The sequence below is a fragment of the Cryptomeria japonica genome, chromosome 3 (genome assembly GCF_030272615.1).
Source record: "Cryptomeria japonica chromosome 3, Sugi_1.0, whole genome shotgun sequence".
Taxonomy (NCBI): Eukaryota; Viridiplantae; Streptophyta; class Pinopsida; order Cupressales; family Cupressaceae; genus Cryptomeria; species Cryptomeria japonica.
Window position 1 is genome coordinate 341,503,772 of NC_081407.1, and position 144,179 is coordinate 341,647,950.

The 144,179-nt window shown below is 35.8% G+C and overlaps 1 protein-coding gene and 1 long non-coding RNA gene across 3 annotated transcripts; one reads left to right on the plus strand and one right to left on the minus strand.

The window, feature by feature from the left end:
- The first annotated feature begins 15,515 nt into the window (after positions 1 to 15,515).
- Positions 15,516 to 68,945, plus strand: LOC131029383 (rac-like GTP-binding protein RAC1). Its single transcript, XM_057959849.2, has 8 exons — positions 15,516 to 16,902; positions 17,364 to 17,451; positions 18,011 to 18,120; positions 18,282 to 18,345; positions 18,592 to 18,656; positions 18,855 to 18,920; positions 65,721 to 65,827; positions 68,574 to 68,945. The coding sequence occupies exons 1-8, from the start codon at positions 16,597 to 16,599 to the stop codon at positions 68,611 to 68,613; spliced, it is 846 nt and encodes a 281-aa protein (XP_057815832.1). The 5' UTR covers positions 15,516 to 16,596; the 3' UTR covers positions 68,614 to 68,945.
- LOC131029384 (uncharacterized) lies at positions 43,963 to 70,061 on the minus strand. 2 transcript variants are annotated; one of them, XR_009102769.1, is made up of 3 exons: positions 69,966 to 70,061; positions 69,739 to 69,843; positions 43,963 to 44,282 (listed from the first exon to the last, which is right to left on the minus strand). It is a non-coding gene; the product is annotated as an uncharacterized LOC131029384 (long non-coding RNA). The 2 variants fall into 2 exon arrangements; XR_009102768.1 differs by lacking the exon at positions 69,966 to 70,061 and having other exon boundaries at positions 69,739 to 69,955.
- Positions 70,062 to 144,179: the final 74,118 nt, after the last annotated feature.

Below are 144,179 nucleotides of genomic sequence, written 5' to 3' on the forward strand. Positions count from 1 at the left end.
ATTTAATTTTTCTATTTCTACATCATTTGCAGGTATATTGACAAAAGATAACTTTGTTTCTACCTCAAAAAAGTCTCTCTTTTGTTCAACAAAATAGCTCTTTTGATATATAATAGGACCTCTTGGACAAAGGCAGATGATGCTAGGGAATGAAAGTTGATTTGCAAAATGACTTTGATAAGATTTGGGGATTCCTTGAGGTGGAGACATCTCTTTAAAGGGTTTCTCTTAGGGAATGATGACCTAGTTTTCTACATACATATAACATCTTGCATGCGTTGAAAGCTTCTAAAACTTGGGATTTCAACTTTAGAAGACTCACTTGAAGGTTGAATAGGCTTACCTTGCCCAAAACTTTTAAATTTGTACTTACGAACCTCTTCTTCCATAAGATGATATATTGTAGTTGAGGGATCTTGTTTGAGGATAGGAATTGAAAGAGTCGATTAAGTCTCCAACCTCTAAAATTGAGCAAGAAAAACCTTCATCTACTTCTCCTTGGTTTTTATCTCACTGCAAGATATTCTTCATACTGCTTCGTTTGATCCTCTAAATATTTCTCATGATGATAGGCTTGATAAGCCCACTCATCCTGTTGCAAATCAAATTCCCTTGATAAGTACACTTATATTCAAGTTCCCAAGGGGTTTGAGCAGGGATGGGTGGGTGGTAAGCATATTGAATATGATAATAGCTTGTTGTAGAAAGTTTGTCTGGGATAAAACTAGCAATGTTTTGGGTCTAATATAGATAATATGGTGTAGGAATATCACTCTCATGAAATAGGGGTTGATAAGACAAACTCTTATGAAGTATAGACATATTTATTCATTCAAAGAGCCGAAGAATCAAAATAAAATAGGTTTTCTTTGAAACATACCAACACTTGGACTATTGAACCAATATATTTGAACTTAGAATCACTAGGCATGTGAAGATATTGCCTCAAAAGGAAGATATCATTGATATAAATACCAATATCAACAATGTATGGAAAATCCTTAGACTGAAACAATCCAAACTATCCCACTTGGTGTGCCAAAAGTTGTTGTTACTAAGGATTGTGCCCAAATGCTAAGATGTAAAACTCAGTAATCTTGCACAACATGGGGAGTTTCTCAATCTACAAGTGACCTAAAACAAGGATGAACCTCCATATTATGGGATACTTCCCTTGGAAAACCTCCTAAAATTATTGCACTTGAGAAGAGAAAACAATAGAAAGATTGCTTTTGAATTGAATTCTACTAGCCCTAGGAGGTGATGCACTAAAATTTTGAGATTCTACTTGCTATCCTAAAATCACAATCGACTTCAATGGAGATCAAATTTCATTCGCAACTCAAATTAGAAATATGTCGTATATAATTGATTCATGGGAAAGTTTTAAATTCAATAATTACTTGAAGGAAAATGATTGTATTCACAACTTTAACCTGTCAAAACACTCAACAAAACTTACAACATCTACTAACATGACACTTCTTGCCTTGAAAATGCATAAATGAGACAAAATTGAAGGATCTTTAAACAAACCATAGGAACATCATCATATCATCCATTTAGGAGTCAAATAAAAAGTTTAGATTCTATTTATTGGTTACATGTTATCTCTATTAGCTACGTCTATGGAAAACTATAAAATTTTGTAGGCTAGAGCAAGTGTAGATTATGTCATTGAAAGACTCATTCAAAAGAAATAACACTGAAGCTTTAAATAAAAACACCATGTAACAAAATAAATCAAGCTCATGATTATAGTTTTTACATTCATGACATGAGTGTAAATGAGACAATGAATTCACTTATCAACAACATGTGATGTCAACTAGAGAGGAGATTTGTCACCAAGATATTGAATATTGGGGCACATATTAGTGTGTCCAATTGTGATCAAAGATAAGAAATGATTTTGTGTGTGTGTGTGTGTGTGTGATAGATTCCATCAGTTTTGATGTTAAACCATTTGTGCATATTTAGGATTAAGATTATATATGCTATATACACAAAAATGTGACTATACATAGACAATTAAAGCATGAAGTTAACCAATATAGCTCACATGGACACACAATTTAGTCACAACAAAAGGAAATTAATATAATGAAAGCATACAAAATATTTTTGTCCATAGTACCTTATCAATGCACCAAGCTATGATATTCATATCCAAGGATATAAATTGGGTAGACTATAATATTAAATTCTCATAATGGCAATACAACAATGTGTAACATCTAAGAATTTCATTCAAATGAATTGGTGTTCTACAAATTTATAGATTTTTGTGTGAGAAAATAGAGGGCCTAGATTAGTTGGAGAGACCAAAGGTTCTCACAGCTTGAGAGGATTGGGAGTATAAGAAGAAAACAAGTTTCATGTTTGTAATTGAGGAACTCAACGTCTCTTCATGATTCAAGGGGAATCAAGGGTGAGTGGCATGTGTCTTGGATAGAGTGGATGGTAAGGATCTAAAAAGTATTTTTTTTAGGGATGTGAAAATAACTCCTATGCCTTAAGTATTGCAAGTGTACAAGTGATATGACATATGCACCTACTTGAGAAATTGAGAACATAAATATTTGAATATTTATCATTAGGCATGCACAAATGATTAGGGATATTAATTCATTTTTCTTAGGTGTTTAATTAATTAAATATTCTAGTGTTTATTGAATTTTTAGGCATTTAATTAGGCATGCACAAATGATTAGGGATATTCTAGTGTCTGTCGGTGAATGCCTCCTAATGTCGGTATATGACTCCCATCCAATCTTGTTGCCATCAATCCAATTAGTGTCAATTTCCAACACCAATATGGTGTCATAAGGGGTCATATGTTGTCCTTAGGGGTCATATGTTGTCCTTAGGGGTCATATGGTGTCCCATGACCCCTTAGGACACAATATGACCCATAACAACACAATTTCATATCTTAAGGGGGCATATGGTGTCCTAAGGGGTCGTAGGACACAATATGACCCCTTAGGACACCATAGGACCCATAATGACCCAATATGGTGTCATAAGGGGTCATATGTTGTCCTTGGGGGTCATATGGTGTCCCATGACCCCTTAGGACACCATATGACCCCTAACGATACCATATGGTGTCATAAGGCGTCATATGACCCATAACGACACCGTATAGAGTTGTAAAGGGTCATATTATGTCCTAAAGGGTCATATGGTGTCTTAAAGAGGTCATATGACACAATATGACCCCTTAGGATACAATATGACCCATAATGATACATTTTGGTGTCTTAAGGGGTTATATGGTGTCCTAAGGGGTCGTAGGACACAATATGACCCCTTAGGACACCATAGGACCCATAATATATCTTTCCCCCTCCCCTTATATATATATATATCTCTCTCTCTCCCCTCTCTCTTCCCCCTCCCTCCCTCCCTCCCTCTCTCTCTCTCTCTCTCTCTCTCTCTCTCTCTCTCTCTCTCTCTCTCTCTCTCAATGTGTTATTATTTTATGCATGAATGACCATAGAACAATTCTCTATATAAAATGACAATTGTACAACTATATTGAGGCTTGAAAGATGATCAAAGCTTTAGTTTGCAGAGTCTCCCTTGTCACCGAATCACATGCATATTATATCAAACTCGTCCACAAGGAGCCCAACTTAGACATGAAACTCATGAATTCATAAACTTAGAATGACATGTTCACACAACCACCATATTGAGAACTCCAATGTAGATATAGACTGTCATAATTTAACATCATCACAAGTCTCACACATAAAACCCATCTACAAAATATTATTTCACTATTTTTTTATGTTGAACTATAGCTACAATTACTTGCACTATGAAAATTACTCTAGAACTTAAATATGTTATTACATTTTGCATACATGTCTACCAGAATAGTTGCAACTACCTATGAGAAAATTCCTCTATCCTTTATGCTTTGATGGATATCCATACACTATGCCAAAGCTACCATTAGGTACAGGCTAGGAGGATGCTAGAAAAGGTTGTAGAGTCTGACTTTTATACCTGACAATTACATATGGTTGGAAGATTCTAAAGCCTTTTGAGCAAATCCATTCTATTAATATCCTTTAACCAAGAGGATGATGCTCTTTTAGGCATTCTATCAAACATTTCAAATGCACTGTCTATGCTTCCAGATTTTGCGTATTCTACATCAGGGCACTCTGTCGAACAGTTTTACTCATTTTGCATACATGTTCACCTAGGCAATCACAACTACAACATCTAATAAATTCCTGCGATGGATGTCGAGACCCTATTCTAAAGCTTTGATTTAGGCACAAGTTTGGAGGACGCTAGAAAAGGTTGCGGATTCCCTTTGGCTAAACGTTACTAAATTCTTTTCAACAAATGTATTTTGCGTATATCTTGCGACGGTAGCATTGCATGTCATCACATTTCTTTGATTTATCGAGTGAAACAGTTCAGATGCCTTGTCTATGCTATGCGTCCCCTTCCAGTATGCTTCAATGGATTTCCATATCTACCATTTTGGGACAGGCCTAAAGTGCATTAATAAATGGGAAGTGATCGGTTCAAGCGGGAACATTAACGACATCACTGTTTGGACGGGAACGATGACATCTACGAACGGGAATGGTGAAGCAAAAGGTTGACGGATTTTAGTGGGACCCACACCAACCACCAGTACTGTCCTTTCCTGCCTTTCAGGTCCTAACCAATCCCCTAACCGGTGAGGTCTGCGAAAAACAATGCAGTCTGCGGTCTGCGGAAATAGTGCGGTCAACACTTTCCGACGTCCGTCACCTCCACACTATCCTAGCAAAGGGGCATGGAAGGGATGTATGCACATAGGGCTCCAAATGCATGTTGTTCATACGACAGTGCCGTTTTGGAGCAAGAATAGCTGCGTCCCATTTCATCTGTTATATTTAAGTTAATATTTCTCCAGCTAAACCCATAGGCGCCTTTGGGTAATTTTCCATTGTACCTTTCCTTGATTTCTAGTAGCAATTTTGCTAGGACTTACTATGCATAGGATTTTAGGATTGTCATTGAGAAGAGCCCTTTTTCTTTTGGGACTGGTGTCGAGGAAAACCCTTTTTCTTTTGAGCTAGATAAGTGTCACATTGTAGGGAGCCTTTTTTTATTATGCCTTGGATTAGGGTTGCTTTGGAGTTTATTTTAAAGTGCAGGTTTGGAAACATTTTAAGCAAAATGGGATCAAGGGTTTTGTAAAGGCATGTCCTCCAAAGGTATTGAGTTGGGAAAATGGTTACCATGTCATCTTGTTGTCAACCCACTTTCGATGGGAGATTTTGTTTCTTCTGGGGTCAGGTTTTGTAGAGCTTGCTCCATGGTTGAAATCTTGTGCAAATTTCATGCTCAAATTTATTATTTAAATTGAACATTTTTATTTATTTATTTATTTATCATATACGATATTTTAATTCAACAAAATTTAAACTACTGAATTTATTTTAAAAATATTTTATATAATAAAATTATATATTTATATTAGATATGTTATAGGTATATATTTGTTATTTAGGTTATAAATAAAATTTATATTATATTTATATTTAATGATATATATAATATATAATATATAAAAGGGGAGATAAATATAAACAAAAAAAAGGATGAAAAGAGAGAGGAGAAAGATTAAAAAAAGATGGAGAACATGAGAGTGAGTGGATGAATAGGGTGAAAAAAAGAGAGAAAGAGAGAGGTAGAGAGAGAATGGAAGATAGAAAGAGAAGAGAAAGATAGAAGAGAGGATATATCTAAACTAATATCATCTCTATCTCCCTCCCTCCTCTATCTATTTCTCTCCCTTTCTTTCTCTCCCTCTCTCTATGTTCCCCCTCTCTCTATCTCTCCCCATCTCTCCCTCCCTCGTTCCCCCCTATGCCATCTTTGTAATCTATCTATCCATCTTTTCATCTCCTTATATATATCTTATCTTCTGATATATCTCTATCTCTCCCTCTCTCTATCTCCCCCTATTTCTATCTTCCTCTCTCTATGTCTCCCTCTCTCCGTCTTTTTTTAGTGTGGAGAATGATCAATTTCCAAGTGGGAGATTGTTGGTTTGTGGCTCGAATGATCATGTTGTTGGACTTGGACTTAAATTTTGGTGAATTCGCTAGTCGTATTTTCCCAAATAAATTAACAACAAAATACAAGGGGGGTAGAGCTCTAAGAATTGGCTATGAAGGTAGCCACCCAAGATCTAGAGACAAAATGGTAAACACATAAACAAGAGAGAAAGAATGTGACAAGAATAAACGGTATACCTATCAATGATATAATATAATCCAATGAAATGTGCGTAGGAGACCCCTTGGTTATATAGCCAAGGTGAAAACATAGGAGTGTATAAGATTGTGGCAAATGTCATAATATTTGACATGAGACAAAAAATGACAACCTATCATCCCACCTAAAGTGGAAAAGTGATCACATGATAACACCACCAAAGGTGGATAAGTGCAAACACGAAAGGTGAATATGATAATGGGATAAAAGCCCTAAAGGTGGAGACACCACATAAAGTGGAAATGATAACATGATAATGCCACCTAAAGTGGAGATGGTCTAAGAAACTCTAATGTAATTCCTTAAGTAATCTTAAGTGACGTTAATTAGGGCCTAAGTGAGAAATAACCAAGGTAAGTTACACCTTAATTACACCAAAAAGAGCCCCTTTTGTGGGGTCTAGGGGGTAGATCCCCCTAGCGATGTTTAGGTGGTAGAGCCCATAGTAGGAGTTTAGGGGTAGCACTCTCGAAGCAAATATTGATCATTATTTAATAAAGGAGGGCTATCGTTTTGGTCTATAAACTGAATTTTGTAAACTACAAAAAGGGGCTTGATAAATATGTGGTTGTAGAATGTGAAATATCAATCAGATTGTAATTTTCTCTTCATTGGATAATAAAATGAGAGTGGATGGTTGTTTCTTATTGATGTAGCCCACATTTGGTGAACACATTAAATCTGTGTTATTGTGGATTTTTTTTTTCATTTACTCTACATATTTAATATTGTTTATTTCTTTAGTCTACCTAAATCCTAATAATTGGTGTCAAAGCCATTTATTTTAGTCATTTAGTAGGATATTTTAGATTTGAGTGAGAGCAATGGTGGAAGAAGGCAAACTTAAGGTTGAAATTTTCAATGGCTAGAACTACCAGTTCTGGAAAATGTAAATAGAAGATTATCTATATTAGAAAGATATTTTCTTAGCATTGGGAGGAAAAGCAAAGAAATTGACAGATATGATAGATCCAAAATGAGAGGTTCTTCATTGAAAGACACTAGGAACAATACAACTATGCCTGACAATATCAATGATTTTCAATATATCAAAAGCAACAATACTAATGTGTTGGCATTGGATAGACTATATGTAAAACCCTCCTCTTCCAACAAGGTACATTTCTCATGAAACATTAATTTAGTATGAAGATGTTAGAATGTGAGTATGTTGTTGATCATTTAAATGAGTTTAACACAGTTACTAATCTAGTAACTTCTATAAAAGTAAGTTTTGATGATGAGGGTAGGGGTCTCTTGATTTTGTGCTCATTGCCGGAAAGCTAGAATAGCTTGGTCATGGTTGTAAGTAATTCTATCTCTAGTTCAAACACTTTACAATTTGATGATATTGTTGGTGTTATTCTTAGCAAGTAAATGCAACAAAAAAGCACAAGTGAGACATTAGGCAATGCTTTGATTATTGATAATAGGGGAAGACAAAGGTAAAGTGAAAAGAGTTGAACAAACTATGGGAAATATAAGAAGGCCAAATCCAAATTTAGAGTAAGGTTGGAGTGTTGGTATTATGATAAAAAAGGATACCTGAAGAAAGATTGTTGGTCTTGAAAGGGAAAACAATGAGATGGACAACAAGAAAATAACAAGAAAGAAAATCTAATAGGTGATGTGTTGCAAGATGTTTTAATTCTTCCTTTCAATAATATTTCTTATTCTTGGGTGTTAGATTTTGGGACCTTATTTCATGCCATTCTTCATATGAATATTTGCTAGACTATGTTCAAGGTGATTTTGGACAATTTTATTTTGGTGATGACGAACCATAATTTTTTCTTGGTAAGGGCAAATATAGAGATAAAATTACCAAATGGAAATAAATGGTTGTTGGAAAAGTTGAGTCATGTTCCTGATTTGAGAAGAAATCTAATTTTAGTAGGAGAAATGGGAAGTGAAGGTCAAGCACAGTTACATTTACAAAAAAACTCATGGAAGGTCATTGAAGGCTCATTGATAATTGCAAAAGGAGAAAAAGGTAGGTGCAAATTGCATCCATGATTGCTAATTCATATTTTTTCATTTCCTTAGCTTCCAAAAAAACATATACAACATTATGGCACAATGGCCTTGTGCACATGAGTGAGAAGGGGATGAAGATTCTCCATTCAAGGAATTTATTATCAAGGTTGAAGCAAGTTAATTTGAAATTTTGTGTAAATTGTGTTTATGGAAAACAAGAGTTAGATTTCTTACAGTTGAGAAAGAAAATAAGAGTGAAAAGTATAGGGTTGGTTCATATATCTTCTCTTGGTGGCTATTATTAGTATGTTACTTTTATAGATATTGTAACTAGAAAAACTTGGGGTTTATTTTATTCCTAGGAAATATGATGTATTTGATACTTTTAAGAAATGGAAAGCTTTGGTTGGAATGAGATAGGAAATAAGTTGAAGTGTCTTAGATCATATAATGGAGGTGAATATTGTAGCAAAGAGCTTGATAGTTACTATTCATACCATAGGATTTGTAGACAAATGACACTTCCAAGAACACCACAAGAAAATGATGTGTTTGAAAGGATGAAAAGAACAATCATGGAGTGTACAAGAAGTATGAGATTACATGCAAGATTGTAATTAATTTTGGGTAGATGCTCTAGATACTTTTGTTCACTTAATAAACATAAAGCCTTCAAGTTCTTTAAATGGTGGTATTCCATAGGTATGGACACGTAAAAAGATAAACTATTCATTTCTAAAAACTTTTAGTTGTAAAGCATTTGTCCATATCGATATAAAAATTAGAACAAAGCTTAAGGAAAAATCCAATAAATGTACTTTTATTGGATATGGAGTTAATGATTTTTGTCATCATTTGTGATTATGAGAATCCCAAAACCATTACCAGTAGAGATGTCATATTCAATGAAAAGGTCATGTACAAAGATCAATTGTAGAGAAAGAAACATGAAAAGGAAAACACAAAGTACACGATGCTTGATGAAATCTTAGAAAATGTGATTACAAAGGTGCCTAAAAATCAAAATACTCAACCACCATAACAACATGTACTCTCCTTCATTATGCTATCTATTATTGACTAATTCTAGTGGACTAGAAAGTTATGAATGCAATGAAAGTAGAAACCAAAAAGGAAAACACAAAATGGGAGAGGAGATGGACTCTTTGATACAAAACCAAACTTGGGACTTAGTTTAATTGCTTGAAGGTAAAAGAGCATTGCTAAACAAATGAATTTACAATCTAAAGGAAGACCATAGAGGCAAGAAAACATATAAAGCCAAACTTGTGGTAAAATGTTTTGCATGGAAAAAATGTATAGATTTTGATGAGATATTTTCTCTTGTTGTTAAAATGACTTCAATCAAAATTATTCTAAATCTTATGGCTATAGAATACTTGCATCTTGAACAACTAACAACTAGATATAAAAAAAAACTTTTCTCCATGGAGATTTGGAGGAAGAGATTTATATGCAACAACCACATGGATATCAGGTCAAAGGTAAGGACTACTTAGTATGCAAGTTAAAGAAGAGCTTGTATGACTTCAACATGCACTTTGAAAGTTGTATTTAAAAGTTAATACTTTTATGGTTAAACATGGTTACAACAAAGGTCATTATGCTCATTGTTCTTATTTTATTAAATTGGATAATGGCAGCGATATTATCTTGTTATTATATGTTGATGACATGCTTTTTGTTTGATCTAATATGCAACATATAAATGAGATTGAGCTAAAATTAGCATAGTATTTTTCTATGAAGGATTTGGATGTAGCAAAACAAATCTTTAGTATGTATAGACACCCAAAATTGTCATGTCTAATTAAATAAATATTATTTATTTAATTATCTAAGCTTAATTCTTCTATTAATTAAATAAATCTGTATTTATTTAATTAATTCATTTATCTTCTTCTAGCCTTATTTCTCATTTAAATAAATATATATATTTATTTAAATTATCCTTTTCCTAAATTAAATAAATATCTTATTTATTTAATTATCCTACTTCTTCTATTAATTAAATAAATCTTTATTTATTTAATTAATTCATTAGCCTTTTCTACCTATGACACATGTCATTCATCTCTTAATTTATACACCACCTACCCCTTTCATTATTTTATTATTTCTTTTACCTACCCTCTAATCATAGCCGACCTTCTTTTACACCTCTCAATCTTATCCCTCCATTTCATATAGTGTCTTCTATATAAGGAGATGCTTCCTTCATTATCAAACCCTAATCAATCATCCTAATCATTCATGTTAATCATCTTTTATGCAATTGACTACACTACGATCCTACTTGCAACCACATTCCGTTCTTTGTTGAGCTCTTGTGCACATAAAATCCGAGAGCAAATATATCAAGCAAGATCAATGGAGATAAGAAGAATGGAGATCAAAACCTTATTGGACATGTGATGGTATAATCTTTGTGATTTCATTTGATTTGCATTGTCTTAGGTAATCTTCATATGTTATGGTGGATCTTTGTTGTTGTTAGGCTAGGGTTTTGTGGTTGGATTCATTTAGCCTTTCAATATTGTCATTATTGGTATCCATTTTCACCATATACAGTATGAAATAACAAGAAACAAGACAAATCATGCATTAACATTGTCTCAAAGTGATTACATAGGGAAGGTGTTGAAAATATTTCAAATACAAGATGCAAAATTAGTTAGTACACCTTTGCCCAACCATTTTAAGTTGACTAACAAGATGTGCCCAAGACATAAGAGAAGATGGACTACATGTCTAAGGTTCCATACTCTTTAGTAGTTGGTAGCTTAATGTATGACATGGTGTATACAAGGCCAAATATTGCATATGTAGTAAGAGCTTTAAGAAGGTATATGAATAATCCTAGAAAAGAGTATTAGAATGCATTAAAGTGGATTCTCAATTATTTGAGAGGTTCTACTACTTAGACATGATATTTTGGAGGTTCCTACTTTACTCTACAATGATATGTTGATTTAGATTTAGTAGGTGATCTTGATAGTAGGAGGAGAAAGATAAGGTATGCATTTACTGTAAGTAGAACAATAGTTAGTTGAATTTCATAATTGTATAAGGTTGTTGCGCTTTCAAAAACAAAAGTAGAGTATGTTGCTACTATATAGGCTAGTAAAGAGATGATTTGGTTACAAAGATTTATGGAGGAATTATAAAAGCAACATAAGAATAATAGGTTGTAGAGTGATAGTCAAAGTTCCATTTATATTGCAAAGAACTCAAGTCTTCACTCTAAGACTAAACATATACAACTCAAGTGCCATTTAATACAATCCACTTTAGAGGATGTATTATTGAAGCTGAAAAAGATGCACACTAGCCGAAATCCTGCAGATATGTTAACGAAGGCAACTTAACTTGAGAGAAATTGATTTCCTACTCAATTTATGTTGGCCTTCAAGCATGACAATAGTGGAAACGAGAAACAAGCCAGGTCAGTGTTAATCTAATCAGAGATACATGTGCACCACTGTTGCTACAAGATTGGTCTCCAAGTGGGAGATTGTTTGGTGTGGAGCCTGATTAGTCTTGAAGTGAGAGATTGTTGATATGCAACGACTGATCATATTATTGGGCTTAAATTTTGGTGACTTTGTTAGTAGTATCCCCCCCCCCCAAATCAATTAATGAGAGAATGCAAGGGGGAAGAGCCCTTCTTGTTGGGCTTGGGGGGTAGGATCCACCTAGTAGGGGTCTGCAGGTAGAGTCCACAATAGGGGTTTGGGGGTGGCAAATTTGAAGAAAAAAATCATCATTATTTTATAAAAGAATTGGCTATGATTTTGGTATGTAAACCAACCTATTGGAGTTTAGGAAAAATCAACTCTACAGCTCCCAAAGATCACCTGCATGCAAACCCGTCACAGAAGAAGAGAAGCAAAAAAGTTATGGAGGCCAGAATTCAAAGATCCAGAAAGAGGAGTCATATTGATTGTGCAAGAAGAATGCAATTCAATAATTACAGTTGTTATGAAAATAGAAAGAGAGAATCCTTATAAGAGGATACTCGAAGCCCTAAAGGAGAAACCCCTAAAGAATTATAAGATTCATAAGTTTAGCTTAAGCATAAAGTATAATAGACTAATAATTAAATAAATAATTATTAGCTAATAAAAGATAACTCTAACACCCCCCCTTAAGATGAACTTAGGGAGTAGCTAAAAAATAATTAAGGACTAAAAAAACAAGTAAAAAATGCAGGAAAACAATAATGGATCACGACAACTAGGCCTGATGAGGTACCCAAGTACAATAAAATCTCTGTAAATTGCAAAAAAAAGAGAAAAACCTGTGGGAACAAAACTCCTCTCCAAGAAGAGATGAAAACTCAAGTGAAGGACAAAGAAGCCTCCAAACAAGAGTGTTCCAGAAGATAGGAACAAAAAGAAGAGAATGAAGAACACCACTGAAGCATGAAATAGCTGCAAACACTGTCGAAGAGTAACTGTTGATCTGAAGAACCTCCATTGAAATAGAACATGACCAGGTAGAGAAGACTGTAATCTGCATGCATGCCCTCAAATGACACTACTCGAATCAGATGACAAAGAAAGGCAACCAACTGAACTCGAAGATACAGATGGCATGAAACACCAAAGCCTGAAGAGCTGATCAATTGAACCAAGGAAGCTTTAGAACCAATAGGACAAACCTCCCCATAATATTGAAAAGGGAGAGGGACAAGTACATTGAAAAGAACGACCAACAAAAATTGCATGACGAAGAACCAGGAACATCGAAGGTGCAAATAAAGTACATAGTGTTGTGGAAGGAACACTCACTTGACACACATCATGAGGCTAATGTCATGGAAGGAACACTCACTTGACAAAAGTAGATGACAAACAAAAGGCAAACATCAACCCCCCCATGGCACTTTATAAGTAGTGCATGTACAATAAGGCACAAGATGTGCAAGATCCCAAGTATACAATGCATGATGGCACTTTATCTCAGTGTGTTTGCATAAATAAAATGCTACAATGATCAGAAGAGACAAAAGATTGGAAATAGAAAGAACAACCAAAGACGAGACATCCTACTCAAAGAGAGAGATCCCAGGACTTGAAACATTAAAGATATTCACCAGAGTGCTGAAAAACAAAAAACTAAATGGAACAGAATCTGGAAAGAAAACTCATATGAATGGAAAGAACACAGAACAAGTTTTACAATGATATAAATTTTTCAAAAAACAGAGTTCAGATGCTCAAGTTATGTCTCCTAGAGGGCAAAACGGAACCTCTGGTTTTGATAGCAAAAAATGTCATAAAAAATACAAAATCAAATGTTCAAACCTCCAGATTTGGATAGAGATCAGAAAGAGATTTTCGACAATATAAGGTTTTTGAAAAAGTGCCTCTGTATGACCAAGTTACGACCAAAAGAAAAAAAACCCCTCTTGTAGGACATAAAGATGGTTTTTTTTTTTTCGAAAATTTTCTGACGCATTTGCAGGTACAACCGTACGAATTTGTGTGCCTCGAAAAACATGTCAATAAAAAATCATGTCTCAGATGCCCCTGTCACCGAAATTAGGCAAATTATATATCAAAATACATGGAATCAACCTTCTGAATCCAATCTGTGAGGTCCTTTTGGCACCAAAATGTACCAAAAAAGAAGCTACCCCAAGAAATGGAAAAAAAAACAACTGCACAAACCCCCGAATACACAGATCTGAAGAACAAGGCCCAAAATCTCTTATGAAGAGAACAGGGGCATGCAGATCTCGAGCTTTGATACCATATTGGAGTTGAGGAAAAATCAACTCTACAGCTCCCAAAAAACCTATCACAGAAAGAGAGAAGCAAAATAGCTATGGAGGCTAGAATTCAAAGATCCAGAAAAGAGGAGTCATATTGATTGTGCAACAAGAATGCAATTCAATAATTACAGTTGTTATGAAAATACAAAGGGAGAATCCTTATAAGAGGATACTCAAAACCCTAAAGGAGAAAACCCTAAAGAATTATAAGATTCATAAGTTTAGCTTAAGCATAGAGTATAATAGACTAATAATTAAATAAATAATAATTAGCTAATAAAAGATAACTCTAACACAATCTTTGTAAACTACCAAAAAGGACTTGATCAATAAGTGGTTGTAAAATGAGAAATATCAATTAGGTTAATTTGCTCTTTGTTGGATAATAAAAAGAAAGTGGACGGTTTCTTTGTGGATGTAGCCTACATTGGGTGAACCACATTAAATTTGTATGTTATTGCAAATTGTTATTTTTGTCATTTATTCTGCACTATATTTAATATTGTTTATTGCTCTTTTTTGCCTAAATCCTAGCAATCTCAATTTGTCTATATCTACTTCTCTTTGTTTGTTTGTTTCTCTCTCTATATGTCTCTTTGTCTCTATCTCCCTCTTCCCCTATCTATATCTCCTTACATCTATGTCTCTCTATCACTCTATCTCACCATCTATAACTATGTATCTCTCCCTCTCCCTTTTCTCTACATCTCTCCATCTCTTCCTCTCTGTAAATTTATCTCTCTCTCTCTCTCTTTCTCTCTCTCTCTCTCTCTCTCTCTCTCTCTCTCTCTCCATCTTCATTTCTATCTCTTATCTTCTTAGTTATAGGCATGAATGCTAGTATACTATTATTAATATATTTCTCACTAAATTAGTAATGTGTACAATAACCCATGATTTATAACTTTTTTCTAATGATAGCTACCTCTATTTTCATACTCTTATATATATATATATATATATATATATATAGATATATATATATGATTTATGTTAATTAAAAAAAAAACATTTGATAATAACTATATCTATATCTATATCTCTTATCCTTTAATAACGCATTTGTGTACTCTTAGTAAGATAACCCTCAAATAAATTATGAATGCATACAATTACTCATGAGTTACCTCTATATTAATAAGATTATAATAATAGTTTTTTTAATTAACTTTTAAAATTTTAAAAAAATATATATAAAAAATTAATCTTTGACCAATCAATCTATAAATCTCTATGCCTACTAATCATAACTATAAATATCTTCTCCTATTAAATCATTTAATAACATACTCATGCATTATTACCCATATAATACTCATTAAATATCGTTCTCACTAAATTATGAATGTGTACAATTGTCATCACTATTTTGGTACCGTTATACAGTTTTCTCTAATTTGAAAAAAGGACAATCCCCACCGCGCTGCATTAACATAATCGCCCAAGCCACCCAATCCATTCACATGATTTTCCTCAAATCTTCGCAGTGTCTCTGAATACTCACATGACAGGACAGGTACCGACCCTTCACAACTTCAACTCAATTTCAAAATTAGCCTTTCTGAACTGGTCCTACACAGTTACTGGTGTTCGGTCACGTCAATCTTGTATGCCATATAACTCCTTAAAAAGACACGCTTTTCCTGTCAATTTGGTACAAAAAGTCACTTCTGGGCCCTCCTATGCCAATCAAAAACACATTTTTGCAATGATTTCTCCAAGATTGTAGTTTGAACTACGGTACAATATTTGTTGTGGGTGTCTTCAATGTGGAGTTCAAACGTAGCTTTCTCTCCTTCGTTTTAAACGACATATTTTTTTTCCTGTTTGGTGTTTTCTACTGCAGAGCCCAGACCCGCACTGCCATTTTCCCTTCCGTTTAAACAAGGAGGCTTATTGTGGTTGTTTTCAATTGTAAAGCTGATACCCACATTAATGTAGTTGTTTTTCCTTTGTTGGGTACGGATAAGGAGATATACTGTAAAACTTACAGTCTGTACATTTTCTCACCTTCAAATCTTCTGCGTTTTAGTTCAATATACACTGTAAAAGAGATTGTACATTTTGTTCACTTTAATTCCTTTTTCCCTATAATGCAAAAGCTTCTTAACATGTTATCAATATTTCCGTCAACCAAAGTGAGCTAAAGCAAAGAGCAGCAGTCGTCCGTAAATATTTTAACCCACTGTTACATTACTTTTAAGTTACTTTGTTCTTTTCGTTGAGTGTGTATGTCAGCCTGAAATTTAACAGTCTTCAAATGTTGACTCACCTTAACTTGAGTTGAATTTACATTCCTGAAATTCAGCTAAACAGTTTATGGATTACGCGTTTTGGAGTTATGAAATTGAGAAGCCTATGCACAAGTACTTATACATGTACTTAAAATTTGGCTGAATATATATCGTCTAACAATCTTGACTAATTATAGACAGCTGATTAATTGAGATTCTGGTAAAAGTGTTATACGTTAAGCTGGAAACCTATCCGGATCTGCTTTGCTCTACGGCTGACTTTTAATGCGGGTCTTCTTGCTACACACAATTGTTGCAGCTCTTTTTCTTCACAGTGCTGTAGAAATTCTTATACAGTTTGCTGGTGTAAAAGGGCACAAGGATTCTTGGGAATGGCCTAAGACCCTAAAATTCAATTCTGTCCTCCAGCAATTAGGGCACAGAACAATAAGGTTTTGGACCTGGTTAAATCCCGTTTGGAAGGAGATGGCTGTGAATACCTCGCGGTTCATAAAATGTGTTACAGTTGGTGATGGAGCCGTTGGAAAGACTTGCATGCTAATTTGTTATACGAGCAATAAGTTTCCCACTGTGAGTGTTTGAAATCTTGTCCTTCCAATGCGTTCATTTGGCGATTGAAATTAATTAACTGATTAAAGTCTTATATTAGAAGGAACTCTCTTGATTTCTCTCAGTTACAAATATGTTTATAGATTTGATCCATCATGTACAATTTCTGGTTGCATTGGTTGTCAGCTATCTGTGGGTTTTTTGGGTTATCAAACTTTAAGCTAGGAAGCTTTGTTTAAAACATTTGTAGAGAGTTACGCATTGGAAATTTGGAATGCTTGGCATTTCAATAATTGCTAATTATGTTTATAATTTTGATCCATTATGTCTGATTCTGATTGCATTGCTTGAAAGCTCTCTCTGAATGGTCTGTGAGTTATTTCTTTCGTTCAGGTGTTTTCATTCACATTCATAGTGGCAAGTTATTCATTTAAATGCTTGGCATTTTGCCAATTTGCTCACTTCTTATGCCTTTTTTGCAGGACTATGTTCCAACTGTTTTTGATAATTTCAGCGCCAATGTAATTGTTGATGGCACTTCTGTGAATCTGGGTCTTTGGGACACTGCAGGTGACACTATTTAAGTGCTTTATATTACTGAATTCAACATGTTAGATGTATACCATCAATCTGCTTCTCCCTTATTTGAGGTATTTCCCCACATAATCATTTGGGATATCTACTTCTTTGGTCGATTTGGTATTGAGATGAAGGATGCTGGATTCCACTATTTAAAAATCCCCAGAATTAGGCTCACTTAAGACCGTAAGCTGTGTGATCACAAGTGCATCAATTGCACCTTTTTGGGATTGAATGGGTTCCTGTACCCCCAAAACTCTTGTTTTGTAGGGTTTTTTTCAAATTCGCTTCGGCTGTTATTAATAATTATGGATGGTGCTTTACTTGATTAAAAGTAATTTCTTGCTTGTAACACTGTATGAATGATCTAAATCCTGTTCTTGATCATCTGTTCAGATCTATTGGTCATATTATTAAATAAAATTACCAGCTTCACTATATTTCCAACGTGCTGTTTTTTAAGCATAGATATTCCACAGTTGAGTCCGAGTAGAATACTCATTAACATAGAAGATAATTTTGTCAAGAACAATGAACTTTTCTGTTGCAGGTCAAGAAGATTATAACAGACTGAGGCCGCTTAGTTACCGAGGAGCTGATGTATTTGTCTTAGCATTTTCCTTAGTCAGTCAGGCTAGCTATGAAAATATCTCAAAGAGGGTATTGTTTATGAAATTAAGTTCCTTTTTCTGTTCATGGAGAACTCATGATTTTTATTATTTTACAAATATGAGAATTTTTTTTGTGAAAATTTGGTTGTTCTGAGGTCTCTTGCTAGTTTTGCCGATAATGCTTACATGACTTTTTGCTTTCATTTGCAGTGGATCCATGAACTTAGACATTATGCTCCTGGCACTCCAATTATTCTGGTTGGAACAAAATTAGGTATATTACTAATTGCAAGCATATGATTAGCTAGTTATTTCTAACTGTAATAGTTTATTATCAAATGAACTGTTGGGGTAAAATTGAAATAACTGAATTTTCTTTCACATCTCACAGTTCAGCTAACCTATAAAAGCAAATGAACTTTGTAGTTTGGGAAAATGTGTGAATGCTTTTACATTGTCAAGGGTATTGTTGACTTGTCAGAGGGTATGGTTGTCCATCTGAATTTCATTCATATTGCAGATCTTCGTGAAGATAAGAATCATCTGGCTGAAAATGCGAGTTTTATACCAATAACTACCATGCAAGTATGTTTTCCTTTCATTTGCACTTTAGATTAGTTTGTTAACTTCAGGGTAACTTGTTTAGGCCATTTACTCCAGTTTGCTTAGGTATTTGTAAAGTTTAATTCTGATATCATGCAGTTTATAGATATAAGTGACACCAATGTTTAGTAAATTCTATGTTTACATAGCCAATGGGAAAGTATCTTTTGTTCTATTCAGGGCGAGGAGTTGAGGAAGCAGATTGGTGCTTCTGCATATATAGAGTGTAGTGCAAAGACACAACAGGTATTGCATTTGACACAAACAATCTGTTCATAGACATTGTTACTACCTTTTCTTTTACTTTTTGACTTTAGTAATGCCATGGTTGCGTTGCAGCTTATTTACTGGAGTTTGCATTTAGAATCTTCTGTATAATGTTTGTGCTTCAACAATTAAAATGTCATAATCCCTGTCTCATAAAGCCTTTATCACTCAATCAGCTTGGTTGGAAATGACAAAAAACTGATTATGTACTACCAATCTACTTTCAAATGAAGTCTATATGTATTGATAGAATATTTGCAAATTTCAATTGCTCCACTGTCTATAATCTGTCAAGCAACATGACGAAACAGACAAATATAGTTTAATCTTGTCAGTTATGCTACTAGGCGTTAACTTCTTCACTTGTTGGGAGGGCTATTCAAAAGCAAGAAATTATTATTTTTTGTCAAGTATAGACCAATAAGAAATTATGATTTCCTCATGCTAAGATTATACGACTAGGTTAAGTTTCTATGTGGGCTTCAGTTCCCACAGAAGTATATATATTATGATGCATGCAAATGTATAGGTATGATTTTTTTCCTGGGATAATATGTTGCTCTTTTTTTTTTTCTGTTCTTTTCCAAACTTTTTTTTTTTGATTGGTAAAATGCAGTTTTAGCCCAGCCCATACCAATGGAGGCCACACTTGGGACCTGGTCACCTGACAAAACATCCACTTTATTCAACAATAATCAACTTGGAAGCCATAATGGGAGTCCAATAGTCACAACTTGGAATTCTAGCTTAAAATGTCACTATGGGGATTCAAACTTAGATCTCCATCTTGAGATCCCAATGGCCTTGCCATTTGAGCAACCCCTTAGGCATAGTTTTTTAATAAACAATCTTATATCTATATGTTTGTCTTCTTTTTATTTGGCAATTTTGAGACAATACAATTAATTTTAGAGAAAATAGTAGTTCTCCCAAAGCCTTTAACAATACCACTCATATTAAGAGTGAGACCACTGAACAGAAGACAAATTTTTTTATGTATCCCCTTCAATAATTTAACCTAAATCTCCTGTCTCATTAATGATAACCTCTGATACTGAAAATTGATTTGTCCTTCAAATTTAGCCTTCCTGCTACCCGTAGTAACTTTGCTATGTTTTTGTCTGTCGCTAAGTTTATATCCTCAGCTGAATTTGAGAAGTTTACACATTTGACCCCTCAACATGCATAAAGGAGACTTCAGCAGAACTTTCCTTAAAGTTCCATGGGTTATTGTAATGTCCCCACTTTGAAATAGAATTTAATAATAAATAACAATAATAAAATAAAAATATTAAAAATTAAATTAAAATATAAAAATGTAATTAAAATTTAATTAAGTTAATGAATGGTCAAAAGACATAAAATGAAAAGTTGTGACTCCCTCAAAGATGAGATATAAAAGGAAGAAGAGAACCTCATTTGAGGGGGGATAATTTGGGGAATAAGAAGTGCAGATCCGATTCAAATAACTAATAAGAAGGGCAGATCTGATTGTGAAAGGTTGTGTTCCTTTCAAAGGGCAGAAATAATGAAGAGTTGCACTCTTTAAAAGATGCTAATGGTGAAAGGGGGTGTCTCTTGTCAAAGGGCATACATGATGAAGAGGTGTGACCTCTCCCTCACATTGAGAGATATAAAGGAAAGGAAAGGAAGAAGCATACATAGCAGAGATTATCAAATCACGAGAAAAATAAATAACAACCTTTAGATAAAGGAGCAGCGTCTTTAGTAATCAGCGTACTGAAGGGATCAAGAAACATGTATATTGCTACATCAGGCGAACTGTGAGAAATTAGAAATACAAAGGACCAGCCAGCATTTACAGCCATATTATCAGTTAATGCAGATCTGGTATGATCTTCCCTGTTAATGACTTTATAGTATAATACACTATAATTGCAAATTAAATGTCTATTAAGATTATACAATACCTTGAGGCCAATTATATTGGGCGTATCATTCTTTGTAATAAACAATACAATAAGAATTTATTTATAATTACATAACTATAAATGGTATATGTAATTCATATTATATCTATCATAAGGAACAATCAATGATGGACAATTATATATATAGAGCGAACTGCCATGATAGTAATATAAGGGAGTACAAGGAGGAAGAACGGTAATAAGGTCCTCCTCTAGGTACGCCACCTCATGGCAGTTGATCAATGGTTCCATATTATATCTAGCATAAGGAACAATCAATGATGGACAATTATATATATTGAGCGAACTGCCATGATAGTAATATAAGGGAGTACAAGGAGGAAGAATGGTAATGAGGTCCTCCTCTAGGTACACCACCTCATGGCAGTTGATCGATGGTTCCTGCTCTTGGACTTAGAGGGGAAGGACGTTCAGGACACCCTATTGTATCTTTCCAGACTCTATCATAGTCGATTATTGAATTAAGGGAATTCTAACCACAAGAAGGATAAGGATGGAAGTGATGAAGGAGAACGGTGATAGAATACCTCACTACGTAGATCACCTCATGGTAGTTGACCGATAGTCCCATGAGGCCAAGGGGGTTTTGGCTTTCATTCTGCTCTTGGGCCTAGGTTAGAGGATCTCTTGGACACCTAATCGTTCCTCCTTACTCCTGCTCTCTTATGGTTGAGTTCCGATAAGGAATTAGACATAACTATGGTTAAGTAAATGATCCTGACCCTAGGTATAGAGAATTTATGTTTAATTATCCTTTTTAGAAGATTTCTATTATGGTATAAATACATTTCAATAGTTTCCTAACCTATTTCAGGATCTCAATTAGGTACACATCTTGTTCCATTTGTAGTTTTACATAGAAATGGTGATTTAGGGCAAGAACTAGGGTTTCTACTAAAAAGGGACATTACAGTTACTCATGTTCTTAAGAGCAAGCATTGTCCCTCCCTAGGGCTTTGTTACAAGTAAAAAATTGGCTTTAACAAGAATTGATTAGCAAGGACTACGCTATTTTGACGCCTTGGAAAATGGCCTCCATTTCTGCAAAATTATTGATTGAAATTCTAAAATTCCTTGCTTAACCAGTGAGGACTTTATTTTACAGTACAAAAAAATCTACAAAGGAGACTTCAGCAGAACTTTCCATGAAGTTCCATGGCTACTCATGGTCCTAGGAGCAAATATTGGCTGTTCACTGAACTCTGTTATAAGGAAAAAAATTGGCTTCAATAGGAGTTGACTTGCAAGGACTTTTCTATTTTGATGCCTTGGTGAATGGCCTTCATTTTTGGAAAATTGTTGATTGAAATTCTGAAATTCCTTGCTTGGCCAACGAGGAGCTTACTTTATGGTACATACATGTACAAAGGAGACTTTAGCAGAACTTTCTTTACAATTCTATAGCTTACTCAAGATCCTAAGAGCAAGTGTTGGCCATCCCCAGAATCTGTTATAAGTAAAAATTTGTCCACAGTAAGAGTTGACTTGCAAGGACTTCGCTATTTCAATGTAATGGAGAATGGCCTTCATTTCTGCAAAAAAATTAATTGAAACTCTAAAATTCCTTTCTTATCCAATGGGGACCTTATTTTAATGGACACAGAGATGTACAAAGGAGACTTGGCAGAACTTTCCTTAAAGTTCCATAGCTTACCCAAGGTCTTAAGAGAAAATGTTGTCCATCCTTAGAGTTCTATATAAGTAAAAATTGGCTTCAATAAGAGCCGACTTGCGAGGACTTTGCTAATTTGATGCCTTGGAGGATGCCCTTAATTTCTGTGAAATTGTTGACTGAAATTCTAAAATTCCTTGCTTAGCCAATGAGGACCTTCTTTTCATCATCTTTTGAAATACCACCAGTTCCTAATCTTCCTATATTACCTGGTTAGTGTAATATGCTGAGCTATTTTTTCTCTTGAGCTTTGGTAATTGTTTGATGAAATGCCAATTACAGATATACTAGTTTTATGTGCTTGCAAATGGATATTACGTTTGAATCAATTTTTGCCACAACTAATAGTATTTTTACAAAATTATTATACAAAATTACAAATTATCAAAATTATATTCAGACATGCAATATAGAATCTTTACTCAATTTCTATCAAATCAATCAGCTGAAACTAATTTATCTTTATACATAATCTCATCCAAAACTATGGAATGTAATTGTCTGACCTTGTAATTGGGCTGATAGCAAATTACATTCTCAGGAAGTCACAAATTGTAATATTTGCCAACATACTAATGTTGGAATTAGATAAATTATTTGTTTTCAAAGAGATTCTCAGAGGGCTAGTGAGAATGCAAACATGGGCAAGTGCGCGAGGGCAGCTAACTTACTTTTTCACCGCTTCTTTACTTTGGCAATGGTGGTTGTGGATTTAGACTTGGATGATGAGAATGATGAAGATACGGAAGATGGGTGTGAGCCCATTTCCCTTGTTCTTGCATTTTCTTTTGTTGTTTTGATGTTGCTGAGGGTGTTGGCGGTCTCTATGATGTTGATGCTATTGATGGGGTCAATGATGAGGCTTATGTTCGGTGGGGGATGGAAGGTGATTTTCCTCCTCCTCCTTCTGATGTGGTTTCCTCTTCTTTAGATGGGGCTGGTCCTACAAATTTCTCAAACAAAGAGGATGAGCTCCTTCTTGATATCTTCTTGGAAACTTGTTTGATGCAAAAAAAGGCTGTCAATGATTTTGAGGTGGTGATCAACGTTGATGATCCTTTTTGGGGTTTGAGAAAAAGGGTTCTCTTCCTTTCCAAGGGTGTTTTGCTTTCCAAGTCAGAACACATTTGTGTGGGTCTGCCAAAACCTACTTCTTCTACTCAAGTGAAGCAAGGGTTTTGATGTAAGGCTATTAAGGATGATGTTGCTTTACCTCCTTCTAGTGTTGGCCCTAGGTTCTTGAGGTCTATGAGGTTGTGGTTGATGCTTCTTCTCCGAAGTTTGAGTAGGTGTGTTAGGTTGATGTTTCTCCTCCTAATGTTGCCCTTAGGGATTTAAAGGTTCTCAATGAGTCAGAGGATTGTGGTGTGCATGTTGTTTCTTCTTTGGAGAATGGTGAGACAAATGGGATGTTGTTTCTTCTTTTGTTGGGAGTTCTAGCAAGGGTGCTTCTCCTAAGGTTACGGAGGATGTGCAGATCCAAATAGATGTTCTAGCTTCTCTTTTGGATGAGTCGTGCTTGATTGAGGAGTTCGTTAGTTGGGAGATTTTGTGGTAATTGTCCTAATATTGATGTTGTCAGAAAATGGATCCTTTAGGTTTGGAAGCTTAGAGGCAAGGTTCAAGTCTCTGCAATGTTGAATGGATTTTTTATATTTTATTTTTCTTTTGAGGAAGATTGCGCTAGGATCTTTCTTGATGGCCCCTGGTTTATGGGTTTGAACTGTCTTAGTCTTCAAAACTAGTGTCCTGGTTTCAACCCATGGAAAGAAATATTCTTGTTACTTCTTCAGGTTATTTTGCATAGGTTGCCCTTGGAGTTCTGGAATGAAAAGATTTTCATGATTATTGCTAATTCTTTTGAGAAATATAGTGCTACCGATAAGATTACAAAATTCATGAAGCACTTGTTGTTTGCTAGATTTACTTCTTGCGGAGAAAAATTAGGTTATCCCCACTCAGAATACCCTATCCTCTAAATTTGGGAATTGGGTGTATTAGATTGAGTATGAATATTCTCCAGATATTTGTCATGTTTGCAATATTGTGGGATCAATGCCTTCTTGATAAATAAGAAAATAACACTTTCTTGCCTTTTAAGACGTTCAAAAAACAAACAATTCATAAAGGGAATTCTTCTTTGGATGGTTTAAGGATGGATAATGCTTTGGAGCTGATAGAAGGATGTGCTAGTGATTTTATGTCTCCTTGTTTAAGAAGCTAAGATTAGGGGAGAAGGATCCTACAACAACGATCAAGCAATGAGATTTGGATCAGTTTTTTAAACCACCTTGATTTTAGGATGGTTTTTGTTTGCTTTAGTGTTGTTGTGTCTTTTGCTGTTTTGTAGTTGTTGTTTGGTGTTTACCTGGGCTTAATGCTTAATCTTTCTCTTTGTAAAAGGGGGCCCTTTCAAAATCCCTCCTTATCTAATAAAAAACATACTAACGCTGGACCTTAAATAGCTGCGTTGCTTCCCAAAATAGTTGCAACTCTTGGATAATATTTATTTACTCCTCATAAGTAGTGAATCCTTCCTTTGTGTCACCAAATTCCCTATGACTATGGGGCAACTCCTATTCCCTAGTGGCTGCAATCCTTCCTTTATTTATTTCCCATGTCACAATTCAATGCTCAAGAATTCATATTGTTGCAACCCGCCTTAATTTATGTTGTCCTTAATATAATATGGGCAGTTGAGGAAAATAAGACTCCCATGACCACAAAAATCTCTCATGTTACCTTTCCAAACACCTCACATCTCCTATAAAGGTGTCGTATATCTTTCAAACTCCAAACAATGCTTCCAAAAAGGTTACAATGGCTTTTTGAGGCTTAAATACCAACAAAATGTTGGGCGATTGGGTTTGTAGAGTCCTATCCACATTAGGAGTCATACAAAATTTGCCTTTTCGCTTGCACGTCTCCCTTCATAATGGTATGGTAGAATCATCATATCAAAGAGATATGTATGATTGGTAGAAATAAGATACTACACCTATTTTAGGGCTCCTTAACCTCTCTCTCTCTCTCTCTCTCTCTCTCTCTCTCTCCCTCTCTCTCTCTCTCTCTCTCTCTCTCTCTCTCTCTCTCTCTCTCTATATATATATATATATATATATTGCAGTTGGGATTGTTAAAACAAAAATATTTGGACAAACTCTCCAATATTGATTTGTTTGCTATGCAAATCTTTTTGATAAATCCCTAGCATCACTAATTTAAGCACATTTGTGAATATTGTATGAATCTACCTCTAGATTGGTTAGGAGGGTTTCTATTTTCGAAACCAATATCATCGTAGCGATTCGTCCTAGGGCAGAAGATGAACAATTGCTTGCTCTTTAAACTGAAATTTTGAAACGAAAATGCCAAGAATGCCTTTTTTTTCCTTTCCATTTCTCTCTTTATACATTTTTTTCAAAAATAATAAAATGCTATTCATTTTCTTGCTTTAGTGACTTCAAATTTAACTTTATAAAATAAAATACTTGGACAAACTCTCCAATATTGATTATTTGTTTGCTATGCAAATCTTTTTAATAATCCCTAGCATCACTAATTTAAGCACATTTGTGAATATTGTATGAATCTACCTCTAGATTGGGTAGGAGGGTTTCTATTTTCAAAACCAATTTCATCATAGCGAGTTCGTCCTAGGGTAGAAGATGAACAATTGCTTGCTCTCCAAACTGAAATTTTGAAACGAAAATGCCAAGTGCCAACTAACTCCTGTACGTTGTCCCCAAGGGCCCCAACTAGCACGCATTCCTCACCAAGCTTGAGTCACTCCTTGTCACATCTCTACCCATTAGCATCGACCTGCACCTCTAGCCATCCACCTGACCCTTGTAGTTCGTTTGAGCCTCTTAGTATTCGTGACTGGGAGTGCAAATTAGTGATCAATCTTTCCAATGCCACCTTAAGCCGACCAGCCTTTAACTTCTTAAAAAGAGGTTTAGGGTTTGTCGTGTGCCCTCATGTCATTCCCCATGTGGATTTCCTTATTGAGATCGAAAATCTTATTCGGTCTCTTCTTGCAGACGATGTCAAAGAAGTTAGGCAAGATTGTGCGGTGGCCTTGAGACATGCCAAACCGCTGAGGAGCAACATACCAAAAGTGGAGTGTCTTTCTTTCAATGAATTTTTGAGTAATAATGATCTGATCATTACCAGAGCCGACAAAGGTAATCCCATTGTGATCATGAATTGGCAAGACTACACCTCAAAAATGCTTGAACTTCTCTCGGATAAGAAGAGTTACAAAATCTTGCCTCGCAACCCAAGCTCCAAAATTCTAAAGAGAGTAAAGTCGGCCATTTCTTCTTCTTTTGATGATGCCACCAAGAAACGTCTTATTCCCACCAAGGAGGTCACCCCCTGTATCTATGGTGTCCCTAAAATTCACAAAGTTGGTATTCCTCTTAGGCCCATAGTTGACACCACAGGCTCCCTGAGTTACAACCTGGCCTCCTGCCTTGCCAAATTAATTGCCCCTTTGGCAGGAAAGTCCAAATCCTACGTTAAGGATTCCTCCCATTTTGTTCAATTCGTCAAGGACAAAAATTTGGAGAGCGGCGACCTCCTAGTGAGTTTTGATGTTGTCTCCCTCTTCACCAAGGTTCCCATTCCCAATTTTATAGAGATAGATAGACGCAAATCCAGTGATGAGGTGTGCGCCTTGGTTGAGTTATGCTTGAGATCTACATTTTTCTCATTCCAAGGTGTCATCTACGAACAAGTTGATGGCATAGCTATGGGTTCCCCCCTTTCTCCTATCATTGCCAACTTATACATGGAGAACTTTGAAGAGATTGCCCTTCACTCTTTCCCACTCCAACCAAAATGGTGGAAGTGATATGTAGATGATACCAACATCTGTTGGTCACATGGACTTGACAAGTTAGAGAAATTTCATGCTCACCTCAATAGTATAGCTCCTTGTATATCCTTCATTAAGGAGCTTGAATCGGGTAACCAAATTCCTTTCCTTGATATTCTTCTCATCAAAAAACCGGATGGATCCCTTGGGTGGCGTGTGTTTCGAAAGTCTACACACACGGATCTTTACCTCCATTCTGACTCCCATCACACCCGAGCCAAAAGATTGGGATTCTTAAAACTCTAACCATGACAGCCTTTCGGATATGTGATGAAGAAAACTTAGACCATGAGCTCACCCACCTTCGTAAAGTCTTTAGAATGAATGGGTACTCTAGTAAGCAGATCTCGAGGGCCTTCAATCAAACCAAATCCCATTTCTACTCAAAATCCAAACCCACCCATCATCCAAACCCTTCCTATGCCACCTTACCCTATATTGATGGTATCTCCCAAAAGATCTCTAACATCCTTCTCAAAAAAGGCATATGTTGTGCCTTCAAACCCATCTTCACTTTGAGGCATCAAACACCCTCCCTAAAAGACTCGAGAGACATCTTTCTTGACTCGGATGCCTATAAGATTGTTTGCTCTTGTGGGGCATCCTATATAGGCAAAACTGGCCGATCTTTCAATGCCAGAATCAAAGAACATAGCGCTAACATAAAGCATGATCGTATCCTCAAATCTACCCTTGCTGACCACTCCTTTTCTACCAAACACCACATTTGTTTAGCAAATACACAAGTCTTGTTTAAAGAAGACAACTTCTTCAAGCGAAAACTCAAGGAAGCCATTGAAATTAGCAATCACCCATCTAACCTTAAACGTGATGAAAGGTGTGTTGGTGTTTGTTTTATCATCTACCAAACATTAGAATAAGATACCTAAAGGTATTCTATCCTCTCTTGAAAAATCACTACTGATTCCAAGGTCTATATGTGCGAACAAGCGACTTTAGTGAAATAGCTTCTTGGGTAGTGTATGTTGAAAATCTCAAGGGGGACTCACGATAACAAATGTCTTTGAAGTTGTTGGACTTAGATGGATTTAGCAATTTTAGGCTCTCTTTTTTTTTAGATTTTCTGGGATTTAGACTTTCAAAAAGGAGAAAAGAGATAGGGTTTGAGAAGGCTGGTCTAATCCTACGAACTCCGGAGACGGTATCAACTGGGTGTTCTCGGGAAACCAAACTTTGCTTCGCCACACTAAGGACAACTACACAAAGCCGGTGCAATCTTCAATGGGTTGTGCTTATGATCGAGATGTTGGGATGCATAGAGGATGGGCTCAGACTAACTTTGCACAGTGAGATGGAAATCATCCATTCACCAAAAGTATGAGCGGAGATACACTATCAATTAACATCATCCATTCACCAAAAGTATGAGCGGAGATACACCGTCAATTAACACTTATCAAATCCTTCATTCAACTCTAATAACATGAAAGCAAAACTAGATTAATTTTAACTAAGTGTTGAGGAAATTGAAACCATGCTAATCATTCAAACAATAGAGATTACAAAGCCTTAAGAGAAAGTGCACATGCAATATATTATTCGAAAATGACCTTCACGCAACAATATGTCAAAAACCTCACACTCTCCAAATGAGAGAAGGCCTTATATAGTTTTCAGAAATAAATGAACGACCAAGATCAAATAGTGATCAAGGGCCCAGATTGAAAGCTACAAACCCTAATTAGGGTTTCCCAAAACTCTATTAGTTTGAAAGAATGAGAAAATGACATGTGGCACAATTGCTATTCTTACTAAAGTGAGCGTCCAATTTCCCCTTTCGCAGATTTGATGTACCTGGACACGATAAGTCTGACCTCCTCCACAGTGACACTTGGCAAGCTGCTAATCTGGAAGTCGATGATGTCCACATCATCGGTACATGTGGTGAGGATGCTTTCCCACTCAACTGCTTGGGCAAGAAAGTTCTCATCGATGAAGAGAAAATTTGCAATCCTTGAAAGATCGCCCTTGTCAATCATCCCCGACTCGACTGAATCCTGACTCTCAGGTTCTCTGCCTGCAAGTGCTTCTCCCTTATACTCTCTTTCTTCCAAATCTCTGACGCTACATGAAACACCTTGCTCAAAATTTCCCTGACACTCTCCTCTGTCTCAAAGCACTTAGTCTCGGATTTCTTCAAAACTTCAATCCGGGTGACCAAAGCATAATACCAGGTGTTAAAGTCATATCTATCCCCAGCCTTTATGACACCTGCATCCACCAAACTTCTCTTCGACAAGCCTCGGATAAGCTTCAAATGCGGAAGTATTTCATCTTGAATTTCTTCCACATCTTCTCAATTTATAGCTAGGTCTTGGATACGGCTAGCCAATGAAGAAGCCGACTCATGTGCTGATACTAAACTTTCCACAAGTATATCAGCACGTGCTAAAGCATCTAAAATCCACTCCTTGGCCTGTGTGAATGTGCCCTTCATGTCCTCGTAATCCTTCATTGATTCTTGCTGAAGAGGCTGTGGAGGGGTGACCAGTATCTCATGGTTGAGTGGCCTGGTAAGATGTAGAACATACTTCCTCCATTGTTGGTTTTCTTCCTCAACCTTCTTTCTCTTCTCTCTCTCCTGAGCTAAACTCACCTTGAGGGCGTTACAAGAGTCATCAAAGTACTGGACTTCTTGGTCCTGGGTAGGCTTACCCAATTCTATAGTGGTGATCTTATAATCCTCCGAGGCAATATTGTTTCGAGTTTTTCCTTCCTTTGGCACAACTATCTGAACTATCCTGAATCCTGCACTATCCCTCTAAATCAAAGAGAACTTTATGGCTAGCTTGGGTGGCCTGGCTATGACTGGCTCATTCACCTTCTCCAGAAATGTTGTTGTGTTCTCTTCAGAATGGGCTTCCTTAGGAACCTTAGCCCTTATCCTTTCCCTCAGCCAATCAAGAATGGTCGACTGCTCTACGGTATTCTGATCAAACCCATTATTTGTCCCTCCTGGTCTAGTAGCTATACCATCCAAGAAGAGTACTGGAGATGCAAGTGTTTCAACTTTTGTAGTTGCATTTAAAATTTGCTCTTTGTCTGGACTTTGGACAACTGCTTTCATTATTTCCTCAATTGAAGGAGAAGGCACTCTCACTTCATTATTTACCATATATATGTCCATCTCCTGCTCCTCTACTGCATTCTGAACAGGCACGACAGATGTGACACTCAAGATGGAATGATCTTCGCTGGACTCTCGTCTCTCCCCTACAACCTTCTTTCCTATGGCCTTTCCAGAGCTTCCAACTAACTCCTTCCTCTTCCGGGACCCAATAGAGAGTCATTTACTCCCATCAAGTCATAGGTCAGGGCCATACCTTTAGACTTCAATGGTTTCGTCCTTTCAGAGATCCACCATTTAGAATATTCGACCACCGACCTCATGAGGTCTGCCAAATCTGATTTTTTCTCCCTCTGACCAATCTATCAAGTCTAGTGGTTCATTCTTCATCTTTTCAAAACCTGGTTGTTGAAGCTCAAGGTTGTCTTCTACTTGGTCAGCAATTCTAAACACCTTCGTTTCTCTTACCATGCTCAAGGGAATCCTCGACCAAAATCTCTTTCTGGTCTCGAAACTATCGGTTGCGTTAGCCCAATAATCTTCTAAATCAGCTCTGTGCTCAAATGTCATCCCTTTGATCCTTTTTATTTTGTGGAACAGATCAAAATTCTTCCTCGCCTTGTACTAATAAAAGGGGTACCAAGCCAACTCCTTCTCAGCAGTGGCAACGGCTTGTAATGACGGACACATTTCCAGTCCATTCCCAATCGTGAGAGAGGAGGTTCCTGCCTTCTTCTGCTTATCTCTTTGAATTGCCATATATCTCTCCAATTGCCTCACAACCTCGAGTAGTACAACTCGGTTGGTAGGGTAAGCTGGAAGCTTATAGGGAGATCCGGTAAACCCTTGAATTCTAATGTAAGTGAACTTCGGGTATTGGATATACCAATATCCGAATCTACTGATAAAGTCCATAGACTCTTGAGAGAGTCTCTAATGTAGTCCACCTTGCAACGTTCGTGTGATGTGCATGAGGAATGTGTCATTCACCCTTTTGAAATGGAACTTTTCTTCAATGTGAAGCTGGGGATAACAGTCATAGACTGGAAACTGATTTTCTTTGTTTTCCACTTCCCCTCTGCGAGGCCTCTGTATCTGTAGGTTCTAGCCAGGGAATAGAACAAGTACGATCTCATGAAGAAGGTCCTATTTGCTTCCAGATTCTTCAACTGGCTATCCAAGTTGTCACTTATCATTCGAGCCCAGTCTATCATCTTCACTCCATTCATTATTTCATTTATAAAATAATACATCCAGGGCTCAAATGGAGCACCTTGAGGATTCCCCATTATCCTGTTCAGTAGGACAATCATATCTCTAATATCTTCCTTGAAGTATGTTCTCACCAAGCTCTTCCTCTGTAGTTTGGAGGCACCTTTCCTTGGCTTGTCTAGCTAGGAATGATTGACGATGGTGTCATACTCCTCCAAGTGGTCTTGATACATGCAATCAGCTTCATCCTTGGTCACGTACACAACGTTATGATACTCTGGAATTCTGAAGGCTTCCCTGATGGCCTCATTGCTGATGTTTGCCAATACTCTCCCATCTGGCACGACAATATCCCTACTGGCAGGGTTGTAATGCCTAGCACATTCAACTACTAACTCGGTGCATTGCATGGTAGGGAGAAAACCAGTAGCATGCACAATGCCACTCTTCATCATCTTTCGCGTTGTCATGGTAGGCACGAGGTTGTCCAAACCAAACATCTGTTTCTTGAACTCCCTCAGATTGATGTGCCCGAGGTTAGTGTCGCTAACGTTCTTCCATTTCGAAGTCATCCTTGACTCGGGAGGAGCGTCTTTGTCCACTTGAAATTTCATCGTGCTTAAAATCTGCAAGTAAACATGAAGCTCTAGTTAGAAATTGGTTCATGAATTGAAGAAAATAGAGGTTGCGAATGGCTATGTGTTTGGAGACTTTATTTTATTTTCATACTTAGCCACAAAAAATGGATTTTCACATGTAAACTCTTCAATCCTAAGGATAATTATGATTGCAATCCGACACCAAGTGTTATAACTTCAAAACTCTCCTTTTACTTGGCCAATAAAATGATTTTCCTTCACTAAAAATTCGAATAGATCCACTAAAATCACTTTCAATGACTCTGGAAAACTCAGAAAATGCAACAAATCTGCATTTTAAATTCAACTTCACCTTCGAATGAATTGGAATAAGGCTAGAAGTTTCTCAAAAAACTCAGAAAAATTAATAACTCTGCCTTATACCAGCTGATTCCACTCCAAAATCTGTGAATTCTTTGACAAGAAGCTTGCCCAACTGCAAGCAATATCAAGATTTTCTCCAAATAAACTTCAATCTGCAAATATACTTCTTAATGTTTTCCTCAGCTTGCTAAGGAAATTCGAACTTCTTGGTGTAAGAATGAAGAAACAAAGGATGCATTTGTAATGAAGTTGATTTCATTATTAGAAACACATAAAAACCATCCAATTCGTGTTTCTAAATTCAACTTAAATCTTGGGAAAGTTTCTAATCCAATTTTGAGTTGTGTTGTCATCTCTTTTAGTTCGAAAATCTTCTACTTGTGCAAGTTTCTAAATTGTATTTAGTCCATAAATTTGAACTAGGCTTATAAATTAGCATTTTCCAAAAAGTTTCTAATTTGGGACTCAGTCTGAAAATCATCTTGATCTGCAAATATCTTCTTTCTAATTTCAATTTCGAGTTTTGTTGTCCTCAATTTTTGATTTCAAAAATTGGACTATCACATAGAAATTTTTGTTAAAAAATGAAAATTTTTACTCTATGGCATGCTTCCCGAGGCATAAATTCACCCATCCTTGGACTGGATCGATCGTTGATCCATCCTCAAGCTACGTTTTGAATTTCGTCGCGTTTCGAGTCCGTTTGCTATGTTTTTGCTTCAATGTAGGGGAATTTTTCGATGATTACCAGTAACTAGTAATTTGTTTTTCAAAACCCCCTTGAAGCTTTTAGGCTTGTAGGGGAATTTTTCTCTAATTGCAAGTTTTTATAAAAACTTGTAATGGGGGTTTTAAAACCCCCATTACAAGTAGTTTGACTTTAAGTTAAATAAAACTTGTAAATGGGATTTTAAAACCCCTTTACATGTTTTAAGTGAAATCACTTGTAAAGGGAATTCTATTTCCCTATTACAAGTAATTTAACTTGTAATTTCTTTTCTAAAACCCGAAATTTGCCTTAGAGGCAAAAACATGAACATTTTGAAAAACTTGTTGTTTTGTTTCCAAAACCCAAAATTATTCCATGCCATTGCAAGCTGATTTGGATTAGAATTTTTTGGAGAAAATGTAGGGATTCCTTCCAAGTGTGGATTTGTTGCAACTTTGAAGGATTCAAACCCTTTTTCCACGCATTCATCTAACCTTTTTTTTTTGCCATTTGTCTTCTTCAAACGTTTTTTTCTGAATCTTGCATTCATGCGATTTGCCATGGTTTGGGGGTTCGAATCTATCTATTCCTAAGGCGTTTTTGGCTCAACCATAAATGCGTTGGATTCTAAGCATTTATCAAACCATTTTATGCGCATTTTTGGTTTCGGATTTGCAAAAAAAGCCCTAAAAACCAGTCACGTGTTTTGTTGTTTTGCGCATTCTTCGCTTAAGAGGTATGCTTTCAATCCTAAATCATTTTTTCTTAGTATTGTATTTAATGATGAAAGAAATCAGTTTTGAACCATCTCCTTGGCATTTTTACGTGGCATTTTTATAGCAAATTGGTTTTGCTTTTGTCACAATGCATGGCTAAGTTTTTCCCATTGTGTAAATTCTATTTAAAGGGCTTCATCTTCCATGTTGGGTTGATTCTCCAAGTTTAGATTTCTTCTCAACCTTGCAAGGTAATTTTTATTTTTGTATTTCTTTCTTATTTCTTTCCTTGCATTTTCTTGTTTAGTTTCAGTTTTGTTCATGTTCATAACGGGTTTATGAGAGGAAATTCCCCATTTTACAAAGAAATTTGTAAAGTAAAGTTGTTCTTCCCCTTTGTAACTCTCCTTCTTTACTTGCATTCGGGTTTTAGAAACCCGATTGCAAGTAAGAGGAAAATTTGTGTTCTTCCTTTTTTGGACAAAGACTTAACCTTCTTTGGTCCAAAAAATTAAGTTTCAAAATAAGAAAGATGTGTTCTTCCCAATTTGCAAAGAAATTTGCAAGTGTGAAAAGTTCTACCTCTTGATGTGCTCTTCCCTTTTTGGACAAAGACTTAACCTTCTTTGGTCCAAAAAATCAAGTTTCAATGACGAAACAATCAAGTTCTTCCCAATTTCGGATTTTGGAATCCGGATTGCAAGTTGAAAGTTCTTCCCATTTTGGCATGACAAAGTTCCAAGTGATCTTCCCGAAATTCATTTTTACCTATTCGCTTCCAATTCCCTCATCCGTACTTATCATCTTCGTCATTTCTCGCATTTTTACCTATTTGCTTCCAATTCCTTCGATTTTCAATTTGTAAATAAGTTTGCATTTCGATTTAGAAAACCAATTGCAAATGTGTTCTTCCCAACTTCCAAACTGAAAATTCATTCTCCTTTCATTTGCTCAGGCTTCATGTCTTGCAAATATAGTTGCATTCGGAATTTGGAAACCCAATTGCACGTTTGTACTTCCCTCTTGTGTACTTGCAAAACATGTTTCAAAACCCGAAATAAGTCAAAAGCTTATTTTTCCACCTCTTATATTTCCTCTCACAAAGCCAAAGTACGAAAGTTGAATTTTCCCATTTGGCGGAGTGAAAATGTCTAAAGGTACTGACTTTGATGTTGCCTTGATACTCTTAGATTTACATTGCAGCATTCCCAGTTGTTTCGAGATGACAGATGTACCATCATCTCCCACTCCAAAAAAGATGAAATACAGGTATGATAAATACCAAAATGAAGTTCCGCAGTCACAAGTTTCCTCCTCCCTTGATCATATCAAGGATACTGAGATAGGGCATGTTGACATGTCCGAATTCATACAAAGGATTGAAGATCCGAAGGAGGGGGACATGCAACGGTTGTTGGACAGCCATACCCATCATGTTGCATCCTTTCCAGTTGCTGCCCTAGAACCAGAATTTGTTCTAGCATGTGCTTGTCATTTTGATAAAGAGACACGAGTTATTAAAAATGATGATGGAGAAGTGATCATTCGCCTGGATGCAGAAGCTATAAAGAGGGTTTTCAAAATACCTTTTGAAACCATCTATATAGAGATCTCTGAGCAAAGTGCAGCTCAATACTTTGCCAAAAAGGAGAAAGACTGTAAGCGTCATATCAACAAATGGATTCATGAGCCTCGCACTGTGCTTACCAGGTGGGCTAAGTTATATTGATCTGATTTTAAGAATGAGATCGGCGATACTATTACCCTTCTGAGTCGTATGATGGGATTGGAACATTCCAATGTTTTTGAACCTTGGATGTACCAATTTATTGTGTTAATAAGGCAGTCTCAGCACATCTGTTGGGGTGAGATCATCAGTGATGCTTTGTGAGAACAACTTGCAGTCGTCCCTAGTACTTTCACCTTCTACATGAATTCATATCTCGTGTATATTGCTGTGTCACTTAGACATTTCCCAAGTCTTTCTACCAAGGGTGACCGCATGCTTGTACCGGTTTGGGAATACTATGATCAGTTGCCTCTAAGGTCAAGTAGGTCTCATTTCAGAAGGGTTCAGGATGCTTTCTTTGGTCATTACCTGTGTCAATTTGACAAGACCCTGAAGAACAAAAGAGTCTCAGATGAAGCATGGGAAAGGGTGAAAGAATATGGTTGTTTGTTTCTCCAATTTCCAACTTTTACCTACATGAGAGTTGGATGCTATGGCGGGCAGCCTTATATGCTCCCACGATACTCAACTGATAAGATTATTCTTATGGAATTGGGAAGACAGATCATGGTTGTGCATACACATCAATCAGTCAAGCACAAGGTTGGCATGGGTATTTCTTCCAACAACCCATTGAAGATTGGTCAATATTCTCTAATGACTTCAATCAAGGCTAGGGCTATGGAGACTGAGTTGCAGGAAATTAGACTCAAAAGATTCAAACCTAGAGCTGATTTCGATTACCGAGGCATGAAGGAAAAGATCAAGAAGACCTTCATCCATGTGCATCGGATAGAAGATATTTGGGTTGATCTTTGCACGGAAAAGGAGATTCGCGAGATGGATTACTGTCGACTCACTACAGAACAAATTGTGGATCTAAACCTTGTAAACATGCCACAAGGGATGATTGATGATGGTAACATTCTTGATCCTGAGTTTGTCAATCAAAATGTTGATGAGGCTCCACTTCCTTCTATCCATTGGTCCCATAAGGAAGGCACTTCTATCCTGGATAGATTTCAGTCAGTTCTTGCCAATACCAATATCTGGCTTAAGAACAATGGTGTCAAGCTCATTAAGATTAAGGTTGGGAAAGAAGATGATTCAACAGGTCCTCTTGGGCGGAAGTCAGAAATTCAACTGGACAATAAAGAAGGTGCATCCTCTTCTAGTACGAGGATCAAATTGCGAGTCAGCTGTGCAATGGTGCTTCCTCCTCAGGAAATAACAGTTCAAGGCAAGGAGAAGCCACAGTTGGAAATTCATGTGATTGATCCTGAAGCTTCAGAGGAAGAAACTCAATCTGATAATGCTCCTCAGTCGCTTTCTACAAAGTCCCCAACTAATTCTCTTTCTTCACTTCCTATTGAGGTACCTATGTTTCCTCCTATGATAGATGTGAACTCTCAATCTGCCCCTTCAGTTTTAGAATCTCCGCAGAACGTTCTTCCACTTTCAACAGCAGAACCATCTCAAGAAAATTTGTTGAATATCTTTTCAGATGATCCTTCATATGTACCCTTTGTTTGATGTTGATACTTCTATGACCTGTTTTGATGAATTCATGACATCTTCATCACATCCTGTCGTCACTCAGTAGACTATGGTGGCTATTCAGACGGACACTTCTCCCAAGGTCACCACAGTTGTTCAAACAGAAACTACTTCTCCCTCTTTCCCGGAGTCAAAGTTAATGGCTTTACCTCCATGGCTCAGTTCCTTCACTGCAAAGAGGAAGAAGCAGGTGATTTCACCTGATGCCTTTGATTATCAACAGTTGAAACAATCAAAACCTAAAGCTATGAAGAGGGCAAAGATAGTTTCGAGGGTGATTGTTGATGAAAATCGGATGAGAGTGGCAAAAATTGCTGAACCAATATCAGATAAACCAGTTGAAGAAATGCAAGCAGCTGATTATCAGATCACCAAAGTGCAACTAGGTAAGCAGACTCATGAGGTTGTCAAACATGATGCTCAACAAACAGTGGCTACATTGGTACAACGGTATGATGAGGTTTTGACCAAGAAAGATCAATTGGAAGTAGAAAATCAAAGACTCATGGCAGCCATCCAAAGTATTACTCAACCTTCAAATGGAGAAGGCCAAGTACATGTTTCTTCCAGGGCCAGTGAACCAATCCAAGGTATTGAGAGAGCCACCCAAAAGGTTCAAGCCTTAGACACCTGGGTTGATCAATTGCATGACTTATGTTCACAAGTCATAAGATAGGAATTTGAAACAATGGTTAAATTGGAGATCATTGAAGATAAGTTGAATCAAATCTTGGGTACTTTCAAACTAAATTTGGAGAAGGTTGAGGGAAATTTAGTTTCTTGGCGAAAGATGCCTCAACATCAGTTGGGCGTTCTTCAGGTGCATGACGTAATTCCTTCCAGAGTCATGTACATTGAATATGAGGAACTTCTGGAGAACAAATCTCTTGTTCTCAAGTCACTCATTGAAGAAATTGATGAGACCTTAAAGTTGCATGAAGCGGTCTTTCAAGATGTTACCTCCTGTTGTAAAAAGGCATCCTGCGACGTTCTAAATCAGAATGATGAGTTGCTGCCCGAGGAAGAAGTTCTTGCAGATCTGCAACTCAAGATTCATGATGAATGGAGAAGTGAGCAATTTTCAGTCGCCTCCATTCAAATATTGATTAAGTATCAAACTGAGTTGCAGGAAATCCGGTCAGCATTGGAAAAGGGCGACTCCACACTATGCCAATGCCATGATGTCATCGTAAAGACTAGGGTGGTGGCTATGAACACTCATGAACCAGATCCTGATGAATTGCAGAAAGTTATTCGGAAGTTCGAATTGTTTGTGTCTTCAAGAGGTGCAACTTAAGTGTTTTTAACACTTGGTTGTAAAATCAAAATTGTAAATTCGAAATTGTAAATTGTAGTTTCCCTTTCGACAAGTTTACTTGTAAAAACATTTTTGTAATTGCAAGTTAACTCTGTACTTGCACTTTTGTAATTACAAGTAGGCGGGTTACAAGTCAATTTGGAATAGGACTTGTAACCTTGAATAAGTCTTAGTTAGTTAATGAGGTCTTAATTAGTTGTTGAATAGATCTTGGTGGTTGAGGGAATTTCTCAAGTTGGTTAGGATCCTCCCACCTTTTTCTCAAGACTCCTCTCCTATAAATAGAAGAGAGGGTCCATTATAATCTATATCTTTTGGGAAAGCAAGCAAAAACTCTGCCAAATTTATAGCAAGATGTCTTTGAGCTTATGTGTGTGAATTGAAGGTTTTGAAGAATAATAAAGAAGGATTACTCAAGTTTTGAATCTTTGAGCTACATGTTTGAGTTTGAATCTTTTTATTTCTTCTATGCAAAGTGTTTCTAAAGGAGCTTAGTCCAATCTGATTTGAAGTCTTTGAGCTGCAAGTAGAGAAGATTAATTAAAATAGGAAAATCTCTTGAAGAAACAGCAAGTCTTTGAGCTTGCGTCTATTCTTGAGGAAAAATTACTGTTTGATAAGAAATAGCAGCAAGTCTTTGAGCTTGCATTAGTTCTTGTCTTTGTGTTGAAAAAATAGATTATTCCAGTCTTTGGGCTGTTGTTTTTTATTCATTGTAAAATTTAGTATAGCAAAGGGTAGATAGGACTGCCGATAGTCAAGTCTTTGAGCTTGATATTGCTGTCCCGTCCCGTCCCGTCCCGAAGGAAGTGACGGAAGTTTTTGCACTTTCAGGAAACTTCATTTCCTTTCTCTCATTTTACTTGAAAGTGATTACTGTTGTTCATATTCAATCGCTATCCTTTTCTGTGAAGAGAAAAGGATATTGTCTTTCTTGAAGAAAGAAGGAAGATTGCTGTCCTATCCTGTTTTTATTTCAGTTTTAGTTAGATAGGGGGAGCCTTCCCTTAATTAGGAGAGTTTTTACTCGTGTGCTGTGGTTGAAACCACAATTTTGTATATTTCCCCAAGTGTACAAAATTTTCAACCAACAAGTTTCCATTTTGATTTCCCAGCTCGTTGATATTTGAAAATCTCTTTTTTTCAACTTTCTAAATTGATTAGAAGTTCGAATTTTAGGAAGATTTGATGACATCACTTAGCTTCTTGTTGACTTTGTTTGATTTCCAAGAGTAGGGCGGAGTTTTAAGTATTCAACTTCATGCTTGGGCGGACTTTTGGAGGCTCTCTTCATGTTTTCTTGCCTTCAACTTCATGCTTGGGTGGACTTTTGGAGGCTCTCTTCATGTTTGCCTTTCTCCTTCTCACCATGCATGGCGGACTGTTATGACTTCACCATCTTCACTATCAAGTTTGGGCGGACTTTGGAGCTCTCTCAAGACATGGCGAAGTTTTGAAGGTGTCTTCCTTGGGCGGACTTTGATACCCCTTCCTTAAGCATGGTGGAGTTTTGGAAGGTTGGCCATCAACATAGGGCAGAGTTCGATGCATTCCCTAGGACGGACTTTGGATCTCTCTCCTTGATCATGGTTGGGCGGACTTTTGACTACCTCTACGTGGCAGACTTTAGGCACTCTCCATGATAGGGTAGAGTTTTGAAAGGCCTTAAGAGGCTTACACACCATCATGAGCAGACTTTTGACATCCCTCTACATGGCGAACTTTAGGCACTCTCCATCATAGGGTGGAGTTTGAAGTCTTCACCAAGGGGGCAAAGTTTTCACTACCTTCTCAATGCATAGGGCGGAGTTTTGGAAGGTTTCCTTGAGGGCGGAGTTTGAAGCTATCACCAAGGATATGGTGGACCTTTGGAAGCTTTCAAGGCATGGCGGAGTTTTATGACATCTCCACACATGGCGGAGTTTGAAGGCGTCACCTTGAGGGTGGACTTCTAGGTGACCTTAACCAAGGCGGACTTTGGACACCTTTCAACACATGGCGAAGTTTGAAGAGGCTTCTTCAAGGCGGACTTTTGAATGACCTCCAACATGGTGGACTTTTGAATGACCTCCAACATGGCGGACTTTTGATCATCCCCATCATAAGGCGCAGTTTGAATCCTTTAACTTCAAGCATGGTGGACTTTGAAGGCACCTCCATTGCCAACATCTTGGGCGGAGTTTCTATCACCTGCCATAACACTCAACATCATCCATTAGCCAGACTTAGGAAAAAATTTGGAAACTTTCAAAATTTCACAGTTTAACCAATTTTAACTAGATTGACTTGAAATTTGAAATCCACACTTAGGCAAACCATTTGAAGCATCATGACCCCTAAAATGTAGGAAACTAGCTTTTTAGGTCAAAACTTGGAAATTTTGGGTCGCAATCGAAGCAAATCAGTGGTATCAGTGCAAACCCTAGGTCCCCACTCTGAAAAAGCAAAAAGCAGACATCCCTAAAAAATAGGAAAAACTTTCTAAAAATCAATTGCCATCTTTGTCCTTTGGCCTTTCTAGGCACTTTGATGGTATCCGGACTCTGGTATCTTTTGGCTTGCAAAAACTAGCTTTCAATCTCCAGGACTTGAACTGTTCAAAACTAAGCAATTCTTGGCAAAACTGAAGTGGAAGGCCACGGGACACTAACAAAAACCCTAGAAAGCAGGAAAAGAGAGGGTCCCCATTTGCAATGGGGCGGTGTGTGAAAAAGGTCACAATAGGGTGTAGTCTAAGTATTTGTGGCAACCCTTGCAATCTTTCCTTCAAAATCAACCTCCTTGTTCGTGACCTTTCTTTCTCTTTTAATCCTTTCCTTTGTATTCTTCTTGCTCCGCTGCCTTCCCCTCTTCTCTTAATTTTCATGTGCACCCCTCCTCTTTGGTCCTTGTCTTTGCTTCTTCCTCGTGGCCTTGCTTCTTTCATGTTGTCTTTGTTTTCTTTATTTCCTTAGTTAGCTCTCTCACCTCTCTTGTCCCTTGGGTTAGCTCTTCCTTCCCCACATTTTATCGGTTTTGTTTATTGCTTTTGCTTTATATATATGCATATATATGCTTGAATAGATACATAAGTACACACACATATATATATATATACATATACATATGTATATATGTCATATGCACTTGCATTCATAAGTTCATATTCATATTTTGATGCTTGATTTGTTATATATATATATATATATATATATCTCGTGTTTTTTCTTTATTTCCATCTTTTTCTCTTGTTTAGTGTTTGCTTTATTTTTAGATTCTTTAGTTTTATAGGTTTAATTATCTTTCTTTTTAAGGTTTCAATTTTCAATTTTCTTGTTTTTGTGGCAATTGTTTATTATTTCTCTTTGCCACTTTTCTTGCTTTCTTTAATTATATTATTTGTTTTTACCCTTTAACATTTTGGGTATTCCATGGTGCTTTTGTCTAATTGTTTCCTCTTATAGATTTTTCAGTCTTGTTGTATTGTTTTGTTTTGATTATTTTCCCTTGTTCTCTCTTTTTTAGCATTCTTAGTTTGTAATAATAATATTAATAATAATAAGAGTAAATTGTTTTCTATCTATTATGTATATTTATGTCCTTGTCCTTTTATTTATTATTTTTTAATGCTTATGTGGTAGTGTATATCTTGCTTGTCACTTTGTTTGTTTTAACATATTTTTTATTTATTTATTCTTAAATGTTTAACCTCATTGGGCCATGTGTACCATTTCCTACATCTTTTTATTCACCATGGGTCTGCAACAGTCTATCATTTTAATCCTTGAGCTCTCTATCATCCTGATGATGGTTCACAGAGTGTGATCCAAAACGTTGATGCAAAAAATACAAACACAATCGAATCCAGAAAGAACCACGAGAAGAAAAATAAAATAATTAGTTAAACGTAAGTCATCCGAATTTTAGACAACTTATTTTAAGTACAACTTGGGTTCCCACAAACGTGTGTGTAAACTAGATTCACAAGAAACATTTGTTGGATCAATAACTATTTGCATTGCATAGGTGAGCCCACTTTATATGGCTTCCAAAGAAGCTTAAACTTTGCAAGTAGCATTCTTAATCTTTCCATAATAGACAACTTTTGTAAAGGAAGAAGAGTTTTATGAGTGAAGTTCTAATCATGTTTATCAATGGACAATATTTTGTAATTGTCAACTCATCTATGGCAAGACATCAACCTGTTTTCATCGAAGTTTGTTTGATTTCTGTCCCTCGCATATCATTTTTTGTTGAAACTTAGTAGCTTCGGTAAGATAAATGATTGGATGAGAGACTTCATAATCACAATCTAAATGTAGACCTCATGATTAAATAAATGAATATATGCATAATCGATCATACTATAATCATATTACTCATGCTGTGATTGTAATAAGATCAGACCAGACTTATAACTATCATAGCTATCATATTATAGCATCGATTGATGCTGTCATATGATAACTATAATAGTTAGTTATCATCTTAATCGCATATTATACCGATCGGCCATCTAATGATTATATTTGACATAACCCGATCACTTATTGAATGTTTATATTACTTGACGTGCCCCGATTGTTAATCAGTTAACTATACTATTTGACGTGGTTGGCAATCGGTTTAACATGTTAAATGACGTGACCGATAGTTATCGGTATAACACATGGTAATCTTAAGTGAAGTGGTGTCTATGCACCGATCAATACATGTCTTGATCGGGCATGTCAAAAGACATGACCGGTCAAGGCACGCCTTGATCGGTGGGCTTGGCCTATAAGTATGTGTCAATGAAGTGCTGTAGATGCATCAAAATAATTAATGTTATCTTCAGCAACCTGTGACATAAGAAGGAACAGAAAACATCAGCAAAAGAATATAATATATATAACTTCAGACTTGAACATAAATTTGAATATCATTTACATTTTTTAAAACCATTATTCATTATTCATGTCCTAATCATGTGTTCTTTTGTTAATACGAGGGACGAATAACTAAAATTCCCCAAAACCTTTCATTGTAAAAAGGGAACAAGCATGAAAATGTAAACACTCCCTAAAAATCTAAATCACCTTTTTAAACAAGTGGATAAGTTTAAGGAGGTGATGCATTGTTTACCCTATGTCTCTCTAAGCTTAGTTTCATCTGCTACGCTCACCATTAGTAGATTACTTTCACATTAATTCCACTAATGGTAATTTATTTCAATTCTAATTAGGACAGCAGAACAATATCAAAGTACATCAAATCATATTCTAAATAATTCATAACAGAATACTTTTACATTGTTAGTTCCCAATTTACATGTACAACAGTTACAACATCTATACTGCACTTCCCTCACTTTCAAACAATTAACAACATTTGTGCCTTAGTTTTGATGCCAAGGATCCTTCACTTGAGATCCCCTTGGCATTTCTGACCTTGTTAATAGACATGGTGCATGTATGTTGATAAAGCAATAAAAGTTCATATAGCTGTTAACTGAGGATCAGCAATGTCAATCTGATCATGCAATCCCTTTGAGGAAGAAGTATTTCCCTTTAACATCTTTAGTATCTATACATCATGAGGAGTGGATCAGTTTAACATTCACTTAAAAGTATTCTCTCAGTTCAACTAATAAAATGTCCTTTCAATTCAATTATAACTCCATGTTTGCAATTTAATACCAATTACTGTACTTATAATCAGTTTTCTTTTTATTTGATTTCCTTCCTTTAACTTGTTCAAAAGCATTAGGGATGATAACCAATTCAGTTAAATTTATTGAATTCCATGACTTAGCTCTATGGCTTGTCCATTGTCGTTCACTTGATTTCTATCATGTTTTCAAGTCAAACATAACTGACATCATTTGATACAGAAGCATTAACATTTTAAGTTGCTCTTTTCCAACTTGACAATCATCTATTGAAAATTAATCTCAACATCACTGTTTCATATTCCTTTACCAATACAAAATGTAATCATTTAATTGCAGAATAGTATATACTGTCAAACCTCAGAATTTACAGTAAAGAAATCCTCAAACAACCAGATTTGATCTGCATTAAATTATATCCTTATGGGTTGGTTTAGCTCTCTTACATTTCACAAACATGACGAAGATCAACAATATCTTTGTAGCTTTCATTATTATTCCACCTGTAGTACTAAACGATCATATTTAACAGTCTATACACTGATTAAAAACATAATTCAAGTACAATGCTAAATATGGTATCAAGTATAAATCTGAATTCGGTACAGACCTTCCATGGAGTATTACTGCATAGCCTGACCTCATCTCTCTCATTCAAGCCATCAGCAACATGTATCCAAAGGTCCTTAGAGCTATATAGGGAAGGTAGTAAATAATTGAGTCCCAAGTCAGCCTAGGACTTTATCACTTAGACACCACCCAAGGTCAATAGACTGTGACATCACCATTGGGATCCATGTAGTGTCCCCTTCCCTTGAGTAGCCTGAAGTGTCTCTTTTAGTTTATTTAATTCCCATAGGCTAATTCGTGCTTTATTAGGGTATAATTAATTAATTTAATTTTAAATAGCCCTAAGCTTCTCAGGATTGTTTATATTTAATTAATTAAATGTTGAACCTAATTTATATTAAAAAAGTGACTTTATTTTATGTCAATGAAAATTTTCTAAAGTGGGTCACTTCATGAGTGGGAATATGAAATAAAAGAAAAAGAAAATCGATTAAATTCTCTCAAGGATGGGATACAAAAGGGTTGAGAGCCAAAAAGCATTTCATTCTTGACTTGTCATTTTCTTGGAGAGTTTTGAGAGCTTGTGCTTTCGCTTCAACAAACCCTAGGACGAAAACCCTTGTATTCTTTCTTGGTTGATTGGACAAAAATCCATTTCAGCTAATTTGCACAGGATTTACAAGCACATCTATTGGATCGGGGTTCAAAGTTTTGGTTGGGCTAAATGATATATCATTTTCACAGGTTTTGGAAACTTGTTCTACAGGAAAGATTTCATTGACAAATTTGTGGGATTTGTATATAAACACAAATTTAAGAGATTTATAGGGAAGATAGTGGGACACCATTTTTTTTTGAATGTTTATTTCCTTGGTTCATTCCAGGTGCCAAAGTACTAGGAGTAACAGGTGACAAATATTGGGACGCCATACTTAGAGAGATTGCTGAAGAAAATATTTATTATACATAAAGCCAGGCATGAGAATCATATGTTGCTGGGTGCAACCCTTTGTCACAAACAGGCAACGATTTGGTATGATTTTGGATATAGATTCATGGCAGAGATTGGCAGCAATTCCCAAGGCTGGCATGAAAGTTGTTTGGGGGTCGCAGTAGGTTTTGGAGTGTGACATGGGATTTTCAGAGTTGCCTGAAGATAAGTGCTGCCCTTGTAGAGTGCACAATGGTATTGGAAGGAAATCCCAATCTTCATAAGCTGGAGGTGACTTCTCTGGTAGCTGTTATGAACTATAATCCGTCACATTGAGAGGTTAGAGACTTTTATATATTTTGGTGTTCAGAAATTCAAAACAGTGAGTCATAATTTTAGTAATCTGAATTTTGTAGCTATGATGTTTGCATGAGAAATTGTTTGTTATATTGTATCATTTAATCTGTGATTGGCAAGTGGATTTGTAATGGAAATTATGTTTTAGAAGGATTAAATGACCTACCACAAATGCTTACAATCTAAAATACTTCCAAACGGATTACATGAAACATGTTCAATGAACTGCCTGTGTCGAAACTTGTGAAAATTGCAAATTATTGGTCAAGGAATTTCGTGGGGTTTCTTGCAGTGGTATTAGAGCTGTGCATTCTTCTAGCCTGAGGGGTTAATAGGGAAAAGATCATTTTCAAATTGCTTCCAATAAGTGACCAGCACTTATACATATTAGTTTCAGTAGATTGTTGGTCTGTTTTCAAAGATGAGGACAAATCAGCAACTCATGACAAAATTTTGCAAGTTTTTCAAGAATATCAGAAGAATCTAACAACACTGTTAGAGCATCAAGAGCTGTTGAAACCTTATTATCAGTTGAAAGAAACTTGATGAGTCATCATTGAAGGAAAAGGAGAAGTTAGAACAGATCATTGAGCAGAAACCAATATAAGTTGACTCTCATGTTGTATTTGTGGCAGTAAATGATCCACCTTCAAATACACAAGCAACAAATAGGGACTCTGAGGTAGGAAACAAATTAATCACTTTATAGACAAGCACAAAAGATGTTGTGATGAACCAAAAAATGTGTGATAAATGGTTAAGGAGGGCCAAGGAAGCTACATAGCAAAATAACACCTGCAGAAAACTAAGGAAAAGGTTGCTCACATGGACCATGAAAAGCAAGTTTTTAGGCAACAAGGTTTAGAACTTCAAGGGAAAGCAATTGTGATGATAGAGTATGAAGAAAAGTCAGAATTGCATGAAGTTGAAGAAAGCCTTTGGGTTAATTCCAAATCTCCTGATCTTTAATATGATAGAATTGATGAAAACATTTATAAGACATCCACAAAAGGAGGTAAACTTTTGGATCATTCTTATGACAACTCGGGATATGAAAAGAATGCTTCAAATCAAGACATCTACGTGATGGATTTTCAGGATGATCATGCTGAGAAGTGTGCTTTTGAGAAGAGTGCCTTTAGTAGATATTGATGTTGGTTGTCAGCTTGTTGAAAATTTTAGACCAGCAACTTATGATAAGCAGTTTGGCAATATTCTTGGTACCTACTGGCAAAATGGCAGTTATAGTATTGATGGAGAATTGATATTCTATCAAAAAACTCGTACCCATAAAAAGTATGAGGAAATGGTTGTAGATCAAACGTATACAAATACTTTCACTCAAGCGTGTCTATGCGAAAGAATATGGTATTTAGGTGAAGTACACCCATGGGAGGTTCTGTTACATGGAGATTTCACCATCTCAAAGATACCACCTTTGGTTGACTTATGGCATGAAATCAAGGTATACAATGTTTTGAATTAGGCCAAGGCATATTTTCCTAATGGAGTTTGTTCTACAATGTGTCATCCTTGCATGATGTTTAAACTTTCAGTTTGAGGTTACCAAGTAGGAGACATGATCACTATGGGGAGATGAGGAATTGTGTTGAAATTTTCAGCACCTTTAGAAAGTCTCTTGATGAGGATCACATGAAAACTATAGTACAACATAAGCATGATTGGATCACTTCATTGCTTGGTATTCATGTAGGTGATCTCCAACAAAGCATGTTGGAGGAATACGATGACCTGTGGTATGTTACATTGAAGTTTATAAATCAAATTTTTGGATTTGATACTGCCATTTTAAATGTAGATCAGCCACCACATATTTATGATTGCATGCATTCAAGTAAGTTGGCAAGTGTTTTCTGGTATGGGATGGAAAAATATTCGGTTAATGATTGAAGGGGAAGAAATTTCAGATTTCTTCTATGTCATTTCAGCATATCACCTCCCTATTCTTGCTAGTAGATTTCAATATTGCAGCTGCTATCCTACTTACAGATCACTGATTTTGGAAGTTTTCGGTCTTGGACAACTGTAATTATGCTTAGATTGACATCAAAGAATCAAGAGAAAGCTTTGGTAAGTTGTTATTGAAAAGGATGATTATGGCTGCTGACATTGATCACATTTGGGAGGTAGTGCAAGAGAAACAATTTAGATGTTTGTTAACAATATTGATTTTGAGATGGAAAACGTGATGGTGATTTGATGAGCTATGCTTATCCTTTCACCTTCAGGTTATATGAGGATAAAAAGGTTTGGGATTTGGAAATTTGTATGATTGTTGGATTGCTTCACAGGATAATGCAGAATGATAGATTTGCAAGTTTCCATCGTAGAGTGGAGCAGCTGGTTAGCGGTGGAGCATTCACAAGATTCATTTGGGATCTTGGTATCGGCATATAGGTTCAGATTGCTTGGGGACAAGCACCTTTGGAAGGGAGAATTGTAACGCCCTCTTTCGCTGAGTAGCCCTTTTATCCTATTTTATTCCTGTAGGCTAATTTCAAGTACTAGGGAATAATTAATTAATTTACTTTCAAATAACCCCAAGCTTCTCGGGATTATCTATATATAATTAGTTAAAAGCTGAACCTGGGTTATTTTAATAAAGTGACTTTATTTTATGTGAATGGAAATTTTTTTAAGTGGCCCACTTTATGAGTGGGAATATGAAATAAAAGAAAAAAAATTAATTAAATTCTCTCAAGATGGGATATAAAAGGGTTGAGAACCAAAACAACATTTCATTCTTGACTTGTTATTTTATTGGAGAGCTTTGAGAGCTTGTGCTTTTGATTCAACAAACCCTAGGACGAAAACTCTTTAGTTCTTTCTTGGTTGATTGGATGAAAACCCATTTCAGTGAACCTTGGTTGGTTCACACAAAATTCACGAGTGCATCTATTAAATTGGGGTTCGAAGTTTTGGTTGTGCTAAATGATATATCATTTTCACAGGTTTTGGGAACTTGTTCTATAGGGAAGATTTCATTGATAAATTTGTGGGATTTGTATACAAATACAAATTTAAGAGATTTACAGGAAAGATAGTGGGACTACATTTTCTGAAGATTATTGCGTCTCCAATTATTGGTTGAGAGTTTACTTGGTTTATTCTAGGTGCCAAGTACTAGGAGTAACAAGTGATAAATATTGGGATGCCATACTTAGAGAGACTGCTAAAGAAAATATTTACTATACATATAGCCCGGCTTGAGAATCGTATGTTGCCGGGTGCAGCCCATTCGTGCCAATTTGGCAATGATTTGGTGTGAGTTTGGATATAGAATGCTGATTTTGTCAAGGTCACACCCCTTCCTTATGTTGGTGTGAATCATGGTGGAGATTGGCAGCAATTTCCAAGGCTGGTGTGAGAGTTGTTTGGTGGTTGTAGCAGGTTTTGGAGTGTGATGTGGGATTGTAGAGCTACCTGAAGATAAGGGCTGCCCTTGTAAAGTACATAGATTGAAGGCTGAGGTAACTTGGGGCTTTGGAGGGAAACCCCAATCTTCATATGCTCGAGACAACTTCTGCGGTAGTTGCTATGAAGTCTAATATGTCACATTGAGAGCTTAGAGACTTTTATATATATATTGGTGTCCAGAAATTCAGAACAGAGTCATAAATTTAATATTCTGAATTTTCCAGCTATGATGTTTGCATGACAAACTATTTTTTATATTGTATCATTTAATCTATGAGTGGCAAGTGGATTCGTAATGGAAATTATGTTTTAAAAGGATTAAATAACCTGCTACAGATGCTTACAATCTGAAATACTTCCAAAGGGATTATTTGCAACATGTTTGACAAAATTCTTGAAAGTCCAAACTTGTGAAAATTGTGAATTATATGTCAAGGAATTTGGTGGGGTTTCTTACAATCCAAAATCAGATGAATACAAGTACATAACCTATCACAAAACTTTATCTTGATGTTTGAGTTGTGCCCCACAGCACCTGTAATTGAGCAAATTAAACTTGCCACTAGACACTTCTATAGCAGCCATTGCTATGATAGAGACATGGCCAATTTCAATTGCAAGCCTAACTATCTCAGCCACAAACAATGGATGGCACAACCTAGAGTCTAGACATCCACAAAATAAGCCACAAAGGAAGTATCTCAATCATAACTAACCAGTACATAGATTACACTGCTTACAACAATGTCAGAAGCATCCCAACCTCAACACAATTATCAATACAATAATACAATTATCCAACAAGCAACAAGCTACCCTAGGGATTATACCCATTCTCAATATCAAGCAAACCTTTTGCCAACTATACTTCCATTTATAATACAAAGACATACATTCAAGGGAAACACAAACTACCAAACTCAAAGAGTATCCAAGACATGGGGACGGGTTTTAGGGATCGGGGGACCAAGAGCCTAAATTTGGGGACGATGACGGAGCGGTGGTGGGGGGTGGTGCTGATATAAAAATAGAGGTGAAATTGAAATCTTCAAGGAAAACTCTACAATATAACATCTTTGTGAGTGCCCCATGATAGGCCAACTAGTTTTCACGAAGTTAATGGTTTCCATATAGCAAGCAACCCAGCGGCTTCCCCGACAAAGTTGGCAAAGGTGGTGGAGTTGTGGGGGGATGTTTCCCCCAACTCCCCAAGTCTTGGAAACATCCCCTTTCAAGGGATGCAGGTTTTGTTGGGGGGGATGCATCCTTGTGGAACACTTATCACAATTAACCCATTTGTCGTATTGATTTTAGTTAGTCATAACCCCATGTCCTAAAGTTACTCGAAAATTTGGCAAGGTGCACAAAAATTTGAAAAAAATTAGTTATATTTTTCAGAAATGGAAATTTTCATTGGAGTTTCTCTAAATGACCAGCACAATGATGATGGAGCAGACTCAAAAGGTTGGACAATCATGCACTTTGTCTATGGGTATCTTGAAGTAAAATGTGTTGAGGTACTTTTTGAAGCTAATGCCAACATGTTTTGTCACCATGTTGAAGATCCTCTAGATGCATTTCTAGGAGAACTTGGAAAGATTACAATGTCAAATGAATTGCACTTATGTTAAGAATCCCGCACTTGGAAGACAAGAAGGAATCCAATATAGATAAAACTCAAAATGGATGGTTGCCTAGATAGCTTGGGAGTCAGTGATCTTGAAGCTCGCTGAGTATAGCTCAAGATGGATTATTGTCCAATAGTTCAAGAGATTTGTAATTCGAGAATTTGGGGAGGTGGTAATCCAAGAACTTAGGAATTCAACTCGGGAGCTACACCTTTACAAATGTTTGAGGCAAGTTGATGGAGTTCTACTTGGTGTATGGTCTATATTTGAAGAAAAACTTTTGAAGAATGGTATATACTATATTCTTGTTTCATTGTATTTTTAATTTGTCATGTTTTGTTTTCAGTGAAGTAAAGCTGTTAGGGGGTATTTTAGAATAATATTAAATTATAAAAGATAAGGTTTACAGTTGTAATTAAGCCACCCACCTTAGTGGCAAGTGTTTTCTTTCTAATTTCTTGTTCACTTTTTAGCTTTAAGTTAGTCATGTAATGTTTATCCATTTGGGTGGTGTTGTGACATTTTCACACATCGCCCTTTGCAAATGGGGACCCCCTCTTTTTGCTAAATAAACCAAGTCTTTTGCAGTCTGTGTCATCTCTCGACCCTAAGGAATGAGTTATAAGGTCTTGTTGGTCTGGATTTTGATCTTTGAAAGTAATGAAGTGACAAGTAGGGAATGGATTCTTAAGGAATATATAGCCTAGACAAGATACTCTCTTAATATTGTCATCAAGTCGAGAATAAGGGTTTTAATGTATTGAGAAATGCATTGTGCTTATTGCTTTATCCTTCAAACTTTGCATTTTGCTAACTATAAACTTGATTGATGCTTGTACTTCACAACATTTCCTTGTCTTTCTTCAGGTATATTACGAGTAGCAAGACATTGGATGTTGAGAGGAGGACATCGTTGAGTGGGTGATATCATCATCCAAGGAAGAGATTGCAATAATAGAACAAATAATGCACAGTCAGAGGAAGGGAATGATGGACATTTGGCTAAGTGTCAAGATAACCCGAGAACTAATATGAGGAAATGAAAAAAAACCCTTCAAGGAAGCCACCAATAAAATTTGAGCGTTTTTTTAGAACTTTCTATTTTTAGAAAGTTTTACTGTGGCCTCGATTGGCCTAATTTTGTGTTTGGGCAAACTTTCTATTTTTAGAAAGTCTATGTTTAGAAACAACTGAACATTAACTGCAAGTGGAACAGATATCCAGATTCAAGTCCAGAAGAACGAAGATGAAATGCAGAGCATAAAAAGTCAATGCAGAAGGAGGAATTTGGCGAAAAGGAAAAATCCTCCTCCAAGCCAAAACTCCACCCAAGAGTGGAAAATCTCAGTGGAGGAATTTGGCGAAAAGGAAAAATCCTCCTCCAAACCAAAACTCCACCCAAGAGAGGAAATTCTCAGCAAAGAAGGAATTTGGCGAAAAGGAAAAAATCCTCCTCCAAGCCAAAACTCCATCCTAGAGTGGGAATTCTTAGTGAAGGAGGAATTTTGGCGAAAATTGAAAATCCTCCTCCAGCCCAAAACTCCACCCAAGAGTGGAAAATCCACTTTGAGGAAGAATTTTCCGCGAAGACAAAAATCCTTCTCTACCACTCCAAAGTCACCCAAGTCTTGGAAGTTAAAAAAAGAAATTTGAAGAAGTGTTGGAAATTCCTTCCTTCAAGACAAAATTCTTGGAAACAATGAAAAATTGAAGGACAAAATTCTTGGAAACAATGAAAAATTGGCTAGGTGTTGGAAATTCCTTCCTTCAAGACATAATTCTTGGAAACAACGGAAAATTGGCCTCCTTCAAGATAGAATTCTTGGAAAGTGAAAAAATGGTTTAGTATTAGAGAATTCCTCCTTCAAGTTCAGAACGCGCCCAAGCATTCCTCAGGTCATGGAAATTTGAAATTTTTACTAAGGTGTGAAAAATCCTTTAGGACCTCCCAAATGCGCCCAACTTCATGATGGCAAGGAAGGATGAAATTTCACCAAGGAAAATTCCTTCCCCAGGCTCCAAATGCACCTATCTCTAGGAAGGGAAGAAATGATAAATTTTGCTAAGTGTTGACAAATTCCTCGTTTAGGATTGATATGCGCTCAAGGACTCCTCAGAAATGGAAACTCAAAAAATTTGACCAAGTATGGAGAAATTCCTTCTCCAAGCTCCAAATGCGCCCATCTCCAAAATGTCAGAAAATGATTAAACATCAAGGATTCATCTATCCAATCCAAAGGCAACATCAGGACATCGAGAGGCATGAAAGTCCAAGATGAGCAGGTCCAATTTATGACATATGAGTTCAAGAAGAAATCTAATCTCAAGAAGTTCATGGAGGAAGAATTCTAGTTCTAAATGTCGAGGAGGACATTCACACTCCAAACATTTAGGCTTCAAGGCCAAGGTTCACTTCAAAGATCAAAGTTCAAGTGCAAATGTAGAGGCAAAAATTTCCTCCAGAAATCCAAAATCAAAGGTCAAAAAGTTCAAGTGTGAAAGATTTCAAGAATGACAGAATCTTTAATAGGAAAGTCCAATCCATTCCAAGAAGGTGAATATGTCCCCACTTTGAAATATAATTTAATAATAAATAATGATAATAAAATTAAAATACAAAAGAATAAACATAAAAATTAAATTAAATTAAATTATCAATACACTTATTTCTATCAGCAATATATTATTAAATAATGAATAACCATTTATCTTTATAATAATAAATTATTAAATAAAATATTAATTTACAATCAATATTTATTATTATTAAATAATATTGAATAAACACATATTGGCAGACCAAATCTGACGCATGTCAGATTTGTCTACCTTTTCATACATGTATAAAAGAATCAAGGGAAGCTACGTAGCAAAGAGGGAAGAGACAAAGGAAGCTGCGTAGCAAAGAAAGGAGATTAAAATAGGATGCCAACTAATCATCGATTAGTTATCTAAAGGGACGCAATGAAGGGTTGCCATTCTTCTACCCATACAATATTAAAGAGGCATGGAATAGGGTGATGATTTTTACTTCGGAATCGAATTGGACCATACAGTGGAACAACGGCCTTGGCACATAACAGTTGACAAGGAGCGATGTGACAAGAGGAGAAAGCAATTCCTATAATATAGACGAACTTCAACAAAGGTTGGCAACCTGAAATTATTAAGGCAGTAATAGAAGACGGGGTTAATTAGCCTGTAGCAGCGATCATCATTTATGATTGTCTGAAAAGAGATTAGTTAACAAGGGATAGACAGAAGGTCGATAAGGACAGGAGGATTAGAAAACTTATTTTAATCATAACCATTTCTAAAAAGTATTGGCCACTTGGCATTTATAGGCTGCAAGGATAAACTTCAGATTAAAGACAATACCAGTGATTGCAGGCAATTGAGGGAGCAAATCAGAAACAGCATTGATTATCAGGTTGCAAGTGTACAAATCAGAATCTGAGACAGCAACACATAATTCTTAGCAATATTACCTTATTGCATAATTAAACTATCACATCAGATATAACAAATACATTACGGCCAGCCATACAATATAATTGTACACTTATATTGTTTATGTCAGACCTGTATTATTGACTATCACTATCAATAATAGGAGTATTACATTCATAACAGATTTCATATCTCCGTAGCAGACGTCGTTCATTCTTTAATCATATTAGCACCTATATCATATCACATACATACTTTGCTGAATAAAATCTGAAACAATAGTAGAGATTTGGGCATATCTTCTCTAGTTGGATTTAAGCATAAGTACAGATTAAAGTAAAGGGGAGGATATCAAGGGACATGGACACCCGAGTTGCAGATTACTATAATAATTATAATTCCTTGGATTCATATAGGACTACAATATATCAGAACAGATCAAATACTTCTTACAAATCAAAAGGGATGAAATATAATTCAGATTTATACCAGAATATATGAAAGGTGTTAATGTTGTGAAGAGAAGAATATAGGATACAATGCTATAGAGCCAAAGGGTTGGAAAAGACATAGCCACACTTATGATTAGATTTTGGAGAGAGATATTACCATATTTATAATCGGCACAAGCTAGGGGAATCTATAAAGATAAGTCCTATCCTCTAAACTATCATTAAAATATAGGTCAATATTATAATGAAATTTATTCCTTTATGATAAAATTATGTTTATTAATATATTACAATTCTTATTTCAGTTTAAAATTGATTTCCCAAGGCTGAATTATGGTAAATCCTGAATGGGGACATTACATCCAAGTACAGGGAAAGGAAGCCTTTGAGAAGTCAAAATGAAGAAATAAGACGGCTAAGGAGGATACTCAAAGAAATTCGGATGGAAATCCTCTCCTAAATGGAGGAATTTTTTGCACAAGAAATGGGAGATAAGGAAATGACCATAGATAATTTGAAGAGCAAGGTCAAGGAATACGTTTTCAAGGACATGACTTCTTTCTTGAGGAGTCACTTGGATGACATTTCCATATTCATCAATTTCATGAACAAGATTCAGGAGCTCAAGCCAGCATGGGAGAAGACTCTCAGTTAGTGTGAAAAAGGATACCACAGTCATGGAATACAAGCATGAGAATACTCCAAGTGTCTCTGAAGATGAACTTGAGATAGTGATGTCTAGGTTCATTAAATTTGCCAAAAAAGAGAGAGATAAGGGACACTTACTTTTAGATAATGAGTTGTTTGATGCTCAGTTCACACTCAGTTATTGGTTCTTCACTCTAGTTCTTTTTTGCATAAAAAGTGGTCATTTACTTTGAAACCCATTAGGGTTCTATCTTGTAATCTCGACCGTTGATTGCAAATCAATCTTGCCCTGTTTGTTTGTGGAAGGATCTCTATAAAAGGCCCATGCCTTCTCATTTGTAAATCAGAATTAGATAGCTCATTAAAAATAGAGAGCTCTTGCTCTTTGGAGTAGAAAGAGCAGGAGAAGGAGAAGACATTATTGTAAAACTCAAAGAAATAAAATTTGATTTCATTGAAGATAAGGTGGATTCATGTTTATTTCAGCTTGTTGCATGGTGTTCCTTCGATTTCTCAAGTTGTTAGAAGTGCATTGATGTTAATGGAGAATGTGATAATGTTTGATGAATTTCAATGGTTCATACTTTTTGCACTTAGATAATTTCTATTTGTAGTGTAAAGTTAGCTTGAACCTTTTTTATATGGATGCTTAACTTCTATCATGGAATGTGCATTGTTCGTTATGATGGTGTTCATTGTGATATGAAAATTATTTGCATAATCCCTAGAATATTGCACCAATTCTCGTGAAGTTGTTGTTGAGCATGGCAAAGCAGGACTTGGTTATTGGGAATTCATCCATTGGAGCATGATCTATTACCCTCATTGTCCCTAGGAGTAGATTAGAACTTCTTAACCTTTTCCCTTTTGTCCCTTTTTTTAATTCTAGTTAAGTTCGTCTAAGGAAGAAGCATCACAATCCTGCAATATCCGATGATGAAGTTCCAGCCATAACATCAAGAGAAGTGAAGAACAACAAAAGCATAAGTCCCCTGTTGATTTTACCACAGGTATTGATTCTTTCTTTTATTGCTGCATATGGGTGCCCATCTACATAGTGTCCATTAATTGATTGTATGTGTTTATCACTTCAATTATATAGGTTGGTGGTGTCCCTTCACTAAGGGTCACCACTCTTGGCCAATAATTATATTATGTTATTATATAATATAAATATATTATTATATTATAATAACATAATATAATCTCAATAATAATATAAGATAATTATATTATATTATATTATATAATCTCAATAATAATAATAATATTGATATAATTAATTATCACATATTATCCCAATAAAAGATAATAATTATATTATCAATGCCTATCAATATAATTATTATATCACAATAATTATCACAACCTTTATGTTATCTATGTTAGCCTGTAGGAATCTGATCAACACTCCATCTTAGCCGATTAGGCGGATTAGGCCACTTACACATTTGTCTTCGTTGGGTTCGAAGTGATAACCAACGCTGCCAGTCTTCAACACTCCTTCTCAACTAGGGAGGATACTTCCAGCTGCACAAAACATATCAGCTCATAGTGATGTTAACCACAATGGCTACATCCATATGTGGAAAGGAAAGATATCACCTCACTGTGATATCAACCATCATGACTCATCCATAGACATCACCTCATGTGATATCAACCATTATGGCATATACATAGATATCACTTCCCGTGACATCCACCATTATGGTTTATCCATAGATATCACCTCACGTGATATCAACCATTATGACATATCCATAGATATCACTTCTCGTGACATCCACCATTATGGTTTATCCCATAGATGAACTACTCGCCACTCGACAAAACTTGCCAAGGCCTGAAAAAAAAAACTCAGGAAAAACTCGAAAAAACTCGGCAACTTAAAAACACGCTTAAGTTTAATTAAAAATGCATTTATTTTGCAAAATTAAATGAGAAGATGCATCCAATGAGTCAATAAATGAGAACACAAAAGAAACAAGCTGATTCTAGATATATTTAAATGCAAAGTGTCTACAAAATCGCATCCTCATGAGGAATGCTGATGGTTGGAAGCCTGGAAGCAAAATAGTAAATAGTTTTTGTAAAACCAAAAGTAAATACATCATTAAAATTACAACTTCCTCTTCCCAGCTCTAGCAAAAACTAGGGGAGAGATAGAACTAGAGGGTCTAGTCCTAGAAGTCTGCAGTGGGTGTGACTGTGCCTCCTTGCTCGATATGGTTGGCTCGCCCTCCATCCTAGATGAAGCTATGTCTCCACCTACTTCTAGCACTGGCAATGACTCCTCTTCCTCATCCTCTTCCTCCTCAATGTCATCCAGCATGAAACCAAAACCAGCACCCTCTTCCATAGCCTGCCTCTCCAAATCAGTGATGTCATCCTCAAAAAACAATGGAGGTTGCTCCTGTGATGTCCAATCACTGTAAGGATCTATATCACCCAAGTCAATTGGACCACCTTCTACTTCATCTACCTTCCTTACGCGCAATCGAAGATTATATTGGACGAAGACAAGGTCATTTCTTCTTCGTGTGGATTGCTTCAAACAAGCTCCAATTGCGCTCACAATTGGATGAACTACAAGGCTGACATAAGATTTTGTGGGCAAATGTTTTGAGATGTGGGGTATTTCCACCCCAACTTTGCACCAAGCATCTACAAATTAAAATTAGGTTGAGAGTAGCAACCCTCGCCGGGGTTTGAGGGTGAGAAAGAGAGGGGTAGAGAGATAGGTCTAGATCTTGGGGGAGAGAGGAGAGAGTGAGATGGAGTGTGGTAGAGAGGGGGATAGAGGAAGAGTGATAGGGAGATAGATAGGTCTAAAATTCAGGGTAGATAAAGTGAGTGAGATAGAGAGAGCGAGAGAATGTTGATAGGAGCATACTGATTACTGAAATTTGACTATCTGAAAAATTAAAAGATCCTCTAAAACCTAGAATTTGCATTATAACTCCTAGAGATATGAAACCACTCTCAAACATCCTGCCAATATATACATGAAATATAACTTAAAGTATAAGAAGACATATTGAAATGCCACTTATACTTAAATGTTATATTTCATGTCTATATTCTGATGAAGAGAATGAAATTGACCTAAAAAAACAAAAATAGATAATTTTTTGACGTGTTTTGGCCTCTTTTTTTAGTGTACCCAAGTTTTTTATAGAAACTCACTAAGTTTTTTGCAAAAACTCGGGCAAGTTTTTTGGCGAGTATAAGTCAGAAAAACTCGATGAGTTTGTCAACTATGGTTTATCCATAGATATCACCTCACGTGATATCAACCATTATTGTGAGATCCTTACCTCACAATGATGGTGAGATGTACAAGTGTTCATCATTGTGAGATCGTCACACCTCACAATGATATTCACCATGGCTTATCCAGAGGGTAAACACACAAGTACAAGAAAAATCATCACGAAGTCTCTTACGTGATGTTGTCATGGCATTCCACACATGACATCCTCCATGAACCATATCAGAGGGTGGAGATAAGGGCTTTCACCTCAAGTCTTTCTCAAAGAGAAATGCATCAATAAGAGTTTACACATTAAACATCTTTTCTCAAATATAAGAATACATTAGTATGAAATATAACCAAATCAATGATGTTGAGACTCAATCTCAGCTAGGGCTTCATTCTCCACCAAACCAAGCTTATCTCACAAACCTTATCCTGGAAAAGGGCTTGGTGAGAATGTCTTCCGTCCGCTCATCAATACTAATAATATATCTCAACTGAATAGCATTCCTTTCAAACCATGTCTCCAAAATAGTGATACTTGATCTCCACATACTTTGATCTATTATGAAATACGAGGTTGGAGTCTACATCACTCTTGGTGTATTCCAAGCTCACCAAGTATCCATCTATTCAGGAATATCCTGACCTAGGTGTTAGCATAAAGACCTTTCAGCCTACACACATGGACCTCTATCCCATGAATCATAGCCCTCTGACTGCAACAGTTTCTTGATCACTAGAGAAACCAACTCGACATGGTCTACTCCCTCAACCAACATGACCAAGATCCTTAGAAATCAACTGGAACAGATCCTCTAGTGGCTCCCTCTAAAGCTGAAATGTCAGGCTTCCTTTGAGTGTTGATTCTTCCACTTCGAAAAAAACGTCTCCAACCACCAACTCAATCACATGGCAGCAAGCATCAAGTTGCAATCTCTTATGCTTCTTGGTCCGTTCTGAAAGCATCACAAAGAGATTACTAATAGTTTATAGATCTAAACTATCTCAAAGAGAAATACCAATGTTAGAAGCATGCGTGAATCACTATTCCAATATAATTGCATGAATTAATAGCCACACAGAAAATTCATGAATACTAATCAAACGTGGAATACTTATTTGTTGTTTGATGGATCTCAAAACATTAGTCCACTCTCACTACGATAGGGATATGATAGGAGCGATCAGGCCAAGCTTTCAGTTATGGCCGACAAGCGCATCACTATCAAAATTAGAGTCATCCACAGTCCATCCCCTAGTTTGACACCTTACAATATCCAAACTCTCCGTTTACTTCAATTCCTCCAAGAATCATATTGACCACACGGATGATGCACAAATACAAATCACCATTGTAATAAATCAAACAGAGTCAAAATCAAATCTCCGTCTCTGTTAACAGACAAAAATCCATAGTTCAAAGCTTTGAGCCTTTGAAGTAATCTGCAGACGCAGATGTAACATCGGTTGCAAACTCAACAAAGTTGATTCTCTCATCGTTGTTGCTGTCGACCTCCGTTATCATCACCCTTAGTTCCCTAAGTGAGAGTGCGTGGCCGAGCTTGGCCATGAAGTGAGCCAACTTTTGGTCACCGTTTTAAAATGATCTTCAATGTGCAATTTGTCTATCCAAAGGGTTAGAATATTTGCACTGTATCTTCAAACCTACACCCTTATGATATATATATCATGCTTAGAATATATGACTCAAATTCATCAATTCCTAGATGAATAACTCTGGACATATCCTCTTCATCTTGCCTTGCATCTCTTGCCACCAAAGCGGTATAGCGAGCGGTCTCGGGCATTCTCATTCGCCAGTAAAATGTGAAACCCATGGGAACAACTCCCATAATTAAGATTATTCTCCACACCGCATCCTTTTTGCTTGAATGATGGCTTATCACCTCCTGCTGATCTCATGATTGCCGACACAATTAGAGCCACTGTACTCGCCACTAGAATTCCAAGCCCTTTGCATCCTAGATACCGCAGCGATGAAAGCTCCTCTGGTCTTGGTATTTGCGTATTCGGCCATGATTGTTGCAGACAAGGGATAATCCCCATCGATGCCGAAGCCAAGCCAAAACCTTGTATGTTCCCGACTTAGCAATTCTCCAATCAGCACTAGGACCAAAAATCGCTAGTATTATATGTGCACCACAATGGCAGTAGTGGATTGATGAAATATTATAATGCCTGCATTTAGAGTCGCTAGGCATTAGAGACCATATCTCAGACCAAACCAACCTTGTATGAAAACAATCAGACACTGCTCAATTCAAGGATGAATGTTTCCTCATTCACAACTGCGCTGCCTCGGATATAGCTTGATTCACATCAGTAAGTTCCAGTTTGAAGAATCCCCCTCGAAGGTATGCTCAACCAGAAGATTGTTGAAATCCGTCTGATTTCTCCAAAATGCTTTTGCAGATCACACGAATATATTTCTGAAGGCTTTTGTTCCGATCTTTATATTCTCAATGGCAATATATAACTTTATCCCAAGGAGAACAAATATTTGATGCGATAGACATATATTTTCTTCCTTCTGTCAAAACTTATAATAGTGCCAAAGGATAAATCAACCCCACACAACTATCAATTCGCCAGCCTTAGTATTTTTCCATCAAACTTTAGCAAGCCACGATTTTAAGTAATGTTTGGTTAATCTACAAAGCCTTTATAAAATCAATTTTTTTTTTGTTATTGGTCAATCCAGAAAGCTGCTCGGGGGAGCATGATCAACTGGAGATTGTACCGGTTAGTATGATTAACTTGAAGGTACAGGAAACAAACCTGCTCTGATACCATGTTGATTTTACCACAGGTATTGATTCTTTCTTTTATTGCTGCATATGGGTGCCCATCTACATACAATCCATTAAGTGATTGTATGTGTTTATCACTTCAATTATATATATTGGTGGTGTCCCTTCACTAAGGGTCACCACTCTTGGCCCAATAATTATATTATGTTATTATATAATATAAATTATTATTATATTATTATATTATAATAATATAATATAATCTCAATAATAATATAAGATAATTATATTATATTATCTCAATAATAATAATAATCTCAATAATAATAATAATAATAATATTGATATAATTAATTATCACAAATATTATCCCAATAAAATATAATAATTATATTATCAATGCCTATCAATATAATTATTATATCACAATAATTATCACAACCTTTATGTTATCTATGTCGGCCTGTAGGAATCTGATCAACACTCCATCTTAGCCAATTAGGCCACTTACACATTTGTCTTCCTCAGGCTGGAAGTGATAACTGACGCTGCCAATCTTCAACATCCCCCTTGGATTACCAACATACATCAGCCAAAACGAGCTATATCCATCATAAACTCGCAAGTTTGCGTAAGAACCTTGAAATCACTTTTATGAACTTTTGCAATCTTAGCATAAAAGGTGATTTTGCTCAAGAGAGGATAAAGTGTCTGGCATTTTTATTTTGTGTTGGTGTGGTCATAAAACACCCATCGACAGGGGGTTTCATTCTCCAATCTCTTTATAAGGAGATGAACATCTTTGTAATAATAATAGTTATTTAATAAAATATAAAATATTGTGCTCTATTAATTTTTGCAAAAGGCACATTGTTTTGCAAGCGAAAAATCATCTATGCCTATGCCATCCATGGTTGGTAGTGATAGTAGTGATATTGCTACAAGAGTAAAGAGGAAGATTAGTGGTGGCGAGATCATAAACTATGCACTAACCTCCTAAACAAAGAATATTCTAAGGTCAATTTGCTAATTGAGGATATGAGGCAAACTTGGATCAAGATGGGTTTTTCTATTGTGATGGATGGGTGGACTGATATAGACATATGCCGCTGATCAATATAATAGTCACATGCCTAGCTAGCTCTTATTATCTTAGAGTCGTGGATTGTTCAGGGAAGCGAAAAATTGTAGACTTCCAAGTTAGCATTTCAAGAGAGGCCATAGAAATTGGCTAGTATGATGGTGGAGGGTGCTTGTAAGCACATCTTTTGGATCCCATGATGGGTTCACACATTGAACAATGCATTGAATGACATAGTGAAAATAGATTGGGTGAAGCAATTGGTGGTAGAAGCTAGAGATATTCAAATGTTCACTTGCAACCACCACACCTTTCTCTCTTCAAGACGATTTCAAAGAAGGAATTCCTTAAACCTATTGAGACAAGATATGCTAGTTACTTCATTTTGTTAGAGAGAATGCTTGAGGTGCATGACCCTCTACAATTGGTGGTGACTTCAGAGTGGATTAGATTGCCTAATTCAACCTCGACTAAAGAGAAAAAAAACATCAAACGAAGGATCCTTGATGATGATTGGTGGTCCACCGTGAGGTAAGACATTGCTGATTTTGCTATTAAATTGCCGATTTTCATATTAAATTTATGATTTTAATAGTTTAATTTTATTGTTCAATGGTTCAACTTCTTTTTGTTTGTATTTTGTAGATATGTTTGCTCTTTTATCTCACCTATTGCAGATGTCATTAGATATGTTGATGTGAACTCTCCAAGTATTGGAGAGATATATGAGACATTTGATAACATGCTTGAAAGGATTAAGCAAACAATTTTGGCTAAGGATCCTATTTTAGAATTATATGTTTAACATATTAAGCTCATTGTGATGTGGAGGAGGTTTTACAATGAACATTCCACTTCTTATGGAAGCCTCTGTGCTCTAAATCCCAAATGGTATGCATCAAAGGCTGGAAGGTTGCCTCCTTTTGATGATGAAGAGGTGACAAAAAAGGCTAATGAAGGCCTTTCAAAAGATGTATTCAATTAAAAATCTACAATACTTCGCACATAATGGCATGCTTTCACAAATCTTCATTGTCCAGCATTCGTTAAACCTAAGGCAAAGATAGATAGAGCTACATTAGCTCAAACTGACCCTATTGGATGGTGGACATGGCACAAGAAGGATGCACCATAGTTGAAGATGCTTGCCATTCACTCCCTTTCACAAGTTGTTAGTTTCTCTACTGCATAAAGGAATTGGGCCACATATGGCTTTATCCACACCATTAGGAGGAAGGTTTACCTCTAGATGAGCAAAGAAGCTAGTGGTCGTGCATAGTGCTCTTTGACTTCAAGGTTGTCAGACTCCAAAGTATTGATAGACTCTAGCTTTATAGTGGGATGTTGATCTTGAAGATACCGCCCATGTTGATGAGGAGGCACCAAAGGGATCAGTTGGGATTTCATTGGTTGAGGTGTACCCTCACATTTGCAGTGACTTAGAGGCGGACTCCAATTTTGATATAGTTATGAGAGATGCAAATTTGGGGCAGCAGTTTTTTTTTTTGAATTTTCATATTGTGATTGAAAGTGAAGCCTTGGGGCATTTTGTTGTAATTTGTATACTATTTTTTAATATCACATGCATATTGACAATGAATTATGAAAGCAATTTGAATTAAGTTTTGACATTGTCACATTTGCTAATTTGTTTGACTTTGACTGTCATGTGAACTCTCAATTTAACACAAATATTATGTATTAAGGTTCTATAATGTATAAATGAATGCTTTATCAATGTTATCATTTGAAAATTTAAAAATTTCCCTATATTTTATATTGCTGTCCCCTTTGCCATCACCAACAAACGGCCTGAAAAATTGGGGACCCTGAAATCTGTTCCCCACTCTCCTGCCATCCCTGTCTCAGAAACTTGGGGCAACATAGGAAAAACCTCTATATTGAGGTAAAAATCCAATCTGCTTGTATGGTGAATTAATTCTGTAGAATCTATTAAGAAAATAATTTGTATTACAATGCTTCAAACCTCAAATATGGCTTGGCATGATTTTCTACGATCTTCACTATGCATCCAATTCAAACACTCAAGAGGATCTGTTTGTAGGTAGGGGTAGGTAGGGAGCCCTACTTCATAATTTTCTTTCATTGTAGCTCCTGCCAATATATTTTTCCTACAACATTTGGGCCTTTTGGCGTTTCCAATCTTGGCCCTACATTCAAGTGAGTCTTTGATTCTAACTACAGATTAAAAGAGCCCACTGATGCATGATGTCACAGGAGCAAAAATTATTTTCTACCCCAATAAACATTATATGAGTTAAACATTGAAACCCTGCTTAGTTTTATTTTGTTCCATCAAGTCCCACAAATTGATTGTTGAGTGTCTGATCCATAATTAAAGCCGAATGATTGATGTTTTCTTGGTCAGCATGTCTCAGGAAGTCTTTACTGGATAAAGTAATTGAAAACCGCTATGTCAAACTTTATATGTACTAGAGGCTAGACATCATTGAGTTAATGTTGAGCTCTGAATAATAGCTGTTCCAAATGATGAATCCTCTGATATTGAAATGTAACTGTTTAACATTCTGATGAAGGAAAGGATGGTGATGGTGAAAAGAGGCACAGATGATGATTTTCTTTTCCTAGGAGTCTGTATTGGTTGACTGTTGTAACTTTTCTAGAAGATATTCTTAATGTTGCCAAATTTTAGAATTGCGAAACATATTGTAGGCTGAAGTTAACATCAACACATAGATTGGTTTTCATTTTTGATATATTAGCATATGTTTTCTTATTCACAGAATGTCAAAGCTGTTTTTGATGAGGCAATCAGTGCTGTCATGCAACCCCCAGGAAGCCGAAATAACACTAGGAAGAAGAGAAAGGCCAACAATGCCTGTTCCATTTGGTGAGTTCAATGCTTGTCTAACTGGCTTGCATTTCCATGCAACTGTGCAATTTGTTTGAGAATGTCACTTTCAACTGAATTAGAGTGATTTTGAAAGGTTGAATTTTGTGAAATATCTCATTTGAGCAGGCCCCTCCTTTTTGTATTATATTGATAATAGCTTGACTGACATTGGATAACATGTTCGTGAGTCATTCTAATTATGATAATATCAGAAGCAGTCAGAATATAATATTTTTTCTAATGCTATATGATACTTTTAAAATATTGGACCATCCAGTTGGGATTTAAACTATTAGCACTAACGAACAGTATACTTTAAGATTGATACTTGGGAAGAAATTTGGCAACTGATTTTCTTGTATATTTTTATTGTTTACTTTGAAAGTACAAATTAACATGCTTTGACCTACAATAATAGAAATACGGATCACATTGATCAGAACTGTCTACAACTGTCAGATGAGAAAATGAGAATGTTTTTCCCTAGTTCGTTGTTGGGGGGAGAATGATATGTGTGTAGGTGCCAATTCAAAAAAATTGAGCAGCATGTATGTCAGTTTGGCGTCTTTCATGGAGAATATAATGACATCAACGATATACCTTTTTGAGTTCAACTTTACAATTTCTCAAATATATTATTATTTCTCTTGGATTAATGAGAGAGATTTGTCAAATGGAAAATATTGAGTTGAAGTCTGGATGCCTACTCTACCCTGTTACAGAAAGGGATACTCATTGAGCAAATTTTTTTCTTATATCAAGCTTCAACCTATATCACTTATAATCCCTGGAATCTAGTATCGTGCTTACACATTTATACGTTAAACTTCAGTTCTGTATTGGGCAATGCAAATCAATATTTAGTACTACTAATCGACATAATAATAATTTTAGCAGTTGTGCTTTCTGTTGATAAATACGAACTGTTTAAATGAATAATCTCAAAATGGCCGCACCTTGTCATTTTCTTCTATAAAGAGGCCAACTAAATAAAGTTAATGCACAAGAACCTTTAAGAATATAACCATCTTTCAATACTTTTTTTAAAGGCCATTTTGTGTTTCCAAGAGAATTTAACCTTGTAACTTGTGTCGCTGTCCTAAAAATGTTGAAGGCTGCATTTCATTTATTCTCTTCTAATACAATGAGTCATTTTGTAATGAGTGATATTCTCACATTGATAAGGAATTCAAGTTCATGGTTTCTCTTTTAGTAAGAAAATAATGGTCCACATTTTCACATCTAGGAGGAACGCAACTTCTTTCAATGACTTCTAATCTCCTGAAGAAACTTTTCTAATCCGTTGGCTTGATGATTTTTGGTGGCATGCCATCGGCAAAACACAAGATATGAAACCATGTCAACTTCCTTCCTGTGTTATGTAGTTTATGAATGGATAAATAAACAAAGACCTAACCTGAAGTGGGAGATTTTGAAGTTGTGAAGAAGCACAACAAAATCACCTTGAGCTTGTAATTTATCTTAGAAATTTCAATAGCATAGCAGAGATTACAGTGTAGGAGCATGAATGAATAAAAAATTGTCACCATCAAGGAGCATGAGTGAATGAAAAAGTGTCTTCCTCATCACTGGGAGCATGGGTGAATGAAAAATTTTCTTCATCACCACTAGGAGCATGGGTGAATGAAAAATCGTCTTCCTTGCCACTATGAGCATGGATGAATAAAATATTCTCTCCCTCACGATTAGGAGCATGGGCCAATGAAACATTGCCTTCTTCGGCACTGGGAGCGTGGGTGAAATCGTCTTCGTCGCCACTAAGAAATTAAGGGTCTACCCCAGTCAAACACCGTGATTGGGCCATTGAATTAATAGAAGGAAGCATTGTTCATCCCAACAAAAGTCCCTATTTATCCCCGATGATTATATTTAACAAAAATAATGAGCCATGGAGAATGTGCCCACATGACAAGGAACTCAGCAAGATCACTTGTAAAGATTGTTAGACACACAGATATACTGGGAGGTGTGAATCAACATATGGCAATTACAACTTCAAATCCAATATAACATCAAATTCATTACCGCATCTCACATTGTCATTAAAGCAGCTAAACAATCACACATCAACACATGAGAACACCAGACATACATGGAAACTCAGAAGGCACAAACCACAGTGAGAATGGTGCTTGCATCTAATGCTCAAATCCAGCCTCACAAAGATAATAAAGAACTTTCAATATTTTGTAGGCACCAACCCAAATGAATTACAACCCAAGATGGGGACACCAATCCCCAATCAGATTTGTAGGCACCAACCTACAGGAGACACCAATTCCCTAATCCAAAGAACTGAGCACCAACTCGGATAATGAGGCACCAACCTCACAAAACAGATAAGAGATACAAAAGATATATTTGTGGACCTTGACTCCTCAAACTCCAACATCTGCCTGATTTGATTTGCATCAGAACACTTTCTCAGTGTGTGTAAGATTTGCAATTTGATTCTCAGTGTGTGTAGGATTTGCAATTTGATTCAGTGCAAGACAGTTAATTTTTTTCTTCCAGAGACTAACATTTTAGTCTTCACTTTTGCTATTCTTGCACTCTAAATTTTAAACTTTCATCCTTGTTAGCCAGTAAGAATATGATGATCGAAAATATTACAAATTTTGTGTTTAGATTTCATATCATATCAAGTGATGTCCAAAAGGTTTCTTACAATTTGAACAACAGTAATTCTTGTAAGCACTTTATTCATGTTCCAATCTTGCAGGGGTGTTCTATGCGGCAGGAAAGTTCCAGGTGTTGAATAAGATGAAATCTTCTATCTGTTTCTGTAAAGATGATTCATGTTGTGCGAGAAATTAAGCTGTACTTTGGCAGTCAAATGTTTCTTATGGCGTCGATGTTAATAGCATTCATCAGTAGTTTGCTTAGGCTCTTTTATGAAGGAAATTTTATGAGGTTGTGTAAATGGAAAAAGCTTGGTAATGTGTTGTAGAACCAGAGCTAAGCAGTTTTAGACGGCTGAAAACAAGTCTGAAATTTGAATCGAATGCATTACTCATTTAATACTGTTGACTATTTGGGACATCTCAGGTCCGTTACCATAGTAATAGCAGATTTTTTCCATCGGTTCTGTTTATTTCGATTCCATTGAAACGATCTTGAACTTCATTTCTGGCAAACTACGTTTGAATACAAAAAAAAAGGGGCACCAAAAGCAAAATGTGTTTTCATGAACAGATAAGTATTTTAATTCATTTTGGGAAAGCAACGTGTTAATTTATGAGCTATTATCATGACAAATCAAAGGATATACCATTGTTAGAATGCTACCTTTGGCCTCGTGAATATTAAAAACCTTTTGTTCTTAATAAAAAGCAGGTTTTGCTAATGCACTTTCAACATTCTGTGCTAGATAGAACATTTAAAAGGAGTTTCTGCTCTATACATTTATTTACGAATAAGTATTAGATGTTTGACCATAATTACCAACAGACGTGGGTTATGGTATGTCTGAGACTCTGATGTTCCTTTTTAAGAATAGAGTAGGGTATACGAATAAGGGTACGGTTGTATTACATACATATATAATTCGACAAAATGTGGCACCGACTGACCTGACGAGTACTCATCCCAATAGTTAAGGTTGTGACTACGTTTATAATCTAATCGGACATGCTTTTAAAGCTATTACAGATCCCTTCTTAATTGTAAAAATTGGTCTTTTAACTGGTTCAAGTGTTCTCAGTCAGATGAGTGGTTATTTCGATGATGATTGCAACTCTAATCTTCTCATATAGCATGTAAAAATTTCAGTAAAATTATATCATCAGACTAAATCAATCATTCATGTCAATCTTTCCTCTGTAATTCATAAACATGGTGGTTTAAAAAAAAATTAGTTACTTGGGGGTTGAGATGCTATTCCAGACCTTCTGCGTCCAATTGTAACGGCGAGGCTCGTTGGCTGGATCATCTTGTCATGGAATTAGCCTCTAGCCTTTGGTACTCCACATCTTCATGAAGCCCTGAATCGTCTGTAGCAAAAAATTCTGTACTAAATCAACTTGATTACACTGATCGCCGTGCAACACACTTGGTTTTGATGATATAATGATTTTTGCCAGACTAAAATGTGAAACGGGTATAAGCAACTCACATTCAGTATCCCTTTGGACTGTCATGTTGAATGCTAATTGAGAGACCTCAGTTTGATCTTACGGCTCAATATTTCTTTGTCTTGGCATGATTTATACCTTTTAAGAGGCGACAATATTAAATGAATGAAAGTTTTTAATATTATGTTGTTTTTTATAGTAGACTTCATTTTTTATTTTTTTAAATTTTATTTTGGTTAATGTAATAATTGTATTGTTTCAATGATAAAATTATAAATTTAATTTGTTTTTTAAATAAATTTAATGTATTGATTTAATTTGATATTTTTTTTAAAAATTATTGAAGACAATTAAAGTCTTAATTGATTTAATTATTATGTCGAAGGTATTTCATATGAAATGAATCATATCTTTTTACAAATCAATGGTTCAAAATTGAAGAGAAGGATGCAATTTTTTTTGTTTTTATTTTATCTAAAAAAGGGTAAAGATTTATTCAGAAATCACATAAATACAAAGAACAGGGCTTAGGCCCACCAAGACAGCAACAAAAACTAAAAGGACCGTAAAAGAACACCACCACTACAAAGTTCAGTGACCATAGCATTAGATCCGACCGTCGAAATTCCAATGATAATACATTTTCGGAAAGCCCTCAAAAAGATTACGTGGCATAAAGTAAAAAACCAAGCTCATCCAGAGTTTCGAAGGGCCTCAAAAATGACAATGAAAAAGAAACAAACATAAAAGGGAAATTGATCCTACACCACTGGGTGCTCTTGCATCATCCTGTCTTCTAGCATTAACTTGTCTAAAGTTTCAAGATGATCAGAAGGTAGACCATCCCTTCCACTAAAATCCCAACCATCAACATGCTTTGAAGCCCACTTGGCCAAACAATCAGCCACTCTATTCCACTCCTTGGGAATATGACAAAAAGAGACAAATTCCAATGTATTGCGCAGTTGTAAAATCTGTCTGACCACAAAGCTAATTGCCAACTCACATCATTCAAATTTTGTTTGTTCAACATGTCCACAACAATCTGAGAATCCAACTCACAAATAATCTTCCTCCATCCTAAAGAACAACCTTGCTCAACAACAATCTTAATAGCTAGGGCCTTCATAAGATTGTTAGAATGTTGCCCAGTATAAATAGAGAAAAAAAAATTGCACAACCATCATCACCTCTACCTATACCTCCAATACCTGTATGTCCAGGATTCCCACGGGAAGAGCCATCTGTATTAATTTTTAAGATTCCCACAGGAGGGGGAATCCACCTTCCATCTCTACTTATCCATTGCTTCGCATGTCCAGATCTATTTCCAGCAGCACAGTCCATTTTAATGTTTTCCAATTGCAGATTCCTTACAATAGCATAATCACCAGGATCAACATTTTTCAGACAAATTGCACTTAGCCGAAATTGTCTCCTAAAGCCTATTAACTATCTTCTGCCACAGCTGAGGACTCCCTACATGTGAATCACAAAAGACCCTTCGATTCTTTTCCAACCATAGATTCCAGATAATAAGGGTTGGCCCAATAGCCCACGCCACTTGAAGAAAAGAGGTTTTCGCTGGGGGTTTGCCCAAGCTATCCCAAAAGTCAATTAAGGAGGTAGCATGAAAACAAGCATGTTGCCAAGCCTCCCACCACATGTGCCAAATCTCCCTAGAGGAAGGGTATAGAAAAAACAAGTGGGAGCAGTCTTCCTCATTATGCTTACAAAGATAACAGAAAGATGGTCCCTGGAAGCCTCTCTTATGAAGATTCTACCACGTGAGGCATTTCCTCTGAGCAACCAGACATAAGAAAAAATTGCATTTTGGCCAAGAGAAGCAATTCCAAACCTTCTTCCACTAGGGAACATCCGTCAGGCCATGCAATTGCCTATCAAGCTGAGCATAACCTTCAGCAACAGAAAACTTGCCATTTGGGTTAGGACCCCAAGCCAAAATATCTCTCTCCTTGAGGGAACTACATAACGTACCCTCCAAGATATTAACCAACACTAAACGATCTTCATCTGAGCCACCCAAGGGCCATTCAATAGGATCCTTCCAACAAGTCACCTCAACATGTCCAATGTGCCTAACCATTTTAAAATTCTCCACCTTAACCCATCCAGCATTAGTGAAAATGTTGCAAAGAGGCTGAAGTTGTGGATAACTAGACAGAATAGGAAGGTGACCATCCCAAGAGTCCTGTCAAAAAAGAGCTTCAAAGCCTCTATTACAAATCCAGAACAGACCATCTTTAATAAGTTGAGCACCTTTTTTAAGAGTATCCCAGATACAAGAGCCCTTGCCCACTAAACTAAGATGAGACACCTCATGATCATTAGCACCAGGGAGATACTTGTGGGTTAAAATCTTGGCCCAGTCCTGATCTTGACTGTTACACCACCTCCAATACAGCATAGCCGCCAAGGCCTTGCTAACCAAAGCAATAGATCTGAGGCCAAGACCCCCAGCATGTCTCGGTCTACAAACAGAGTCCCATTTAACTAAACTCCACTTAGAAGAAAGAAAATTACTAGACCAAAGAAATTGACAGGAAAGAGCATCGAACTCTTTCACAAAGTAGGAGGGGGGAGTCTATACAAAACACCTATAAATAGGAAGCTCTTGCACCGCAGTCTTCTGAAGAATCACTCTTCCAGCAGAGGATAACCACGTGTAAGTCCAATGATTAACCTTGCAATGAAATTTATCCAAAAAACTCTGCGCTGAACCCCCAAATCTAAAGGAATTCCAAGGTACAACAAAAGAAGGGACCCCATCTGAAATCTGAGGATCCTGACAATCCTATTATGAATAAGTCAGGGGGTGTTAAAGAAATATATGGATCATTTATCTTCATTAATTTTATGACCCGAGGCTTTGCAATAGATATCCAAAGCTATCCTGAAATTCATTGCCTCACTGATTCTGGCCCTGCCCATCAAACCTGTGTCATACACAAACTGAAGATGAGAGTAGGGAGGTAGAGCATTGCTCCAATTCCAGCCCTAAATAAGAACATGTCTCACCTGGGAAGTGAGAAATCTACCAAGACCTTCAGCCATGAGAATAAATAAATAGGGAGATAAAGGGTCCCCTTGCCGAAGCCCCCGCGAAGCGCTAAACAATTTCGAGGGTTCCCCATTAATAAGAACTGAGAAAGAGGTAGAAGTCACACAACTAAGAACCCAATTCACCCACTCTTCTCCAAAACCAAAAGCTAAAAGGATCTTCTGTAAGAAAACCCAACTCACCCCATCATAAGCTTTGGCCATGTCAAGTTTAGTAAAAATAGCCTTCTCCTTAGAGGAAGTCATCGAATGAATAGCCTCCATTGCTATCACAACTCCATCAAGGATCTATCTTCCATCAATGAAACCACCTTGCTCCTTAGAAACCAAAGTGCAGAGGAGAGGTTTGAGTCGTTCAACAATCAATTTAATGATTATCTTGTAGACAACATTACATAAAGCAATAGACCTGTACTGATCCAAGCTATTAGCCCCTTCCTTTTTAGGAAGGAGAGCCAAGAAGGTAGAATTCATAGATTTGAGCATTTGTTTATTCCTATGAGATTCCTGAACCACATCTAGAAGATCATACTTTATAATCTCCCAAAATTCTTGAAAAAAATCAATAAGAAACCTGTCAGGGCTAGGAGCCTTGCCTTTTTTCATTTGAAACACAACCCCCTCAAGTTCAGACAACAAAATGGGGTGCAAGAGAGAATCATTCATTTCAACAGAGACATGAGGGAGAATACAATTCAAGATGACCCTCTCTTCCACCATAGCTTTAGGATTAATTAGAAAAAAAACTGACAGCTTCTGTAGCAATTTCTTCTTTAGATGAAAGATGAACCCCTTCTTAAGATATGACAGAGGTAATAGAGTTACCATACCTCCGAGCCTTAATAAAATTATCAAAAAAGTAGTGTTTCTATCATCTTCTTGGAGCCAATCCACATGAGACTTTTGTTTCTTCTAAGTCCTTTAGAGAAAGGGATTCGGCCATACTGAGCTCCACAGTCATTCCTTGATCCCTAATTTGGCACGTAACCTCATCCAGCTTGGATTGAGCTACCATCTTGTGTCTATGCAGATTCCCAAAACATTGTTTATTCCACCTCTTCAGCATGTATTTCACATGTTGTAATCTCTTCCCAAAAGTGTACATAGCCCGCCCATGGGTAGGCACCCCTTCATACCACCAATCAACCATAATATCCCTCAACGACTGATCACGAAGCCACATCAATTGAAATTTGAAAGAGGGATTTTTGGAGGTTCTAAAAGATGTAATAGAAAGCTTAATAGACCAATGATCAGAACCCCTCCAATCAAGAATCTATTAACTGGTGGACCACCTATCATTGCACCCAATAGCAGGAAACCAAAAATCTATCAAGCCTTTCAGAGATATTCTCAACACCACTCCTCCTATTATTCCATGTAAAGACACCATTAATTGGCTTCACATCAATGAGATTCAAAAGACCAATATTATCTCTTAGTAAATTTGAGGAAGGATCAAGACTGAATAACCCACCTCGCTTTTCCTCCAAACCAGTAATGACATTAAAATCTCCAGCCAAAATCTAGGGGAGAAAAGGATCTTGAGCCCGAACAAGATTGATGTGAGCCCAAAGATGTGACTTACCCACAAGATCAGTAGGAGCATACATATTAGAGAAGAGACATCTTTCTACAGTCTTAAAGCTAGAAGCGACCATAGAAATGGAAGACCTACTAGAAAACCACCACAAAGGGGAAACTTTCCTCGAGTTCCAGAAGCAAGCAATCCCCCCTGAAGTGCCATGAGAGCTCACTCCTTTCCAAAGGCCCTAGGGCCAGAAACGCAAAGCACAACTGGCCAAACCATCCACTGAAAGCTTGGTTTCCTAAATAAAAACAATATCAGGGGACTCAGAGTCAATGAATCTACAAACAACCTTTTGTCTAGGGATGTTGTTCAACCTCCTTACATTCCATGAGAGTACAATCATTTATGTGGTTGATAGAAGTGGGAATCAATGGGCTTCACAGACCCTGACTCAACCAAAGTATCACCAATAAGCTTAACCTTCTCCTGATCCGTTTTTCGTCCACTCCTTAAAGGTTTGTCTAAAGAACCCTTTTTGAGGGTCTTCTGCAGCAAGCCTAAAACAAGTAGGGCTTCGTTACTCTTCACAAAACCTGAGGCCACTATAGTTGAAGGAGGAGTAGACACCATGACCACTGCACCTTCAAGGACCTGTGACCCACTAAGATCTCTATTGTCCTGAACATAGGAATGCAAATCCATAACCATTTGAACATCCTGTTGATTCTCCAAAGATAGGGCTTGATCCTCTTTCTTGGCATCCCCATCCAACACCTCATGCTAAAATTGGGCACTCAAGGACATTTCAACTAGAACTCCTTCCTCTTGGACCAAATCCTCTAGAATATCAAACCTATTTAGGGTCATTTTGCCTATCCAACCAAGTTCTCTTCTTTCCCTTGTCTTTATTCTAAGGTTTGATAGGAATGAAGCCATCTTTATCAGCAGGACCATTAGGCATAGGGGCTTTCCCCTTATCTTCCCCCAGAACAGAGTGAGGAGGATCGGAAACAACCAGTTTAGAAGATTTATTTCTAGGACATCTCTGCTGTAAATGACCATATTTATGACAAATTATGCATCTAAATGGCAGGGTCTCATAGTCCAGCTGTTGGATCCAAGATGTCCTCAAACAAATTTCCATAGAGTTTGACAAAGGATTATTTAAATCAACTTCTACACATATACGAGCGTAGGAAATTACCTTTCGATCTTGAGTTTGTGAAGCCGAACCCACATGTTTACCAAGAAGCAGTGAGATTGAGTGAAGAATATCTTCTCTCCAGAATTCCAACAGAAGCCTCGACAATCAGATCCACATGGGCACACGAGAGGGAAGCTCCTCAGTAGAATTAAAGCCAATATGCCAAGGTTTGATAAAGAGTCCCATCTGGTTGAAAAAATAAGGGCCACCCTCAAAAGCCTTGTTCCTATCTACTAGGTTGGAAAAAATAACCACAAAATAGTTATTGGCTGCCATAAGTAGCTCCATGTCTCCTTCAAGATTCCAGACATGGCGTGCCCAAGACTCTAAAATAGGTATAAAGAGGCAAAGATCGATAAATTTGCATATGAGAGCATGATTACACCAATATTCAACATCCTCCAAAATTTGCTTAGGTTGAATAACTAGAATTAGACAATCTTGGGATCTCTCCAAACAACCATTCACCTTTTTCATGCGAAAAGGCTCTTTCGAAGAAGAGACGCATGCCTCTGATTGGGAATGACTAATGTGTTCCTTTTCACATGCATGCATCAAATGAGACAGATTCGCCATATCCGAATCTCCAGAGATCATCTGAGAAGAGGATAATCCTCTATTTTCCATGGACCCAAAGAAAATATCAAAATAAGAAAAAGAAGAGGGGCGGAAAACCCAACCCCAAAACCCCACACACCCCCAACAACAACCCAGAGCAGAAGAAACAGAAAAGGGTTACAAAAAAACCCATGGGCAAGCAAAAATCGACCCCCAACAAGCAAGAAACCCCCCCACCCCCCCCCCCCCTCCCTGGAACGAAGCAAGCAGAGCGCAGGACACAGACTAGGGCACGTCGACCCTAGCACAACACCCACGCAAACTCAGAGCCATCATCTTATTCCATCCCCATTTGTATGCAACTTATCATAGATTGTTTCTTCTTGTTTCAAAGGATGCAAAATTAATGTGAACCTTATACTTAAATTTATATTAATTTAGAAAAAAAAAATCTTTTATTATAAAAAATTCAAAAAAAAAAATTAATGTGCATAAAAAAAAAATCAATCTTAAAGTTTCTAAAAAGAAAAATAAAAAAATATTGAAAAATAGCTTCTTCTTTTTCTTTTTCTTTTAAGAATTAATTTTTCATTAAGTTTTAAATTTATTTTAATTATTTTTCTTTTTATGAAATTACATAAAATTATAAAACTATTAAAATCAATTTTAATTTATACTTATTTGTCTCATTAAAATTATAATTATTATAGAATAATTATTTTTTGACTTAAAATCTTTCTTTTATTACTATCTTTTTTGAAAAGAATAATTTTTAATGCTATATTCTTTTATTAGATATTATATTATTTTTTAATTTATTATAATTATTTTACTTCTTTTGAGAATTATTTTATTATTATTTTTTAATTTATTATAATTATTTTACTTCTTTTGAGAATTATTTTTTTATTAAGTTCAAATTTAATATTAATTTTTATGTTTTTATGGAATTAAAAATAATAATCAAAAGATATTAGAAATAATTTAATTTATACATCTTGTCTTATTAAAATTTTATTTGTTGTAGAATTATTATATTTTAATTTTTATATTAAATAAATTTCAACCTAAAACCTAAATTATACATTTAGAGAGAGAGTGTAAAAGAGAGAAACTAACTTTTGATTACTCATTTCATGCCAATAAATTAAGGATAGCATGTGTTTTGGGGGAGTTATGTTGAGGCTAGCATGCCATTTAAGTATTATCTCCATGTCCATCTCTCTCCCCTATCTACATTTCCTTACCTCTCCCTATATCTCTCTCTTTTCCCCTTCTATCTTGCCCACTCTATCTATTTCTCTTATCTCTCCCTCTCTCCTCCTCTCTATTTATTTATATATCTTTCTCTCTCTTTATCTATCTCCATATCTCTTTCGCTCACACACACATTCCATGTTTCTCCCTCCTTATCTCTATCTCTATATCTCTGTCACTCACATAGACACATACTCCCTAATTCTTGTTCCCTATCTCTATCTCTATCTCTATCTCTCTATCTCTAGATCTTATACACTCATTTTCCTTCATTTCTCCTACTCTCTCTCTTTCTCTCTTTCTCTCTATCCCTCTCCACCTCTCCATATATCACTTCATATATCTTTATCTTTTGTCTCTTTATCTCCCCCTTTGTCATTGTCACCCTCTTTCTATGTCTATTTCTCCCTCTTCCTCTATCTAATGCCCTTAATGATTTACAAGTTATATCTACTCTCTCTCTTTTTTATCCCTATCTCTATCTCTTTCTATCCCTATATATCCATATTTCTCCCTCTTTCTATCTCATCTCTCCCTCTCTCCCCATCACTCCCTCTTTTTATATCTCTCTACTTCTATTCTCTCTAATGTGTATGCACACACTCCATGTTTCTCGCTCCTTATCTTTATCTCTATATCTCAATGTTTCCTCCTTTGAATCTATCACAATCTCTCTAAGTCTAAACCTTTCTCTCTATTACTTGTCTTTGTCACCTTCTTTCTCTCACTCTTGCCCTCTCCACCTCTATCTCCACATATCCATCTCCCTCCTTGTATCAATATATCATTGTCTCCACCTCTCTCACTATCTTATTCTCTCCATCTCTCTTGTACATATCTATTTTTCTCTATTTATCTCTGTCTCTCTCACTCCTCTATCCATCTCTTTCAATAAATATATCATTATCTCTCCCTATCCCTTTCTATATTTTCCACTCCATATCAATCCCTCTCTCTATATCTATATTTTCTTCTATCTATATCAATAACTCCCCCTCTCTCTATCTATTGATCTCTCTTTCCTCTATCTCTTTATATCCATCTCTCTCTCTTCCCGAACCCTATGTCTCTCTATCTTACCCTCATCTCTATTTTTCCTCATTGCTCCCTCCCACATTCCCTCCCTATCCCCCTATCTATCTCTTTATCTCTACCTCTCTCCCTTTTTCTTCATCTCTCTCTCTCTCTCTCTCTCTCTCTCTCTCTCTCTCTCTCTCTCTCTCTCTCTCTCTCTATTTGTATGTTTCTAGCTCTCTATTTATCCATCTCTTTATCTCTCTCTCTCTCTCCACTTCTCTCTAACTCTATAAATCACCATCGATATATTTTTACATCTTTCCCTCTTCCTTTATAGATCTCTCTATCTCTTCCTCTTTGTCTCTCCCTCTCTATCCCCTATCTTTCTATCTTTATCTCTCCCTCTACATCTCTCTATCTCTCCATCTATTTTTCCCCTCTTCCTCTATTTCTCTATCTTCATCTCTATCTCTATATTCCTCTCTACCCCCATATCTCTAAACATGCCTCCCTTTATCCATTCATCTCTCTCTCTCTCTCTCTCTCTCTCTCTCTCTCTCTCTCTCTCTATATATATATATATATATATATCACTTCCTATCTCTATCTTTATCTTTTTTTCTCTCCCTCTCTCTTCCACTTTATTTTTCTCTTCCATATCTATCTACTCCTCTCCCATCTCTCTTTATTTCTCCATATCTTTCTCATCTCATTTTTCTTGTCTTCATTCTCCATCCCTATCTTCAACTCTATCTATATCTATATCTTCTTCTCTATCTTTATCTATAACTCTTTACCCATCTCTCTCTCACCCTTCCCCCCCTCTCTCTCTCTCTCTCTCTCTCTCTCTCTCTCTCTCTCTCTCTCTCTCTCTCTCACTCACACACACACACACACACACACACACACTATTGCAAACGTAACACAAGTCTATTGGTAATGAAACTTGATTATCTTCTCGATTCAATTTTTTTGTTTCAATTATGATTAGATACTTGTACATAGATGCATAATTGATTCTAAATTATCACTTCTCCATTGAGACCTTTGTTGCACAAACAACACCATAGCCTACCAATTGACCTCACGTACTGCATAAAGTTATGTGAAAAATAGACCAAAAATTTCCTAATCAACCTTCCACACCTCTTCGGCATATGCATTGCACACCAAGGTGCAATTGCTAGTTTATAATTTTTAAGCAGAGAATGAGAAGATGTTGAAATATTGACAGTTTCTTTTTTTTTCTTGCACATTACTATTTCAAGTTTGTTGTTAAATACATATTACTTAGTGATATTGACTTAGAATAGTTATAGTTAAACTATTATTTAAATGTAAATTTTTAAATTTATTTAGTAATTATATTTAATATATCTAAGTCAATATTTAATAATTATCAAATAAATTGATTCATAATTAATAATCTTTATATTTTATTTCATATTATATAATAATAAAGATAATTATTAATGAAAAATATTAAAATTGATATTATTAATATGATTGATAAATTTATATATTGAAGGCAATATAGGGAAAAAATGGCTCTGCAAAATTTTGGATCCACGAAAAGTGGAATACAGAAAAATGCGATTGCAAATTTAAAAGGAACAAGGCAGAAGAAAAATCATGGAATCACTAAGCACTCCCCATGGCAAGCAAAACAACCTCAAAAATTCGCCCACAGTAATAAGGTGGGGTCTGCAAACATATTTGAGGCCCTAAATACTTGCACCACGGGAGAAAATTCCAACTTGGTTTCTCTGAATCAAAGATACAAGGAGGCGGCTAGGGTTCCAAGGGGTCCTCCAATCAGTATTGAGATCTCGAAATCTCAAAAAATAACCCCTGCATCTGCCGTAGGAGTTTCTAGTTGGTATGGGAAACAACAGAACCCTAGACCGGTTCAAGGTATCCATAATAATGCAGGAATGGGGAAGGTCAATAGGTGGCCTCCACAAAAGTCATCTCCTCCTGGAAATTATGTCACCACTTGTGCAAATTTGACAAAATTAGGCGAAAGGTAGAAGAGGGTTGAGTCTTTGTCAAAGCCTCCAGTGAACCCTCCTCAGGTTATCATCCTTGAAAATAAAAGACTAAAATATGAAGGGGAGCAACAAGCAACAAGTTATTTGAAATCAAACCAAAAAACAATTATTATTAGCAATCAATACACAAACAACCTTTGGGAAGGATATATGAGTCGGGGGTTGTTTGGAAAATGGTGCGGATATGGTGCCTCTACCTCGGAAATCATCCAGTGGCTGGTATCTACCACTAAAGGACAGGTAAGTATCACAACCTTAGAGGACAATTATCTGTTTATTCACTATAATTCATCAGAATTAAGGGAGAATATACTTAACAATCAACCTTATTTCTTTAAAGGTTACCGTTTTTCTTTTTTAAAATGGAGGCAAAATTTCTCCCCTAAAATGTTTGAAAATTGCTTAGTTCCCAGATGGGTAGAACTACCAAATCTCCTAGTAGAACTTCTTAATGAGCACTGCCTGGTTAGAATAGGGGATTCACTGGGAGGTTTCGAAGGTTTAGAAGAAAATTATAGAGATTCTGCAACAACTAGAATAATGGCTAAACTGCATATAAAGGACTTAAGCTTGGAACCTATTAAAATAATAACTAACCATTCAATGTATGTGGTAAGACTAGAGATATATAAGGGAAGGGTGGAACAAATTGAAGTAATCTTACCATGTCCAACCCTTCCCAACCTTAAATAACACAAAAAAGATCAAAAAATACCCTTTGAGGATATGGTAAACTCCACCCTGAGCCCGGCTGGAAGCGGATTTATTAGAGAAACATTGGGGGAGATAAAATCTACCAACACAGATTCAAAAGAAATGAATTCAAAGTGCAAACCAGATCCAAAACCAACACCTAGAGTAATCCCAACCCTAGAATTGGAGGAAGGGGAAATTGATTGCAGCATTGAGGGCATATCCGAAATTCCCTCACTAATGGACCAAGACATCCCGATACCTCCCATGGGAGACCAAAGCCTCTTAAAATGGTGTATGGAGGATCACTCAAAAGAGAAGACAGATATGGATTGTCCTAAGGAAATGAAACAAAGCTTGGAAAGGATACCCAACCAGAAACCACACATGAAAACGATGGCTTTGAGTCATCACCATTAGTCCCCTTATATTAAATATAGTGGAAACAAAGGAGGAGTATGCCAGGAGGATCACAAAAGAGAATACAATCATTTTGGAGTATGTGGGCAATGAAACAGTTAATGAATTGACCGACTCCTTTATAAATGAAGTGGCAGATAATGAGGAACTTGCATATCAGAGAAGACTACTAATGTCAAGTCTCTTGGAAGGGAAAATTTCAAAGGCTAAAATTCTAGAAGTAGAGGCTTCTATGGATAAAGAAGAAGAGGAGTTGGGCTTAGCCAAAACACTGAACAATATTGAATCCCCAGATTGTGCAAGAGAGGTAAAAAGAAGAGGAAGCAAATCAATATCATAACTCATTAGTAAAGCAGGCAAGGCTGAGGGCCAAACTACATTAACAAATCTCTTTCATGCAGGGAAGGGGAAGGTCCTTCCCATGGAGAAATGAAGCTCCTTACATGAAATGTTAGGGGCTTGAATGCCCCTAACAAGCAGTGTATTTTAAAATGCTGCATAACTAAATTTAACCGGATATAATTATGATACAAGAGTCCAAATCAAGTAAATATGAGTTACACAAAAAATTGGGAATAAGGAGAATGGAAGGCTCCCTTGCCAAGGGGGCTTCGGGAGGAATAGCAGTAATATGGGACCCCAGGATCATGGCCTTTAACCCACTTTATAAGTCCCCTAACTGGATGTGTGGTAGGGTCAATAATATTAAGAGAAATTTAAATTTTGTCTTATTCAATATCTATGGACCTATTCAGAATAAAGACAAAAAGAAAATCTAGGATGAGATAGAACAATTTCTTACCTCTGTCCCAGATCAGATATGTATCATTAGAGCTGACTTCAATGCCATTATTGACCCATCAGAAAAATGGGGAGGGCATAAAAAAAGTCACCCAGGCCACCATTGATTTTAGAGAATGGATATTCAATTGTAACCTCATGGAGATCAAAACAGAAACAAACTCTTTTACATGGAACAATAGAAAGAAAGGATTATGTAACATTGCAGAAAAGATGGATAGATTTTTCATACGAGGAAATTTGGCCAACGTCTCAAACACCTTTGAAGAAAAAATCCTTCCTCTCTCAGGTTCAGACCATTTCCCGGTCCAGCTTTCAATCTCTAAAACCATTCCCTCTACTAAAAGCCCTTTTAGATTTGAATTAATGTGGCTGAGAGATGAAAATATCTTTAAATTAATAAAAAAATGGTGGACAAAATTTCGAGTGATAGGCTCTAAACCTTTTAAAATAGTCACTAAATTAAAAACAGTAAAACAAAATCTAATAGCCTGGAACAAAAATCAGTTTGGTAATCTCTATAAGAAAAAAATAGAAATAGACGAAGCTCTCAAAGAAGTCAATGAAGAGGTCATTAGATCAGGTATGGACAATAATCTCTACATGAAGGAGAAATCCTTATTAATAGAATATGAGGAAACTATGGCCAAAGAAGAAATCTTTTGGAAACAAAAGTCTAGAGAAAATTGGTTGGAGTTTGGAGATAAAACACCAAGTTCTTCCATAATAGCACAAAGCAGAGGAGACTAGTTAATAGAATTGCTAAAATCAAAACCAAGTCTGGGGATCTCAGCTGTAACCCGGAAATCATAAGTGCAGAAGCAATTGAATACTTTAAGAACATCTTTAACAATCAAGACGGCTCTAGATTAACCTCAAGGAATGAAGTGCTCAAATATATTTTGAAGATAATAAACAAGGATCAAAACCAGTTATTAAATGCTAAATTCTCTAAGATAGAAATTGAGAAAGTTCTTTTCCAAATGAATCCAGACAAGGCCCCTGGGCCCGATGGATTTCCTGCCTCTTTTTATTAGAAATGCTAGCACTTCATTGGGGATGAAGTCTCAGAGGCATTAGAAGGAATTAGGAATTCAGGGAAGATCCTTAAGGAATTAAACAATACATTCATAGTTTTGATACCAAAAAAAGACAAAGCTGAAAGTTTTGAAGAATTTAGACCTGTTGCTCTATGTAATACTTTATACAAACTTCTAACTAAAACCATCGCAAACAGACTTCACAACCTACTCCCTCTGTTAATTAGTGAGGAACAAACATGTTGTAATAACCCACTTAACTTAATCCAAAAACTCAATTGATTTTTTTTTTTGAATATATAAAAATATTGATTTCTCATTCTTAGTTATTCTTATTTATTATTTATTCAATTACATACTCAGGTACATCTATCCAAATGAGATAGGCATCCATCCAACCAGGATGGGCATCCAACCATACAGGTTAGGCATCTAACCATATGGGTTAGGCATCTGTCCATACGGGACAAGTGGTTTCATCTATCCAATCTGTGATAGGCATCTACCCAAACGGGTAGGCATCTATTCATAAGAATAGGATATGCTCTGGCCAGAGACTTTAGACTCATCGGGACCATCCGGGTCCTGAGCGACTCTCTAAAGACTACACTCCCCTTCTAGGAGTGCACCGAGGTCACTGTCCTTAGGAGTATAAAAGTAATTACATAAACAAGCTTGAGTTCTACCTCGAAATTTGGCCTAAAGCCTCAAGAAGTCAAGCAAATCCATATGAGATTCCTTTTGAGTATGTATTGAATTAATTTTAACCTTTCAATTAATATTTGCACCATTTGATTAAAAGACCAAGGAGCTTCGAGAACCAACTACTCACCCATTACCAAATCCTAATCCCCAACCCTGAACGCCTGAGTACAAGGGACAACTCCGTCCCTAGACTGCCTACATACCTGTTTCGACACGAGATCAAGGTGTATAGTATGTAGTTATGGTTTCTAAACTATGGTTTAATGTAAACTGTATGGTGGGTACGCAACCCTTTCTAGGGTCAATGTCCCAGACAGTTTCTCTACGGTTGCTACCCACGATGGTAGCTCTATAGAAAAAAGACTCAAGATGGTCTTTTTCTTGTGGCCTAAAACAACTAAGTCCTATTTCCTATAAAATGCGTCACCCTTAATCTGTTATCATCCATTGAAATCATCAAGATAAAGTGAATTTTCAAGATCTTCACACACATCCAAACCCTAATGGGGTTACCTAAAGTTTAACTGATCGAATGTAAATTCATTTAAAAATTAATCTTTTTAGATAATCGATCCAAGGGGGATTACCCGCCCCTTGGATTTTAACTTCCATATGACCCTTATTACTCCTCGACGATTTATAGGGACGATGCCACATACGTCGTTGTTGTAGCTTTATTAGGCGTTAAGTGCAGTAGTTCAACATGACGACATTACCCGCAAGCGTGACCTAGAGGCACCATAGATACCAAACGCTGCTAGTTTTTGGTTTCAACTCCACTTATTTAGTTATCTAACTAGGAATGAACCATAAGTTCACGAAAGCTTGAATACACATTACACTTATCAATTACAAAACTATTACATGAAAAAAAACAAATTATTACTTGAAATTGAAACTAAGATATAATTAAAAGGAACATTTGACAAGAACAAAAAAAAAACAAATCAACTACTTTGGGGTAACGTTCTCATGAAAAAAAAACTATGATAAAAGAAAAAAAATAAAAATTCTATTCTTGAACTAAATACACAAAAGTTCAAATTTCTTGAAAGCTAGGATTCTCGTAGGAAATAACTTACAAAATGACTTGAATTACTAACTATTACACATTAAATAAGAACTCAATACATCAAAGATACTGAATTTCTTACAAGAAGGCTAACAACCAATTTAGTGCTTACTTACTCGAAGGGGGAATGATCTTGATAACCACATTACTCATGTTTGAAAAAAAAGGGTTAGGAGAGAGACATATTTCATGCTAGTTAACCAATATGAATATGGTTCCTAAATAATTCTAATTAACCCATATACAAAAAGTTCCTACATAACTCCAATTAACCAATATACCAAAAGTTCCTAAATAATTCCAATTAATCAATAAACAAAAAAAGTTCCTAAGTAATTCCAATTAACCAATTAACAAAAAGTTCCTAAATAATTCTAATTAACCAACAAAAGTTCCTAAATAAATGTAAACTTTTTTTTTTCTAGTTGTTCTTGAACCAATGCCAAATCTTTCGCAGATTATAAGGAGATAACTAACTAACTCTTCCACTTGAAGCAATTTAACCCTTGCAATTTTTTTACAAATAATAACTTTATCAATCTCAAATTATTAGATGGGGGCCAAGGTTTTCTCCTAGATCTTCCTCAATTAAAATTGTTGTTTAATCTTCTAAGTGATCATGGAATGGGTTTCTCAAAACCCACATTAAGGTAAGAATCCAACAATAACAATTTTTAACTCATTCCATCTTCGAAGCTAAGTTTCATTAGACATTTACAACAAAAGACAAATAATTGATTTGAGGTTCACGAGCTAAGTCAAGTCTCATGGTAAAATGATTTTAGATTTGATAACTCTCTTTGTTTTCATATAAAGTTTATGCACTTCCCAATTAATTTCAATGTTCTAGATTATAACATGTAGATTATATGAAGCTTTACTATGAGATTCACCCCTACATTTAAATGTAACTTCTCCCTTTTGCTATTCTTATGCTTCCTCAAAGTTAGAAGATAAATTTGACTATAATTAGGTTTGGCTATACTAAATCCCTTGTTTATTCTGCATCTTGGAATCCAATAAAGAACAATCCAATATCCAACCTACTACTACTACTAAGAGATTTATATTCAAAATGAGAAGGACTATTATTTCTAGCTTCTTGCAACTTGCATGATAACATCAATTGTGTAACTTGCATGATAATCATAGCTATGTACCTGGTATGATGACAATAATGTGTAACTTGCATGGAAGCAATAATTAACTTACATGATGTAACTTGCATGATAACAATAATAATGTAACTCATAAGAAGATTAAAAATGTTCATTGTCTTAGATGAGGATTAGTTAAATTAAATTTGAATCATTTTCTTGAAATAAACAATTGACTAAGGTGGCTATGATTTCTTAGAGAGGAGGTCCCTTTATACAATCTTAATCAATATAATTTAATAATTTAAAATAGGATAAAAATGCCAACCAAATAACCCAATTAAATCTAAAACTATTTAGATGAGTCTAAACTATACATATAGTTACAAGTCCATCTATGAATTTAATTCCCTTGATTTAGCAAGATTAAAGAGCCCCAATCCTTCGACAAAAATAACCCTCCAAATTTATCCCCTTTAATGGTAAAAAAAAAATTACATATTTTTATATTAATAAAATTTTATTCATGAACTAGCCAACTCAATTTGCAATTAGATTTTATTTATAAATCACCCCATACAATTCAAGTTTTTGTATTGCAAAACAAAATTTTATATTAATAATTCTTATTTTCACTAATAAATATGAAGTAGGATTAATGCATTTATTAGTCTTTAAAACAATAATAAATAAATAACAAAAATTGAATTTATATATATAATGCAGTCTTTAATTATTTCTGCTTTTGAATAAAGGAAAAGTGGGGGAGTGGGGGCCCACGGGCCCTGCCACCCCTTCAGCCTCTGAACACAATAAAAATGCTCTTATAAATTTATTATTATTGCATATATATATATTGTATATATGATTATTTGTATATTTTTATCTAAGTTTTATTAGATTTTACAAAGAGACTAAATAGACTTAGAATGAAAATAAATAAATTCATAGAGTCATAAAACTTGTTTGCTGGAAGATAAAATTATTGGCAGAGAGAGATTATTTGTTTTCTAGAGATGGTTTTCTTTTCTTTTTTTCTTTTTCCTTTTTTTTTTCTTTTTTTCCATAGGGAATAAATTTACAATACATTTGAGGTAGATATGAATCTGTAGCAAGTTTTCTCAGAGATTATTAAAATTTCTCAAGGATTAAGTTTCCAAAATAAATTGCTTCACAGAGAAGAATTCCAAAAAAAAATTAACCTATATTTTCATGCATGTTTTGGGGAGAGAATAGTCTCAAAGGAAATCAACCACAGAGAAAAGAAAGGGTTTCAGAGAGAGGTAATTTGGAATAAATAAATATTCTGTGGTAGTGTTTTCAATTAAGTAAGAAAAATACATAAACAATTTCCCAGAGGTAGATTTCAAGAGAGATGAAAATGAACATTCACAGATTTCACAGAGAGATGAAAATGAACATTCACAAATTTCATAGAGAGATGAACTTGGATTTCCACAGATTTCAAGAGAGATGAATGGTTCTGCATCATATTGAAAATAATAACAACAAGGTTTGAATTAACACAAAGAAGAGATTTCACAACACACACACACATAAAAAAAATTGTTCAATTTTTTTTGTTCTATGCACATTCTAAGGAAAAGGAGAAGAAAATTACTCACAGAGAAAATCAAATACAAGGATTTCTCATAGATCTTTTCCTAGATTTTTTTTTTTAAATTGAAAAAAGCAAAAAGTAAAAAGAAATCTGATTTTCTTTCTTTTCTTTAAAATAGATTAAATAAATAAAAAGGAATCTGCATATGCAAATTTGGAAGGAATTTTTATCAATGCAAAAAAAATAGATTTTTCCTTTTGATTAATCTTTCTAAATAATTAAGAGATGATTTTTTTAAAGCAAAATTTTCATACAATAAAATAAAAATAAATTAAAAAAAATCTAAGAGAGGTAAAATATATTTCCTTTTGAAAATACAAATTTCACACATGCAAATAATAATGCAAAGAAGGGAACCTGGATTGATGAAGCGTTTTGATGTTGAATCCTCTTTAGCCTTCTTAGATCCTTCCTTGTAGCTTGGTGAGAATTCTTCAAGAGAAAACTTAATAATTCTATAATGAAATGTGACTACAAACAAAATCCTATTACTATTAACAAGAACTTCAGAAATTATTTCACACAAAACCCATGAACTCCCCTATCAAAAGTTTGACATACAATACATAGAAAGAGTGCACCATATTCCACTTTCGAAAGAATTAATTGAAATGGACATTATTTTCTAAAATTGTTTTTCATGCTAAAAATGGCGTGTGTGCGGGTGTCCCTGAGCAGCCGAGCTAGGGTTTCATGGCCCTAGCTCGTGTGTGGGGTGGTTGCAGGTGCAGTGGGGAAGGGTGTTGTAGGGGGTTGGGGGTGCTCAGCGGCTGCGAGGGTGGTGCTGGGTGCGGAGGGGGCTGCGGGGGTTTTGGGGGCGGGGTTGAGGCTGTGCGGGGCTAGGTGTAGGTTGCGCGGGGGTGGGTTTCGCGCTGCTGGGGTTTTCTTCCCGTGGGTCTGGGGTGTCAGCAGGCCCTCCTTTCAGTGGTGAGGGAGGGAGGGTGCTTCGGGAGAAGTGCTTCCTTGTGTGGCCCCTTTGGGGTGGGGTGCGTTGTCATTGTTTTTATTTTTGCTGTTCGGATGGCATCGCTTGGTGGTGTGGCATCGCTGGATGCATCAACTATGAATTTCTGAGCTGCAATGGGCTCAAAACCCCCACCTCAAGGTATGAAGACTTTCAACAATAATCTCTTTTCATCTGATTCTGGGAATGGGAGTGCTGGCAATTCTCGCATTTTGAAGATTAATGGATGTTTGGAGAGATGCAGTGAGAGGCCGAAGTTGGTCATTCCTCCTGAGATGATAGTTGAAGACATTGAGTATTTTTCAAAGCACTCCCTTTATTGCAAGTTTTTGGGGATGAGGGTGTCCTTGCAGTTTTTGGAAAACTGGGCGCAGAGGACTTGGGCACCGGAAGGAGAAATGGAGATTATGTTGTTGGCGAATAACTACTTCATGGTTACTTTCAACTGCATGGAGGATCGCCATAGGGTATTTGAAGGAGGCCTGTATTTTTACAACCAAGTGGGTTTGTTCATCAAACCTTGGCATGAAGGGTTTAATCCTTCGGAGGAGCTCCCAAATAGGGTTCCAGTGTGGGTTCGGCTACCACGTTTTCCTGTGGAATGTTGTCGTGAGGACGTGCTACAGATGCTTGCTACTCTGTTAGGGAGGCCAGTGGGATCTTCAACGTAAACCCTAGGGAGAAAGGTAATGACCTTTGCATGCATTTGTGTTGAAATTGATCTTAGTAAACCATTGTCAGATGCTATAGATATGTGCATAGGTTCTTATTCTTGGACTCAGTAGTTAGATTATGAGACTCTCCCATTTTGGTGTCGTCTATGTCATGAGTATGGTCATTTACAACATAAATGTCCTACATATAAATTGGCGGTGCGTAAATCTCAGTAGTCGAACCCAAGCACAGATAGGGTTGAGAAAGGGAAAGCTGTCATGTCAGTCGAAGTTGAGGGTACTGATAGTTTTGTTGTAGTTAAGACAAAGAACAAGAACCGAGGACAAAAGAGGCCATTATAGGAGAGACAGGGGGAGGATTCCTTCAACAGATTTGAGGGCTCGGATGATCTTAGCCACCAGGAAGTTAATCTGGGGTTTATCCCTTTGGATCAAGGTGCATCAGGGGGGGCTCCGAAAAGTGTAATTGAGGACTCTACCCAGGCCCTGCTTGTGGTTGGAAGCCAACATATGGAGATGGATCAGTCAGTAGGGGTTCAGCTGGGACCCACTCCTGGGTTGGAAGAGAATATGGTTGAGGGGAAGGGTTCCCCATTAGCTTTGAAATTGGACTCATCTGGGGGGAAAAGTAACAAGTCCTCCGCTCTCCTGGGTTTGCATCAGAAAGATATTAAGAAAAGTGCTTCAGAGAAGAGCTTAAAGGCTGGCAGAAAAAAGGATCTAGATAAGATAAAATTGATGGGGGAGAACTTGGTTGAGTCAGGGTTAGTAAAGACCTTGGATACACATTTTTCCAATCCCCCTAAATGATTGTGCTTTCATGGAATGTGAGGGGCTTGAACAGTGGCCCTAGACAAAAAGCTATTCGGGATTTGATTAAGAATCATTCACCAGACATCCTTTTTTTACAAGAAACTAAAATCTCAGTGGAGAGTATGATGGGTCTAGTGCCAAAGCTGTGGGGGAGAGGCGAGTGTCAGTGTGTTGGGGCAGCTAGATCTTCAGGAGGGGTGGCATGTCTTTGGAACCCCTCAAGATTTCGCCCGATCTGGTGGGTTGCTTCTAGATCTTCTTTATCTGGGGTCCTCTCTAGTCTGAGACTGGGGAACCCATCTTATTTTCTAACATCTATGCCCCTACAAGGTTTTAGGGTAAGCAAAACCTATGGTCCCATATTTCTTATAAGCAAAGACTGGCCCCTTTTCATCCTTGGATTATGGTAGGCGACTTCAATGCCATCCTTGAGTTGAGTGAAGAGAAAGGGGGTGTCATGCGATTGGAACCCTCTTCTGTCTTGTTCCAGGATAATATATCCTTGTTGTAGCTGGTTGACATTAAGCCTAGCAATGGTTTGTTCACTTGGAACAATAGGAGGTTGGGAGAGTATTGGATTGCAAAGAGGCTGGACCATTTTCTGGTCTCTAGGTTCTAGATTGGTGGAGGGTGGTCCACTAGCTCCAAGATTCTCGACTGGAGAGGGTCAGATCACTGGCCCATCAAGCTAGTTTCTTCTTTGGCTTGAGTATCTCGCTCTCCTTTCAAATTTCAACTTATGTGGCTTCGGGATCCTTCCCTTCAGGCCCTTGTTGTGGAGTGGTGGAGGAGGGGGAAGCCACCCTTTGACACTGCCATGTACTCTTTTGCCAAGCATCTTCAATTTATTAAGTATCAGCTTAAGCAGTGGAACTGCCAAGGCTTTGGGAATATTTTTCATGTGAAGAAAGATGCTCAATTGGTGTTGAATGGGATCACCAGCAAAATCAGAGAGCAAGGCCTATTTGAGGAGCTACTTAGGGTCGAGGAAAGGGCTATCAAGGTGGTCGAGGAATGGGAGCTTCACGAAGAAATATACTAGAAGCAAAGAGCTCGTATTGATTGGCTGAAGGAGGGGGACAAGAACACTGCTTTCTTCTTCAACTCAGTGAAAGCAAGAAGACATGGTAACTCTATCCCTGTTCTAGTCAACCATAGAGGTGAGCAGTGTGTTTCCTTGCAGGAGATCTCTAGGGAGACGTTAAAGTTCTTTCAGGCCCAATTTAGGGAGGAACCCCTGGGGGATTTGGTGGCAAAGAATCAGGTTCTTGATTGCATTCCTTCTTTGGTCACAGGGGAGATGAATGAGTAGCTTTTGTGTCCTCTCTTATTGGAAGAGCTAGAAAGGATTGTCTTTCACATGAGGAAAGGAAAAGGTCCTGGCTTGGATGGGTTCCCGGATTATTTCAAGAGTTCTGGGATATTATCAAATTGGATTTATTGGAGGTGGTCCAAGAGTCCCAAGCAGATGCTTAGGGCATTGAATGTGACTTTCATTTCTCTTATCCCCAAGTGTGAAGGGGTCGATCGGTTAGGTCAGTTCCACCCTATCTCTCTCTGTAATGTGGTTTATAAGATCATCTCTAAGCTTATCGCGGAAAGATTGAAGAAGTGCTTGGGGAATGTCATCTTAGAGGAGCAAAGTGGTTTTGTGGAAGGTCGCCAAATCTTGGATGGTGTGGTCATTACTACAGAGACCATTCATTCTATGGCTTGATCCAAGGAAAAAGCTATGTTTATCAAGCTGGATATGGCTAAGGTGTATGATAGAGTCTGGCGGTCCTTCCTTCAGAAGATTCTCAGGGCCTTTAGTTTTGTTGATGAGTGGGTTCAGTGGGTTATGAGTTGTGTTACGACTACTTCTTTCTCAGTGCTTATTAATGGAGACCATACTGAGCTATTTGGTGCTTCCAGAGGTCTTCGTCAGGGGGACCCTCTCTCACCTTATTTATTCATTCTGTTGGCTGAGGGGTTGGGGAGGTTGATTAAGAAGAATGTGGGGCTGGGTATTATTTAGGGTTGGAGATGGGGTAATGACCTCCAGCCGTAGTCACATTTGCATTTTGTGGATGACACAACCCTAATGGGGCTGGCTCGGGTCAAAGAAGCTACTAATTTGTGGAAGGCCCTGGATGTTTATCTTGAGGCCTCGGGCCAGTTGATCAATGAGAATAAATCTTCTATCATCTTCTTCAACACTCTTGAAGCTATTCAAAGGAGGATTGTACTTATATTAAGATTCCAAGTTGGCTCCCTACCCTTGATCTACTTGGGTATCTCTATTTCTCCTAGTAAACCTCCTAGGGAGTCTTGGCAAGGCATTCTTGATAAATTCCGCACAATGGTTGATCACTGGACTCACAGATGGCTTTCCTTTGGTGGGAGGGTTCAACTGATTCAGTTAGTGGTTTAGGCTCTTCCGATCTATCGATGTATGCTTCATGTGGCTCCTAAGTGGTTCTTGAAGGGATTGGATTCTCTGGCTAGGCAATTCTTATGGCCAGGCAATCTTTCCTCATCCAAATGGAGTCTAGTTAATTGGAACTTAGTGTGTACCCTGAAGTAGTCGGGCAGACTTGGTTTAAAGCAATCTATTCTTTTTTGGGAAGCGTTGGCTGCTAAATTGTATTAGAGGTGGTGTGTGGAACAGGATCGTGGCTGGGCTAGGATTTTGGCCAACAAATATATGACAAGGATCCTGATGGAGGAAATCCCTAGGTATCCACTTGAGGGAAAGGGCTCTTCAATTTGGGTCACTCTCAAGAGGGGGGCTACTCTCATTAAGTCTGGGCTTTTTTGGATTTGTAGAAGGGGGGAAGAGGTCCTTTTCCTGGAAAGATTCGTGGGATGGTTATCCTCCCATCCTTGATCAATTCCCTCATCTTGGAAATTTGAGCCAAAAGTTTTTGGAGGCGGGTTGGTCAAGGGTGAGTGACTTTAAGGTTGCTTATAGGTGTGGTAGGCTGGATTTGGAGAAGTGGAAAGCTCCTAATGAGTGGCTAGTTGCTGGGATGGAGGATGAGTGTGCTGAGTTGCAGGGCATTCTGGCGAGTAGACACTGCAGTTTCCTCAAGGGAAGGGATGGGCTTGCTTGGTCTCCAAATCCTAAGGGAGTTTTTATGGTAGCTAGTGGATACCGGGAATTGTTGAACCAAGGTCTGGAGGAAGGGGAGGTGAACTGGTGGAAATAGGTGTGGAATAAGGTTTCCTGGTTGAAGTGTAACTGTTTTGCTTGGACCTTGGCTCTAATAAATGTCTAACCTGGGATAATATCCACAAATGGGGATTCTTGGGGCCTTCTATTTGTGTTCTGTGTGGTAATGGGGAGGAAGATTCCTCACACTTGTTCTTCAGATGTCCCTTCTTGATGCTTATTTGGCATTATTGGTGGGGAGTGTGGAAGCATCTATATGTCCATGCGGACTCTCTGGTGGAGTTCTGGAGCAGTTTGGACAGACCTCCTATCATGTCCTCCTTCCTCCAGACTGTCTGGTATATCGGGCCCATCTTCATTTTGTGGCAGATCTGGCTCGAGAGGAATAAAAGGATCTTTTGTGAGGTCAGAATGTTTGTTCAGCAGGTTTGGAATAGGATCATGGCCATGATCCGGGAGACAGTGGAAGCTAAATGTGAGGTGAACTTTCCGTTGAATAGAGATGAGGCAGACATTGTGAGTAGGTTTGGCCTGCAAGAGTTGTCTCCGGCCTCAGCTTGTGTTAGGAGAGGTAGAAGGGCTTCGAAGAAGGTTCAAAGGGTGGGAAGGTGGATACCCCGTCAGGATGGGATTATCAAGACTAACACTGATGGCTCATCTAGGGGTGACCCTGGCCCAGCTGGTGTTGGGGGTGTAGGTAGGAATAGCAGGGGGGAGGTTATTTTCCTATTTTCGGTTCATAAAGGGAGGCACTCTAATAATTGTATGGAGGGATTTGCAATTCTCTACACCCTTGAACATGCTTGGGAGCAGGGTCATAGGTAGGTGATTTGTGAATTAGACTCACAAATTGTTGTTAACTTGTTGAATGAGTAGAAGGATAATAGGATACAGTGGCAGTTGGCAGGGATTGTTCAACAGATTCTCCATATTAGTTCTTTAATGGACCAGGTGGCCTTTATCCACATCCCTAGAGAATGGAATAGAGCAGCTGATTGTCTGGCAAAGTGTCGGGCCTCGGGACATGGTAGTGATTAGAAGGTTGAAAGTTGGGAGCATCTTTATGAGGATCAATCTCAAGAATTGTAGAAGATTTTTACTGAGGATATGGAGGGTTAGGTTGTTGGGTGCAGTGGGGCTGGCTTGTTGTTCTGCCCTGGGCCGTGGGGCTCTGGCTCTCTTTGTAATTCTTGTTCTTGAGTTTCAATAAAGTTTTTACCCCTTTTATTCCAAAATTGTTTTTCATGCAACATTGATTGTTGACATAGTGGGAGTTACATGCAAGAACATAAATTTGAAAAGACTCTTCTAGAAACTTCCCAAATTCTCCTACGACATGTGCTAGAATAAATAATTTATAAATAAATCTTATGATCTCATATGTGTCTTCACTTATTAATTATATTTTATTTAAAATTCCAATCATATTCAATTTATCTAGTCTATCTAACATTACTCATAGAATCAATAGTATCAAAAATAATAGTAGTTGTAATAATAATAATAATAATAATAATATCAAGTTAGGAAAAGAGGGTTATGACATAGGTTTTGTTCCAGGACGCTCAATCTATGATGGAATCATTATTGCCCAAGAAGTGATACATAAAGTTCAAACTAATAAAGACCCAAGTGTAATGCCCCGCCAGGAACCCTAAAGGAAAACAACACAACTAGGCAACTAAAGGGTGAAATATTTCTTTTTTGTTAAAGACTAAGTGCACTAACTAAAACCATTGCACATTTAATAACACAGCGGAAGTCTAACATATGATTTCCTAAGGGTTACCAACGAAGATTAATTCATAGATTATATTAACACCATAGTTAATCCAATTGTCCATTTAATTAGATAAATTAAATGCTTAAGTTTAAAACTACATATACATCCAAATTCCATAGTAAAGAAATAAAAGTATTCCAATGTATCCAATTTCCATAAACCATTTAAACATAAGATCAAAGCAATAACATTCATTTCATTGACATAATATTACAATATCCATAAACACATGGCTTCCAATAATACCACTAATTACAAAGTTACAAATATCAAGGTTACATAAAAGTCTGATACAATGACCACAAGGTCTCAACTGAACAATGATCTTGAACAAGAGCTGGTACATAAACCACAAACCAAGAAACACCAGCGAATCCATAATATCTGATGGGAAGTGGCACTACCACCCGACCATGTGATCCCGAAATGGAACCACCCCACCGTGCTAGGAGATAGTAGAAAACCCTCAAGCAAGCAAAGAAAGACAAGTACGAAAGGACTACAACACTCTGCAACCATCCATGAAACACAACTCACAAAACACTAGTGACTCTAAGGAGAGAGTGTCATCACATAGCTTGATGGTTACCATGGTACAGTCTCTATAGGTCCCGACCCCCATCCTTGGGTTTCTTCTGGTAACCTCTCCCGAGCCTCCGGTTCCAACTAAGTCTCATGCAGACCCTACCAATCCTTTCGTAAAGACAAGGTGGGAAGTTTGCAATTCCAGGCCTTCTCGTAACATTATGAGCCCTGTACAAGCACTCACCTATGCACGGGGTACATTATCTTAATTAATATTTATCTCACTCCCCCCCAATATATTATTAGGTTATCACTTTTTAACTAACTTTCGACGGGTTGTCCTATCATCCACTTCGGGCACGACCCCCGCTCGAAAGCCACTCTCTCTCATAGAACACTAACAGGAAATGTCTCTCTACGAGAACTCTATGGTGAAACAAACAGCCATAACTAATCCTGACAAAGCACAGGTAAAGGATACACAATCACTAACCAAAGATTGACCATTTGGACAAAAACACACAATGGCTCATATCAAAAAGGTTATACAACAACACTTGGTCAAGGAGAATAATAACATAGGACATAATGACAATTCAACCAGAATGCCAATGAAATTTAAGCTTGACTGAAAACAACATTTACATAAGGTCCTAATACAGACAATCTTTTCTTTAAACAACCAAAGCATAAATTATTTGCAAATAAAGATTTTTCCAAATAATAAAAAAATACAACTAATTAATACAAAAACATCCATCTTGTCATTCATCCAAAAAAATTTAAAATAGAAATAATTCTCCTAACATAATAATTAAAAATAAAACATACATACATACACATATATATATATATATATATATATATATATATATATATATATATATATATATATATATATATAACACATTATAATTATTTAATTATTATTTATTTAAAAAAAAATTAAATAACAAATAAAATAATAAATCAAATTTAAAAATTAAAAATTAAATTAAACTTTAAAAAAAATAAAAATAACAAACTAACTACCCTAGGGTAGCGGTGCCACCATATGGCAGCCAACGCTACCCCTGGGTAGCGCTGCTGCCTTATGGCAGCCAATGCTACCCTTGGGTAGCGTTGCTGCCTTATGGCAGCAGCCACTACCTAAGGTAGTTGTTGTGTGGGTAGAGGCATAGCCTCCCCACATTTTTTAATATTTTTTTTTTTTTAAAATATATATTTTTTAAAAACATTAAAAATAAATTCCCCATTTACTAAAAATTTCTGATAGCAAAAACATAAATTTTCCCATATCAATAAAATTCATTTCACATAATTTTATTCTAATTATATATTTTTTTAAATTTTAGATAATCCAATAAATTTAATCCTTAATTAAATTTATTTATAAAGTAATCATATAATTTCACAGAGATGCCATTATTTAAAAGACTATTTAAACAAGAGAGAATAATTTCCCTAGTAAATACTATTTCTCTCAACTTTTGCAATTTTTCACGCAATCATGAGGATCTTGACTATTTTTTTCCATAATAATTTTTCCTAATTTTCTCCAAATTAAATCCTTTCCACAAACTAGAAATACACATCAGGCATGAATTCTAAAACAAAAACTTGAATTCACCAGAAGAGGGTTTTGGATTTGACAATTATTTTACACACACATCAAGCAAAAAAAATAGAAATATTTACTAAAAACCCACAGCTAAGAAATCATCCAACCTGGTATAGCTTTCCTGGAAGAAATCTGTAGAAGAGCCCTAATCCTTTCAATAAACTTCCAATAAATTTCTTCACCTAAAAATTCTTGACCTGTTCCTGTCTGTCTAAAATAATGACCTATTCCTCTTTTTAAACTAAAATTCTAGGTTGAATAGCTTTTTCTCAAAAACCTAAATTTAGAATAAAAGTAATCTTATTTTATTTTCTAATTTTATGCAATAGATAAACTAACATGCAATAATTAAAAATCATTATTCTTTCTTTTCTTTTCTCATGCAATTAATTAATTTTCTAAATAAAGAATTAAAACAATACTTTAATTCCAATTAATTCTTTTTCTAAATAAAGAATTAAAACAATACTTTAATTCCAATTAATTCTTTTTCTAAATAAAGAATTAAAACAATACTTTCATTTCAATTAATTATTTATTTATTCTTTTATTTATTTAATTATTTATTTATTTAAAATTCTAGGAAACAATAAATATAATTAATCTAATTTATTTTTCCATTTAAATAAAAATATATTTCTAATATCATGCAGCTTGCAACTTAATTTAGTAATTTCTTTTAATTAACTAAAATTATAATCTCAATGTATAAACAATACAATTATGAGATAATTCCATAAACTTAATTAATTAATTAATTAAGTCTACTAAAACACTCAAATAAACAAATCTCAAGCAATAATCTATAAAAGATCAAATGACAAATACGAAGGCCGAACAAACTAACAAGACGACCAACTGATGACACTCACATGAGTGTAACTGAGTAAACTAGGGTCAACTACTATCTCCTCCACTTCCATCGGAAAATATAAGGCACACTCAGACCTATGAAGCTAGGTGGAGATGATACCCTGTACCTACCCGGTACTTGTACCTGCAATATCCTGCATCACCGAACCACACATGCATATATATACAATATAGAAAACACGGCATACACACTGATGAAGGAGAATCACGACATGCCATGTCTCACCGAAATGAGTGAAGGAAAATCATCCCCTTGCATCCAATACACTTGCAAACACACAACATATAATTTCACATTGCATAGGTAAAGTAAAATGTCAGTACATAGCAATAATCCATAAATTGCCATAAATCACAAGTATTGAAATACTGCAAATAAATTATATATCTCATCTCTAGATAAAGCATAATGTTATAAAATTATGAATAACACATCATGGTAATGTATCCACTGAAAACAAACAATAATAAAATATGAGTCTAATGAGTTCAACCGAGTAGGGGTACTACACCAAGTATGCTCATCAAACTAGATATAAAAAAAGCCTATGATAAGGTTGACTGGCACTTCTTATGTAAATGCCTTGAAGCTTTTGACTTTTCTAGACAATGGATCAATCTTATATATGAGTGTATATCAACACCAAGAATGTCAATCCTCGTCAATGGATCTCCTGCTGGTTTTTTCAATATCTCCAGAGGACCGAGGCAAGGGGATCCAATCTCTCCCTTCCTCTTCATACTAATGGCTGAGTCCCTAGGAAGACCGTTAAATGCCACAAGAGAACAATAATCTATTCAGGGAATTAAAATTACCAGTGGCTTGGAAGCAACTACTCATCAACAATTTGTGGACGACACCATGCTCTTTAGACATAGTGATGTTCAAGAAGCCAAAGCTATTAAACAAATTCTACAGACCTACTCAATGGTGTTAGGACAAGAAATTAACACCACAAAGTCAAATATTTTCTTCTTCAATACTGAAGAGAAACTAGTAGACAAAATATGCAGTACCTTCAAATTCAATAAAGGCATACTACCATGTGAATACCTGGGCATCCCCTTGGACAAAGGTTGCAGATCCTCAAATTTGTGGGATCAAATTATATTAAAAATAAAAAATAGAATTAGCTCATGGATCGGGAAATGGCTATCCTCAGCCGACAAGGCCACCATGATAAAATCAGTACTATCTGCTATACCCATATACCAACTCTCTTGTACAGACCTACCTTTAGTAAAAAAGAATGAAATAAATAAATACATTAGGACCTTCTTTTGGCAGGGCACTAGTGAAAAATTCAGAATGCCTTTGATGGCCTGGGAAAAAATCTGCAATCCTAAAAAGAGAGGGGGTTTGGGGATAAAAGATATGATTCTACAGAGCAAAGCCCTTGGGAAAAAATTGGTATGGAGAATGCAGAACAATCATCACTTAAAATGGGCCAGAATCCTATACAACAAATATCTCCATAATAATGATACAACCAGCATCTTTAGAGTATTCTCCCCCTCCAAGGGATCCAGAATATGGAATTTCACGATGAACTGCAAGGAAATAGTATAAAAAATGCTAACATGGAGTCAAGGGATGGAAAGAAAGCGCTATTCTGGTTAGATTCATGGGGAAGTTAACCTGCAATAGGTAAAGATAACAAATTTGACAATTCTAGGGTAATCTTGGAAAGATTATGGGGTGATAAGGTTGCTAACTATATTGAGGAAAAAATAGTGGAGGGTATAAAAGCTTGGAGGTGGAAATCGTTTGGAAATTTGGGTCTACCAACCAATGAGTTAAGAGATCTGGAAAAGATACTGTTGTCTAGTAAAATATCTTTCGGTAAGAATGAGGATGTAGTAATCTGGGCAGGGGCTAAGAATGTTAGGCATAACACAAAAGATGGATACAACATTCTCATGAAATAGGGGCCTGATACTGCTAAGGACATTCCGTTAGAACTCTGCTGGGATAAGAGATGCCTTCCCCAAGTAGGAATATATGATTGGCTAGCATTACAAAATAGAGTCCTAACTGCAGACATATTCAGAAAAATGGGGTATGAAGGCCCCAATAGATGCCCACTATGTGAGCAGTAAGAAGAATCAACCAATCATCTCTTACTTACTTGCAAATATTCTCATAATTGTTGGAGATGGCTTAGAAAACAAATGAATTGGTACTCCCCCATCCTAGACTGAGTCATGGCTATGTTTCAAGCATAACCCCTCAAGAACAAAGGGTGTATATATGATGGGCTTTGGGTGGTGGCTCCCTCAATGCTTGTATGGGAGATTTGGAAAGAAAGAAATTGGAGAAATTTCAAAGAAGACAAGTTGGAATGGCAACAACTCACAAACAAGATAGAGGCGGCCATAATAGAACTAATCAATAGTTACTCTATGAAATGCCATAATAACATGGAAATGACACAATGGGATGATAAAATGAGATTAAAATGGATTTTATTAAAGATTCCCCTGTTTATTGGGGGTGGTCCTACTAGCACTACTAAAAAACGCAAAGATTGTAAATGGATGTCCCCAACTGAGGGTTGGGTTAAACTCAATTTCGATGGAGCCTCTAGAGGCAATCTAGGATTGGCCGGCATTGGCTGCTGCATACATAACTCAAAGGGAGAAGAAATAGCTTCTCTAGCCCATCCTTTGGGTATAAGCACCAATAATGAAGCTAAACTAAGAGCTCTTGAAGAAGGAATTAAATTATGTAAAATCCTAAAAGTTGACAAAATTAACATAAAAGGGGACTCTGTCATCATTATCAACGCCCTCAGGAAAGGGGATATGCCCAATTGGAAACTCAATGCAATCCTAAACAATATTTTAAGTATGGTCCAATCATTCGAAGGAGTAACCTACAACCACATATATAGGGAAGGTAACTCCAGGGCGGACCATCTTGCAAACCAAGGTGCAGATGGAAAACCTAGTATCTACATAAAGCCTAGCCATTCAACCCCAAATTGATCCTCATAATAGTAAATAGTGGCAAGGGATGACTAAAAGAACCTAAAATTGTTAATAGAAACTACAAAAGTAATACCTTTAATTGAAATAAAATACAATTCTCACCAAAAGAAGTATACACTTCATAATTAGAAATCGGGTCAAAGTTAGGTAACTACGAGGCCCCCTCTATATTAACACCAAGATAGCATTTAAACTCAACACATGTTAAGATATTCATTAGTGGATAATATTTATTTTTTCACAAAAGTATAGTTTTGAGGGAGATGAGTTGTCACTTAAGTACACTGCTGACCTCACATCATAGGGAGTAAGAAACCAATCTTATTAACACTCTAGCCTGATTTGGGAAGATGCACTTATATGATCACTTTTTTGGCAAATGGGAAAGATATGTCTTAATAATAATTATGATTTGACATCATAGGCTTGCCTATTAATTATAGCAGTTTCTAGAAAGTTCATCTCTATCTTAAAAAAGCTAGACAAAGTCTTCATCACTCATGGGCGACACTCGCTAAACTATCTAATTCCCTCTGATAACAGTTTCTTAGAGAGAAACCATGGATACCCCGGTTAGATTGAAAAGCCTGAAAAGACAAATGGCCTTCGTTGGGATGATTTCTAAGGATAGGTTGAAGAGGATCATCATATTCCCCCATGAGCTGGTGATGGATGCGGTAGAATACATCCTTGATAGGGAATTATTAACTAATGAAGACCGAACTAGAGCCAACAATGACATCGCGACCATGCTCTTAGCGGCCACGATGTATATTGAAAAGGACAAAGACATTACGATGGGCCTATGTAGGGCAATCTTCAAGGCTTCACTTCTGGATGAATTAGATAGGGTTATGGTCAATATCAGTGATGAGATGACCATTCCCAGACCTTCACACTATGACATTTTGATTATAAACAACAACCCGGTTCCTAGAAAACCAATATTGGTTATTGAGGATCTTGAGGCCTTCAATGCCGAGAGATAAAAAGAAGCATTGAATTCCTCCTCAATCGGTTCCACCTCCGCATGCCTAGGAAGGCATCATGGTTTGAAGACTACCTCAAGCTATAGGGCATTGAGCTTGGTGGGGATCCCGACATCCCAAAATCTCGAGGAGAATGATGATATACTCGAGGCGACCCCTCTTTCTTTTGTAGTTTTTTAAAATATACAAGTATAGCTAGGGCTTATTGTTAACTCGACATAGTTTATAAACTTTCTTTATATTAAATAGAGGCATATTATAGCTAGTAGAAGATCCACCCAATAGACTATTATATATAAGGTGCATGTGTAGTCAAACTGAGACAAGAGGAGAAGTTTTGAAAATCTCAGAGCAAGGTCTGGGTAAACTTTGAATTTATAGTCTATTAAATATATGCTAATGTTATACAGTGTTTATTGCAGTATGGACATATGTTGTTTGAGGCAAGTTTCTGTTATTTCGCCTTGTTTCAGGTGGTAATGTTGAAAATTGCAAGCGTAACCCTAATTGTTCTGATAATCTCGGATTATGCTTAACTAGACAGTACTCAACGTAATTTTTTGCTAACCCTCTCTATGGAAATATACCTTTCATTAAAAATGTGAAAAATGTTATAAGCATGTTGTTCCCTTGATAATCACTTATAGTGGATCCAACAGGTAAGATGTTATATTCATAACAAGTAAGATATTGTTACACATTTCTACATTGTGTGTTCCCGTTGATATCTGAAAACATATATATATATATATATATATATATGTATATATACATATATGTATACACATATACATATATGTATATGTATATATATATACATATATGTATATATACATATACATATATGTACATATATATATGTATACATATACATATATGTATACATATATATATGTACATATATGTATATGTATATATACATATACATATATGTACATATATATATGTATACATATATGTATATGTATATATACATATATGTATATATATATACATATACATATTGTATGCGGGAAAAGTGGGCTGATAAAACTAAATATGTGAAAATATTTCAAAATACTAGTCCACACACACACAGAGGACTTCTTGGTGCAAGCTATGGAGTAATAACGTATTACTCAGCTTTCCAAGGAGGGTCTCATGGTTCTCTATCTCACAATGTCCCTCAAACCAATGTTTTGCTCTCAGATCACTGAGCAAAATGGTTTAGGGATGGCAAATATGAGAAGGAGAGATGCTTTTGATTGATTTTAGTATGAGATGTGTTGTAAGCTATGTATGATGCTAAAATGCAATAAACTAAATGATAAGATGACAAGATTAGTATGAATATGTATATATACATATACATATATGTACATATATATATGTATACATATATGTATATGTATATATACATATATGTATATATATATACATATACATATTGTATGCGGGAAAAGTGGGCTGATAAAACTAAATATGTGAAAATATTTCAAAATACTAGTCCACACACACACAGAGGACTTCTTGGTGCAAGCTATGGAGTAATAACGTATTACTCAGCTTTCCAAGGAGGGTCTCATGGTTCTCTATCTCACAATGTCCCTCAAACCAATGTTTTGCTCTCAGATCACTGAGCAAAATGGTTTAGGGATGGCAAATATGAGAAGGAGAGATGCTTTTGATTGATTTTAGTATGAGATGTGTTGTAAGCTATGTATGATGCTAAAATGCAATAAACTAAATGATAAGATGACAAGATTAGTATGAATACTATCCTAGCATACTATATTTAGTCTATGATTGAACTAAAATGATAAAGAAAGTAATCTAAGCATGCATATTAGTCTAATTTATGATCTAAAAGAGGCTAAATGATGAGCATATATGAAATGAAAGCTTGAATATATTTGAGCATAAGTGTGATGCTACAAATTTGAAGGATGATTGTTAAGAATGGAGGAATGAGAGCTCTATTTATAGCATAAACAGGGCAATGGATGGTCAAGATTGAAAGGTTTAATCAAGGGCCAAGTTTGAAAGTTGGGGATCCATGTGCACAATTTGCACCAATGACATGGTGACAAATATCAACATAAGATTGGGTTGAAAGAAGGGGTTGGAGGCATTGAATGCCTGAGAAGACCTCATAGTTATCTAGAGGCTAAGGGTCAAGTCTAAGTTAGGATTACCCATTGGATTAGGAGTTAATCCAAGGATAAACCTTTGTGCAAATGATTAAGAGATAATCATGGTCAAAGCATTAAAGGCCTGATGAGACCTTTGGGTTGGGTAGAGGTTGAGTCAAAACAAATGTTTTAACCATGTAGGAGGGTTTAAGTTAACCATTAATGGTTATTGGAGACTTTGGGGATTAAGTGGTTGAAGGTTGGAAGCCTTCAATGGTTTTCAAAGACTTTGAGGATTTAGTGGTTGAAGGTTGAAAACCTTTAATGGTTATCAAAGACTTTTAGGCTTTGAGAAGTGACTTCCCTTTGCTTAGGGATGTGACAAAGTTTAGAGGAGGGGTTAGGTTAATTAGAAGCGATTAGAAGATTCTAGAAGGGATTAGAAAGGGGTTTGGGATTTTGCAAGTGGATGGGGGGGATAATAGGATTTAATTGAAATAAAGTAATTTTCATTCAATTTGGTTGCAATTTGGGGAAATTAAATAAATTGGATTTATTCAATTTAGGATAACTATTTAATTAAATTTGAATTTAATTAAAAGTGGATAGAAGGGATTTAATTGAATAAAATGATTTATTCATTAAATGGGTATAGTGAATTTTATTTAAATAAATTGAGTAATTTACTTAATAAAATAGAGGAATGTGGATAATTTAATTAAATTGGATTTAATTAAATAGAGAAATGAACATAAAATATTCATTTAGGAATATGGTCATTTTTATATGTTTACATTTTGCCCCTCTTTGAAGTGATGTGTGTGCACATGTTATTTCAAAGAAAATGATGCTTTATCATGATTTATGATCAAATGCAATTTTTGTTGTGTCGCTCTTTTATTTGCAAGTCATGCCCCAGATTCGATATTTGATTTGTGATGCCCCAGATTTGATATTTGATGTGTGATGCCCCAGATTCGATATTTATATCATGCTGTCATGATTTTATGTAGTTGTCCAATATGAGTGTCGGTATAACTTGTTTTGATGTGAGATATTTCAAGTTATGTAGATATCAATGTGTTGTTTTGATCAAAATATGATTTATTTGCATGTTCTATTTTAAGTTCGATGTGGGAAGCCTGATGTGTATTACAAGCCGATATGGGTTGGAAACTTGAGTTGTGTTACAAGCTGATATGGGTGGGAAACTTGAGTTGTTTTACAAGTTTATGTGATTTTGGTACTTGAGTTGTTTTACAAGTTTTGATATGGTTTTTGAGAACTTGAGTTGTGTTACAAGTTGATATGAAATGATAGGTTTTTGAACTTGATGTAGATGAGCAAATTTGTTTCATGTTGTTGATGTAAGTTTGATTTTGATATCTTTGTTTTGATGTGGAAACTGATATTGGATTTGTTTTGAAATTTGATATGATAATGCCCCCTTGGGAGATCGTTCGTGCACACAAAGCATGAATGATCTCTCAAAAGAAGAAGAATGTTGTTTGAAAGATGGAAGAGTAGATAGTGATGGCATGCATGGGTTTGATAAGATTGATTAGATTGATTCGAATGAGAGCAAGTCTTGTTTCAGGTATGACACCTCCTGTATAAGACATGGATGATCGAGCATCTGGTTTCAGGAATGATACCACCTGTATAAGACATGGATGATTGAGCATCTGGTTTCAAGAATGATACTGCCTGTATAAGACATGGATGATCGAGTGTTTGGTTTCAAGAATGATACTGCCTGTATAAGAGCTGATCAAAACATCTGGTTTCAGGAACGATATATCCTGTATAAGACATGATAGAAGATAGTTTGGAAGAATGATGAAGATAGTTTAGAAGAATGATAGAAGATAGTTTGGAAGAATGATAAAGATAGTTTAGAAAAATGATAGAGATAGTTTGGAAGAATGATAAAAATAGTTTAGAAGAATGATAGAGATAGTTTGGAAGAATGATAAAGATAGTTTAGAAGAATGATAGAGATAGTTTAGAAGAATGATAGAAGATAGTTTGGAAGAATGATAGAGATATGGAAGTGAAGAAAGATTCCATGATGATGTGATAGATATGCATGCGAGAGATGCAATGATGAATGATGAATGATATTTTGAAAATGAGATGTATGATATGATATGCAACTAATTGTAAAATGATATGCAACTAATTGCTTTTTTTTTTTTGGTAGCATCCTCATTCTGTATTTGCCATCCGATATAGCCATTTGTTTGCTTTCTTTGTAGATATCATCATTGAGCATTGATTTGTTTAGGATATGTTGAAAATTTATACAAGCATAATGGTATAATTGAACCATAATGATCTGAGAAAAATTTACATGATATTTGATTTTGCAAGATAGCACAAGCGTCAAGGTATAATTGAACCAAGACGACCTGAGTGCATATTGCATAAACAGACAAGAGTTAACCTTTGTCCCATACAAATCCGAAATGTCCTCAGTGATATGCCACCGGATTTCTTCATAGGACAAATTTGCATGGTAAAAGACTTCACTCACAGATAGAAGACAAATAAAACATCACATTCCTTCCTTGCTTCTCTAGTCGTAAGACATCCTGGAGGTGCTCAGGAGATATGATAAGCAAAAATTAACAACCATAAGTAATCATGCATGCTATTGGAAATGTATTCTTGTCAATTAAAACATCTTGCAAAATAGATCTTTGTTCAGTTGAAATCAGTTCAAGTTCGTGATGTTTAGCCTTCTCGCATTGTTGTTTGGCATTTGTTGGTTGTTTTGATCCTTGTTGTCTTACTACGTGTTTGGTCTGATGTTGAAAATCTTGAAGGTGAAATGTCCCAAGTGAGGTCAGGATTTTGCCCCTTGTTGTTGATACTAATTTGATATGGATATGTACACTGATCACCAAGCCATGGTGGGATATTATTTGGATAATTGTTTTAGATAAACCAAGGGCAGTGACTACACTAAGTATGTCCAAGATTGATAAGCATTTGTGAATTTCTGGTGATGTCTCAGATGGGTGGATATGATATGTACAATATGATTTGTGAAACATGTATTTCCATCAATTGATAAAGATAAGGCTAACTAGAATAAAATCTAGCAGTCATACTGATTGATGTCATTGTTATGATTTGGTTGATGATTGATGTATAAAAACTTATTTCTCTTGATGAATTTGGAAAAACTAGGTTGTTGTTTCTTCAACGTGATGTTACGATAAAAGTTCTTTCTTCTCAGAATAAGGGGATTAGTCATGCATGAGTGATCAATGGATTCCTTTGATTGGTTTGGATTCAGTTGATTCTTGTTTTTGAAAATTTCAAATCTTACTCTATCAAAGTGAAGGTTTAGATGCCCCTTCACGACAAAGTGTATCAAATGATATGGATAAAAGCCTCCCGATCTGGAAACTGGATTTGACAATTTGAAAATTTTAAACAAGTGTTTTGAGATAAAAATCCGTAAGATGGTAAAGGATTCTGTTGATACTGATGATGAGATTTTCCGGATTATGATAGGAGAGACGTCCTTTATCATGCGATTCATTTAGGATTCTGACAACTTTGGTTTTGATACAAATGTAGCTTGAGAAGTAGTTCTAATGGTTTGTTTGTCACTCTGCTTTGATGAAAAATGATGTTGATGGATGGATTGATTATCAAGACTTGATGATTGATAGGAATGTCTAGTTTCAAAGAGTGAGTACCCCGTATAAGACCGATTTGTCTGGTTTCGAGTGTACCTATCCCTGTATAAGACATGTTTGATGTTGATGTTGATTTTGAGTAATGAATTGATTAACAAGACATGTGATAAGTTTCATTGCAGACTTTGAGAGTTTTCCTGTTGTTGATCTGATTTGATGGATGGTCCATGTGTTCATGCTTTGATTTTTTTTTGTTTTGATTTTTTTGATTTTTGTCGATTTTTAGTTTTTGGATATTTTGATTTTTTTGAGTTTTGGGATATTTTGATTTTTTTGAGTTTTTGGATTAGAAGAAAGATGTATTTGGTTGCCTCAATGTATATCAAGACGAGGAATGGATGAATGAATGACTGAACCATTGAGGTGGAAATAGATTTGTTGTCCATAGTTTTGATCAAGATCAAGGATGAAAGAGGGGATATGGATAGAGATAGGATATAGATAGCACTGGATGATGGAAGCAATGAATAGATAGGATAGATAGATATGGATTAGAGTGAAGAAAGATTGTAGAAAGAATTGGAGGATAGAAGAAATGAATATATAGGATAAGGGATATGGATTAGAGGATTTGGGAGATATGGTAGGAAGAATAGAGTAGATGAACTTTGCCCCCAAGCATAGAGGTTTCCATTTGCAAAAAGGTGATATGTAAGATTGTCATAGTATTTAGCACCATCTGAATAAGTGTTCTTGAACATTTCAAAGATAGAGACCCAACCCACACTTAGAACCTCTGGAAAATTCAACTGAACATTTCTAGCAACTAGGAAGTAGACTCAAAAGGGAAGAAGAATCCCAAACTGGATCAAGGTACTTAGTTCTTTGATTACCCATGTGTGTGCAAGTGGGTTCATTCTGGCTCATATGATCATTGTAATCTTCAGAATCCAACATGGCTAGCTACATGAGTTACCTTAACTTCAAAAGCATCCTGGATAGAGCCTCGCTGCCAGCGAGCATCCATAGCCCCGACGAGGTTATCGCTGTAATCTCACAAATATTGTTCCATTGCCAGCCAGGCATCCATAGCCCCGATGGAGTTACTTGCATGTTCCCATAGCCAATCATTGTGATATTGCATTTCATTGCATTTTGCTTTTCTTGATATTCATTTTCTTGCTCATGCTTTTGATATTTCTTTTTTTTTCTCTTTTTTCTTGCATTGGCTTGTAAGTGATGAAACTTACATGGGTCTGATAATTATAGTGGCACTGAAGCAAGATTTTAGATTTTTCACCAGCCATGTCTTCAATTTAAGAGATCACAATGATTTTTAGAGCAATCGATTAAGTGTATGAGATATAGTAATCAAAAGATGTCGGTACCAAGATACGATAAGTGGTTCTTTTCTGGATTGAGTGTGTATCCCAACCAAAAGAAAATGTTAAAGAGGAACAACCTCGGATTCTGAAGCATTTCATGAATAGATATCTAGGAAAAGGACTGAACATGAGATTCAAGCATGGGAAAGTATGTGACAAAATGACACAAATGCCTATTTCATAGATGAAGGATGTATGCAAAGGATTGAATGAAAGGGATGGAAGGATAGAAAAGAGGTGTTGGATAATAGATAGAATGTTTGAAGATTTGTGCAAGGATAGAGGGAAATGTATTCAGGATGAGTGTTGGTACTTGAGAAGTGATGAAGAGATGGAGGAAAATTGAATTTTGGGACAGAAGGACCCAAAATAGATAGAAGAAATGATAGAAGAAGTTTTGGAAAGATGTTTAGATAGAGGATTGAAAGAATTTCAAAGATGTGCTCCTCATTGATCTTTCTTATGGATCATTTGAGGTGATGGATTTGTGGATGGAGGGAAGTAAGGACCCAAGATGGATGGAAGGGATGGAGAATTCGATTGTGGAATGAAAGGACCTAAGATAGATTTGGAGGATGAAGAGATTCCTTGATCTTGATCTTGACTTGGAGTAGGATCATTTGAGTTTGTGCTTTTCTCTTGATTTTGAATTAGAATAGTGGAGGATATGGAAGGAATATCATGATTTTGCTTAAGAGATGGATGTTGAATGGGACTCTGCTCTTGAGATGAAAGAGGGTCATTGTGGATGGAATACCAAAATTTTAGGGGATCATCATAAGATTCTTGACAGGTGGGATCTTGATCGAAGATGGGATCAGATTGGAGAGCCATGATATTGTGATCTTGATTTAGGCTAGGACTCATTTCCTTTGACTGAGTTTCCTTTTTCTCGGTTTGATGATGAATGGTCATACGAATGATAAAAGTTGATGTTTTTGATAGTTTGATGTAGAGAAATTTACTCCTGTTGATAAGGGTCCTAGGACTAGGTTGTCTCTTCTTTAACTTAGTTTTGTGATGAAGACTTGTTCGTCTCAAAATATGAGGAGTGGTCATACACGAATGATCAATGGTTTCCTTCGATGTTTGGATTGAGATACTTCATTTGGAAACTTAAGTCCACTTTTATCAAATGAAGGTTTGAATGCCCCCTCATGTCAAAGTGTGTCAAATGATATGGATAAAGTCTCCCGATATAGAAACTTGATTTGACAACTTAAGGTTTAAACTTGGTATGTTGTTTGATAGAATCCTTTAGATGATGGACCTTTTGATCAAGGTGATGATAATACCTGATTTTGATAGGATAAAGTCTTATCTTTAGCTAGTTTTGGATTTGACAACTTTTGTTCTAAGACTGACTTGTTTGATTTGGAAATGATTTATCTAGTGTTTTGATTTGATTTCTTGTGATCACGTTTGATATTGGACTTGAAAGGATACTCAAGAAGTTTGAAAACTTTTTCTAGAAAGGATTACTTGGTTTGGTATTCCCCGAATCTTGTTGGATGAAAGTCTTTCCTAAAGATAGTTGAAATGTTGATAACCATCTCAAAAGATGTTTTGTTGGATATGGAAATCTTCTCCACTTTATGATTTTTCTTTGTTTGAACTGATTTTTGAGTTTGATTGTTAGATACTTTGCAAGATATTTTAGCATTTGTGACAAGAATACATCGCACACATGAAGACAATGATCATCCTAATGCTACACATTGAGTGTATATTTTTTTGAGGATGTGTTCAAATCCTCGATGTTATCACTGGTTTGATTTACAACAAAAGACACATCAGATAGACTCTTTATTCAAAGGTCATTGACAATATCATAGCCCACTAGTCTCGATACTCCGTCAGCTCAAACAGCCTTGTCACCCCCTAGGGGGCGCCCTTTTTTTGCCTTTTGCCAGGAATTAACTCAAAGTGAATTGCTTCATAGTTGAGTAGTTATCTTGGGAGATATATGGTGAGTAATCTTGGGGGCGCATTTTTCCCCACCCTTGCACTATGATGTTGCCAATGTTTGGCAACTGACTCAGCTCAAAGTTTCTAATGCTAAAGTTCGTAATCAGGCTTCCCGTTCAGCCGTCAGTGATAAACTCCCTCAGGAGGCTTCCCAACCTTTAGAACAAAGGCTTTACGTATCTCAAGGATACTGGGGGAAGGCTAATCGCTGCGCGCAACCGTTGAAAAGGACTTTCATCACTTTCACTTTTGATTATAGTGGGTTGGAATACTTGGCGTCAAAGTCATTCCCCACTTAGGTCGTTCCCTTCACACCAGCCAAAGAATGGCTTTAAGAGTTTTTCAACCCCTCGGGAAGGCAGGCCTGCTAAAGGATGTAAATGCTTGAAGTACAGAAAGCTTAAGAGTGGTTTGGGTTTTTGGTCACGCAGTTATGGGGAGAGCATATACCTTCCACTTTCGAGACAAGGCAATCAAGTTGTTCTTTTTAGCCTTCATGACAATGATTTGCTAACTTCTATTTGGAGATGTTGCTCCAACAAGCATGATGTTCTTTTTAACCTTTCATAGCAAAGTGTGTATTTCCAAAACTTTTGTAAAACAAGCCTGGTCAACAAAGTAAATCGTGATGTTTGGTCAACAAAATTAAAGTCGATAGGGGAAAACTTTCCCTCTTTGCCTTGCACAAAATAAAGATGAGGTTCTTTTACTTTGCAAAATGAAGTGAATCCTTTTAAACACCAAAGGATGGTGAGGTTCTTTTTATAACTCTTGCCAAAGTAAAGATTGTTGGTTCTTTTTTTACAGCTTCCAAAATGAAGTGTTTTTCCTAACTTGCAGGAATGAAAGGTTTGCTTTGTTGTTCTTTTTACCATGCAATAAAGAAAGATGAATTTTCTTTTAAAACACCAAAAAGGAAGGCATGAAGTTCATTTTATGCATCCGAATGAAATGATGAGGTTTATTTTAATTTGTGCAAAAAAGGAGAGTGAGTTCTTTTTAACCAACTTTTGTTGAAAGAAAGTAAAAAAAGAAACTTAAAGCCTCTAAACTTGCGCCTTCCCCTGCACAAAAAATATTAGAACCTGCACACAGTCAGTGATCAAGTGTTAGTGTGGGCTTATACAAGCCTAAATTCTGATCTTTGTTACAAATTTTACAATCCTGATCCTGAAATGCCCTGAAATTTGACTAAGTCTGAAATTTGGAAGATCTTCCAAAAACTAGATTTTGCATTATAACTCCTAGAGGTCTGAAACCCCTCTCAAACATCCTGAAAGTATATATGGAATATAACGTAAAGTATAAGTGACATTTCCTCTTGAAGAGGAAATGTCACTTATACTTAAATGTTATATTCCATATATATTATGTCTCCCACAAGCCTAATTTTTGACTCTGTCATAAATTTTTAGCTCTGCCAACTCTATGCGCTAAGAAATGATGTCTATGCGCTAAGAAAAAGCCCCTACGCGCTATTATGTGCCCCCAATGCGCTAAGCTATTTTCCTGATGCGCTATTCTGTTTTTCTCCCACGTTGATACCTACAGGAAAATATTAGTGTTTTGATGCACTAAAAGATTGACTTTACGCACTGGATGATAGACTCCACGTGCTAAACAGTGGACTAGATGCGCTAGGCTGTTAACCGGATGCGCTACTCTGTTTTGTTTCCGCGTTGAGGCCTACAAGAAAAAATTAATGGAGGTCACGCGCTAATGTTTGAACTGCACGCGCTAGATGATGGTCTCCACGCGCTGAACAGTGGATTGGATGCGCTACTCTGTTTACTGGATGCGCTAAACAGTCAATTTAACACGCTAATTCATTTTTCCCACGAACCTGCAAAAGTGGTTAAATTCAAAAACCGATTTGATATATGGGGTCTAGCCCCACGGTGGGCGCCAGAAATGTATGTGGGAAAAGTGGGCTGATAAAACTAAATATGTGAAAATATTTCAAAATACTAGTCCACACACACACAGAGGACTTCTTGGTGCAAGCTATGGAGTAATAACGTATTACTCAGCTTCCCAAGGAGGGTCCCATGGTTCTCTATCTCACAATGTCCCTCAAACCAATGTTTTGCTCTCAGATCACTGAGAAAAATGGTTTAGGGATGGCAAATATGAGAACGAGAGATGCTTTTGATTGATTTTAGTATGAGATGTGTTGTAAGCTATGTATGATGCTAAAATGCAATAAACTAAATGATAAGATGACAAGATTAGTATGAATACTATCCTAGCATACTATATTTAGTCTATGATTGAACTAAAATGATAAAGAAAGTAATCTAAGCATGCATATTAGTCTAATTTATGATCTAAAAGAGGCTAAATAATGAGCATATATGAAATGAAAGCTTGAATATATTTGAGCATAAGTGTGATGCTACAAATTTGAAGGATGATTGTTAAGAATGGAGGAATGAGAGCTCTATTTATAGCATAAACAGGGCAATGGATGGTCAAGATTGAAAGGTTTAATTAAGGGCCAAGTTTGAAAGTTGGGGATCCATGTGCACAATTTGCACCAATGACATGGTGACAAATGTCAACATAAGATTGGGTTGAAAGAAGGGGTTGGAGGCATTGAATGCCTGAGAAGACCTCAAAGTTATCTAGAGGCTAAGGGTCAAGTTTAAGTTAGGATTACCCACTGGATTAGGAGTTAATCCAAGGATAAACCTTTGTGCAAATGATTAAGAGATAATCATGGTCAAAGCATTAAAGGCTTGATGAGACCTTTGGGTTGGGTAAAGGTTGAGTCAAAACAAATGTTTTAACCATGTAGGAGGGTTTGAGTTAACCATTAATGATTATTGGAGACTTTGGGGATTAAGTGGTTGAAGGTTGGAAGCCTTCAATGGTTTTCAAAGACTTTGAGGATTTAGTGGTTGAAGGTTGAAAACCTTTAATGGTTATCAAAGACTTTTAGGCTTTGAGAAGTGACTTCCCTTTGCTTAGGGATGTGACAAAGTTTAGAGGAGGGGTTAGGTTAATTAGAAGTGATTAGAAGATTCTAGAAAGGATTAGAAAGGGGTTTGGGATTTTGCAAGTGGATGGGGGGGGTAATAGGATTTAATTGAAATAAAGTAATTTTCATTCAATTTGGTTGCAATTTGGGGAAATTAAATAAATTGGATTTATTCAATTTAGGATAACTATTTAATTAAATTTAAATTTAATTAAAAGTGGATAGAAGGGATTTAATTGAATAAAATGATTTATTCATTAAATGGGTATAGTGAATTTTATTTAAATAAATTGAATAATTTACTTAATAAAATAGAGGAATGTGGATAATTTAATTAAATTGGATTTAATTATATAGAGAAATGAACATAAAATATTCATTTAGGAATATGGTCATTTTTATACATCTACACACACACACACACATATGTATATGTATATACATATATATACATATCTATATATATATATATATATACATATATGTATATATGTATACATATATGTATATATGTATATACATATATATACATATACACAAATATATATTTATAACCATATATATTTACATTTTATATTTGCTGCCCCCTAGTGTCTGGCGGATGGTTATTTGGATCCTTCTTGCCCGATTTGTTCCAATAGTAGCCTCTCATGGCTGACTGCTCCCCTCACGATTTATTAACATTATGAATAGAAGCTCACTGTTGAGGAGGATAACACTAGTTATGGTTAGGTGATTATAAGATAACTCAACATATCTAAAGAGTTAATATTTTTGGCTAGTAACAGTTTATCGAAACAGAATCGACAGTCCACTTTAGAAACTAGATGTTGTGATGGGCTAATTGCTTATTTCGACTGGCTATATATTTATTTGTATATATATAACCATATATATTTACATTTTATATTTGCTGCCCCCTAGTGCCTGGCGGATGGTTATTTGGATCCTTCTTGCCCGATTTGTTCCAATAGCAGCCTCTCATGGCTGATTGCTCCCCTCATGGTTTATTAACATTATGACTGGAAGCGCACTGTTGAGGAGGATAACACTAGTTATGGTTAGGTGATTATAAGATAACTCAGCATATCTAAAGAGTTAATATATCTGACTAGTAACAGTTTATCGAAACAGAATCGACAGTCCACTTTAGAAACTAGATGTTGTAATGGGCTAATTGCTTATTTCGACTGGCTATCTATTTATTTGGGCTGCATCTAGACTAAATCTAGGCACTAAATATTCATCATTTTAAAAATATATTAATTTGTCAGAAAATTGTCAGAACAAAACAAGCCAGGGCCCTATTTTTTGCTACTTAAGTTCTTCATGTTAAGACTCCCTATCAAAAATTGGAATGGGGCATTTAGGGCCTATGTATAATGACAAGTATAACTCATGCAAGATATGGCTTGATAGTTGGTTTGGGGTTTCTATTGTATTAACTTTCAATAGAGCCTGCGAATGATGTGGGTTGTTATTTAAGGCAAACGAGTTTTGATGGGTTCTAAGTTCCTTATCTTATAGAATACTTTTTGTTAGTACTGGGTGTGCTAAACTTCATGTTTTTCTTTAATACAAGCATGCGATAAAGGGACGATATGAGGTCCTTTTATCCTGAAGTCAACGCAACCGGAGGCATCCTGCTGAGTTGATTTCAAGATACAAGACTCTATATCCTCCCCTCTGAAAATATTAATGATTTTTGTGCAGCTGGCTGGGAAGGATAGTAGACAATTATCTAGGATATGATTGATCTATATTTCCTTATTAGTAATTGATGTCTGCCTTGAACATGCACGGAAGTATGCTAAGAAAGTACCTATCTCACTATGTTAAATGAATATCTTAGATGTATGATTAGTTATGCATTTTTCCGTAACATTCGAATGGGATTCACTGATATTTATTTGTAAAATCAAGGATGTATGCTTCCTTCACATTGAGCATATATTTGATAAAATAACTGCATATTCCCAGGATATTGAGGAGGATATGGTTCTAACAAGTTGGACCCAATAGCTGGATATGTGTTTTGGTATTTTGGTTTTTGCTATGTGCAGGAGGCAACAGGAAAAAGAGGAAATACATAAGGAACAAAGAGTACCAGGAGAGGTTTAATAGGAAAAGCATCATGGCACTACTCTGGAGCCAAATAAACAATACCACCACAACAGTACTAATGAAAGATTTAACACAATAGGTATTGTGTATTTATGTAATTGGCTGGACAAGCCTAATTGTAAAAACACAGCAGGTTTCACTAATGTATGGCAAAATGCCAACCCACCCAGAAATTTATGTAAACTTATATGCTAGGAAGAAATTCCTTGGGCGAGACTGGAGGTTTTCTTGCCTCGGTTCTTTCCTACCAGTGCCCACACTGAACCGAGGTGTAATTCTTAAAATTTAATAGAAATATTGCGGCTACGACCTATTACCTATAAAAAAAAAAATTAAAAAAAAAATATATATATTGATATATAACATAATTTAAATTAATTTTTAATATATTTATACAAAGTTATATAATATAATTAACGTTAATAATTAATAATATTATACAACATTGTATAAATATATTAAAAATTAATATAAAATATGTTATATATCAATATATCAATTTATTAATTATATTAGTAATACATATTTTAATTTTTTATTAATAATTATATTTATTTAATACTCATGAAAAAAAATTATAATATAATAATACTATAATTAAGTTAAAGATAAAAACAATTTTAAAATATAATACAACTATACATTATATTCGTAAAATAATATATAGATTGTTCTATCAAATAGTCTTCATCAATTTTACTTTATCATTTTGTTAGTAATTATGTTGAGGGGAGTTCTTACCTTCCTCTAAGTACAAGCTTCTCCATTAGAGTTGAACATGAGCCTTTGACTACTTTATGCATCAATGCAAAAAAAAAAAAGTTAAAGGTAACATTTTATGATACACTTCTCTTAAATATAATATAGATATCTCATAGCTTTTAATTTCTCCATCTTTTATTTGGGGGATAATGCATATTCATAAATATGACCACTATTCAAGACAAATGCAACAAAATAGTATTTAATTTGTTCTATATGGTGTAATATAAAGGAAGTTATAATTTTTGAGCTTGTTTGCAATATATTTTAAAAAAATGTTAAATAATTTAGAATTGTGTCAAATTTTCATTTTAAAAGTGTAAGATGTTTTTATATTTGATCATTAAATAGCTTAATTATTATTAATAATGAAAATAAAAATTATGTTGAATGATTTATTTAAATGGTGAAAAATAATAATGTCATATTGCAAATTTAAAACTCAAACAAAGATTCAATCCATCCATAATATTAGATGAAATATTAAATATTTAGAAGACATTTTAAAAACAAAAAAATCTTTTTACATTATTTTTATATTATTCATATTTTGAAGAAAAATTTAATTATTTATCAATTTGACAAAATATATTAATCTCCATTATTTATGATAATTTAAAAACAAATTCTTTTGTAGAATACAATATTAATTAAAATATATAATAAATCAATTTTTCAACATTAATAAGATAAACTAAATATACGATATTATAACTTGCAAAATAAACAAACAAATATATAATACAATTATAAAAAAAATAAATCTACAATTTAAAAAACATTAATATCTTCTAGCTCTAATAATGAGATTTCATTTAAACTTTTTTATAAACCATAACCTATACTAACAAGCAACATCACAATAATACAGAGAGTTACCCTTATTATCAAAGCAATTTAAAATGCTATTAAATAAACAATGTTCTAATTTTAATAGCTCAAAATAGTATTGGAACCAAATTCTAATTATTATATACTTTCATTTCTTAAATTCTCATTGCTTTAGCCATATTCAATATGTTCAAATACATGATGCACAACACTGCACTATTGTATAATTATTACTACATATGGACAAGAATAATTCTTCCTAAACATTGAGTGGTCTTGCTTCACTATTCTTTAGTGGATAACACTTCAAGCATCCCATCCACTATTTTACTATAACATAATAGATGTAGAAACAATTCTTAAAACACAGTCTTATAAAAAATCCTCTTTGGACTAGAATTTGTGCAATCTCAAAGATCAACATAGGGACAAGACATTGTTATGGCACTAGTATACATATTTTCTAATATTTAAAGAATAAATATAGATTAAATAGAGAACATGAATCTATTTATGTGTTAAAAAATATCAGCAATATTTATATAGTTAGAATCTTGCATAAAAAGAAATTTTGAGATCTATTGGGACACTACTTTTATTTTTACTCATTAATAAAGTATGTATTTCATATATAAGTTTACAAGACCATTCATGGCATAGTGTGATGGTTAAATCATAGCATTGTTGTTGTAGCCACCAAGGTAAAAAACTCAGCTAGACCATTGTGATCGTAGACATTGTGCATGAGAAAATATCAATAGATGTATGAGTAAGATGAATAAGAAGACGGTATCAAGTAAGTATGAATATAGGTATAGTAATGGATTTTCCAAATAGAACTTTACTATTTGCACCAAGCCCATTCTTATGGCCTCTAATAATGTTGATTTATATTATATTTGTGATATTGTCAAATTCTCTCAAGCTCTATGTTATTCAATATTATCTACCCATCTCAGTTATATACCACACACATTTTTAAAAGAAAATGAAAACCTATGTAGATTATAATAGGTGCAACCTATGCATGCACAATATTCTTCATCATACTCCTTGTCAACCTTATATAAACTTAAGGGTTTCCTTGATTTTCATAAGGTATGAGATAATTCTATTTGAACAAGATTTAGTCAAAATATAACCTCTCAAATTTGTCTTTATATAACAATTATTCTAGCTTGAAAGATATAAAGACTCACATCTATTTGGGCAAAATGTTTATTAATAAACTTTTTTGATGCAACAATGATATCTTTCATATGCATCAAGTTAAATTATGATTATTTACCATGTTTGATTTTTAATTAATATTACTTCTACACACAACACTTGCATTATCACATTTTAGATCATTGTTCCCCGTATATCTTTTGGTTCAAAACTGATTTGTAAATTCTTTAAACTAAGTAGAATTTATGAGCCACAAATTATGCTAATATATTGTGAGCTACTACTAATTCAAATTCAAATTACTTTAGTATAGAGAGAAAATATTGATCAAAGTAAGAAGAAAATATGTCACAATAAGGGAATTCTATAAAAGAATTCATTATTTTATCTTAGAAACACTTCAAAGAGAGAAAAAATAAACTATGCTAGTGGAAAATACCGGTAGGACCTATATTAAAAGTAGTAAATTACCAAGAGTGACAGATATCTAAGATGCATTATGTCCCTTACTCCTTCAATGATGGGTTTTGTTGCCTCAAATCCTTGTCTTATGCTATGAATTATTAAATTTTCTTTTCCTTTTACATCAATTGATTTCAAATGCTACTTTTTATTTCTTTTTATATCTTTATGTGAATAAGAAGGTTCTCTTGGGCCATAGAAGCTTTCTTACATGCTCTAGAAAGTGAAATGATGATTATTTAGTTCAATTTCTGAATTTCTTAGATATATTATTAATGTATTGTAATTGTGGTCCTATCCTAAATACTACCATGGTGGTATTGTCCTTCAATATTTATTTATTTTGTCTAGGATCTATATTATCATGGTTGTTGATCTTTACATGAATCCACTTTAGTATTCACTAAGATACATCTTTGCGTATATTTTTCATGAATAATATAGTTGACACCTCCCTTATTAGAGATGTTTTTGGTCCCAGAAAATCTTAGAGATAATTTGAGCAAGGAGAATATCTCCCCATTTTCTCCTTTATGGATGGTGATACCTTTTATTTTCTTTACACTACCTATGCGTTGACACATGTTTAAGTATTGTGGGTAGGTGGTAAAAAAAATTCTTTGTGCGAGAGTGGAGTCATCCAAGTCTCTTGATGAATATACTTCTTTTTCCAAGTCCATGACAACTAACATGGTTTATCTTTGAAAGTATATAGTGTAATCTTGAACATTTTTCCCATCTTTCTATTTCAAGAAAATCTACTTGTTTCTTTTATCATGCTTTTGGCTTGCAAGATGTAATTTCTATTGGATTAATTTTTCTCCTCTTTTTTCTTAATAAATTATATAATTTACACATCATACAAGAGTTTGACACTCTATTTTTGATCATGCAAAGTCAAATCATTATACCCCAATAACATTGTGAGCACTAAAATAAACTTATATTTTCTTTAACCGAGAATCTAATTCTTGAATGGATCTTGCAAGAACTCTTCACTTATTATAAATTCTCATTTCTTTGTGCCAATTTTCTTCACTAAGGATTTAATCACATTAATTTTTGAGGTTTTCTCTTGTGCCATCTTCATTTTCTATCTTCTCATTTGCTCTTGATGTTTGCTCAACAAAATTGTTGGTTTTGTATTATTGTCATCAAATAGATTTCTAATGTGGTTACTTATGCATTCATCTCATGCATGTGGGATTTTTGTTCTCTTATATAACTATCATACACACACTTTTCGATAAATCCATAAAGATAAAAACCACTTTGATGCCATATTATTTTGTAAACTCTCCAAAATAAGTAGAATTTAGGAATAACAAGTTATGTTAACATACTGTGATACTTTTATTTCGAATGACACTGTTAGAGGAGCATGAATTGTTTATTTAAGCAAGATGAAAAATGTTGTTGGATAAAATAACTCCACATAAGAACTCAATATTGTATCTTTGAAACACACCAAAGAGAGAAAAATTAAAATTTTCTAGTGGCAAATACCATACCATCTATATTCAAATAAGTAAATTATCATGTGCAATAGAGTGTTTCCAAAGGGTTGAATTTAATTGATTGAAATATTGAGTTTTCATTATGGAGACATAAGTTCAAATATTCGCAAGGAAAACTAATGTGGAATTCCAGGTGGCAACTCTTGCTCTTCCATAGTTGGCTTCTAATGTGAACGTGGTTTCTCAATAAAGGGGATTCTAAGTAATGATCTTAGTCTTCCTTGGGTGATTTCTAGTATGTGTGCTCACAAGGAACGTAATTAGTCTTTAATAAGTGATCTATAGAGATTTTATTTCTCTCACGTAGATGATTTTATAAGAAAAAAATTGTAGATAGTATTAAAGAAGAAAAATCACAATATATTTCGTACATGCAATCCACCCCTTGCTTTTGCACTAAAAAATTATATTGTCTCAACTCTTCATAACAATATTGTAATGCCCCACCAAGAAACCCTAAAGAATTCAACTACAAACACCCAAAAAGAGTGGAAAATATTTTTTTAAATAATTCTGAACACATAACGTAAAAGATAAACATTGCAATAGAAGTTGCACAAGTGGAAGACTTAACTCAAACTCCTAAAGGGTTTCCCAACGTGAATTACTTAATTAAACTAATCCTTACTTAAGGTTAATTATTCCACTTAAGATATATATTTATCCATTAGGAACTTAATTACACTAAACAATGATCGTTTCATACTTTGCATGAGATAACACTAACATTTCTATGCTTCATTCATGATAAAACATTCAATTACATTACAACAATGATTTTAATTAAAGATAAAAATCCTATCATATAAATCTCATCATAATACATTGTTTTTACATTGCAAGGATAACATAATATTATATTGCACTTAAAACTACAAGTCTCATAAAAATACATAATGGCTACATAAAATTACAACTTTCCATGAAGGCATACATATAAACAAATGATACATTCGACCACATAAGTTCCAAGAGATACAAATAAGATCCAAGAAGAACAAAGAGGATTAAACTGGCATAAGGAATATAGTAAATCCAAGAGATACATCTAGAGCACCTGTGAAGCTAACCCCTCGCAAGAAAGGTGTGCACAAAATACTTGATGGAAAGTGGCACTACCACCCAACCATGTGGCCCAAAAAAGACCACCCCTTCGTGCTAGGAGACAGTACTAAGGCCCTCAAGCAAACCGCAATAAAGCATCACATGGTCTAACATGTTTATCAGGTACTCACATAAGGCATAAGCATACAGATATGACTCCCACAAGAATGTTCCAAGTAAAGCCAACACAAGACTACACACTAGTGAACATAACTAGGGAAGAGTGTCATCGCATAGCTAGTATGGGTTATCCTGGCAGGCCTCCATAGGCCCCAACCTCCATCCTGGGTTATCCTGGTAGCCTCTCTTGAAACCTCGATCCCCATCCATGACTCATGTAGACCCAACAAACCTTTCGTGAAGATAAGATAGTTGGTTTTCCATTCCAAGCCTTCCCACTGCATCTTGAGTCTGTACTAGCACTCAACCATGAGTGGGGCACAATTAATCTTGATTAGTTTTTTAAAACCCAATCCCAATTTATTAATTAAGTTATCACTTATTACTCAAACTTCCAAGGGGTTATCCTAGCAGCCACTTTGGGCCCCGACCCCCACTCAGAAGCCACTCTTCCTTATGACACTATACAACCTCTAAGAAACTCCAATGGCCAAACACAAAAGCCAACCAAACATAGGGAGTTCAAGAAAAACTAAAGAAACAACTTGGTTATACAAACCTTCTACCAAGGTTAAACCCACTAGAGGTGTGAAACAAACAACTTGCCTATTCACAAGACAAGACACAACCAGAATAAAACAAGTACAACTAAAATAAAAAATTAATCAATTAACTTGCACGATAGACTCGCATTCAACAACATACAAACATAAACACGAGAATGACTCTTTTCAAATCAAACACCAAAATCCTCCAATCAGAGTAAACACCCAAAAAGGTTCAGTTGCACACTAACATATCTATATTAAGGAATCATAAAGACAATTCAAAATATAATTAAAAACTATTTTATCTAATTGTAGCTCTTCCAATAAATTGATTCCTCCATGATAAGAAAGTCTACAATAGGGAAAATGCAAGAAAAAGGGCAAAAATAACATATTCTCAAAGAGCTTTGCACAATGCCTCAATTAAAAATTCATACTCACACACATAAAAATTTCCCTTAAATAGAATTAAACCATTAAGTTTCCAACCCAAAAATGGCCAAAATAAGTTTCATTTGCAATAAAAATACCAAGAAATCTTTTACGGAATAAAAGCTAGTCATGGTCTAAAAAGGTCATTATTTAATCCAAATATAGGACTTTTCAATTGAAGCCATATTGGCTAAATTGATCTATGATTGCTAAAAGAACTTCATTTTCCAAGTTATTATAATAATATCCAGTCAATTATAACATTTATTTCATTCTTTTTTAATTCCAAATTTCTCCTTTTTATGTATACACACGCGCACGCATATATATGTATATGTGTGTGCGTGCGTGCGTGTGTGTGTGTGTGTATGTATATATATGTATATATATGTATATATGTATATGTATATATATGTATATGTGTGTATACACATATATACACATACATATACATATATACATATATATGTATATGTGTGTATACATATATGTATATGTGTGTATACATATATATACATATACATATATGTATATATATGTGTATATATGTATATGTATATATATGTATACACACACACACACATATATATAAATATAATATACATATATATTTATATATAATATTAATATAATTATATGTGTGTGTGTGTACACACACACACATACACACATACGTATATATCTATTTTTCTGTTTAAAATTGATAATCATTTTAAAAATAAAAAAACCACTAAACCCCATATTCAGTTTAAAAATACACACACACACACACACACAAAATCAAATTAACAAATAGCAAATTGAATTGGTTGCATGAGAAAATAAACCACACTGCATATTTTAAGAGTCTATGATTTTTTTATTTTTTTTGGTCGGCTAAGTAATTATCTTGCTTGCTAGGGGGGTTTATCTTCCTACCCACAATGTGGGGTGAGAGGCGCCCATCGTATGGGTTGCCTCCCCCATGACCATGGGAGGAGGGGTGCCCACAACAGGGGTATCCTCTCCCCATAGCTGTGGGAAGAGAGGCGCCCATGGCTATGGGTTGCCTCTCCCCACAACGTGGGGTTTGGCTCCATGCCCCCCCCCCCCACCCCCCACAAACCATTTTTTTTTTCATTAATTTTTAAAAAAAAATCTCCTTCCTCTGTAAATACTAGCAGAGATACAGATAGAATCACAACAATTACATAAAATTAAATTGTCTTCGTAGTGACTGGTAAAATTTAAAATCTTATTTTCTATCTAAGCCTTTAAAAACAATTTAAAAAAAATAAATAAACTCACAACACAAGCTAGATACAAACAACAAACCCCCATTTCCTCTACTCCCAAAATTGGGAAAACTGAAACCCCCATTTCCAAATTCACAAAACACAAAACAAAAAGAAAGGAATGAATTGCATATGAAATGATAACCAGATTTCTCAATCAATTATTTCTTCCCAAACAGAGAGGGAAAGCAGAAAAACAACTGACAAGAAAAAAACAAATAAAGATTTAAAAAAAAATCCAACCTTCCATTGCTTTCCTGGAAGAAAAATTGGAGGAGAGCACCCAATCCTCCCAAAATACCAAAGCTTCCAGCTAAACCCCCATAACCATTAGAGAGGAAAAATATCTCTAGAATGAAAAAGAATCCCTCTTTGGGAAAATTTTCAAAATATAAAGGAATTTTCACCCAAAAATATCTACTAGGGAAAAAACATTTATTTATGAAAATTGAAAATGTATTTTTATTTAAAACATTTACATGACTTATATTTAAAAATTCTAATTTTTTTTAAAACACAAAAGCCATTAGATATTTTAATTACTAAAAGTAAAATTTGACTTTCTTTGTTTTTTTTTTAAACAAATACTCAAGACATAGATATAAATTCCACTAATAAATCAACAATCAATTTAACTAAAAAATTAAGAATAATTGATTATCTATTTAACCACAAAAGTGCTCTTAATAATTTATTCTTAATTTAATTTAATAAACACAATGCACATTAATTATCAATAACCATAAGGTATTAATAATTAATTTCTCATTAAATAACATAAGAAGAGAAATCGGATTAGATCGGGATTAACAAGAAGAGTCATACGGGGACAGCGAATGGAGAGAAATTTGAATTCTGCGAATGGAGGGATCAACGTGGCTAGTTTTTCCTCTAGTTCTGCAGCCTCTGCAACTCAAGGACAACTTTTCTCTTTGGGATCTATGGGGGATAATGAGGATGGCTGAAAGGATGGGGACCCACGACATCGGGACCCTCCTCTTGACTTTAAAAATACTGAAGATTCTACAAAGTTGGGTCATGATATCTTGAATGCTGAGCTGGAAAAGACGGCTGGAGACAAGGTGGTCAAATCCTGGAACAGTTTCTTTGCAAACAAGCCTACTAGTAAATCTATCTTTCCCTCTATGGAAGATATTTCTAATAGAAAGATAGGAAAATTAGCTATTGTTGTACCAGATGTGGTCATAGATCACAATATTTCTCTTATGGCATTTTCTCTCGTTGGGAAATTTGTTGGACCAAGACCTAATATTGAAGTTGTTAGGTCTTTTGTGAAGAGAAAATGGAGGGTGAAAGGACAGGTTGATGTTTTAGCCCTGTCAAGGGGTTTTTTTTGTCTTTTCCTTCTCCTATGGTGAAGACTTGGAAATGGCTCTGAGCGGAGGACCCTGGATGCTTGGGAAGTCTTCTTTATCTTTTAAAAAATGTTCTCCAAAAATGGAGCTCAATGACTCCTTTTTTGAATCTTCTTCGGTCTGGGTGTGCCTCCCTGGTTTGCCGCTTGAATTTTGGTTAGAGGACGTGTTTTCAAGCATTGCTAAATCCTTTGGGGAGCTTGTGGCTATAGATTCTATGACAACAGTGTGAAAGAGACTAGTGTATGCCAGGATATGCGTTAATATATCATAGAAAATGGACCTTCCTAGCTCTATCGAAATAAATTTCAAGCTAGGTAAGTGGGAACAAGTCATAGAGTTTGAATCCCTCCCTTTCGTGTGCTTTTCATGTAAGAAAGATGGACATTGGGAAAAGGCTTGTCTTAGTAACCCAAAGAATGCTCAAAAGAACAATAATCATGTTAAATAGATCTGGAAAGAGAAGCTGAACAAAAATGAGGAGGGTAGATCGGAAGGAGGAACTGGATTCCCTAGTAACTCAAAAGATATAACAAGGGATGAAAGGAAAGCTAGTCCTTCCAAGGAGAGTCCTCAGAAGGAAATCAAAAAGGATGAAGAGAATGTATTTAAAGTTAAAACAAGCAATGACTTTGAAGCTTTACAGATTCAAGAAGAAGAAAATGTAATTATAGAAGAAATTCTTGAAGATGGTGAGATTGGGGATACAAATGAATCACAATATGAAATTCCAAAAGAAACAGATCATGAATGTAATAAAGTGTGTTCAAAGGACTCTGAAGCTCCAGATGTAATCTTTGAATAAAAGACCCAGTTTAGATCACCCTAGGTTAACCTTAACTCTCTATTCCAAAACTTTGGGACTGATTCGCCCACCTCATCTTAGTGAAAAGGAGAACCTTGGAATAGTAAGAAGTGTGCATATAAAAATGAAGAAGATGAAGAGTTAATAGAAGTGGGGAAAAAGAAAAACAAGAAAACAAGGTGTACTAATGGGGTTAAAACTAGAACCAGATCTAAGGCGGATATTGGACTTTCCAAATCTCCATAGGGGCACAAAACTATGAAGTGGCAGAGGGACTAGGAGAGCAAACAAAATATAGCTGATGGAAGGTATCAAACCATTCAGGAATCCTGCTCCCAGGTTTCCAAATGAAGGTAATCTCTTGGAACATTAGAGGCATAAATGGTCTCCATAAGCAGGATGTGCTCATGAATTTTATCAGAGATCATAAGCCAGACATTATCCTGGTTCAGGAAACTAAAATGAGTAAGGAAAAAGTAGAAAAATTAAAATTCTTTAAACTTGGGGGTGTGTGTGGCAGTAGTTCTAATGGAGTGTCTAGTGGGGTTGCCATATTTTGGAATAAGAAAACTATTGATGGAGACCTGATTGATGAAGATGGTAATATCATTTCTATGAGAGTCAAATGCATTGCCGAAGGACAGGACTGGGTGGTTACCAACATTTATGCCCCTAACTCTAAAGATGGTCGGAGCAAGTTTGAGGACAAAATCTAGCAGAAAAGAGGGACTTTTACCCAGGATAATTGGCTTTTGATGGGAGATTTCAACACTCATCTGCAGGAAATTGAAAAATTTGGTGGAATCCAAGCTCAACTGGATAATAGGATTGATCTTATGGACTTTATCAATGCCAATACCCTCATTGACGTTGACCTTTTTGGAGCTTCCTACACTTGGTCTAATCGAAGGGATGGAGGAGAACTTATTCAGGCAAGGCTTGATAGATCTCTTATTACTTCTGACTGGGTCCTTAAGTATAGATGCTCTCTATCTGTTATTAACAGAATTAGATCAGAACATTATCCTATTTCTTTTGTTGCTGATTCTATTAAGGGAAAATGTTGCTTTCCCTTCCAGTTTGAAAAAATGTGGATCTCACACCCTTCCTTGGAAGCTTCCATTTCTAAATGGTGGAATATAACTGTGGATGGTTCTGCCATGTTCAAAGTTGCAAAAAAGTTAAGAAACATCAAAGATAACATCAAGGTTTGGAATAAAAAGGTTTTTGGGGATATTTTTGAATCTAAGAGGAAGCTCAAGGAGGAATTAGAACAGATTCAAATTTCTATTCAGAAACATGGTTATAAGAATGTCCCCAAGGATAAAGAAGATGAGGTTCTAGCCAAATTACACAACACTATTTCAAGAGAAGAAATTTACTGGAGGTAGAGATCCAGGGCAATTTGGTTAGAGGCTGGTGACAAAAATACTAAATTCTTTCATATGACATCAATGAAGCATAAAGTGGCAAGTAGAATTTCCAGATTGATTGTTAATGATAAAAATCTTGTCAAAGATGATGATATATCTGATGAAGCTGTAAGGTTCTTCCCTAACCTTCTAAATGGTAGCAAGGAACTTGACCTTGTTAAGCAACAAGAACTGGTTGCAAGTATTCCTAAGATTATTGGACCTAATCAGAATAGGATTTTATCTGCCATCTCCTCAGTTGATGAAATTAAAAGAGTTGTTTTCTCCTTCTAAGGGGATAAGGCACTGGGCCCGGATGGCTTCCCCATGTTTTTCTTTTAGGAATATTGGCACATTGTTGGGGCTGATGTGGTCAATGTTGTCAAAGAATTCTTTGGTTCCAGAAGAATTCTTAAAGAAATCAACTCTACCTTCATTGCTCTAATTCTGAAGGTGGCTGGAGTTGCTTCTATGAGTAAGTTTAGGCCAATAAGTGTATGCAATTCTTTTTACAAGATAATCTCAAAATTCCTAACTTCTAGATTGCTGGTTGTTCTTCCTCTTGTTATCTCTAAGGAGCAAAAAGGATTTGTCCCGGGTAGGCAGATTTTGGACTCTATAATTCTTGTGCATGAGAATATCCATTCTCTTAATGCTACAAACAAAGAGGGATTCCTCATAAAGATAGATTTGGCAAAAGCCCATGATAGGGTTGAATGGCAGGTTCTTTTTAGGATCATGGAAGCCTTTGGATTTGATGAGAAGGTTATCAAAATCACTAGAGAGCTGATATCTATGCGAAATTTTTCTATTCTTGTTAATGGATCTCCTTCCAGATTTTTTAAGTCTTCAAAGGGTCTCAGGAAATGAGATCCTATCTCACCCATTCTTTTCACTATTTTGGCAGGATGTTTGAGTAGATTGATTCATAGGTTGAAGGAGAAAAGGATCATCAAAGGATTGCAACCCTCTTCAGCTAATTTCTTCTGCACTCATCAAAAATTTGTTGATGATAGTATATTATTAGGATACTCTTCTGTGAGTGAAGCTTCTGCCTTCAAAAATGCTCTCAGCTCTTATTCCCTTGCTACTGGCCAGCAGGTTAACTGGGAGAAATCTGCTATTTACTTCATCAACACTCCTTTGTTGAGGTAGTAGAGGATTGCTAACATAATTGGCTATAAGGTTGAGGTGCTCCCCTCTACTTATTTGGCCCTCCCTCTTGGTTTGGCTCCTCCAAACTCTTTCTGGAATTCTTTTATTGATAATTTCAACAAAAAACTAGCTGGATGGAAAGGCTCTATGTTGTCGCAGGCTGGTAAGCTCCAGCTTCTTCAAGCTACCCTTCAGAATCTACCTGTTTATGCTCTTAGTTTGTTTAGTATACTGGTCAAATTTGCAGAAGTGTTAGAAAGGATTCAGAAAAGATTTCTTTGGTCTAGTGTGGAAGATAAGAAAAGGATTGCTTTGGTTGCTTGGGATAAAGTCTGTGGTCCTAAAAGTAGTGGGGGGTTAGGGATCAAATCCCTTAAACCTTTCAATAAAGCTTTGTTAGCCAAATAGGTTTGGAGGGCCTATGGTATTAAGAGAGATTGGATTAGGGTGTGGTTTGACAAATACATCCATAATCAACCCATTGATTCCCTTCTCTATTCTGAAGATGTCCTTGTTGGATCTTTTATTTGGAATAGTATGATAAAATCTGTTAAAGTTGCTAAAGTTGGAGCTGGCTGGGTCCTTGGCAAAGGTAACAAAATCAGATTTTGGGAGTATGTCTGGATCAAAGATGAGCCTCTTTTTAACCAGGATTGCAGCCATATCATTGAAGATTGTAAAATGAGGTTTGGTTCTATGGTCTATAATTATTGGGAGGAAAATAAATGGGTTAGACTTGATGTTGTTTATGTTGGATTCTCTTTGCTCCAGTATGATTTGCTGTCCTTTTCTGTTAGCAAAGACTCAGATGATGTCTTCTTATGGAAGAGTAATCCTAAGGGTACTTTTACAATTGCTTCTGCTTATAAAAAGATATCAACTCAGGTTTGTAACCCTATATGGACTAAAGTTTGGAATAGATTCCTCATTCCTAAAGTTAATATGTTTTTCTGGCTTGCCACTCATAACAAGATTCTCACTATTCATAACTTGGTCAGAAGAGGATTTATGATCCCTAATAGGTGTGAGTTATGTCAAAAAGAGGCTGAGTCCATGGATCATTTGTTCATTCACTGTTCTTTTACCTGGGAAATCTGGGGTAAAGTGTGGACTCAATGGAAAGTTGATTGGGTTATGCAAAATAGTTTTAAGGAAGTCCTTTTGCATTGGATTTTCCCTACCAAGCTTCCCATCATCAAGACCCTTTGGTCCTTTCTTCTTCCTATGACCTGTTGGTATATTTGGAAGGAGAGAAACAATAGAATTTTTAGGGAGACTAAGTGTTCTTCTCAGGTGGTCTTTGAAAAGATTTGTAGGGCTATTAAAGAAAACATCAACACCATTCACAAAAGCAACAAGCATTGTAGTTATATTGATATGAATGATAATGATAAAAGGATTCTTACAGAATGGAAATTATTGAATAAGGTTTGGAAGTTTCATCTAAAGAGTAGAAGAGATAATGTGGTTTGGAGTTTCCATCTTCATGATGGGGTGAAGGTGAACTTTAATGGTGCAGCTAAAGGAAATCCGGATAATGCTGGTGGGGGAGGTGTTATCAGAAATTTTCATGGCTTTTGTGTTGCTATGATTGCTTCTCCCTTTGGAATTCAAAACAACCATGTTGCAGAAGCTCTGGCAATGTTAAAATGTCTTCAGCTTGCTCAGGGTTTCAATTTTTTTAAAAATTGGCTGGAGGGGGATTCCCTTAATATAATTCAGGTTATTAAAGGTATTAGTTCCCCTTCTTGGAATATCCAAAATATCATTGATACGGTAAAAAAAATGTTAGATTCTTGTGATAGTGTGGTTATTATCCATACGTTTAGGGAAGGTAATAGGGTAGCCTATTTGTTAGCTAATGAGGGGGTCATTTTAGCAGAAGATGCTAATTATATCGGAGAGTCATCATGTAAGAACAAAGTTCAAGAGCAATTATTTTATGACAGGATCAATGGTACATATTAATCTCATCATTACCCTTTTTGGTTTAGACTTCAATGACAGAGTTTGGAGTGAGGCGGATTGTTAGATGATGACCTATCTCAAGCGTTGCATTAATGAGTATAGTTTCTATGTTCTTCAACATCTGGTTAGTTTGTGCTCCCCTGAGGGTTTCAATTTGAACTACTTCTACATTATGGGTGGAAATCTCAATCGTAATGAACCCACCAACTGTGATAGTCAGAAGGGTGAAAGGAAAATTTGGAGAAGGCTGCATAAAAATGGATTCATTGATTATATGAAGAAATTGCATGGGAGCAAGAAGCCCATTTCCTGTGGTTTTGCCAAGGGTTGGAAAAATAACAGAGTTACTCTGTTTGGTCAGACCTGGAGAGTGGATGAAGATTTGGTGGCCAAGGTGATTGGTTTGTAGAAGGATGACATCAAGTTTTATAGAGATCATAAGTTCTCAGTGGAAGCCATCAAAAATTTCCCCAAAAACGAAGAAGAAAGGGCTCGCCTTGCCAAAAAGGATAATATTTCCTATTATCTCCCTAACTAGGTAACCTCCTTTTGGCAGAAAATGTTGAAAGTGTTAATGGAGTATCTTACTATTGATGGTAGGTTCTCGAAAGTCTATAATTATCACTTTGTTATCCTTAATCATTTTCGCCATGGTTCTAAGATATCTTTGCCCTTCTATCTGGCCTCCTCCCTTAATGATAGTCTGGTTGACCATGCTAAGAAACCCAATTCCTATCCCATTGCCCACTAAGGGCTTATTCTGTTAATTTATGAGTATCTTAAGGATAAAGTTAAGGCCAATAAGGATGATCCCCTTGTGGAGAGTGCCCATATCTCTGAGGATAATGACAGTTCTTAGTCTGATGAGGATTCTACCAATCCTCCCCCTGAAAATAAATTGAGGGTTAGTAAGAAAGCTGAAGAAGACGCTAAAGAGATAGTTGATCCTGAGCAGGAGCAGGAGAAGGAGGTGGAGAAGGAGGTGAAGCATGAGAAGGAGAAGGAGGTGGAGGGTGAGAAAGGAGACAAGGATAATGAGCAGGGTAAAGAGGATTTTGATGAGTCAGAGGAGAAGGAGAGTCCCCATGAGATGGACAACAGGGATGAGGTTCAAAATAATATGGAGGAGGGAAACCCTAGGCCTAAGGATTCTGCCCAGGACATGGAGGATGCAGATACTATTCTGAATTCTATTAGTAACAACTCTCTTGAAGTGTTTAAGTTCCATAAGTGGGTGGTTGATAATATTACCAACATGTAGGAAAAACAGAGAGAGCTGGAGCTCAAAATTGATAATGTGGTTAAGGATATTAATGATAAAGGAAAAGAGGAAAATTCTAAGGATAATAGTGAAGTAGAGGATGAAAAATATATTCTTGACTGGTCGGAGGGTGAGATCATAAAGGGAGATGTGAAGCACCTAGAGGATGTGGTGAGGACTCTTAAAGAAAAGGGTGAGTCCAATTATGAACTGATAAACAACAGGGTTCAAAAAACTGAGAGTTCTCTGAGGAAAATCATGGAGCATAGCTCGGCTGTGATGAAGGTGACTTCCCAAAATATGAATGCGCTGGTTGCCTTCTTGGAGAAGGATAAGTAGAACAAAGATGTTGTGATTGCTAATGATGAGTTGGGTTCTAGCTCTATCCAGCATTCTTCCAGACGCAGAACTAGGCAAAATGCTAAAGAGTTGGAGTTGAAGACTAAAGGTAATCAACAGGTGTAGGAAAGCAAAGACCTTAAAGAGGTAGCAAATGCAATGATGATGCTTGTCAAGGATACTAAGGAGACCATAAATATTTTCACCTAGATGTTCTAGTTTTGTTTTAGGTGTGCCAGAATCTCACTCGTCTTTTGTTGTACTTTTCTTTGACTGTTGTCTTTTGTGTTGATCTTTTGCTGCCTTTCTTTCTTCATTCTATCCTTTCTTGTTTCTCTAATGCTTTTCTTTATGATATGTAAGTGGGTTTCGGGTCCCTTAAAACTTGTTTTTCCTTAATCAAAAACATAAGAAGAGAATATTTAAATTCACAAAACACATAACACGCAATCTCAACTAAACAAAGCAGGGACATGACCCACATACCAACATCAAAAAGGTGGCCTACTTGGCGATCTGACAAGGTTGACAAATGACTGATAGAACTCACAATTGAGCAAGGCTAGGGATGACCATTAGGGCCTTAAAACCATCTCCTCCACTTCCATCAGGTTAATTAGGTATGCTCAAACCTGTGGAGCTAGGTGGAGTCGGTACCTTGTACTTGCAATTCCACACACACACACACACACACACACACACACACACGATAACCACACTGGTGAAGGAGAATTGTGACTTTCTATGCCTCATCGAAGTGAGTGATGGAAAATCATCTCATCACACCCCATAAAAACTCCACACAAACATGAAGACAAGTACATAGTGCAAATCATACATTAAGTAAATGTGTTAGTCCATGGTCAGTAACACATAAATAAAATTACATTTCATCATCTATGAAATCTAATGCATAAGCAGAATTAACATCTAAGCATTCATAAGGAATAGTGCCTAATCAACATCTAGTCCTCAATAAGAAATAATGAATAATCATATTCACCAAATCACACTCCAAAACATACTACCCAGATAAAACATCACAATCATAATGTATCTACCATCCACGTAAGCCATTGAAAATTCAACCATGGTGAACTAGGTCAAAAAGAGTCTGATTAGGGAAGGGGTATCACATCCTCCCCCCTAGGGTTTGACTTACTCTTGGAAGTCACAAGACTAGGATGGGACAACAAGGACACCTAAGATATAGTACTTAGCATAACCCAAAATCTTAACTTAACTTAAGGAGAATGCCATCCACAAAATCAATATACTAATATATAGAAACCAACATCCAAGTCAGTTATCTTAACATAACCATTTCCTTCCTATTCTAAATCGAATAAATTAACATTGAACAATTTTCCTTTTACGTTCCTCAATTACGGGAAATCAATGCGCTAAAGGAGTTACAACAAGATGCATCATCTTTTATTACCTAGGTTAAACATACTAACACCCTTATTCAACTTCTAGGAACCACTATTCCAACATACATTCATGCAAGAAAAGATCTTCTACAAAAATCCTTATCCAAAAGTATACATGTCATATTGTACAATTCATCATAACTTAGTCTATCCAAACATTAAAACATTTATTTTAAATCAATAAGCATCATAAAGATGATATTTACATGTCTACTACAACATCCTAGATATACACACTTCCATGCTTTACCATGGTAACCACATCATACTCTCAAATTAAACTCTAAAATTAAGTCGTAACTAATATTTCATACTACCTCCAAGGTACATAATGCATACACATCAAATGAATAAATGTTCATGGTATAAAAATCACATCAACAACAACACCAATATATCACTCCTAAGGCAAGATACAACCTCATTCGAAAGAAGAAATGAATATAATTACCTACATCCAACCATCTAATGTCTACTTAATTCAATTATAACCCATGTAGGCTTTTCAAACACTCGATGAAACAATAAGTCTGTAGATCATTAATATTTATCTAAAATTTAATCACACAATCTGCTAGATCCAGTTCACACTTCCTCCTACTACATCTTATGATTCAGATGATTACAAACCAATTTCATCAAAGAAAATACACTTATTTCCTTAACCAATCTCATTACTGTTTGGTTACCTGATTATCCCTAGAATCACTCTCTGCGGTGTTCTCCCTTAACACACTATCAGAGGTTCAAGTGAACATGATAGAAACAACACTTAAAACATAGCTAGGGCCAGCTAATACAAACATTCAGAATGACCACCAGAAATCTCAAAAGAAAGCCATCCAAAATGATGATCGCCAAATACGATGATAAATAAGAAAGATGCCAACAATTTCGAGAATCAACAAAATCGAAAACATGACAAGTGATAAATTTAAATAAAAAGAAACAAGAATTTAGTGGTCATTTCGTCATAAGAGATCTCAAAAGAAAATGCTAGCCCCATAGCCACAAAACACTAGTCAAAAGACAATCAAAACACTGTTGCAATAAAAAATCAAAAGAAAGTGACCATTTTCAGCCACACCATAGGGAGTAACCACTACACAACACCCAAGATCACACATCTTGAGTGCATTAGAGAATGCATAATAGACACTAAGGCTATTAGACTAACTACTTTACTTTAATACCATGCAATCTCTATACACATGAACATTTACATAATTATTCTTATGTAACGAATCATATGCGGGTAGAGTATAGATATAACATTTCACACATAAACGATATACACTCAAAGCATAACTCTCATACCACATGATATCTCTATCACAAGTATCACCTTCCCAACACTATCATTTATCCATTTTACTAGAAATCCTAATTTGAAAAAGGTAAGGAAGTAGCATCATTTCTATATTATCCTTGACCAAACACAACATTCTTATAGTTCTTAACAATTACACAAAAGTTTTGCAAAGCTAAGAATTCTATTTTTTAAAATAAAATGGAACCACAAAAGTTTAATTTCCTATTCTCCATACACATTCTACATGCAGTGATAAGATTATCTTAATCAATACTTTTTCCCCATCATGAGCTATCAAACATCTAAACCATATGGACTACCTAGAGAGCACATTGAAAAAGTATTTCATTTACTTACTTACTTGACATGATACACTAATAGACAAAACAAAACACTTTGGTCTTCAATGCAGAATGAAACAAACATTCCTTAATATATGTCTCATAATATTTGTTAATCAAATAATTAAATATTTCTATTTAATTTCCATTTACATCATTTCGTAGAATTTATATGAATCTTCATAACTAGATAGAGAGAAGAGGGAGAGAATTTCGATAGTCAATCGATTCACACATATGCACGGAAACCAATAAGATCACACAAGTATGATTTAAATTTCTCCCTATATGCCTATCACCTTTATTGTACCTTTTTTTTTTCATTTCACTACCGATATAGAAGCATGCAAATTGGCTTATCATGATATTTCCTTATATTAAAGATGCCACTAATGTCCTAGTTTCCAAATGAGATTAATATAAAAAATCTTTCCTTACATACTAACCTTCTAGAAAAACACTAACTACTCCTAATTGATAAAAATACATCATTATCTATGACCATTCATTGAATGTCAAAATATGAGGAGAAGAAGGAAAATGAAATTGCCAATTAACTAATATATGGTTATGCATGCACATCAAACACGTTCTTCATTTACACATCCTATTTATACAAACTCAATTTGATATGCCAACTGCAATTTCATTATTGTACTATTCATATAGGTCATTATTCGAGTTGGTCATATAAAACACACAGTGAAATCTTTAATGAAAACACATCCAATTCCCTCATACCACTATAACATGATCCTTTTACAAATCCAAGATATCTTCCAACATTCAAGTACACACTAACCTCTCCAAGGCTAATATAAGGGTTTCAGGAAATTACAACATTCGCTTGCAACAAGAAGACATACCCAACCCTAAGTACACAACATACATATATTTTTAATTTCTAGAGAGAAGGAGGACGAAAGAAATACATCTAGTTCACAATGAGTTTGCACTCGACATTTTCTATACAAGTTCTCATAATTATGGCACTGAGTCCAATTACAGTTATAACACAAGCGCAAAATCATACTTTAGACCAAATGCAATGCATTATGCAACCTAATAAGCTTATCTAGAGAGTACAATATCAGTTAAGAAGGTACATCCAATTATCTCAAAAAAAAGAGTAATTGTAGACCTAAACATCTTACAAGAAAACAACGCACATATAATCACATAACAAGCACTAATCATCAATAAGGAAGAGCAAGAACTGAATACACATGTTACACTCATTTAGGGTTTTCAGAAAGAGTAGGAGAAAGGAACATAGCATGAGACATCTAAGATCTTCAAGATCCCATGCATCGATCACAAGAATACATCAGAAGGACAAGCATGCAATGAAAACACTATATACCACACACCAAACTAAGGGCACAAGTTACACCATAGATCCCAGTGTTGCAAACCTTGGCTCTGATACCAAGTGTAATTCCCCACCAATAAACCCTAAAGAATTCAAATACAAATACCCGAAAATAGTGGAAAATGTATTTTTTTAAACAATTTCAAACGCATAACGTTAAAGATAAACATTGCAATAGAAGTTACACAAGCGGAAGAAATAACTCAAACTCCTAAAGGGTTTCTCAACTTGAATTACTTAATTAAACTAATCGTTACGTAAGGTCACTTAATTCACTTAATATATATATTTATCCATTACGAACTTAATTAAACTAAACGATGATTGTTTCATACTTTACATGAGATAACACTAACATTTCAATGCTTCATTCATTATAAAACATTCAATTACATTACGACAATGATTTTAATTAAAGATATAAATCCTATCATCTAAATCTCATCATAATACATTGTTTTTACATTGCAAGGATAACACAATATTATATTGCACTTAAAACTGCAAGTCTCATAAAAATACATAATGGTTACATAAAATTACAACTTGCCATGAAGGCATACATATAAACAAATGATACATTTGACCACATAAGGTCCAAGAGATACAAATAAGATTTGAGAAGAACAAAGAGGATCCAACTGGCACAAGGAATATAGTAAATCCAAGAGATACATCTGGAGCACTTGCGAAGCTAACCCCTCACAAGAAAGGCATGAACAAAATACTCAATAGAAAGTGGCACTACTACCAGACCATGTGGCCCAAAAATGACCACCCCTCTATGCTAGGAGATAGTACTAAGGCCCTCAAGAAAACCACAATAAAGAATCACATGGTATAACATGTACATCGGGTACTCACATAAGGCATAAGCATACAAATATGACTCCCACAAGAATGCTCCAAGTAAAGCCAACACAAGACTACACACTAATGAACATAAGGGAAGAGTGTCATCACATAGTTGGTATGGGTTATCTTGGCAGGCCTCCATAGGCCCCGACCTCCATCTTGGGTTATCCCGATAGCCTCTCCCAAACCCCTAACACCCATTCATGACTCATGCGGACCCAACAAACTTTTCATGAAGACAAGGTAGCTGGTTTTCCATTCTAGGCCTTCTCACTACATCCCGAGTCTTTACTAACACTCAACCATGAGCGGGGCACAATTAATATTGATTAATGTTTTAAAACCCAATCCCAGTTTATTAATTAAGTTATCACTTATTACTCAAACTTCCAAGGGGTTATCCTAGCAGCCACTTTGGGCCCCGACACCCACTCAGAAGCCACTCTTCCTTATGACACTATACAACCTCTAAGAAACTCCAATGGCCAAACACAAAAGCCAACCAAACACACGAAGTCTAAGAAAAAATGAAGAAACAACTTGGTTATATAGACCTTCTACCAAGGTTAAACCCACTAGAGGTGTGAAATGGACAACTTGTCTATTCACAAGACAAGACCACAACCAGAATAAAGCAAGTACAACTAAAATTAAAACTTAACCAATTAACTTGCATGATAGACTCGCATTCAACAACATACCAACATAAACATGAGAATGACTCTTTTCAAATCAAACACCAAAATCCTCCAATCAGAGTAAACACCCAAAAAATTTGAGCTGCACACTAACATATTCGTATTAAGGAATCATAAAGACCATTTAAAATATAATTAAAATCTATTTTATCTATTTGTATCTCTTCCAATAAATTGATTCCTCCATGATAAGAAAGTCTACAATATGGAAAACGCAAGAAAAAGGGCAAAAATAACATATTCTCAAGGAGATTTGCACAATGCCTTAATTAAAAATTCATACCCACACACATGAAAATTTCCATTAAATAGAATTAAACCATTAAGTTTCCAACCCAAAACTGGCTAAAACAAGTTTCATTTGCAATAAAAATACCAAGCAATCTTTTATGGAATAAAAGCTAGTCACGATCTAAAAAGGCCATTATTTAATCCAAATACAGGTCTTTTCAGTTGGAGCCATATTGGCTAAATTAATCTATGATTGCTAAAAGAACTCTATTTTCCAAGTTATTATAATAATATCCAGTCAATTATAACATTTTTTTCATTTTTTTTAATTCCAAATTTCTCCTTTTTATGTATATATACATACACACACACACACACATATGTGTGTGTGTGTGTGTCTATATATATATATGTATACATACATACATACATACATACATATGTATGTATGTGTGTGTATACACACACATTAAAATATACATATATAACTATACGTATATATCTATTTTTCTGTTTAAAACTTATAATCATTTAAAAAATCAAAATCTCACCAAACCCCATATTCAGTTTAAAACACACACACACACACACACACACACAATCAAATTCACAAATACCAAATTGAATTGGCTGCCTAAGAAAATAAACCACATTGCATATTTTAAGAGTCTTCATTTTTTTTGGTGATTAAGTAATTATCTCCCTTGCTGGGGGGGGTTTATCTCCACAACCACAGTGTGGGGTGAGAGGTGCCCACCGTGTGGGTTGCCTCCCCCACGACTGTGGGAGGAGGGGCACCCATAGAAGGGGTAGCCTCTCCCCATAGCTGTGGGAAGAGAGGCTCCCACGGCTGTGAGTTGCCTCTCTCCATAGTGTGGGGCTTGGCTCCACGCCCCCCCACATAAACCAATTTTTTTTTAATTATTTTTAATTTTAATTTTTTAAAAAAATCTCCTTCCTCTATAAAGACTAGCAGAGATACAAATAGATTCACAACAACAATTTCATAAAATTAAATTGTCTTCTTGGTGATTGGTAAAATTTAAAATCTTATTTTCTATCTGGGCCTTTCAAACGAGATTTATTTTTTAAAATAAACTCATAACACATGCTGGATACAAACAACAAACACCATTTCCTCTGCTCCCAAAATTGGGAAAACTAAAACCCCCATTTCCAAATTCACAAAACACAAAACAAAAAGAAAGGAATGAATTGCATATTAAATGATAACCAGAACTCTCCATCAATTATTTCTTCCCAAACAGAGAGGGAAAGCAGAAAAAACTGCTGACAAAAAAAAACAAATAAAGGTTTTAAAAAAAATCCAACTTTCCATTGCTTTCCTGGAAGAAAAATTGGAGGAGAGCACCCAATCCTCCCAAAATACCAGAGCTTCTAGCTAAACCCCCATGGCCATTAGAGAGGAATAATTTCTCCAGAATGAAAAAGTATCCCTCTTTTGGGAAATTTTTTAAAATTTAAAGGAATTTTCACCCAAAAATATCTACTAGGACAAAATCATTTATCTATGAAAATTGAAAATCTATTTTTATTTAAATCATTTACATGACTTATGTTTAAAAATTCTATTTTTTTATTTTTATTTAAATCATTTACATGACTTATATTTAAAAATTCTGGGAGCAGAAACATTGATACCAATTCGACATATTCCTTAATTGATGAGGTTATTGAAACACTCATAATAGATGAAGATTGTGCTATGCTACAAGCTCCGTATACCTTGGAAGAAATTAAAAATGCAAATTTTCCCTCCACCCACATAAGGTGTCTGGATCAGATGGTATAACTGCTGAATGCTTTCAGAAATGTTGGGATTTCATGGGATAGGACATCTGGTCGGTGGTGGAAGAATTCAGGAAAAAACAAAAATTTGTCAAAGAAATCAATCATACCCTGATAACATTGATTCCCAAGAAGAAGGACTATGAATCGATGATGGATTATCGCCCCATCTCACTATGCAATACAATTTACAAAATTATCTCCAAAGCCATGGTGGAAAGACTTAAGAAAATATTACTGAAACTCATCTCAAAAAACCAAATAGGCTTCACCCCCAGGCAGGAGATTGCCGATAGCATCATTTTGGTCTCAGAAGTCATCCACTCAATATACAAAGAGAAACATAAAGGTATGGTCATTAAACTTGATGTTGCCAAAGCATATGATCGGGTTGTATGGGATTTTTTTATATGTGTTCTAAAAAGATTTGGATTTCCTATCAAATAGATTGAATGTATCAAATTTTGCATATCTACTATTAATTTTTTGATGATTGTCAATTGAAACATGTGTGGCTTCTTCGGAGCAATGAATGGCCTACGTTAGGGAGACCCATTATCACCTGCCCTTTTTGTGATTATAGCTGAAGTTCTTGGGAAATTGATACAAAAAAGACATGCAGACAACAAATGGAAAGGGATGAAAGTGCACAACCAATTGGATACCATTACTCATTCCCAATTTGCTGATGACACAATAATCTTTGGGGAGGCCACGTTGGTCGAAGCCAAGAACATTATGAGCACACTGAATTTATACTCTGAACAATCCAGGCAGATGATGAATAAAAGCAAGTCGCAACTATTCTTCTTCAACACTAACATGCAGGATCAACAAAGGATCTCGAACCTGTTGGAAATAAAAGTTTCTCAACTTCCAATCAAATATTTGGGGGTTCGAATTGAGAAAGGATGTAGGCAGTCTCAGATTTGGGAAGATGTTTTGAAATCTTGTTCGACCAAAACAATGCTTTGGAAGAATAGATGGCTAACACAAGTTGGCAGACTGACAATGGTCAAGTTTGTCCTATTGACCATTCCCATTTATTGTATGTCGTGCTTCAAGATACCCTATGCTGTTGGTAAGAATATTGACAACTTGCTCAGGAAATTTGTTTGGGAGGGTGCAAAAGACAAAAAAAGATACCACTCATTAACTGGGATACCATGTGTTTACTGAAAGAGGATGGCGGTGTCGGACTAAGGAAAATGGCACTACAAAATATTGTGTTGGGTGCCAAGTTATCTTGGAAGATGTACACACAACCACAAAAACTATGGTGCAAAATATTCAGAAAGAAATACTTGGATTCCAAGAACCCTTGCCGAATTCTCATGATGGCAAATGCAGAGCGGGGATCCACCTCCGAGAACTTTCTTTGGGATTGCAGATTCATTATAATTGATTACATTTCATGGCACATTGGTAATGGCAAATCTACAAAATTTTGGAGGGACTCATGGGATGGTGCACCTGCACTATCTGATAATTTTAATTAGGATTGGATTGAGCTTGTCAAGTTTACGTATGGTATGTTTGTTGAGGATTAGTTTGAGAAGAATACGGAACTGGATGGGAAGAGGGTATGGAAACAGATATCCATTGGCAATCCGATTCTATGCAAATCTCTGAAAGATGTATTAAAAAGTAGATGTATCCTGTTGTCTAATGATGAGGATAGGATATTCTGGAGTGTTGCCAAATCAGAAGAATATTCTGTCAAATTGGGTCATGAGGTACAAAGACAAAGGGGTATGTGCATGGATTGGCCACATAAGCTATGTTGGAGTAATAAGCTTCTCCCTAAACCAGGGGCATTTCTTTGGCTGGCCCTTCATAATAGGATCATCACTGGGGACAGACTAAAGTCAATTAGTATCTTCGGACCCAACATGTGTGTTATGTGCAGAGTAGATGAAGAATCTACCAATCATTTACTCTTCAATTGTCCCATGGCGAAGGCTTGCTGGAATTGGTTATTTGAAAATACTAATCTTAAAATCATCAGATGTGAGTTACTCAAGGACTTCCTCATTTCTTGGCCAAAGATCTATAATTCAAGGTGGAGTGACCTGTGGCTGGTGGGACCTTCATTAATTGTTTGGCACATTTGGAAAAAAAGAAACAAGAGGATCTTCAAAGAAACCACTCTCCTGGTTAATAAAGTCATTGAAAACATTATAAGTGTTGTTGAGGAAATGATAAATGGGAAATTTGTCACGAGGAGAATCCAAACTTTTAACGATTGGGACCGTAGAATGGAAAAGATTTGGCTCTTCAAACACCCTTTAATCATAAACACCAAAAACAAAGTGAATAGGAGGGACATCAGATGGATGGCCCCACTGAAGGATTGCGTGAAATTAAATTTTGATGGATCTTGCAAGGGTAACCCGAGAGATGCTGGATTTGGAGCCGTGATTAGGAACAATGCCAGTAAGATAGTACACGACGTATATGGTGGACTGGACATGGCTGCTAACAATGAGGCTGAAATCAGAGCATTAGAGGCTGGATTAATTCTTTAAATACAAAATGGTATCTCCAAGGTGCTCATTGAGGGAGATTCTCAAATAATTATAAATGGCATTATCAAATCGAATTTCCAATGCTAAAAGTTAAGCAAATGGCTCCCTCAAATAAACCATCTGCTGGAATTGATTGACACTTTTGAGATTAAGCATGTGTACTGGGAAGGGAACCATATGGCCGATTACCTTGCAAACTTGGGTGTGGTATGTAATGATAACAAGATTACCTTTGACCAACACTCTGCAAGTAATGACATAATTAATCACATCAAATTGGATTCTTCATGAGATGGTATCGATTGAGACCTGTACGTTCGATGGATGATAGAGGTGGGACTAGATAAGACTCTGGTTTAGTCCCATGGTACAATGGCAGGATTA

Bases quoted from the DNA above. Each gene is read 5' to 3' on its own strand.
- LOC131029383 (XM_057959849.2), top strand. From the start codon at position 16,597: ATGCGGGTCTTCTTGCTACACACAATTGTTGCAGCTCTTTTTCTTCAC. The intron at 17,452-18,010 runs GTGACACTATTT...TTTCTGTTGCAG, and splicing joins GGGTCTTTGGGACACTGCAG to GTCAAGAAGATTATAACAGA. The intron at 65,828-68,573 runs GTGAGTTCAATG...CCAATCTTGCAG, and splicing joins AACAATGCCTGTTCCATTTG to GGGTGTTCTATGCGGCAGGA.